The sequence below is a fragment of the Cyrtonyx montezumae genome, unplaced genomic scaffold, assembly GCF_038088225.1.
Source record: "Cyrtonyx montezumae isolate F1298 unplaced genomic scaffold, pur_monq_1.0 scaffold_8, whole genome shotgun sequence".
Lineage (NCBI taxonomy): Eukaryota > Metazoa > Chordata > Aves > Galliformes > Odontophoridae > Cyrtonyx > Cyrtonyx montezumae.
The window spans coordinates 89,225,714-89,348,303 of NW_027072089.1; the positions used below are offsets into that span (position 1 = coordinate 89,225,714).

Sequence of the window (122,590 nt, forward strand, 5' to 3'; positions counted from 1 at the left end):
AAAATACTTATATTCCTGCAGATCACTAGAGAGTTGAGAAACTAGTTAGAGAGCAACAAGGAAGGAAGAGAAAAGGGATGGTGAGATGAGAGAGAACACAGCAGTGAAACTGAGAAAGCTTCCTTCAGGTTAAAGATAAAAGAGTCAGCATCTGGATGAGTTGGTGCAAGTAGAAGAGTTCATTTCTCAACTCTGGTGTCTCCTTTTCCTTATGGACTGGAGTCTGGCAGCTTCTGTCTACCTGGAGCTGTTTGAATTCAATTCCAGCTCCACAAATGGCAGAAGTACTTTCTAAAGAGTTTCTGTCTCTTTCTTCCATCCAAAACAGGGTCACAAAGATGATCAAAAGGCTAGCGAACCTCTCCTGTGAGGAAAGACTGAACGGGTTAGGTCTTTTCATCCTGGAGAAGGCCTAAGAGAGACCTCATCACAATAGTTAAAAAGAGCTGCTACAAAAAAAGATGAGGGCTCTCTTTGCAATGAGCCACATAGGGGCAGTGAATACAGTTTGCACTGGGAGAGGTTTTGTGCTGATGTAGAAAAGAAATGTTTTACAGTGAGAACTATCAGTCACTAGAACAGCCTCTCCAGGGGCATGATGGAATCCTCATCACTAATGATTTTCAAGATGCAGTTGGGCATGATACTAGATGATCTTATCTACCGTCCCTTCTCCTACAAAAACAGGGACTTCATGATCTTCTGAGATACCTTTCAACCTGAACTGGTGTGTGATTCTGTTCCTTTTATAAAATGAATTATAAAGTTCCCTGCTCTTTCAGGCAAAATCTGGAGGTGTGAAGGGCTTGCCATTTAATGTCATGTTATCCTTCTCCCTAAGTATATTTGGGTCTTCCTGGGACTGATTCCCAGTCATGACTTGAGTCAGTGCAAATGTAGCATTTCTAGATAAGAAATTGAGAAAGCATTTTGGAAATATGCATTCAGACACACAATACAAAAACTGAAGTGAATACTTGCGGCAAAGCATGCATGATGTCTCCATCAGTGGTGCTCTCATAGAAAAGTGGATTGAAAGTCTCTGGGGTCTGTTTCTGTCAGGTAGATGTGATAATTTCTGTAGGAGGTTCACATTCAGCAAAACGGAACACTGAGGTGAGTGGGCTGCTTCAGCAGAATCCCAGTGGTGAATCTGTCCAGTGTCAGGTGTCTCCCAGGGGCTTCATAATATCTTCCTGCTCCCCATCACAATCTCTGTTTGTCATTTGTCTTACCACTGACTTACGTTAGTGGCAATTTTTAGTCCCCTGATGCCAGAGTTTCTATACTTTCATGAATCATGCACAAGTTTACTCTGAGCCACTTAAAAGACTCTGGAAAGTACAGCTTTACCCTTGTGAGGCCCCACCTGGAAAACTGCATTCAAGGCTGCTAGGCACCCTCAGCACTAGAGGGATGTGGAGCTCTTGAAGCAGATCCAGAGGGAGACCGTGAAGATGACTAGAGGGCTGGAGCCCCTCTATTTAAGAAGACAAAGAGAAGTGGGGTTGTTCAACTTAGAGAAGACTCTAGGGAGACCTTATAGCAGCCTTTCAATACTTAAAAGGGAGTTGATAAACAGGAGGGAGTCCGACTTTTTACATGGGTAGTTAGTGATACTACAAGGTTTTAAATTAAGAGAGGAAAGATTTAGATTAGATGTTAGTAGTAAATTATTTACTTAAAGAGTATAGAGGCACTGGAATGAGTTGTCCAGAGAAGCTGTGGATTCCCTATCCCTAGAGATGTTCAAGGCCAGGTTGGATGGGGCCCTGGGCAGCATAATCCAGTTGTTAGAAATCCTGCCCATGGAAGAAGGTTGGAATTGAACGATCTCTAAGATCCCTACCATCCCAAATCATTCTGATTCCATTCTATGATTGCCAACTACTGTGCAGTTGAAAGGTACAAATACCTTCATAGAAACAATAAATAAATTGTTTTGAAACATGGAAAGACTGTGAAAGTGCACAAAATGTTATTCTGTGCTGTTGAGAAAAAGCTAAGGATCTCATACTTTCAGGTAGCTAGACAGACCAAGTCTGATTTCTTAAAGATTTCATGGCATTAATACTTTCACTATACAGCTCTGGCAAGCACAGTAGCACTAGATAACTCATAATCTGCTTAATGGAGACAAATAGCTATGGATGCATGTCAGATTTGAATTGAGTCAAGTTAATTTAATTTGTTCATTTTACAAATTGAATTGTTTCAGCTAATTACATAGTGTGGAAAAAATGTGAGAGTGTTCAGACAAGAAAACTTCCTTTTTGCCTCTGCTAAGTTAATGAAGCTATTAAAGAAAATGTGCATTCAGGGTATGTAAACAGTGTCCATCTTTTATGTAACTTTGCTGTGACACTTCCTGTTTTGTTGACATTTATTTTTGTTATTGTTGAGTTGCCTGATGCAGCCTCTCACCATAGCGCCAGATTACTCTGGAGAAGTCTACCTTAGCTATTCTGCTCCAGTACTATGCAAGGAACCTATCTTTTATCCATTAAATGAGGACATCTCAGCTAGGTCTGTAAGATTGTATCCCTGCCTTCTGTAATTCTGATAAACCATAAACAAATTAAAAAATGTTCAAAAGTTTGATTTCTTGGACTGTTACCTGTTCTAAGTGGGTTTAGAAATGTGTCAGTAAACTTTAATATCCATACTAAATACAAAAATATAAAAAATTCAACTTTTTGGAGTTACATGGAAAATTCATGTGTCAAATTCATCCTGTCTCCCCTGTGGTATACACTTTAATAGTTTATAGTAATTCTACTCTGCTTTAATTTTCCTTTTTTTTTTTTTTTTTTTTTTTTTCCTTTCTTGAATGTTTTGAGAGTAAGCCTAGCAGTACATATGGTAATGTAAATTGTGATTTTTGAAATCTGGATTTGTTCAAGAACTTCTTTTAGCACTGATGCCTCTACTTCAGAAAGTTTGCTGAGGAATGCTTTAGCTGCTTCTGATGTTACCATTCCACTTTTATTCCTTATGAAACAACGTTTTCTGTGACATGAAAGTAGAAAAGCAACAGTCGGAGTTCAGACCCCTACTGTACTTGAAGCAGTACAAATGTACAGAACAATTTTTCTTGCTTAGAAAACTTGAAAGAAAAACTTGCAGAGAAAAGTGAGACAGATACTGTCCTTATTGTGTAATGATGCTTCAGCATAGAGTGGAGAGCTGAGGTTGACTTCTTCCCAATTTTGTGTTCAAGTCACAGTCTCCTATTGACCGTATTTACTGTATATGTCTTGGTGTGTTGTTTGATCTACTTGAACACATGTAGAACAGTTACTTTAACAATGGAATTTGAATGTAGACATAACACTGTTGCCCAAAGTAGACCAATGCAGCTTTTATGAGTGCTCCTTTGTCATGGAAAAGTATCAGACCATGCAAAAATGTTCAATAAAGACAAACTCAGAAGCTAATCCACTGAGTTAGAAGTCTATTTTTTGCTAAGTTGTGTCTGTTTTACTGTTTCTATATGCTAGTTGTTTCATTTTCTTTTATTTTTTTTACATTTCTCTATTGCATCCCATCTTGTTCTGTATTCTCTAACCCTCTGGGGTGGGTGCTGTTGTCTCTTTATGTTTCCACTGTGCCTGGGAGGAACTCCAGGTTCTACCAAAATGTATTAAGTACAAGAGTAGAAGTGGATCTCCTGAATGTTTAACATTGTGTTAACTCTAACAGCACCAAATGTAAGGTCAATTGCATGCATGAGTTTTACTACCAAAATAATTGTGTACATCGTAAATTATAAATAACATCACAGTGAGTTGTGGGAATTGCTTTGGTAGTAGGCAGCAGTGTCAGCTTCTGACATGTTTCTGACTGAAAATGGTTGAGCACTACAGGATGGATTCACTGAATCAACTCTCCTTGGACTTGAGAGAAAACATTTTGTGTTCATCCTAATCTATGTTTCATGTATATGACTTAAAATTATGACACAATAATCTATGCTCTGTCAAAGTGTGTTTCATTTTATGTGGAAAATTTTAAAACATTAATTACTAAAAAACCTTATCACAGAATTGATGGGTTACTTTTGCTTCTATAGTATGAATGCAAACCTTGAGAACCTTGTAACTTACAGTAAAGGTTAAAAATAGAGTATTCACAAAATCAAAAAATACCTGAGATAGGAAAAGACCACTGGAGTTTGTTTAGTTTGATCCCCACTGCTCAAAGACGGGTCAGCTGGAAATTGTATTCAGATGATTTTGAGTATCCCCAAGGAAGGAGACTACATGACAAGACTTGGCAACCCTCACAGCACCGGTTTCTTCTTAGGCTTAAGAAAAATACAGGAAATAACAACAATTTCCTATATTTCTATTTGTACCTCTTGTCCTTTCACTAGATGCGACTGAAAGAGTTTGGCTCCATTGTCTTTACTGCCTCCCATTTTGTACTTATACACAAGTAAGATCAACATGAACCTTCTCTTCTTCAAGCTGAAGAGTTGCAGGTCTCTTAGTCTTTTCTCATATGATGGATGCTCTTAGTCTTTAATCATTTCATGGCCCTTTGGTGGTCATGGTCCAGGACATCCAAGTCTCGCTCATACTGGGGAGGCCAGAATTGAATATCTCTCCAAATGTATCTCATCAGTATCTCATCTCTCTCTGCCTGCTGGCAACTGTATTACTAACACTGTTGAGGATGCTGAAAGGGTGTGTTGCTGAGTCTTGGCCAGTTTATATTCCATTAGGACTTCCATTTCCTTTTATGCTTTCTAGCTGTTTGGCACCCTACTTCTATAGGTTTATGGGGTTATTCTTTTCCAGGGGCATGACTTTACATTTCCTGTTTGTTGAACTTCGAGAGGTTACTGTCAGCCTATTTCTCCATCATGCCCAGGCCTCTCTGAGTGCGACCACCTGATGCCTCAGCAGCTACTTCTAATTTCATTCTGTTTGCAAAATAGATGAACATGTACTCTACCTCATCATCCAAGGTCATTAATAAAGATATCAAAAAGCACTGGACATTACTAGTGACTGCATTCAAGTTGCACTTTTTGCCATTGATCACTACCCTTTGAACTCAGCAGTTCAAAAAATTTTCTGTCCACTTCACCATCCACTTAATCTGGTTTGTGTTTTGTCAGTTTGTCTATGAGAATACTGTGGGCATCCCTGTCAAAAAGATTGCCAAAGTCAATATAAAGAGTATCTACTGCCCTTCCCTTGTCCACTAAGCCTGTCATTTGGTCACAAAAGGTTATTAGGGTGGTTAGGTAGATTTCCCTCTATATAAATCCTTGCTGTCTGTTCCTAATCTCCTTCTTCATGTCTTCAGTGGCTTCCAAGATTATTTGCTCCATCACATTTCTAGGGATCAAGGTGAGGCTGATTGGCCTGTAGTTTCTCTGATCCTCCAACCTGCCCCTCTTGAAGGTAAGCTCTGAAAAGAGTTTGGCCCCATCCATTTGACTCTGGCACTTCAGATATTTAAAGCAGTGATGAGATTTGCTGTCAGTCTTCTCCAGGATCACAGTAGGTCACACTTCAGCCCTCTTCTTCAAGGTCTTTCCAGGCTCCATCACCCTGTACCCACTGCTTCCTCCTTTGACTTTTTTCCTTTTTGTCACAAGTTTAAAGATCTCACCAGGCTGGCCATTCTTTTGGCAGAGATGCTGTTGCTCCACTTTTCATTCTTGAATATTCAAGTCAGTTTGCAACCAGTGAAGGCACATGCAAAGCTATATATGACTTAGATGCAAAAGTGCTGATATAATGGGATGCTGAAATGTTTGTGAGAAGGAAGTTGATGAGGACAGACAAAATGAAAAGGCATTAATTAGGGAAACAGCCCCCTCTCTGTTGAGAAAATAAAGGGAATAGGACACACTTGCATGCTTTGGGCATTTATTTAAGTACTTCAGTGAGAAATATCTGTATTTTAAAGTTCTCAGCAGTCTGCTGTTCATAGTGTTTGACTGAACTTGTACGTGTGTATGTGGAGGCACACATATGGAGGCCAAAGAAATTATTTCTCTGTGTATAAGGATTGTTTAACCCTGCTTTAGAAAGAATCCACAGTTTGTATAACACACCCTGTATGAGATCATGTAACTGAAACATTTAATAGCATTTCTTCCATAGCATTTAAAAATTATTAACAGCAAACATCAAGTCAAATTCTGTCATATGTCACTGCACAGGACAGCTTATTGCATTTTAATAGCGTTTTAATAGTTTGTCCTGCACCCATGTGTCTGATCAAACAATATAAATGCCAAATGGATTGTAATGTAGTATCATTTCTGGATCTGTTGGCTTTTAAAGTTAATCTTAAATGGGATGCTTTACTGAGAATTTGTTTTGTCAAATAGTGGTGTTGTGCTCTTTCTGTCTGTTGTAGTTTCCATGGAAATAGATGGAGGCATTACTTTTGGAGTGCTCTACATGTATTCACAAAATAAAAAGTTAACCATCTGTAAGTCAGAGATTTTGTAAAAAAAAAAAAAAAAAAAAAAAAAAAAAGCTTCCAGATTTTCACATTCAGTTAACTGCTTCTTGTAAGAAGGAAGAAACAGGAAAAAGATTACATTCAAAATATTTCTGTGAAATGTATCTGCTTCCTTTATGCAACAACCTGCTACATGGAGGAGAGGAGAAAAGCAAATTCTGGCCTTGATGTCAAAACAATGTAAGCTAGTTTTTCAATGTCGACTTGTGTAACAGGCAAGGCATGAAAACAAAAGCACAGTGCCTGGAGTAGTGGTGATAAATATTTTATCTTACTGACAAAAAGCAACAAGAGTCTAAATCCTTAAAGCAAATGCTGTGCTGACAGTGCACTCTCATTATGACAGTAACAGTGTTTGCAGTCCCAGCTGCACTCAAGCCAGTGCTATAAAAGCACCTATTTCTCAGAATGCATGTTGCTGCTGCTTGTCCTATACAGACCCCTAGTCAGAGGAATAGAACTTATGTCTGTTGTTCATTATTGGATATCTGAACAATTTTTGACTCAAAACTAGAGGTATGTTGGTATCTTTAGGTCTTCTGAAATTTTAACATTGACAAGGAGTATGTGTTGATGTTCAAGCACACTTTTTTGTGCATAACCCAGCCTTTCTTTAACTTTTTTTCAAATATACAACACAAATGTCTTTCTAAAATTTAATGTCTGTCTTCAGTGAACAGAGAAGGAGTACCACTGCTATTGCTATATTGCTGTATTGCTATGTAGAGGGTTACTTATGGCCTTGAGTGGCAAGCATTCACTAGTTGATGGAGATTGTTTTGATTAAGTCTAATGAACTGGGAGGTAATGAGTTGATTATGGATTAAGGGAGATGCTTCTCTGTCAGTGTATTCTAATGTGTGCTGTATTTCTTCCTAGCATCCACTTGTTCAGTGTTCTTTGCAGTCTGAAATGTGAGACTCAAAGGGAATTAGAAAATGTTGCTACTAAGTTATGGAATTACTACCTCATGGTTGTTGTTATCCTGTCATCAGGATGAGGCCATCCTTCACACTTTTTCTTCTTCATTTTTTTCAGCTTGCTTGTTTTCCACGTTGTCTGCTTAAGATTGTCCACCATCACTGCATGTATTCTCTGTCCAGTCTTTTACATAGAGTCGTAACGCTGACACCGATTTCTTCTTTACTACTTACTTTACATACAATTACACAGCAGCATTTCAAGACATCCTATTACTATTTTGGAGAAACAGTTGTAAAAAACTTGGGTGCAGAGCTCTTTTAAAGGTGAGGAAGCAACATAGCAGGTGAAAAATAATGTTCAGAAGATCTGTGGATTGTGATGGAAGTAATTACAATGTGGATTGTAAAGGAAGGGTAGGGAAAAAGCACAAACAAAATCATAGAGTTACACATAGTGCTTAATTTGATAAGGCAGAGTGCAACAGTAGATTAGACTACTTAGCCCCCTGAGCAAAGCTTCTTGCAAGGAGAATCTTTTGCCTTACATTAAAAAGTAGCTTCCAGTTTCCCTCTTGTCTTGTAGCGTGACTAGGGTAGTTTGGTAAAGTCCTGTTCTCAGCCTCTTTCTTTCTGTTGTCCTTTTGAGATTACAGAGTCACACGGAAACACAGAATTGTAGGGCTTGGCAGTGGCCACTGGGGATCATCAAATCCAGCCACCCTGCTAAAGTGGGTTCCCTTCAGTCAGTAGGACAGGAGAGCATCCAGATGGATCTTGAGTATCTCCAGAGAAGGAAACTCCACAGCCTCTCTAAGCATCTAGTTCCAGAGCTCCATCAACTCTCATAGTAAGTTCTTCTGAATGTTTGTATGGAACTTCCTGAGATGCAGTTTCTATCCACTGCCCCTTGATGCTTCTATTGCTGCATACCACTGAAAAGAACTTGTTCCCATTGACCTGACTACTGCACTTAGATACTTATAACTAGTGATGAGATCCCCACTCAGTCTTCTCTTTTCCAAGCTGAAGCATGCCAGATCTCTCATCCCTTTCTTGTACGGGAGATGTTTCAGACCCCTGATCATTTTAGTGGCCCTCCATTGAACTTCTAGAAGTTCCCTGTCTTTTTTAAGCTGAGGAGCACAGAACTAAATGCAGTACTTTAGATGTGGTTCACCAGGGCAGAGGAAATGGTAAGGATCGTCTCCCTTGACCTGCCAGCCACACTCTTCTTCATGCACCCAAAATATAATTGTTCTTCTTGGCCAGCCTCATATCGACAGTGACACCTAAGTCCTTTTCCTCAGAGCTCCATTCCAGTATGTTTTCTCCCATTGAGACCAATGGGAAAAATCTAAATTGTTTCTTGTTTGTTCAGAAATATCTGTCAGAAAAAGGGCAGAACAGTCAACATCTTACACCAACCTGTAGCCCAGTGTGATCATTTGGATTTTGCATTATCCAGAAGTAAGAGAAACAGTCTGGTTGCTTCCAGCTCTGCTTTGTTGTGAGGTTCAGTCTCCCATTTTGGAGCTGCTGCTGGACTGCAGGGCACCTTTTCCACCTCCATCAGTCAAAAACACACCAGAACCTCAGGCGATCCCTGTGATCCCAGAGCATTTCTTTTCCAGATTGCCACTTCATTCACAGCTGGGATGTGCACCTCTGTGCCAGAGATGTTATTAGACTTTATAGCAGTTACCACACTGAGAGCATAGATTTTCTTCTTCTTAGAGGTGGGATTCTTCCAGTAGATATTCTCAGTACACTTTATTGGGCTACCAGTGGATAGTGAATCTCAAGAGTAAATGCCCTGCATTTAAGCACCCAAGCTAGTTTAGGTGCTGGCTGCAGATTCTCAACTCCATCATATTAATTGCAACATAGATAGTTGATATCTATGATTGGTGAATTTTAAATTGAAATTGCCAGCATTACTGCAATTATATTTCTGATTGTATTGTAGACATACACTTTATCCTCGTGCTTCAGGTATTTTTGTAATAAAGTAGATGGGCCAAAATAATAAAAACAATTTGCAACTAAGTTTCTTTCTTAAGTTGATAAAATGACAGTTGCCATTTATCCAAAAGCCCCAGGTTCTCTTCTCTTAACGCTGGGATATTGCTTGAAGCTCTAGAAAAGACATTTCTGAAAATGATAACACACTATTTTTAATTTTCCAATCATTCACCAACTAAACTCTCCAGTAGTACAGACATGGCCTCCAACCTTACTGCAGTGTTAGTTTTTACTTTCCACTGGGTATAGAGCAAGTATAGTTCTAAAATAATAGGGTGAAAAGTAATGTCATGGAGAAAAGTTTATTGGGATATTTTTTTTCTCTAGCAAAGCCCTCATTTTGTTGCCATTTAAAAATTCTATTTCACAGACAGACTCTCCAATCAAGGTCCAGACGCCTTTCTTTGAGTAGCCTCCCAATGACCTCAACAAATATATCAAGAAATGGCATTACTCACTGGGAATGCAGATCCTGCGTTCAGCTCCTACTCCTTCAATAAGCTGGAAAACTTGTGTGAAGTGCAAACCAAGAAAGGATTTTTCTACAGGAAGGCCAAACTTTTGCACCCCGATGAAGACTTGTGCTACTTAGCACACCTAGATGACCGGACGAGGTTTGTGATCATCAATGTAGGTGGTATTAAATACAAAATTCCATGGACCACCTTGGAGAATTGCCCTTTGACCAGGCTTGGGAAGCTAAAGTCTTGCAACAATTATGATGAGATCATGAACATCTGTGATGACTATGATGTTAGCTGCAATGAATTTTTTTTTGACCGTAATCCTAGTGCCTTCAGGACGATCATGACCTTCTTGACAGCTGGGAAGCTGAGACTTCTCAGGGAGATGTGTGCTCTTTCTTTTCAGGAGGAGCTTGTGTACTGGGGGATAGAAGAGGACCACCTGGAGTGGTGCTGTAAAAAGAGGCTGCAACAGAAAGAGGAGGAGGCAGCTGAAGCCACGATGTATGAAGGGGAGATGATGTTTAGTGAAACTACTCAGTGTGCCTTCCAGGACAATAACTGGTTGAGTTTGTGCATGAGAAATCTCAGGGATATGGTGGAGAACCCCCACTCAGGGATCCCAGGGAAGATCTTTGCTTGTATTTCAATCTCTTTTGTTGCCATCACTGCAGTCAGCCTCTGTATCAGCACCATGCCAGATGTCAGAGAAGAGGAAGATCGGGTGAGTGCAGCTTTTTTCAGAGTAAAGCATGTTTTGCCTTGTCGTCTCCTCAGGGAAGGTGACAGGCAAAGCAACCAAACAGGTGTTGTATTTGATACTCGTTTTCACAGTTTGCCCAGAGAAGCTGTGGTTGCCCCATTTCTGGAGTTGTTCAAGGCTAGATTGGATGGAACCCTGAGCAACCTGATCTGGTCCCTGAATTAGTGGTTGGCAACTCTGCCCATGGCAGAAGGGGGTGGAAGTAGTGATTTTTAAGGTCCTTTACAGCCCAAGCCATTCTATGATTCATGCTGTGGAAGGCTGGCCAGAACACAGAAAGCATTTATACCACTTAATCTTCACCAGTTTCCACAAGCAGACAGCTTTATCTAACAGATTTATTTTCTGTTATTGTTAACAAGATGACAAACTAGCTGTTGGGGTTATAAAAATTAGCTTTGCTTGAGACTTAATGCTTTGAATAGTGTTAAGAACTAACAGACCCATTTTCCTTAAAAGTACTTTAACATACTGCTTTTAATGAATTCTCAGTACCTGACTGTAGAAAACACATTTAAAAATACTTTGATGCTATAGGCAAGGTAAAGGGCAGGGAAGCTGAAGCAGCAGTGTAACAGCAGAAACAGAGTAAATGTCCCAGTTTTCAGACATGCATAGTATTCTCAGATGTAATCTGTGGATACTTCATGCCCTTGAAAATCAAGTCTATGGATATTTTGTTTATTTCAACAGATTTCCTAAGAGTTTAGTGCTTTATTTGTGGTCCACATTCCTAGTATTATCTGCATGTAGGCCAATGAGAGCTCATCTGAAGACTGATGGAAAAGGGTGTTTACATTTTAATTAAGTATGTGATGAAATGAGTTTGGTGTGAAAGAGTTTGCGACCTCTTCAGTCATACTCAAGTCTGTCAAAGAAATATTTGGGCATCTTTTCCAGTTCCCTGGTCATTAAAGGTGATTGTGAAATTGACCTACCAAAACAGTACTTCATCCAGTCGAGTTCTGTCTATTAACTGAATGCTAAGTGCACCTCACAGTAGATTTTTCCTTGTGTGCTGTCATCCACGTGCTGAATGGCTTGTTGCTCACTGCAGTTAAGAGAGTGCTCATTAACTGACAGCAGACAGTGTTTTGTACTGTTGAAAGTAAAAAGGATACTGATGGAATGGATCCAGCAATTCCACAGAATCCTATGCTGCATTTGACTGAGTACTTCATGTGCAGTTAAACTTCACTCTTCATTTGTATGCTTAGGTTAAGAATCAACTGAGTTGCGTGATTTGAATCAAGCTTACTCAATAGCAGCAGTTCACTCCAAGAAAAAAAATGGCATCGCATTTGGCACATTGCTTAATGGTTGATTCATTGTAAGATCTTTGTTTTTAAGGCTTTTTGTCATCTCAGGTTTGAGGATAGCTAAACTAGGTATGTTAAAAGTTATAGTGTCCTAATAAATAAATAATATTTTAAAAGATTATTTCCAAAATGTATGTTTTTTACTCTAACCAGCAGTGCTACAGTACGCTGGAATTTTAAGCACAAGGGATATTTTATTTTTGGAAAATGCAGTGTATTTATTGTTTAGATATCCCTGTGTTTAAGCGATAACTGAACAATCACTGTCAAAATAATCAGTTAGAGGTTGGGTGCCTTACATTTTTACTAATTATCTAAACATAAATAGGGACTATCCACTAATAAAATTAGTAGAGCAGGTGGAGCAGAGTAATAAAAGGATAAAGCAAACATATGACTGGAATTCTTGGTAAGCTGGAGCCATCAGAGCACATTTTCATACATGCAAATACAAAATGAAAATAAAGGCAAATTTGCTCTTAGAGAAGTGGAGAGTCTAAAAAAGATTTAGAAGAAAAGCAACTGAATCTGAGTTCCTACTGCAGTAGGAGTAATGCAGCCCTCAAATAGGGAGCAGTTATTGTAAGCTGGAAGATTTTCTGTATGTGGCACTAGTGAGACTGACACCAGAATACTGCAGTCAGTTCTTGAGTTCATGTTTTTGATAGCTTTATCATAAAAAATGGGAGAAGGTGCAAAAAACCTATATATATTAGACACCTGGAAAAATTGCCATATGATAAGAAGTAACATTTCCATTTGTCTAGGTTATAAAAAAGATTGTAGGATGACTTCATGAAGCAAAACAGAGGTTTTTTGTGGGGGTAGTGAAAATATATCAACCTTTAAATTAAACTAAGCAGAAAAGGTGTATGGGAACTGCTGAATCATGACCTGAACCACTGATTGGTCACCTGAGGTGAGCACCAAGTCAGCCATGGGGGCACAGGTGAAGGTGATATACCTGTGTGATTGGAAGGGGTGGAGCCTGGCTCCACCTCTCCCAAACCCCATTTAAGGGCTGACCACCATCAGGAATGGGTCTCTTCTCAGAGATCCCTCCCATATGGAGTCCCCCTGTGAGCCTTGTCATCCTGAATGTGAGCCATCTTCTCTTTTGTATTATTTGTATCCTATCTATATAGAACTACTCAAAATATACCATCATCTATACTATTTCTTTGTGAAGTACCATCCTTGGGAGTTATTTACCCCACACAAGGGACGTGTGATTCTAAGCTGAATCCTGATAAATTCATATGGGAAACTAGTTGCCTATGTTCATTATTGCAGTGTTTAATTACTGGGTCAGGCTAGGAAGAGAATTAGTGGATCTTGTGGGGTTTTTTTGATGTTTTCAGTTCAAAGCTTGATGCCCTTCTGGTTGTTAGCCTTCAGCTAAACACATTCTACTTAAATCAGAATTAAACTGCTGATTTCAAGTTGTAAAGGTGAAATGCTTGTGATATGAAGGAGATTGGAGTAAATGATCTGTTTTTCTGTGCCCTTAGATTTTAAAAGTGTAGAACTCCTGTAAATAAGCTTAATTCTACCCTTTGCACGTAGGACAGTGGACAGAGTGGAAATTGTTTTTGTTGTTGTTTGTTTGGTTTTGTTTTTTGAGGCAAAGTTAGCACAACGAACAGGTGAAGGATCACTTTTAACATAGCTTGTTTTATCTAATGTTCCTTGTCTGTTACTGAGTCAGTGCAGGTCAGCATTCTATTTGAGCTGTAATTAGTTGTGCCAGAAGTCATACATGGTGACTGATTTTGGTACTACACAAATGCTTCTAAATTTCTATGTAGATGTTCTCTGTGTCAGTGAGGCTGGGCAAGAAGTCAGGCATCTCCCATGTGGAATGGCTTGTAGGATCAGAAACCTAGGTTGCAAACTCCTTGCACGTTATCCATCTGTGGGTGGTTCAGCAAGCCAAAGTAGCTCATCAAATAATAGTGTGGAGAGAAGAGAGTTCATACAAATTCAAAGTTGTGCTAATCATCCTAAGCAGTATCCTAAGTACCTTGTGTAAAATCTGTACCCAGGGATAGTATTTGGTCTGATTTTGCAATCTCCTAATAAGAACAACATGTATCTGCATCCCTTCTGGCTAAGGAACAAACAAACAGTAAACATTATTTCAAGGACACACAGTACTCAGTGCATACATTTTCCAAGCTATTTGGCTTGAGTTATTGTTATGGTTCTATGTCAGAGCGGTCCTGGTAAGTACTCTGATTAATAAGCAGTGGTCTTTTCCCTGAGCTGGCATTTTTTTGGAAAGCAAGAGATATATATGCCACCTTATGTCCTGTTACTGCTACAGGGAAAGAGAGAAACCAGTAATGAACAAAACATACTGAAGTACAATTTTTCACACCCTGATCTTTTAATATGATGTGAATGGACCAGCTGTTATCTCAGTGATGTATTGCAGAGGTGTAAATGGCCTCACATGGTTGTAAATGTAAGACCTTAAAAGACTCAAGTAATTAACAAGTGCATGAGGAAGTTATTTTATGTGTTTGCCTATCTCTTTTAAAATACAGAAGAAGAATCAAATGTTTTGTTAATTTTATTAGCTGCTCCAGATGTTCTGGATGACAATGACAATCCCTAGTGGTAAGAGTGTGGGAAGGATAGTGTTCCATGCACTATAGCCATCTTGTTCTGATTAATGATTGCCCTGATTTGTCTCAGATGTTACTCTTTGGAAGTACTATCAGATTCAAGGTGCTGCGCAATAATTGCTAAAGCTGGCAGAATCAAATCCTAAGCTACTTTTAACTTACCAAACTAGGGCGTATATTCTGTGATTTTCTTATTTTTTAGCTTTTATTTACTGATTAAATAAAAAAATGCCAATCTAGTCATGTGCATATTAAATCCTTCTAAAAACTTCAGGATATAGAAGTGGCTTAACCAGGTTGGGAATACATTACAGAAAAAATCTTTAAGAACACTGTAAGAGCCAAGCAACCAAATGAAAAGGAAAGGAATCTTCTGAAAGGAAGATGGTCATCATGCTAGACTCTTCATGTTTTCTTGATGGAAACAGAAATTTAATCCAGTTCTACTTGAAAAAGAAAGTTCCCGCCTCGCAAGAAAAACAAGTGATAAGCACAGAAATCAGCATCAACCATTTTGTCCTAATTCACAAAAGCATTTGTAGGCCTGAGTCCCACTGAGCTTCATAATTTGTAGTGGTATTGTGTAAAAGCAGAAGAAAGTCAGATGGTAATGGTACTTCCTCCTTCACTGTGCTTTCTAATGTATTGGGAAATGCTAGTCTAATTAGAGATGCTCTGATAGGAAGTTACAGTTCAATAACCTTAAGCTGAAGAACATTGCAACAAAGAAAGAGATTTCATAAATAATGAAGTTAGTAATTGCTCATAAAGAAGCCTGAAGCTACTTAACCTCCTAAGCTTAATTTACACACTGTGCTTCAGCATTCATGGGAAATAGATAAATTGTGAATATGCGTTTTAAGCAGACTTATGACTAAATATTTTGTTTCCCAAAGGTAGACAACTAATTTCAGACAAGGTTAAGAGAATATTGTGTGATGAGTTGCTGTGAGAAGTTGTTGATGTAAAGGCTGGACGAGCAGTCAGCGAGGTGGGTTGAAAACAGCTGAGCCCAGATGATGGTGATCAGTGTTGCAAAGTATGGTTGGAGGCTGGAAACAAGCGGTGTCTGTTTGGGTTCAATTCTTGGTACAGTTTTGTTGAACATCTGCATTTATGATATACATGATAGGTCAGATTGTACTTGCATCAAGTTTGCTAACAGAAAACCTTAAGTTCTGCTGACACAATAATGTGAGGGGTGACTGATATTCCAGAGAGTCATGCTGAGGGTTCCCTAGAGGAGACAGGCTGGAGAAATGAGATGGTAGGAACCTCTTGAAATTCAACAAGGGGAAGTGAAGAGTCCTGCAGCCAGGGAGGAACAACCTCAGTTGCTAGGACTTACTGAAGATTCTGCAGCTGGAAAGTTTTTTTGACAGAAAAGGATATAGGGGGCCTCAGGGACATCAAGGTGAACATGAGCCATCAGTGTGACTTTGCTGCTAGGGAAGCTAATGGTATTCTGGGCTTCATCACACAAAAAGTTGCCAGCAGGTTGAGGTAAGTGATCCCTCCCTTCTTCTCAAGTGTTGGTGATGCAAAACCCCAGAGTACCATGTCCAGCTCTAGGCTCCACAAGAGAGATATGAAGCTACTGAGAGTCCAATGAAGGGCTATAAAAATGATGAAGGGCGTGGAGCATCTGCCCTAGGAGGGAAGGATGAAAGAGCTGGGACTGTTCAACCTAGAAAAGAGAAGGCTCAGAGAAGCCTTATCAATGTCTATAAAATCCTGAAAGGAGTTTTAAGTAGAGTACAGAGCCAGGTTCTTTTCAGTGAGGCCCAGTGACAGGACAAGTGGAAAAGGGTATAAACTAGAACCAAAGAGGTTCTGTCTGAACAGCAGGAAGCACTTCTGCACTGTGCATGTGCTTGAGCACTGGTACAAGTGTCCCAGAAGAGTGATGAGTCTCTCCTTCTTGAGATAGTCAGGTGCTGCCTGGACATGGGCCTGGGCAGCCTGCGATGTGTGACCCTGCTTAAGCAGAGATTGTACCAGTTGGACCCAGGGGTCCCTCCCAGCCTCAACCAATCTGTGATTATTAATGTTGATTTGTTTAGGTTTGTAATCTAAATTGATTGTTAAGTGAGAGAGAAATGTAAATATTCAGAGCCTCAGAGTCAGAAATGCCAAATATTTTTGCCAAACATGAATGAAAGATAATATCTCATCTGAGTCTGAGGTACTGCTAGATGGGGAAAACTGTCATTTTTAGGTTAATTCATTTGCTGGTTCAGTTATTTCATTTTTCACTGGTTTATTCATTAATTCATAGTTAATTCATAGTTAATTCATTTTTCACTGATTTCAGTGAAAAAGATAACAGAGACGAGTTGTTATTGTTGTTGTTTTCTGTCCTAAGATGGCATTCTTTTTAAGACTCTGGAATGAAGTTTTCCATTTTCATGAAGTTCCAAATCTAGCACTTTGTTTTGTGACTATTCAGCTACTTTTCAGCTTGTGATACTGTGGTCTTCTTAATTTTAACGCAGCCACATTTGTGTTGCATAGATAAGTTGTTACCATGAATGAAAGTAATAAAAATTGTTTTTCTTTTCTTTGTGGAATAAAGTCTTAAAGGAAGACCCACACAATCAACATAAAACATGTATTTAAAAATTCACTTCTGGAATTCTGAATAACTATTTAGAGTACATAGGCACTGCGGGTCACATTTTATTAATGTAATCTTAAGGAATTGGACTAACTTATTTCCCTGGGGATCATCTGTAAATGCTTTATGCTATTTTCACGGCTCTCCTGTTTAAATGCAAAAGCAATGAGCTTTGGCAATATATTTATGGCATCTGTACTTGCCCCTACATTGCTATTTGCATATTGTATTTATTCTGCACAGTTCAGGCCACAACTAGCTGGAGTCCAGGAAGAGACAAAATAACTTGGTTACATATGTGACTTGCCTGTTCTACAATATCATAGACAATGAAGGTTCTGTGGACTCCTAGGATTCATGTTTGCTTTCATGTTCACATGTCCTTACTTAGTGTACATAGCAGTTATAGAATTGCAGAGCTGTATTTTAACTAGAATTAAAGTGTTAATTTATTTTTTCCTTTGCAAGCTTAAATTTTCTGCTCAGATGATGTTTAATTAAAAATGGTAACGTAAAGGCCAAAGTATGGATTTTGATAGCATCCTTTACCCTCAGCTTTAGTCATCATAAATAAGCAAAAGTTTGTTTTGATGTTTGCATGCTCCATTGTCAAGGATGGAAACTATCCTACACTGTAATATATAAATGTAAATAATATTATATTATAAATATAATGCAATTGTAATAATGCACATAAGATAGTGACTTAACAGGATTTGAGATGGCTGTATACGCTTTCTAGAGTGTGGGGTTGACACTCTTATAGGAGACCATCCCATTGAGTCACAAAGTTCAGGGTGGACCTCCTTGCTGTCTGAACTCTTTGAACCACAGAGGTAAGGAGCCTAGGTGCGACTGGATCCAGTCGTAGTCCCAGACTTGGTCAGTAGTTTATGTCAAAGGAATTACATGTGCAAATTTAATCTAAGATATGATTTAGCAAAGCTAACAAAGCCTAAGACAAACTATTAGTCACTTCCCAAAGATATGTATTGGCAAGGAATCTTGATGTCAGAGTGTAAGGAATTTCTGTGCAGATGTAACCAGCTCAAGAGGAGATCTTGTTGTGCAGCCCGCTGCCATGCAGAAGAGCTCAAGGGGCTCTTGGGCTTCTCACTGTTTATGGGTTAGATAATTGACTCATAGTCATAGTTTACTTTTTAGGCACATACTTGATTGGTCCTCAGTTGTCAAACTGTGTGTCTGCTATCAGTTCTTTTGTCCCTGTCCACCTCTTCACCTCCCCTCCTTAGGTTGGGACAGATTTGTGGCTATTATCAGTACTGTTCATTGCTTTCCTGTGCAAGGCTTTGTGTACAAGGCCAAGCCAAAGGAAGGAGCTGAGGGAAGTAGGGGCAAAGGGAAGTGTGCCATTACAATCTACCTCATGTACTTTCATCTATTATTTTGCATTGTTTGTGCTCAGATTATGAATGCATTTTCATACATTAGCCTGGGAACTAGGGTTCTAAGCAAGGAATTTTATTAAAGAAACCATCTTATTTGATATAAGATGCACTTAGTGTATGATAGCCTTACTATCTTGAACTGAAGAGTAGCTGCAAGGATCTGCAGTACAAGTCTGACTCATCGTGATGTGGTCTCCCAGCTACTATCTGATGGGTAGAGAAACTTGCTGTGCTTGTCGCTTTTCAGTCAGCTGAAATTTAACTGACAGCAATTGAAACTGACAAGGTTTGAAAGATAAAATGCATGTTGCTTTTTTGGGTAACACACATAGCTTTTAAAACCAAGTAGCCAAGGACCTCGGCACTGTGCAATCTAAACCTTAGATGTTGAGTTATGTGGGTTTTTTTAAGAGTTGTCAGCATCCTTTATCTGCCTCCCCTGGAATGTGCAGATACCAATAGCAAAGTGTTCTCTACAAATATCAAAAAGTAGTGGTCATGTCTTTTGAGTTTTTTACAGAGAACTGTGCTTTGTGATTCATCTGAATTATCCAGTCCTTAATGTAGAAGAAATGTAATAATCTTTCTTTTGTGAATCTACACATAAATCTTTACCAATTATCCAAATACAGCTATTTGTGTGAGAGTATCTCTTAAGTAGCAGCTTAGTTTTCTGAGATTAGGATTGTTGTACCTATACATAAGGGAAAAACGTGATGCTGTGAGTTCCTCAAACAGCAAGGTTGAAGAGAACTGCTCTGCTCTGCCCTCCTCCACCAAGGCCTCAGGCTGCCTGGAAGGCACCTGGTCAGGTAGCGCACAGCACACCGGCTTTGACAGCACTGGTCAGAAGTAACATTTCCCCTTTTGCAAGGTCACCTTAAGATGCTAATGAATAGAAAATGATTTAAGGAATGATTAGTTATTCATGATAATGCTTCCATGGATAGAGTGATGCCTAACAACTGGTATTTAGTCATGGCTACTTTTGGAGAACTCTCTCCATTTCTCTTTCTGCTTGGCTTGGTTGCTTCTCCTGGAAAAAATAGAGATTAAAGTAAGCATTTTGATTTTCTACAGTGCTCCTTCCCCCCCCCCAAGAAATGTCATGCCTTCCTGCTTTATTTAGCCTGTTTAACTTCAGCAGATATATCTATTTGTTTAGTCATGGCAGCCTCATCAAGATAAAATACAGGAAACAGTCACACAAAAAAGCTGAAATCTTTCTCTGTTTAGACTGCAGACAGAGCATGGTGCTGTGGAACAGCTTTCCACAGAGACCCACCGTGAGTCAGTCTGTGTCCCCTCTGCTCAAAATTCCCCATCACAGCAAAATTACAGCCTGAACTATTCATACCATGGCTCTTACTAATTTAGGGTCTCAGGGAAGGGCACGGAATAGCTTTTCCTGGTTAAAGAGAAATGTTTTTATGGGATAAGGAGCTGCCTTGGAAGATTTTCAGGACAGTATGTTACAGTATAAACTTAGGGAACCTCCTGAGAATCTCTACAGTGGTTTAGGCTTAGAAGTAAAAAAAATTGAGAGCATTTCTTTGCCCTGTTAGCTTGGGGACGCAGCAGGAGTTGAGTACAATAAAATTCCCACTGACTTGTTAATGACTTTATGATGTACTAATGAACTCTGTCTACAGAATATCTTCTCATGAATAAATAGCAGGCTCAGGTTGTCTTTTAAATATTGTATAAATATGCTATAATATGACATTAATGATAAATAATTAAACAACTAAGACTCATCTGTAAAAGCACTAGCAGCTCTGCCGTGGTATTAACTGGTTCGTGTATGATACAGTGTACTTCACTGAGCAAAATGTGCTCATTTTTAGTTTCTTTTAAATTTCTGTGGTTCCACTGCCATAGGTATCTGTACCTATCACATCTCCAGGTAAATCATCCAGGGAGTCTCTGGAGCAATTTCATGGTAATAGTTGCTTAGCCTCCAGTCATATTTGTAAAATTAATACAACAACTCAATATAGCCTATGTTGTAATATCCTCAGGGTACAGCAAATCATCTACTCTCCATTCATTGTTCCACTGCCTTTCACAAACCAGCTTGTGCTATATGGTAATATTGAACATTGTCCTAGTGTTTTGAAAGAGAATAATCTTTTATGTGTAATAAAAATAGCATCTAGATATTCACCTCAGAACTCCAGGGTATGTTGCTATTCATCCCAGAGGTTTGGAATGAAAGAAAGCAAACAGATTTGTTTGGCGAGATCTCATATAACAAAGCTGGGGCAATGAATTGATTGATGTGCACAGCACTAAAGCATTTGAAATAATACATTTTCATTGCTTAAAATATAGTGATTAAGATGAAATATAGAAGTTCTTGAAATTGAAGAATTTTATAGTGTCCATGGGGACATTAAAACTCACGACAAATAAAGATTGTAGTAGTATACAAATGGTAAAGAAAAGTTACAAATTTTGCAGTAGCTTTTATAACAAAGGCTGAAGAAAGGACTGTAAGAAAACTCTTAAGGTAGGTGGACTTCAAAAAAGTAAACATAATATTAGTTTCAAATAAACCATTAAATACTGAGTGCTATCGGCAACACCTTTGAGAACCACAGCATAATTAATTCTAGTCTGTTCAGAATAATACTCATTAGTCGAAGTTAATAATACAATTTTTATAAGGTTATGAAGTTTCCTGGAAAAATGACTTCTGATGCAGGTACTTTTACTTCAGTAAGATATTAGAATTAGTTCTACGTAATGTCCTCTCCCAACAAAAATGGCATTTCTCAAAAACTTACCTCTGATGTTAAATGTTTTACAAATTTCTATTAGATCTTAAAATCAAGGCAAGTAATGTGAGAAATAATCACCTAGTGACAGTGTATGTGGAAAGACATGCTGCTGTCTCTGGTTTTGGCATAGAGTTACTTTGGTATTTTGTTAGTGGGTATTGAGGAAATATAAAATGTTTGCAAATGAAACATACAGATAGCATAGAAACAACACATTAACCAGGTGCTAGAAGTACCTGACTGTAAACTCAGCACTGTTAACTGCATACGTGCCGTGGAATGAGTTTGGCCCTCTGATAGCTGAATCCTGACAAAGGAACCTTGTCCATCATTGGTTGTACTTGCTGCAGGGGCTGGGGCATACTGCAGTCAGGGCTTAGTTCCAGCACACTGTTCTCTTCAGACTTTGGCTTGTAGGTTCATTCATGAGCAGAATGCCTCAGCCAGAACGGACTGTTCACTTGGATGAATTCCAGCACTCTGACCACTCTGGCATTCCCATGGCAGGCACACCTACCTTTTCCTTCTCTCTCTGCTCCAGCTAAGCCTGGATACAAAGAAGAAATATAGAGAATAGTGTGAAGGTCCTCCAGTACATCCTGAGCTGTGATTGGAACTCAACACGCTGTGCAGGGATGATGACAGAACAGAAACTCCAACACGTTTCTGAAAAGTCTGCACACAGTTTCCATGGGCAGAAGCTATGGATGTTTTCTTCCCATCTGAGGCTGCCTGTGCACACAGTGCTGCCTAATCCTAACGTAAGTTATGCAGTTCTTATATTCTGCTTCAGTGTCACAGAAAGCTATTAACCATTGTCATGAGCAGGAGAAAGAAATAAGGAAGAATGCAGGCTTTCACAGTGGTCAGATCCATCTTGCAAAAAATCATCCACATCATAAATTCAGGAGCACAGATTACAGAGCTTTAGCATAAGGGTAATGCAGGAGCAGATTGCCAGCTGTGACTGAGCCACTCCCCAGCAGGAGAGCCAATCCAGCCAGAGGCAAGATGTGCAAATCCTTCACTTGCTTTCAACTAATAGGATAAAGGGGAAGAGGGGAAAAGAACAGGCTTGAAAGAAAGTGTAGGAGGAAAAGAACAAGCCTGACTCTTCCCTCCTTTCCCCTAGGTTGAAAAAACAGATACCACCAATCCTTGTAGCAGGTTACAAAAAACAGTAAAACTAATGTGGATCACTGAAATGGAACCAGCAATGAGTAGGGGGCAGGAAAAACCTATAAATGAATTGAAAGAAGGTGAAAGAAAGGGGATACCAGGGAAAATAAGAGAGAAGTTAAACTTTAGAGCGCTGTAAAAAATTATGGCCTTCCCTGTGGTGTTGTGTGCTATGGAACAATCCCTGGTTTAGTTCAGGCATCTGACCTGGCTCCACTCTGCCCTGCCCCTTCATGGTGGTAGCCCTGGGAATGTACCCATCACTCAGCAACAAACAAAACATTGGCTGCAACCACGACAATAAACAAGACTGAGATTTTTTTAGTGTGTGAGGCAGGCTTGAAAAAAGAGAAGAAAAGAGGATGATACTAGGCTTAGGAAGCTCATAGTTGTATACACTGCTTATCTGTTTGTGAGTACAGCTAGGTACAATAGCATTGTTTTTCCTAGCACTGACATTAGGTCAATGGGAAGAGTTCATAGATTCATAGATACATTAGGTTGGAAAGGACCTACAAGATCATCTAGTCCAACCATCCTCCTATCACTAAGCTACTCAATCAAATCCCTTAGCACCTCATCTAAACGCTTCTTGAACAGCGCTAGGGATGGTGCCTCAACCACCTCCCTAGGCAGGCCATTCCAGTGCCTGACCACTCTTTCAGAGAAAAAGTTTTTCCTCTAATCTAAATCTTCCCCGGCGCAACTTGTGGCCATTCCCTCTCGTCCTGTCATTATTTATGAGGGAGAAGAGGCCCACCCCCTCCTCACCACAACCCCCCTTCAGGAAGTGGTAGAGTGCAATAAGGTCTCCTCTGAGCCTCCTCTTCTCCAGACTAAACAATCCCAGCTCCCTCAGCCGCTCCTCATAAGACTTGTGCTCCAGACCCCTCACCAGTTTTGTTGCCCTTCTCTGAACACGCTCCAGGGCCTCAATGTCCTTCTTGTAGTGAGGGGCCCAAAACTGAACACAGTACTCGAGGTGTGGCCGTACCAGAGCTGAGTACAGGGGGATGATCACCTCCCTGCTCCTGCTGGCTACACTATTTCTAATACAAGCCAGGATGCTGTTGGCCTTCTTGGCCACCTGGGCACACTGCCGGCTCATGTTAAGCCGAGTATCAACCAACACCCCCAGGTCCTTTTCCTCTCTACATTCTTCAAGCCATTCTGCCCCAAGCCTATAGCATTGCATGGGGTTATTGTGGCCAAAGTGCAGGACCCGGCACTTGGTCTTATAGAACCTCAGCCCAGCAGCCTATCCAGATCCCTCTGAAGGGCCTTCCTACCCTCAGGCAGATCGACACATCCTCCCAACTTGGTGTCATCTGCAAACTTACTGAGGGTACACTCAATCCTCCCGTCTAGGTCATCAATAAAGATATTAAACAAGATGGGCCCCAAAACTGACCCTTGGGGGACACCACTCGTAACAGGACGCCAGCTGGACTTAACGCCATTAACCACTACCCTCTGGGCACGGCCCTCCAGCCAGTTCTCCACCCAGGGAAGAGTGAACCTGTCCACACCACGGGCTGCCAGTTTCCTCAGGAGAATACTGTGGGAGACCGTGTCAAAGGCCTTGCTGAAGTCCAGGTAGACTACATCAACAGCCTTTCCCTCATCTACCAGTCTGGGCACCCAGTCATAGAAGGAGATGCCCTTTGTGAACCCGTGCTGGCTGGGTCTGATCCCCTGGTTGCCATGCACATGTTGTGTGATCTCCCTCAAGATCATCTGCTCCATAACTTTCCCTGATACCGAGGTCAGGCTGATGGAGGAGCAGCTCTCTGACCGTCTAGGATCACAGGGGGTGCATTATGCGCTCCGTCCCAGACTACAAGGTCAGGGCGAAAAATACCCTGTGGATAACTGCTCTGTCTATAAAAGACAGATGTGAAGAAGGCATTGAGAACTTCAGCCTTTTCTTTATCCTCCATGGTTACATTCCCTGCTGCATCAAGTAGAGAAATTCTCCTTAGTTCTTCTCTTGCTGTTAATGTATTTGTAAAAGCATTTTCTGTTCTCCTTTACTGCAGTAGCCAGTCTAAGTTCAAGCTGGGCTTTAGCATTTCTAACTTTCTGCCTGCAAATCTTGGCCAGTTCTCTGTAGTCTCCCCAAGTAGCCTGTCCCATCTTCCAGAGGATGTATACTGTTTTTCTCCCAGAGTCTCAGCAAAAGTTTCTGGTTCATCCACACTGTTCTTCCCCTCCAGCTTGACTTGCGGGACTCAGGGACAGCCTGCTCCTGTGCCTTTAAGATTTCCATCTTGAGGAGCATCCAGGCTTCCTGGACCCCTTTACCCCTCAGGAGCGAGTCCCAAGGGACCCTTGCAACAAGTGTCCTGAGCAGGTCAAAGTCTGCCCTCTGGAAGTCCAAGGTAGCAGTTTTGCTAGTCACCCTCTTGACATCAGCAAGAATAGCAAACTCCACCATTTCATGGTCACTCTGGCCAAGACAATCTCCAACCTTCACATCTTCTGATAGTCCTTCTCTTTTAGTGAAGAGCAGGCCTAGCAGGGCACCTCCCCTGGTAGGTTCTTGCACCAGCTGTGCCAGGAAGCTATCTTCCACACACTCTAGAAATCTCATGGACTTCTTCCTCTGCATAGTATTATATTTCCAGCATGTATCAGGGAAGTTGAAGTCCCCCATGAGAACAAGTGCTGGCCATCGTGCAACATCTACGAGTTGCTTGTAGAACACCTCATCTATCTCTTCATCCTGACTAGGCGGTCATGATCCTACTGCTTTGTAAGGCAGCTCTGTCTCTCTTAGGCTCCTCCTTTCAGAGGCGGGTGTTTAGTCTGTATGTTGTTACTTACTGTTGAAACTGTTCAAACTACATATAAGTGCCCTTGGCAAGTACTCAGCCCCATGCTCGCTGGTTCTGGAGTGTTTTGATATATGATGCAATGGTAGATAACCACCATCTTGACATTGCAATCCTGCCACATTTATGAGAAGTAAATGTCCTCTAAATGCTAAGTGGCACTGCTGAAGTTTTTTGAAGCAAGGCTACAGAACTGAGTCTGCCTTGTTTTCAGAGTGCTAAAATAGAAATTACAAACTAGGATTCTCCAGAAATCAGGAGATGAGTTTATTTGCAAGGTATTCAATGATATCCTGGGATGCATTGAAAAAAATCACAACTGGGATGTCAAAGGTGACTGTCCCCACCATCTCTTCTGCTCTGGTGAGGCTACTCATGGGAATACTGTTTCCAGTTCAGGGCTCCTCACTTTAAGAAAAACAGGGAACTACTGAAGAGAGTCCAGCAGAGGGCCACAAAGATATTAGGGGCCTGGAACATCTCTCTCGTAATGAAAGTCTAAGAGTCCTGGAGCTGTTTAGCCTGGACAGGAAAAGACTGAGAGGGGATCTTAGCAACACTTAAAAATATCTGAAGTTCATATATATATAGATGTTGGCCTAGGCTTTTTCTGTGGTGCCCAGCAACAGGGCAAGGGGAAATGGACACAGATATACACAAGAAGTTCAGTACAAACACGAGAAGAAACTTCTTTACTGTAGGAGTGATGGAACACTGGAACAGACTGCCCAGAGAGATTGTGATGCCTCCTCTGGAGATATTCAAGACCCACTTGGGTACTTTTCAGTGCAACCTACTCTAAGGAATCTGCTTTGTCAGGGGAGTTAGACTCGATGATCCCCACAAGTCCCTTCCAACCCCTACAATTCTGTGAGTCAGTGATTCTATGACCACATACGTGTTCTTGAATATAAAGGTTGTAGGTAATTAGATATCATTAGTAGCTTACTTATGTCTTAAATGCAGCCACATATGAGTAAGTAAGATGGGAATATCAGACCTTGAGGCCCAGCTTCTGCAGCTTTAGCCCAAGAGCATCATTTCTTTTGCTAGTTTAAAGTTACAGGAATGTATGTATTTGGAGGTGAGTGCAGTCCCCTGTTGTCATGGGTTACTCCCTCACACATTTTCAGAAATTGAGAAGCTTCATCATAAAATGTCTCAATGTTTTCCTTATCTTGCAGGGATGACTATTTTGGAACCTTATTTGTCTTCTAGATTCTAGATTCTAGTCCAGATTCTAAAAACTATTCTGTAGGTATTTTGTCTCCTGCTTACACTGTTCTTTAGATTAATAATAATCATAGAACCCCAGAATAGTTGGAACGGATATCTGGTCCAAACTACTGCTCAAGCAGGGACACCCAGAGCAAATTGCTCAGAAGCATGTCTAAATGGCTTCTGAATGAGTTCTTTTTGCAGGCACCTCATGTGAACTGAACAGACCCTTTCTTCCCAGCTCCTACCTCACCTGCTGGTTGCCATTACCTCCATGTTAGCATTGCCCTGTCAACCAGTCATGAGTAACATTGGCTGTTGTAGCATAGCCAGCCACCATGGGAAGCTTGAGCTATCCTGTTTGACTTTGTGCTGAGGGGGACAAAGGAATGATAATTAAGGATTAAGCAATTAAGCAATGAAAGAATGAAAAGGATTAAGTGCCGTTCTGTCATCTGAGCTGAGGACTATAAACATGCAGGTAGTAGATGAAGATGATACTTTCAGCTAATCCACACACATCTGAAAGAGAACTTTTGACAGAAACCGTGCCTCTTCTCTATCTTCATTTGATGATGGCAGACAACTCAAATGGATTTGTCTGTTTTTAAGACATCATCCTTCCTGCGCATGAGTGTTTTTTGAACAAACAGATTCCTTCATTTATTTATTGGGACTCAGTGAGCTCCACATAAAGATACTGGTCGATTGCTTTGTGTACGTGCTTTTATTTTCTAAGCAAGAATTTAGTGTCAAGACTAGTGTCAAGGGTGAAGACTGACAACTGTGAGAAGCTGTGTATTCATTATAATGAAGCAGATTACAAACATTAGAAAACCAAAGGAATACAAATTGAGGAAATACCTCCCCATGAGGAAGTCATTAGGCAGTGAGAATGCATGTGAGCCTTAAGAAGTATCCTCAAACAAAATGTTGCCCAGAATGCATTGCTAATCCTTATGTTCTGTTGTAGCCTCTCCATCTTTCTTTCTGGTGTGATCAGGCCAGGAGGTAGCATCAGCTGGCTGACAGAGTACAAACTAATCACAAGTTGCTCCGAGCCATAGCCACCGAGTCTGAGGAGTTCTCAAGATCTTGAATGTCTCAACATCATCCCCAGTCTCTGTGTGTGTGTTGCACTGTTCTGTTACTGATAGACTACTGAAGAGCAGGGAAATTGATGGTGTTCTTGGGTATTTATGGTCTCTAATTCTTCACATGATGTGTATTCTTTGCATTTCTTAGTTTTTGATTTCTTTCCATAAAGCACAGCCAAATAATACATTTCCCTCCAAAATACTGTTGCTTTTTGAGAATTGGATTTTAAACATGGATGCAGGTAAGAGAAAAGCTGGTTGAGAAGAACATATTGATGGGAAGACATTTCATGTACCTAGTACAGTTTGCAGTACTAGTTACCGGCTTTCCATTCTTCCCAGCGATTCATCTTCCTCTGATATTCAGATATATGTGCCCAATCTGTGCTAAGAGGACTACAGGATTTGCAGGGAAAAAGGTTAAATGGGTCTCTTGGCTTAATGTTTATGACTCAGAAACCTCCAGCACTAATTAACTAACTTTGGTTGTGCAGTTTAGAGCTGTGATCATAGAATCAAAGGGTTTGGAAGGGGCCTTTAAAGATCAACAAGTCCAACCCCCTCACTAAAGCAGGTTCCCTACAATAGATCGTACAGGTAGGTGTCCAGACAGGTCTTGAATATCACCAGAGAAGGAGAATCCACAACCTCTCTGGACAGCCTGTTCTGGGTCTCTGTCGCACTGACAGTGAAGACGTTCTTGTGTTAGTGTGGAACTTCCTGTGTTCTGTTTTATGCCCATTAAATACTGATAAGATGAAGTATGAAGGCTGAGGCACCTCCATGGCCCAAAGCAGCAGGCTGTTAATGGACTGGGCACAGTAACTCTAGGAGCTGGTTCATTTCTTGGGCCTTTGCAGTCTCCTGGGTCATGAAGGCCACCTGTGTTTATCTATTCATTTTTAGCCTGTTTAGTCTGCGAGGATGGTCATAGGCCACTACCATATAGGGATAAACTCATTGTGCACATGGTGTTCTCTTCCCTCCCGTTCACCCTCAGACCCTTTTCTGAGCTTTCTTTTGACAAAGTCGTTTGGCTGCATGGTAGCATGTATGAGGAGCAGTTTGAGACAGTGATGCAAGGCAAGCAGAGGTAGGCATATTTCAGTAAGCCCTTAGGTTCAGACCGCAGCTGAGTAGCACAGCGTACCATTTTACAACCTGATTTGACTGGCTTTGGGTTTTGGCACACCTTGAAGTGATTACTTTCTGGTGGTTATTGTGTTTTTGGGCATCTCATTTATTCCTATTGGTGTTCCATGTTAATTTGCAGCTTCATCAGCAAAATTAAAGTTACAGGCTGAAAAGTTTTGAAAAGTAGTCATTTGAGGCTGTATTGTATTGGGGTCAAAAGAAATCCAGAGAGAGAAGTCTAAAGTAGGCATTGTACGAGAGCTATCTCACATCAGTAATACCACTAAAGGCTGTTAGTGATAACGTTCCCCCATAAAGACAGCCCTTCTCCATAAAGACAAGGCTTTCATTACCTTTTCTAGCGGCTGGATGAAGCAAAAAGCTTCTGTGCAGATAAAAGTGTCCACAGCAAGAAGCAGAGGGCTCTTCCATACCCTTTGGCGACTTCAGAAACAGAAACCATTGCTTTGAATTCACAGAGAACTTTGAGGACAGACTGTGCAGCAGCTGAATCATCTGAGCCTAGAAGTACAAAAGCTGCTCATAGCAGGTGAGCTGCAAGTTCAGACTGACCCCAGCTTTAATGTCCATTGTACCAAATGGCAACAGTGGAGTCCGCAGCTGGTCACCAGAAGAGAGAAGCATGCCAGTGCTGAAGGCAGGGGCTGCACCATTCCAGCACTCCAGCAGCAGGTCACATATTGAGAGTCAGGCACTCATCCTTACTGTGAAAACTGGATGGAGAGTTTAACCAGAAAGTCTCTTTCCATCAAGAATTTTTATTTCTCATCAGAAAATGCCAGTGTGAGCAAAATCTTTCGGTTTTCTTTGAGTGTGTGTTACTGGTAATGTTGATTTTGCTGTAACATTTTTCAGGAAAGGATTCTTCATTTCAAAGTAATTCTTGGGGCAAGAGAGGACCCTGACCCAGTGAGGTAGTGCTGGGCTGTGGCAGAGCCCATAGCAGGTTTCCATGCTGCCTGCTTCAGAGCAGAGTTGGCTTGCTTACCAGCCAGGCGACCATCCCAACTATGGACTGCTGCATAGCTGATAGTATGTTGGGGAGAGAGTAGGGAGGAAAGGGGCATCCTTCCTCTAAGTTTCTGCAGTCACTCAGTGAAACAAGCACTTCAGCCTCACCCCCATGTCTGGCACCATAAGTTGCTGGGCTGGGGACTGCCTCTCTCTCTGTGACACCACAGCCAGGCTAGAGGCTTGTTTTGTATGAGGGCCTCTCTCTGATGCTGCCCTCCCATGCTGAGACCTTGATTATATCAGAACTTCAAGTTCCACATTTCTATTAAATAACAATTTGATCTGGCGTGCACAGTGCAGCGTTTAAAAAACATGACCCAAAAGGGAAGTAGGAGAGAATTGAAATAACCTTTCAGAAATGTCATGATTTTAAAGCTTATGTAAGGGTATTCATATGCAATTCTTCTCATGGTTTTGAGATTTTTTCTTAATATATATATTTGACAGGGAGATAAATTCTTCTCTATAAGGGCAAAGAGAATGGGTCTTAAACTTCTTCCATGGAAGTACTGTGGAGCTTCTGATGCTACAAGAATGTATGCAAAACTGCACAAGAACTAAGATGGAAAGAGGTGATCTAACATTTGACATCTATCAGAGCGGGGAGATGGTGTCACAGCCTGGGAGATTCTAGAGAAAAGTCAGCATTTGTTCTCACTAGAGACCAGAGGACAGCAAGGATCAAGAAATGATGTAACAAAGCCCAGAATTTTTCTTAGGCATAGTCCAGGGATGTGCTAGTGAAAGGGAGCCCGCATCCAAACCAGAATGCTTCTGAAAGGTGGCCACAATGAGTACCATACAGAGCAAATGAGTACAGCTGGATTTGAACTCTGGTGACACCAGCTTTTCTTTTTGTAATTTTCTCAGTCGTTCCTTTGGCAAAGAAAATATATCCCCAGAAGAAAGACTGTGGTTGGCTTTTTGACAACAAATTTCTGTAAATCCTTGTGAAAGAGGCACTTTAATTTAACTGCACAGAATTACTCACTAAGACCTTTCTTTTTTTGTGTGTGTGTGTCCTGAACTGACGTTAACATATGGTTCCAAAATCCTGTGCAACTGTACACTACTACCACTGCTTTTTGTTGTCAGAAGCCTAGAATGATGTTTATTTTATTATATGATAGTACACATGTTTAAAAAATATAGTCTTTTAATACTAGGAAGGTGTATTATGAGTGTCTTCTGTGCTTGCCATTCATCGTTTCTTTGTTCAGACAGCTAAAAGACAAAAAGTAACTTACAAAAACTAAAAGAAAATAAGTATTTTTCCAAGGCCCATCTTTATAAAGCCATATGAAAATGTAACTGTAAAAATACATCTGTTGGCAAGACAAATCTGCTTAGTTAGTATGAGAGCAAGCTATTTCACTTAGAAAAAGCAAAGAGCAGCATGTCGATACGTGTTTATGGCAATGATATAACGATATGTTTTTGAGAACATACAGTTTTGACACAGATTTGTTTTGTACAGAACACTATCCAGTTCTCTTGAGACTTGTTTTTCCTGTATTCTGATCACTAATTAGTTATTGGTTTCTGTTTTTTTTCCATCTGTGTGTTTGTTTCTTTGCTTTTTGATTTTGTTTTCTTCAGTGGGAAAAGAACTCAAAAACCTCACCAGCGTTACAGCATGTGGACAGACTACTGAATACACTGTTAGAAGTTCTGGAAAGGAAATTTTTTTTTTTATTTTTTTTCAATGGTATAATCAAAGGAAAAAAAACTGCAGGCAAAAGCAGCTGCAGGCGAAAGTAGCAGAGTGCAAAGAGCGTGAAAGGCATTTTTTCTGTTACTGTTTGTGATTTCATGTGAGGACTGATTCAAGTAATACCTAGATGTGACTGAAGCACAGTTCAGGGAAGGAGAAGACATTTAATTAATTAAAAAAAGGCCTTTGGCAGGTTAACTGACACACGGGCCTGCTTTCTAAGACCTGTACACACCCTCTTATTCTCAGGACAGCTATCAGACAGAGTCTGCCCTACTCAGATTGCAATAGGTTAATAATGATATTGAGAAAGAGTAGCACTTTGCTGGAGATAATTAAACATTAGCTAAAAGAGGGGATTGTTTCAACCCATTAAAATGAACACTGTGGCAGAGCAGTATTGCTCCACTGCTGAAAGTAAACATCACAGCATCCACAGTGTTTTCTGCCAGCTGCAGAAAGTGGGGAGAGTGGAAAAAAGCCAGAGGCCACCATTAGTTCTGGATGGAGTACGTTGCAGCTCTTTATTGCAGTGACGGATGTTGGTTATTGCAGTGAAGATGCTGGTTTGGTTCTACTGTACTGGATGATCCAAACCTCAGACATAGCCAAGCCTTTCATGCTCTGCTGATGAAGATTGCCAGGCTGCTCCTGTGCTTATGTTCGTGCTGTAGTTCTGCAGGAGGAGTGGAGATATAAATAGCAAAGTCATAGGTTTGTGAACCTACACAGGATAAACAAGTCACTATGTAGGAGGGCAGATCGAGTCTCATGGAAGATGTCTACACCGGTATTCCCTTAATGAGAAACAATTTTCACTACAGTTTGCTCCCCCACCAAAACTCATACAGAATGACTTGGGGAAGATTACCTTTCCTTCTGCACCAAGTGAAGATCATGGGGGCCAATTAGATGCAAAAAAACTATTAAACAGTGTAGCATCTTCATAGGTCTATTCCTTGCCTAAATTATACATAGGCTTCACTGACCTTAATCATTTAATGACAAGAAAACTATATGCAGTGCGTATCAGAATTAGGACCACCTCCTTCCAGCTATGTCTCTTAAAGCAGATACATTTTAACCTCTATACGTGGTGGTCCAGGTAGTGATGTACCCTTCAGAGAAAGTAAATGTGCATTCTAGACTTTCCTTCTTGCTACTTCTGCTGCTTTGCTCTAGCTTTAGTCATTTTTCTGTGTGTTTTCTTCAGCAAGTCTAAGCTTGATCCTTTTCTGCAAGTGCAAGAACAGTACCAGGAGCTGCAATTTACTTACAAACGTTGCCCTTAGGTGTGAGGTCAAGCATATTCTGATAAGGGATTCCCAGGCAGTAGGGCTCTGGGACAACAATGTCTGGTTTCCTGGTAATGAGGTAGGAAGTTACCATAGCACGAGTGAAGTCCTTCCACTGACCTTGTGAGCTTTAACTCTGTGTCATGGAGCCAGATTTGTAATGTGCTATAAAAACATCTTAGTCCCTTATCTAATGGGAGAGCCTTGCAGCTTAGTTATGATATGATGGCAGAGAAGTCCTTACTTATACTACCATAGAGCAGTATGCTTTGTCCCATATGTTATATTAGTGAAAAAAAATACTTAGGACCAAATAATTGTCTGATTCTTGATTTGTTCAGTGAGGCAGAAATAAATTCTAATCTTTGCATCTAACAAAATTAGAGAGGAAATTAAAGACTCTGAGCTACTACTCTAGTAAAATAAGATTCTCCTCACTGCAATTTGCTTTAGATCTTGGGAGCAGTTTTTTTCAGTGGGATAAATAATTTTTCTCTCCGTATCAGCATGACCCCATGGGAAACAATTGGATGTATATCATGTCCATAGAAAGTGGAATTAAAAAAGCCCTACAATCATAGAATCATAGAATGGTTTGGGTTTGAAGGGACTTTTAAGATTATCCAGTTCCAATCTCCCTACTATAGGCAGGGACACCTCCCACTAGACCAGGCTGCTGAAAGCCCCATCCAGCCTAGCTTTGAATTGCTCCCAGTGAGGAGGCATCTGCAGCCTTGCTGAGCAACCTGTTCCAGCATCTGACCACCTTTAGAGTCAAGAGTTTCCTCCTGATATCTAGTCTAAACCCACCCTCTTCCAGTTTTTAAAGCCATTTCCTCTTGTCTGGTCACTTCACACCCTCATAAAAAGTGCCTCTGCAGCTTTCCTGTAGGCCCCTTTCAGGTACTGGAACACTGCTAGAAGGTCCTTCTGAAGCCTTCTTTTCTCCAGGATGAAAAGGCCCCAGCTCACTCGGCCTGGGGGAGCTGCTCCAGTCCTCTAGTTATCTTCATGGCCCTCCTCTGGACCCACTCTGACAACTCCACATCCTTGTGATGGGGGCCCCAGAACTGGACGCAGCACTCCAGGTGGGATGTCATGAGAGCAGAATACAGGGGCAGAATCACCTCCCTTGTCCTGCTGGTCACACTTCTGTTGATGCAACCCAGGATACAGTTTGCCTTCTGGGCTGCAAGCACACATTGCCAGCTCATGTTGAATCTTCCATCAACTGACATCCCCCAAATCCCTCTCCTCAGTGCTGTTCTCAAGCCATTCTCTGCTCAGCCTGTATCTGGGCATGGGATTGCCTCAAATCAGGTGCATGACCTTGCACTTGTCCTTGTTGAACTAAATGAGGTTGGCATGGCCCCACCTCTCAAGCCTGTCCAGGTCCCTCTGGATGCCATCCCTTCCCCTCTAGCGTGTAAATCTTTTATAGTGTTTACTACGAGGATCACAAATGCAGGCTCTGAAGATTCCTTTTCACATTTTTTTTCCCTATTGACATCTCTTTATTCATTGTCTTGTAGAAGAGCACCTCAGCATTTTGGGTTATGTCTTGGGGTAACAAGTCTGTTAAGTCGTTGTGATGACACTACTCTTTCTGCTGACAGTCCTGGAAACATGCATCCAGTCACTCCCCCACATTTGGGGGAATGCTGTAGCTAGTGAAGAAAGTCTCATCACTCCTTTGCTGTTATGTTTCACAGCAAGGATTAAACAGTGTATAAACACTTAAGGGGTGATGAAATTAGGATGTGTCACTGTGCAGTAAAAATTTCCTCAGCTCTGTGTAGCAGGAAGGCACCTGTGGTTAGTGAGTGGGCAGAACTGTTTGTAGATATGCTAGATTCTCAGATAGTCTGGTGGTGAACTGGAAACCAGTTTGATGCAGCCTCTCTGCTCTTTAATTCATTGCTGTAATTTAGTATAGGCAAGCAGAATGAGGTTCTACATTTGTATCTAATACCCACTGCATTCACTGGAAGTTTCGTACTCACTACCGTGAATCACTCACTACCTACAGGGTTGCAAGAGTTTTCATGAATGGTTCCATGTCAAAATAGTTCAACCATTAAAAACACACATCTCCTAGAAAAGTATACACTTCCCTTCCTCACAAAGCCACCAGCACATTAATACTTCTGAGTATTTACAGAGAAAACTGTACTAGTCCTAGAATTGTCCACATAAAAATGTATTTTGAGAAACTAATTATTATTCAGTGGGAGTAGCAGAGAATTACCACAGTATTTCTGTTGCTGAATTAACAATCAAAGAACAGGCATCATCACCATTATTGTTCATTAGTGTTCAGATGCTGTTCAAATGCTCTAAGGCTAGCTTAGTTTCAGTCTTTGTAACTAAAGAACTAGGCTTCTGTTTATTTTCCACAAATCAAGCTTGTGGCACTTTATTCCAACCTTTTTCTACCTCAAAAAGCTTGAAGACATCATCTTGGTCCAAAGAAGGCTGTAGAGAACAGATCTTGTAAGGAATGGTTGTGAGAATTAGGGTTATCTACCCTAAAGGAAAAAAGACTCATGGGAGCCTTTATTGCTCTGTGCAAGTACCTTAAAGGAGGTGATAGCAAGTCAGAGGTTGGTCTCTTCTCCCAAGCAACAAGTGACATCACAAGAAGGAGTGGCCTGAAGTTGCACCAGAAGATATTTAGTTTGGATATTAGGAAAAATTTCTTCACTTAAGAAGGTTGTGAAACTTTGAAAACAGGTTGCCCAAGGAGGTAGCTGAGTTGCCATCCCTGGAGGTATTGAAAAGATGTGTAGATATGGTGTAGTGGTAGGTTAACAGTTGGACTGGATGACCTGAGAAATCCTTTCCAACTTAAATGCTTCAATGATTCTATGGTCATTATTTGTTACAGGTTTGATAATTAACAATGGTCTGTCAAGCTCCTCTTCTTTTTCTTTGAGAAATACATACATTTGTCAGTACCTCGTACATGCATCTTACTTTAGGGCTAGTGAGTTAATGATCCTTTCAAAAACATTCTGTATTCTGTGAACACCACAACATAAATGCTGTAGGTGTTTATGAGCCATTTATATGCAATTTATTGATAAGGAAAGGTGGAATCTTCAATTTATAAATTTTTTTGAATCATGTACTAATCATTTCTAAAGGGTGTTAAAAAACTTGGAAATGAGTTGTGTGCCATCAGCCTTTCAGCAGGGGGCTGTCTGGCTGACAGCTGATATCATCACGCTGGATTCTTGGCAGCCTCCAGAACATCATTAACCTATCCTACAGCCAAAGTCATGGCTAGTTGCACTGTTCTTCAGTTATCAATTCCAACTGCTCTTAGTAGAGATGATTATAGCTTAGTAGCTAGCAGTTTGTATCACTGTAGCATGCTATTGGTACTTTTCTTTTAAGAAATACAGCTCTGTTTCTTTGATTTGCTCTCTAACAAAATTTTTTCCTCCTCCCTTTTTTTTTTGTTTTTCTGGCTCCTTTTCTCCCCAGGGTGAATGTTCACAGAAGTGCTATGACATCTTTGTGCTGGAGACAGTGTGTGTGGCTTGGTTTTCATTTGAGTTTCTTCTGCGGTCCATCCAGGCAGAGAATAAATGTGCTTTCCTGAAAACCCCGCTCAACATCATCGACATCCTGGCTATCTTGCCTTTCTATATCTCTCTCATTGTGGATATGGCCTCCACAAAAAACAGCAGCAAGCCTGGAGGGGGAGCAGGGAACAAGTACCTGGAACGAGTGGGCCTGGTGCTGCGCTTCCTGCGGGCCCTGCGTATCTTGTACGTGATGAGACTGGCGAGGCACTCGCTGGGGCTGCAGACTCTGGGGCTTACTGTGCGCCGCTGCACCAGGGAGTTTGGGCTCCTCCTGCTCTTCCTTTGTGTTGCCATGGCCCTCTTCTCACCCCTGGTGTATTTGGCTGAGAGTGAACTGGGAGCCAAGCAAGAATTCACAAGCATCCCTACCAGCTATTGGTGGGCTGTGATCTCCATGACCACCGTTGGCTATGGGGACATGGTGCCTCGTAGCATCCCGGGACAGGTGGTAGCCCTGAGCAGTATCTTGAGTGGTATTTTATTGATGGCCTTCCCAGTCACTTCCATCTTCCATACCTTTTCCCGTTCCTACAGTGAGCTAAAAGAGCAGCAGCAACGAGCAGCAAGCAGGCAAATGCACCAGCTGGAAGAAAGCACCAAACTCGCTCGTGGTGGCAGTTTCCAGTGGCTTGCTGCTGCATCCCCTCAGGATGCTGCCAGGAGGTGCTGGACCAGGAAGCCAAGAGAAGTTGTTGACCCTCCACAGCTAAAGAAGTGAGTTGGCAGCACAAGAAGCAGTGAACATGAGGGGAAGGATCAGTCTGCAAGCAGAACCCCCCAAACTGCCTACATTAAGGACAACACACAGGAGATTGTCCCTTACAAGCAACTTTCAGTCTCAAAGGCTCACTGAAACATGTCCCTAGAAACTCTACCAAGTACAGCTTTGCTCCACCGCTAACTGTAAGGCAGCTCTTTTCTCCTGAGCACCTGTTTTTTTTGTGAGCCCCTGGGAGCAGCCAGCCAGGAGGCCGTAAGGAAACTTCTGGGGCAGTGAGCGTGCCCCTCCTCCCTGCTCCACCACTGCTTGTGATACTCCTCCCATGCACCCCACAGCCTAAGAGTTTGTTTCAGCAGCTCTGCCAAGGAACCCAAGGAACGCAAACTTCAGACAGCCAAAGGGATGAGGAGATTAGAAGGGCAGAAGAATCCCTTCAGCTTTCCAAGGGGCTTGGCTCGATCTGTCTTAGAAATCAGCACCAGTCTAGGCTGCTAGCTGCCAACTCCAACTTGTGCTGTTGCTCAGTATGCATTATTTTATTAAATATGCATATTTACCACAGGAAGCTTTGTATCTTAGCCCCATGACAGAAATGTACATAGACAATCTTCCTGACTATGGTACTGAATATTAAATTGTTGGGTTCTTTTTCTTTGCTCACTGTTGGATATAACAAATAACTTTTAGAAATCACATTTTTTCACTTCCTTTTAATTCTTTCCATCTCAAAACATATTTAATAGATAAATAAATCTCAAATATGTGCAGCCCAAGAAGGGAGGGTGTGTGTGTGTGTGTGTGTGTGTGTGTGCAATATTACGTCAGCAGTTGCTCCCAAATCTGTACGATCTTCCCTGGTGGTGCTGTCAGTGGTTGCAGCCATGTTCAAACAGGGCTGCTCCAGGCTGCAAGTCAGTGTAACTTCTACAGTGAGTCCTGGCCCGAGCTGCAGCACAGCAGCTGAGACCTGCATAAGTTGTTCTTTTTCTCCTACTAAGAAAAAGACATTCCTCTCATCTAAAAATTAGAATCATTATTCTGGCTATTTCTCTTGATTTTCCAAAAAAAAAAAAATGCAGTCACTTGAAAGGGAAAATGAATCATACAATAGCATCTGGATGTTTGCTTACTGATGCCATTCCTGTGAGTTCTCCAGTACTCTAGTGTGCAGTTTCACGGTCAGAGGAGCTGTGCAGCTGGCCTGTGTAGGCACACCACATGCATCTCAAAGGATTCTTACTTTCAGGGGGTAGGAGATGGAGCACAGTTGCCTCCCATGCCTACACCTCTGTTGGCATTAGCAGAGCTGTAGAACCAACCATGGTGTCACCTTCCTGTTTGCATCCTGCCAGGAAGGGAGCAAGAACAGAAGTATTAAAGGAGGAATTTGTTGGGTTTTATCAGCTTACAGTATAACACCAACCCTACAAGAGCAAACTTCTGTTTTGTGCCGTTCCTCATAGGAATGGAGCAAGGGAAAATAAATGTTACACTTTATTTTAATAAAAATTGGAAGCTTTGTTGCCAAACAAGTGCCTCTGGTAGTTATGATTCAGGTGACACAGGGGAGGTGGTTTTTCTCCATGTTGGTGTAAAGGCATGCATCCCATTGTTCAGCCCCAGTCCCCTCCAACAAACCGAACACAGCTGCCTGCACAGGGCTCTGCCCGCCTACTGCAACCTGCCCACAGGGAACTCATCTTCATGTGCCAGCAGAAGGGCCAGAGGATGCTGCCGGGCTGACTCAGACTCCTGGCAAATCAGTATCAGCCATCACATTGCTGTGACTCACTGCAGATTTTAATTTTTTTTAATCCTGACACAGGAATTTCTTGCATTAAGGCTTATTAAAGTTTGGCATAAACGCACAGCATTGTGGCTGGCTAAGTGCACAGCAGCAAAGTGAAGAATGTGTGTGGGCATTGCATGGCATGGTGATGGGGAGAGCAGTGTATTTTGTGATGGCATTTGTACACTGTCGTCAGGTAGGGCCCAACGGATTCAACAGGAGAACACACAGCTTAAAGCATTTCATGGCATTTTATATCCCATGCACATCAAGTGCTCTTCAGAGCTACTTATTGGCATGAGTGCGGTGATCAAGCAGCCCTCTGTAGGGTGCAGAATGCACCTCCTTGGGGTGGTGAGGGCCATGAATCATCAGCAGCATTATCTTACTCTTCAAAGAGCCATCTTAGAGCAAATATCCTTGCAGAATGAAGAGTTTCACGCAGGCAGTGCTAACAGATAGCCATTAATTAATGCTTTTTGGGGGCCTACAGCATGAAAAAAACTGCACTGAGACACCTACTGCATCTCAGCAGCTTTGTGGAAGACGACAAGCCATATTATTGCTGTGCTCCATTAAGTTGATATGGACCTGCAGTAGTGAGTTCTTTGTAATTTTAAATGGCATATAATTAATTGCATCATGCACAGTTTTAATAAAGTGAGAAAACCCACTCATTATGTCTGTTAGTCAGGGTCTAGCTTTTAATAAAGTTTCATTTTATCTATTGAGATGACAGATGAGGAAACAAATATAAACCAAACCATGAAAAAAATTAATTTTGGAAGCTATATAAAGTTCTGATGCACAGCATTGTGAGGCATAAAAGAGAACAAGAGGACAGTGAGTTCCCCCAGCATGGCTGCTACAATGAGTGATGCTTGCTGTTTTCATCAGCAGCTGGAGAACTGTTGGCATTGTGTGCAGTTGTTGGTTTTTCTTTGACACAGCATGCAAATTATTTAAGGCCATTTATCTCTCATCAAAATAAATGCTGCACTGTTTGAATGCATGGCATGCTAGCACCACTAGGTAGCTGTGTGTTTCTTGTGAAGCACAGTATAGTACTGGATGGGTGCAGCACATTCTTTTTGCATCAAAGAAAAACAATGTTCTCTATTTAGTATGGGACAAAGACTCACTGCTTATGGGAACAAAAGCTGCCTCTGCTGGGCAGCTCTCAGTGATGGTACCTGTGGGTTGGGATACGGGGATCAGAAAGCCCCTGGGCCTGTAGGATGGGAGCACTATGACCTGAGCTCCCAGATCAGAGGCTGCAATGCTACATGTGTGCTGGCCAATAGGACTGGGTAAATTGCAGAGTCTGAAGATTGGAAACACAAAATGCAAAGTTGCAACAGATAAAAAATGTGAAGGCATGCTTACACTAAGATTTTTGTTTGTTTGTTTGTTTGTTTTACATCTGAAGTCTCCCACAACATTCTTGTTATGACACTTCAGAAGTGTGGGATAGATGAGTGGACAGTGAGGTGGATTAAGAACTGGCTGACTGGCAGAGCTCAGAGTTGTCATCAGTGGCACAGAGGAGGCCTGTAATTAGCAGTGTTCCACAGCCATGGATGCTGAGTCTGGTCTTGTTCAACATCTTCATCAGCTGTCTGAATGAAGGGATAGAGTCCGCCCTCAGCAAGTTTGCTGATGATAGAAGGCTGGGAGGAGTGGCTGACACACCAGAAGGCTGTGCTGCCATTCAGTGAAACCTGGACAGGCTGGAGAGTAGGACAGGGAGGAACCAGATGATGTTTAACAAGAGCAAATGTGGAGTCTTGCACCTAGGGAGGAATAACTATATTAGTACAGGTTAGAAGATGACTTGCTGGAGAGGAGCTTTTGCAGAGAAGGACCTGGTTGTTCTAGTGGATAACAGGTTGAACATGAGCTAGCAGTGTGTACCCCTGTGCCAAGAAGGCCAATGGCATTCTGGAGTGCATTAAAAAGAGCGTGACCAGTAGGTCGAGGGAGGTGGTCCTCTCCCTCTTCTCTGCCTTGATGAGGCCACATCTGGAATACTGTGTCCAGTTCTGGACTCCCCAGTTCAAAAAAGACAGGGATCTCCTAGAAGGATTCCAGCAGAGGACCACAAGGATGATTAGGGGCCTGAGGCATCTCTCTGCTGAGGAAAGACTGAGTAGCCTGGATCTGTTCAGCCTGGGGAAAGGAAGACTGAGGGGGAATCTGAAAAATGTTCATAAATATCTAAAGGGAGGCAGAAGGCTTTTCTCATTAGCATGTAGTGACAGGACAAGGAGCAGTGGTTTAAAACCTGAACATAGGAAGTTCTATACAAACATGCAGAAAAACTTCTTAACAGTAACGGTGATGGAACACTGGCACAGGCTGTTCAGAGAAGTTGTGGAGTCTCCTTCTATGGAGATATTCAGGACCCATCTGGACGCCTACCTGTGTGACCTATTTTAGGGAACCTGCTTTTGCAGGGGGTTTGGACTTGATGATATCTAGTTCTCTTCAATCCCTGCAAGTCTGTGATTCTGTGAATTCTGGCAGCTGACCATGATAATCATTTGAAATACTTATGTTTGTGGACTAAATATGCAGTTACAAACTTGTAAAGGGACAGTGTCAGAGTGGCACAATTTCTGCAGCTCATATGGCACATGAACAGCCATCTCCCACTTCATAGCAACCTTAATTGAGAAATAATGACACATATCAACAGAGTCAGAACAGGCAAAGCTTATCGCAGCCTCACAGCAGACTTACAGAGGCAAAATACCTATCACTCTCACAGCACCTGATTCCTAACTACAGCCTTAAGGGAGCACAAAGCATTGGCACAGAAGAGGGAAGATGAAGAGACTAATGGGTAAACAAATTCAGTTGGTTCAATGGTTCCTTCAGCCCTTTATTTCTGCGTACTCAGTCTCCCACCTCCCTCCTTTCCTCTCCCCAGCCTGCCCTTTATTTTTACAAAATCAGTCTCCCTTCTCTACTCTCCCTAGCCCTCTTTCCCATGCTCCCAAGTCCTGTTCTCCAGCCTCTTCAGCCACCACAGGCAGCAGCAGCAAACCTTTGCCCCACTCAGTCCCTTGAACCATGCACTGGCCACAAGGGACACAAGATTACACTCATTTTCCTCATCTCCTGTGTAGAGGCTGAAAATCACATCCCTCAGCTGTATTCCACCTTCCACCTCCTTATGCAGTTTGACCAGTATTTTTTTAAGCTACATAAATTATTATTATCTCTTAGCAATTTGTTTTTACAGACAAAGAAGAGAGTAAGCAAACCCACAAGGCTAAGTTCACTCCAAAACATATGAAGAGCTTGGGGCAGAAATCCAGAATCTGCATCTTGTATCATGACCTAGGACAAATTATGCCTTGCGCTGACTCACTCATCAGGAGAAAAAAAAAACATGCTAATTATTCCTATGGATAGTGCTTTATACAAGATAAATTACAGTAACCGTTAAGAAGCATGCATTTTATATCTAAAGAAAACAAAACAATGCTGCAATGTATGTGTAATAGGTAACTTTTATTTAAAAAAAGCATTGCAACTGACAGAGAAAAACTATGAAATTCAAAGAGATGCATTTTAAGTAATTAATTTCTTAATCTCTGAGGTGATCATTGATACCGATACTTCCTGGCAAATAAAGAACAAAGTTCTGTAACATTTTCTCTGTAAAGTATCTTGCAAAGTGATATTCAGGAGATCCTGGCCAAGAGTCCTCAATGCCACATACGGAAGATTACATGTCTTTTCACTGGCTTCTCTTTCAGTATTTGCAGCTCTCCTGTGATTAAGTCTGGGTATTGATGACAGACTCAAGAGTCTGCCCACGGAACAGTCCCATAAGAAAAGAATTCATTATTTTATCAGTACTACCTATAGATGAAATTCAAAGAGGTGGCCAAAAGTGTGCAGTCCGAAGTGAAGCTATAATATACAGAAGAGTAACACCGATGTACTTCTGATATCCCCACTTCACAGATTAGAAAAAGACTATCATATACAAAAATCATTACAAGTTATTTAAAATAAAAAAAAAATCCCAGACCATTAAAATGCACAGGAAAGTGTTCATTTGCATACAGTAGAAATACAATCCTCATTAAAGCAGCATACCAAAGACACCTGTTGTTAATTACATTTTTGATTAAAAAAGACAAAAGCCAAGCTGTTCTTTAAACACAATCAGAACACTGGAGAAAAGGGAGGAACAAAACATTCATAGTCTGCCATGCCAGGGTACATTGTCATTTTAAGGTCACTTCAGGCCTAAAAGAGTAAGGTGTCAAACGGAGTGTGGAGGCAGCACCCAGGCAAAACAGCAGTCTCCTTACAGCAACAGGCAGAAGCACAGGGGCTTGACCACCGTTCCCTGCAGGTCACACACCGTCCACAGCTTCCAGACACGTGCAGTGCTCAGAAAGGGCATGGTGACCTACGCTGGCAAACAGCCAGCATAGACAGCATCTACATCTATAAGTAAACTCTCTGCCCCAGCCCCTCTTTCTAACTGTTGGTTCTCCTAATAGTTTGGAAGATCTGAAAAAATGGAAAAAGGAAAATGTGGACCCCTTCCATGTTGGGTCAATGTCAGAAACACCTGAACATAAAAACTGGTTCTTGTTTGGCGTTAAGCAGCACAAATATGAATCTAAGCCTCCACAAATCAAGTACACTAGTCCTATTCCATAGGAGTCCATAAGAATAGGACTTTCTCAGGCTTTTTCACTGCCTGCTCTGAGGCAATGAAAGTGGAGACACTTGGTGGCTCTCATTTGCCAGCTACCAGTAACTCCTGGCAATACTGGCAGTGCATATCTAGCCACTGGATTTGTGACTGTGCTGCACCCTCAGCACGGTGTGGCCCGTCTGCAAACCCACTGCATCAACACAAAACTCAGTTATGGCCCCTCCTGCAGTCTCTCCTTTTTGCTTCTCCTGATGACTGACCAGTCAACTGGCTGTGCCTGCTTTACATGTGGAGCAGCATCACCCATATGTAGACCTCATTCCTCACCCTGATGTATCTGTCTGCCACACTGAGCAGCCATCAGTGTCTACCACTCACCCTTCTGGCATGCTGATGCTGTATGTGACAGCTTTGTTTTCAGTTGCTCACCTCTTTGCAGGGCCTCTCTCCCTTCCCCCATTCGCTAGACATCCTTCTTCAAGAAAAGAAAAAGAGAAAATTCCTGCATTTGCTCTTGAACGCTTCTTCCTACATCGTGAAGATACTGAATGCTAACATATGCCACAATTTTCCTACTAATATACAGACTTTATATTGTATAAATAGGTAAAGGTTTCAGACAAAATATCCTGTAATTTCTGTGGTGTAACTTTTTAAATAGCATTATAAACAAAACATCTAGCCCTTGTGATTAATATACAAACATATGTGAACTGATAAGGCTCATAGGTACATATGCAAAAATAAAGTGCACCCCTCCCACCAGGAAACAGTTCTGTAAAGCAAAGTCTGAGAACGGAGAGAGCAAGTTATTTCAAATAAATCCTCCAAAGCTGGAAGTGCAGCCAGATTTTCAGTCCTTGTTCTCGTTTCTGCTTATAACTCAGCAATGCAGGAGTACTTAGAAGTGGAAGAGGAGGAGCGTGGCTGACCCTCAAGTGCCATGGGCCTGCAGCCCACCCTGGTGCATGTCTCACAGAGCCTTGGTGCTGGCAGGGTGAGTGGTGTGAGATGTGGGCTTCTGAGGGTAGGAGCTGTACAAGTAAACCTGCAGCAGGATAGCCATGTCCACAAAAACCTGCAGGAGTCCACAGATAGAGAACTGTAACGGGGCCTGATTCAAGATGAAGTAAACAGTCTTGAAAGTGTCCCCACTGGTCCACATCAGTACCATCTTGACACTAAAAGACAAAACAGAAGGGGAAAAACATTTATTGAAAGGAAGCTAATATACCTTAATGTGTGACTAGAGCTGTATCAGAGGATGCTAGTATCCACCTAGCTGGCTGCACGCCAGCTCTTGTTCTTCCATAGCATGAGAAACTCTGGGGAACAGAAGCAAGTTCTTCAGACTTCACTTACAGACCAGTTTTCAACAAGACACGACCAATTCCTGAAAGTTGTTTCTGATCTTTGTGCTCTTTAACTGAAGAGCTTTATAAGCAGTCAGGTAAGTAGCAGTGGGTGAAAATTCTGTAGTTCACAGCGTGAGCTTATGCATGACTGGTCATAATTATGAATAATTACATTTTGCCACACTGACTTCATCAAATGCAGTCATGCACATGCAGCAGGGCAGGACTTAATTTCCCAAAGACTCAGGCAGGGATCTAGCAAAATGTGTATTTTGGACACAAATGCACAATCCTGTTGCACGCCAGATGCTGCAGCTCACTCTCCTTCTATGTGAGAAAGCTGTCCAAGAGCATCAGTTTATACTGACCCAATACTCTGCAGAAACATAAGCCATTTTAACTCACATCATATTGCTGGCAGCATAAAACAAGAAGGCTATGATGCTATGAACACTTCAAAGAGACGCTACATGTGGAAGTGTAAGTAAGGGCATGGGACTGAGTGAGAAGCCAACCCAAAGCTATTAAAAAAATACAAACAGACAGAGAAGGAGAACAACTGCTGAACCCACAACAGCTGCTCTGTGCAACAAGCCTCCTCCACCTCCCTCACGCACATTCTGAGTCTCAGTAGATAACATTATGTCACACTTACAGGAGGTTCACACATGCAGGGTGTGGTAGGGATAGATTATGACTTTAATTAGGGAGAGTGATAACTCTGAGGGTAATAAGACTGATACTTTGCTTACAGACAGCCAAAATTCCTCCTTCTCTGATTTTCTGCTTATCAGTGCTTCTGGGCAACTAATCACAATCTAATTGTTAACCTGCCCCAGTATGGTTGGAGACAGGCATTAAAAGAGCAGCACATGCTAACCTTGGCAGGTCAGATAAATTAAATGCTGTAAACAAAAAGGCACAAAATATATGAGCAAGGATTTACCATCCACAGGATGTTTGTCACGTATCTCATATATATAAAGCTAATAGGGTTTTAAAAATGACCCCACAGGGCACTGAAGCTGTGGACAAAATATATATTGTCTGATGGTTCACAGTATGTAACAGTTTCAAATTCCAAATAGGGAATAATGACTAGGGGAAACCTTGTGGATGCCTGCAGTTCAACAGCACCTTAGGAACCAAGTCCTAGATGCACACCTTTAGCTGTGTCACACATGCTGAGTTTGATTTAGGTTTAGGTAGCAAGGTTGTGATAGCTGGGGACAGCATGGGTGGCACCTGTGAGCAGAGACTGGAAGCTGTTCTGTATCAGATCACAGCCAGCCCCAGCCCATGGAATGGCCCACAATGGAGCAGGCTGCCCCCCTTCAGCCCACGGGCACCACATAGAGAAGATCTCCACATGAACAGGTGGATGTGGCCTGAAGAAAGCTGCAGCCCATGGAGAGCCCCAGCAGGAGCAGGTCCCATGCCAGAATTGCAGCCCGTGGAGAAGGGCCTGCACTGGAGCAAGAGGGCTGGGGAGCTGCCATCCATGGGGCTCTGTGTTGGAGCAGTGCAGGCCTGAGATGGACCCTGTGGTATAGAGCCATGTCAGAGAAGTTCTTGGGAGAGCAGCAGCCTGTGGGAAGCCCACGCAGGCTCTCTCTGGGAAGGACAGCATCCTGTGAGAGGGACCCCAAGTGGAGCAGAAGAGAAGTGGCAGAGATAAGCATTATGGACTGACAGAAGCCCCCATGCCTCTGTGCTGCTTGGGGGGAAGGAGGTAGGAGGGAGTGGATGGCAGGATGCGTGTGTAGTTTCTCACTGCTGTAGGCTGTTATTAATAGGCAATAAATTGCATTAATCTGCTTTAATCTGAGTCTGTTTTGCCCATACTGATGCTTGCAGGCCAGTGATCTCCCTGTCCTTACCTACAGCTTCTTTTTCATTGTATTTTCTCCCCCTGTTTTTGAGGAGGGTGAGAGAGGGGCCTGGTGGTGCTGTGATACCCCTCTCTGTTACACCACCACAGCTTACTAAAGCAAACTCAGGGTTTTGCTAGGAAGCCACTTTTGAACTCCACAGTTCACACTCCCCAACTGGGAAATTTGGTGCATGCCTCTGCATGTTCCAGTGTCCTCCTCTTCAGCAGGTCCATCAGAAAGCAGCAACATACCTAGGGTGTTCACTAGGACACGGCACAATGTTCTGTACACAGGAAAATATCAACTTGTCCTTGGCAAAAATGAATTTAAAAATGTAACAGGTTAAAAATCTCACACCACCAAACAAAACATATATACACCTTTCCCATATTGATCAGCTTGAACACTTATCTGCAGCTTCTCAACATCACTCAATTGCTTGGGAAATGGAAGTAATTATTGCATTTATGAGACTAAAGAAAGCAACTAACACCCTGGGCAGATAAACTGTCACCTGCTGTGAAGAAGGAGAGTGAGCCTGTGCAGAAACAGAGTTTTATTACCCAAAGAAATGTTTGGTTTTTTTCATTTGGTTGCGTGGAAGAAAAGAAGAGCATACCTTGGCCCTTCATCTCCTGGTCTTTTATAACCTCCATTTGCTGAATAAAGCTCCAATCCCTTTCTGTAAGATGTGTGGGACTCGTTTTTAACAAGCTACCAGTATGTCATTTGAGGCAGCTGACAAGTCCCTCAAATGTCTTTCCCTGCAGAACTCCATAGGCAACATGACAGAAAACACAGGATCACAACAACAGTGTAAGCCTCTCCCAGAACCACACTACACAGCAGTGGCCTTACTGCAAGCTGCCAACAGTGGTGAGCAATGGCTTGGCTCTGCTTCTCTGCAGCATCCCATGCTGGGTGCCACCAGCTGCCAGACCACACCTCATCGGCATTCATCTTACCCTCAGCACCACGGTGTAAGGAACTGTTGCATTGCTATCACAGATGAACATTGCTTCAAGAGGCAGGCAGTCCACACCATCACCACTGCCTGACACTGTGCAGCTCAGCACAGAAGAGGCTGCATGCAGCAAAGGCTTTTCTATCTAACAGGGCTCCAGCTTTATGCTTGATCTTCCTGACATCTCCAAAGCTGTGCAAGTGAGCTCAGCTTCAGTGCTCTGTGCAGCACGTCCTACATGATAAAGCAGGAATTACAAGTAAATAAACTGGTATCCCTCCTGGAATAGCTCAAAGCCACGCTGGAGACATGGCTGGCAGGAAAGTTCTTCCTTCTTGATATGAAGGACAGAGTCATTAGGAGAGCACAATAGTCATTCTACTCTTAGCACGAAGGAGTGAGAGGGTGTAGGGTGAAGAATGCCACAAAGCAAGCTGGGGAGGCAGAAAGATACACTCAGCAGTGTTTGGTTCTGTGACCAGTGATGCCAATGGGAGAGGCAAGAGGAAAAACTGAGCAGAAATAGAGAAATGGTACTGCCAGAGGCTGAAACGAAGGAAAAATAAGATTTCCCAGAAATGTAAATCATGACTGCAGTATCCAATTACAAAAAATCTCCTAAAAAACAAGCACCTTCCTCACAGCTGATCTCATTACAAGGAGTTGCTAATGTGGCTACAGTCAGTGTCTATGTAAATTGCAACTGACCACAAAGAGGAAAAGCTCATATTTTTTCATCTGCTTTTAAAATATGAAAGAGCGCTTATTCTGCTGTTGAAATTAACCTCCCAAAATAAAATTGTCATTTCTAACCAAAAACTGACCAGTGGTGGGTTGCTAAATACAGTAATATAAAAATGTCCATAGTGATGCTGTTCTATGCCACTGACAGAACATTTCATAAAGACTCTGTACCAATCATCATTTACTAAATAAACTGCAAGCTGAAAAACAGCATTCAAGAAACAACTTGTCTAAATCCGGTTTTCTGTATTTTGTGCATCAATTCTAAGGAGATAGCAACTAGAGATTAACAATCTCTATCAGCACATTGTACCTACAGTCGCACAACAAACCATGATTTTTAAAAAGTAGTCATCAAATTATTAATGTGTAGAGTTTGCAAAGTATACTAACAAGAGAAAAATGTTTCTTCTCTAACTGTACTAAAGGCTGCGTGATTTACCGAGCAATGAGATTAACAAGATTTTTAGGCTCAAATATACAATATATAAACTACAGAGGAGTAATTCCGCTGGATCAAAGCTTTTCAGCTTCTTCATTCCTTGTGCTCAAGATCTGTCCGTCGCAGTCACAAATCTTTGATTTTCTGATGGAGCATTACTGAACACACTCTGCTCAACATCAACCATTTGATCATTACATCTTTTTTTCTACCTTCAACTGAAAGAGAGCAAAACTACAAAAAAAAATCTTGAAGAAAAAAAAAAGATATAAAGAATATTTCTTCCTTCCCTGCTGAACCACTCTGACTTAAGATTAGTTGCAGCCACCCATCAAAATAACAGTAGCACATATCAGAGCTGCAGAGCAGCAGTTTGCAGACCATGGGCTGACACTTGGCACCAGCCTACATGAGGAGATGGCAGCACTCGCTTCCTGTTTGCTCTGTAGATTTTCTCACACGAATGTTATGACTCTGCATGTTTGTAGCTTAACACACAAACCCAAAAATACCCTGCAAGCTGGAAGACACAAAGAGAATCAGACATTAGACAGTGACTTCTACAGAGAAATTCTGTAGTGGTCTGACCAGACATATCAGCACAAATAGCAACGGGAGTTACGTGTTGCCCTCATGTAATTACATACTGCTATAACTACAGACTTAGTACTAATTGTACACAGTCAATGAACACAGATCTGAACAGTTATTTCCATTAATAGAAAAATAAATGAGAAACTTCAAGTGTTCACTTTTTTCCTTCTGTCCTGGGCAAGAAGAACTTAAAAAAAAAAAAAAGAATTAGCTTGGATTCCTTCTGTTCAGTGGAAGGTGACCACATCTTCCTCAAGTCAGGGCCAAGACAAAGGCAAATGCAGATTCACAGTATGATTTTTTTTAGACTGACAGTTCCAGGCATTTATTCACTTACTGGCACATGGCTTCCATGTTAAAAAAATGACAGCAGCTCTTGAAATATAAAAGCAGAATAATCATTTAAAATCTGAGAAGCTAGTATCTCCTTCTGGAATAAGATCCACATGAAAACAGCTTTTTAACAAATGTTCTGAACACTGTGTTTGGTACTGGGAAAGGGGGAAGAAGAGACAGAAGTATCTCTCTTGAAACCCAACTTACCTCCCCAACATATTTGCATGGGAATATATGCAAGAGAAAGCAGATTCATTAAAATATCCTGACTCTGAAAAACTTTCAGCTCCCATTTTTGATGCTCCAAAGCAAATTACTTAGAGAAGACAGCAAGTATCCCTAACTCTGCACTTCAATCAGAGGGTGGCATGCCTTCACCAGTGCAGTACAGACCAAAAAAACATTAAACTCTGATGCCATGGTATTTTTAACACTGTACAAGCAAATGAAAAAAAAAACATAAACCAAACCAGTAAATAATGCATTTATTCCTAGCAAAACAACACAAGGCTTAACTCAAAAGGAGCTCTCCTAATGTTAACCAAATTGTTAGGCAAGCCAGAAACTATTTTTAAAAGAGGAGAGGAAGAGAGAAAAATCAGATAGCCAAAGGCCAGCATGTGAAGTTTGAAAATCTGAGAACTAAACAGGCATAAGACAGGTCCTTCCGTGTGACCAAGTATAGATCTTGTTTTTAAATACTACACAGCCAGCTAGGAATTCAAGCATGAAACTATCCAGCAATCCTACATGCTCTCCCTCAGAGAAAGCCCCTTACCTCACTTCCCAACAATTCTCCCAGGGCTGAAACAGCACTGACAATCTCCACCCCACATTGCTAGCAGAATACAGATAGAGAGATTCAGCATTTATTCTGGATTGCTGGAGTTGAGTTATAGCCACATCCATAAGTAATGGACATCACAGAGCACTACATACGAGAGCAACCTGAAAGTTCCTGTAACTTGCAGGGACTGTATACTTCACTGAGGAGAAATAAAATGCATGATTTCGCTCTGGAACACTAAAAGACAGACACACTCATAAAGATGCAGACTGAAGTAATTTGGGTGATTTGGTAAGAGTCTTTTTTAATATATGCATTTTTGCAGAAATACAAACAAGTATTAGGAAAAAACAAGGTAAAGAGATATTTATTAATTATTTTTCCCTCGTGAACAACTGTCTCCTAAACTCCCAAGGAGGATGCGGCATGTCTTATAAAACAATGCAGGAGCATCTCAGGTATTTTTGACACTGCTCAGTACATAAACACAGAAGTCAGTGTTTGTTAGAATATACCTGCCAAAGGAGGGAAACTACAGATCATGGTGATGGGGCTGGTAGACAGTCCAGGATCACTGCTCTAGCTATTTCAAAAAGCTACATGAAAAATTTAGTCTGTAGGAGTCCACAGACTGGTAATCCTTCACATCTAAAAAGTACTTGCTAGTGCTCTACAAGTTAGGCCTTATGGTGCTGCATGAAGAGGGGTAGCAGTTCTTAACGACCTTAAACACCCTTAAGGCTACACAGAAGGTGTTAAATCTCTTCTGTGGATGAAAGGAAAGTCTGGATGGCAGATCAAACCAATGTCCTTTCTTCCAGGAGACGGATAAATGGACACAGTCCAGACTCCAAAGTCTATTCATACATCCAGTACAAATATATATCAAAGAGGCTCAGGGTTCTGCTACTGATGGATTTGGAAGTTTCAAGAATTGTCACAAGAGGGAACTGCTTTCCTCAGGTGAAAACAGAGGCTTGGGAAACAAATCACACTTTGTGCTGCTGACAGTATAGTCCACAGCACCATCTGCTGCCAAAACAGAATAATGCCTTCATGTTAGTGTCAGTTTGATGGAAATGGTGTAAAGCACACCTTTAGCATTTCATTATTTTCTTCTCGGGCATTTTTCTCCTTCACTCTCCTCTCCCTTTCCTCAAAACACTTTAATCCCTGGAGCTGCAAGTACAGCTGCTGGCTAATGCTGCTGTAGACACTGTCCTACTGCCCATCTCCAACAGTTTTGCACAGCTAGATGAGTCTGCCTGTGCCCCCAAATCTCCTTTCCCAGCACCTGGCTAATGCAGCCTGCTTGTACAAGGAGACCCCACTGCTGTTCTCACAGAGCCAGTGCTCAAAACAGGGAAATAATGGCTGTGTGTAACACCATTTAGACTACTTCTTTTTGTAATTTTAAATATGTTGGGACACAATCCACTTAAAGAGGAATAAAAAGATGGGATAAAAGTAGGGTCATAAGAATTGAAGCCACGCAGACTCTGCCTTTTTTTTTTTTTTAAAGCAAATGGATGAACTCTTCAGGGGCCCTTCCACCATCTAGTTTATTTTCACCACTTAATGTACAAAGCAGCTACTATTTTAAGAGTAGACAGTATGCTATAGGGGGCATCTGGGGGCTACATTTCCAAAGACTCTAGAATAGCTCTCTCTTCAGCACCTTCCTTGGTGGAAGTCTTGAATGGGACACAGTACTTCAGCAACTCCCGTCAGCATTGCATTGTACAGTATCTACTTCAAAATTCTCAAAAGGCATCTCTTTTTCCTATTTCTTTGATTTTGGTCTAGGATAGTTCTGACAAGGAGAAAAAAGAGCTGGGGGGAAGACAGTCTACACTGCCATTGCTTGCATCCTCTATTTTCCTTCCTATTAGCACTTTCTAAAGTCATTTTCCAGTTATTTTCTCTTTCTCCTTTCCAGAACTTCCCCAAAGCATGTACATATAACAAAGCAGCTGTAACAGATGCTGATTGCATGTATCATTTTTCAATGAAACTAAATTTATTCATTATGAAACTAACAAAAAAGTTTGTGCCTTGCAGAAACACCCACAACTCTTGCTTGTTCTCCGTAGTTTAGTGTTTTCTTTTAAAAATAGAACTCTAAAGAAAAAAACTCACTATTCAGAAAATCCTTCCACCTAAAAAAATACCCAAAACACAAAAAAGCAGTGTCATTTTTACAGCACTTGCCCAATATGCTTAAATCCAAAATCTCATTACAGCACCTGACCAGACACTGGGTTAGCCAGTGCTGAATGAAGCTTTCTACATCTGTTCATCACAGCACCTTGCTAATCTAATCAAGCAAAAAGTCTAGCAGCTCACATCAACCTTTGCAGAATTTGAATACAGCAAGGATTTGTTTCTGGGACAAACAATGTCCTCAGAAGTCAAAAGCTTACTTTACAAAATGATATAAAGAACTGCACATGTCATAAAGGAAAGAGCTACAGAGCAGTACTGAATAAAAGCATCCTACAACAAAATTTTGTCCCTACAAGAAACAGTCTTCTAGTATTTTTTCTATTATCTATGGCAGAGAAGAGGAAATAATATTACAAGGCATACATTTGATTTCTTTCTCCCTTTACACTGCATCTATTTTACTGGATGCATTTCAGATAAATACTTCCCTGGAACTAGCTTACTGCCACAGCATGTCTCATAAAACAATTTCAAATGGAAAACCATTAAGGTTTGCAACTCTTGGCTCCATCTGCTTGTGAGACAATAAAGGCCAATTGTTTCTCCTTCAGTGATGTGTTTAAAAAAATAAAATAAAAGCCAAGATAATCACAGTGACCAACACAGTACAATAATCTGATTCAGTCTTCTCAAGACAAACTTATATGTACAGAAAGACACTAATTGATTGTTCTGGCTGCCTCAGTGCATTAAAGTGTTGAGCCTTCTACCCAGCATCAGCAAATCTTGACGAAGGATACACTGAAAGGAAGCTCCTTTCAAGAAGACTGAAACAGGACAACAAGAAGAGGGAGACAACAGCCCTCCTCTGGTTCTGCTTATCCAATCCCCTAGCTCCATGAATAGCCCTGAGCTATGGGCATAAATGCTGTCTCCTGCAAGAGGAGCAGCAGGCAACAGACAAATGCACACACCCAGAAGCTCATCAACCACTGAAAGAAGATCTTCCTTATTAGAACCACAAACCTCCAAGCTAACTATGGTTGGACAGACGAGGTGAAAGTGGTTTTAGTTTGCTTTTAGGTTTTTTTTTTTAAATGATTAATAACTCAAACATGAGATATCCTCAATTTCCATTTTAAACAGATAGGAGTTACAGGGATGGGGAGCCTATAGGGCTATCTGACACCTTTTTTTCCAGAAACATAATTTCTGCAAAGGCTGGCAGGATACCTTGTTCAGATGTGGCCACATACTGTAACTTCACTTTCCATTCCTATTTTGACTGTTTACTTCTGCTAAAATAGAAGCAGATTTAATACATATCCCATTCAGTCCTGCTTTAGAGGCAGTTGATTGTTTCTGTTTTCCTTAGTCAGGCCATGAGGACCTTCAAAGTACCCCTTCTCTGACTCTAGTAACAGTGACACTTTTATCAGAGACATGGGCTTCAGTTACACATTACAGGTGACTGAATTACTGTGGTATAAGAAGGTACCACAGCCCAAAAGGCCACTAAAATAGACTTAATAGGCTGAATCAGCTTCATTCTTATTGCTCTCTCCATTAAACTTACAGTCACAAAGATACTTGAAAACTGCCACTGAGGCCAGCTAAGAGGCTATCTAGCTGCTATTCATTATGGCCCAGTTGAAAGGCAAAGTTGTCATGGTTTTACGTTTTTTGTTATTAGAATTCCACATCGTAACATCATGCAGTGCACTGAGAATTAAAGAGTTAATTGCTCCAGTTCCATGGACTGTTGATAGTTTCAAGTATACCTGTCTCAGAAGTGAAGAAGGACTATGTACCTCAAAGGACTTTTATGTTACTTTGCGTTTTTCTGTTTTCCATTCAGAAGGAGAAAGTTGAAACTGTTGTCAAGTCACGAGATCCTTCTCTTTCCCTTTCTGCTCATCCTGGCAGCGTGTGAGCTCCGTAGCCATCTCAACTTCAGCATAAGAATAAGGCCTTTGGTTTTTGGATGCTCTCTCATTTTATTTGATTTATTAGCTTCGATTCCAATTATATTGTATTATATTGTGTTATCAGAATGTAAAATATCTTATTTAGTAAATTAGTTTTTCTCCTTGTTGCTGCTGTTTTGTGTTTAGGCCCATCTCCCTGCCCTTTCCCTTTTCCCCTTTCCCAGGGCATGTGTCCATGGGTTCCCCGCTCCATTCATCACACATCCAGGTTGAACTGGCCCATAAACCACTGACACAAAGGATCACCAGCTCAGTTGTTTCTGACAGAGTAATCAATTTCTGCATGGAGTAGTAAATATATCCCGGTGGGCATCAACCAGCCCTTGGTATATCCCTGATATTTACTCCTGGTAAATACCTACTGAAGTTCATAAACTCAGTTCTATGAGTTTCTATGATATTTGGAAGGAAATCCTGACAGTATGCCAAAGAAGTTCCCAATAAGAAAATGGCTTGAGTATCAACACAGATGTCTAAACATTCTCTTAAAAACATTTCAAGTTGGAAAAGAATTTATCTAGCTAACATAAATGTCTCCAAGCCAAACAAGCAAAAGGAATAGTGTCAAGAGACATTACTGCTTCGGTTTGAAGGAAGTAGGGGTGATTATTTGCTTTCAAAGTAAAAATTATGCCAGAAAATTTAAAGTCAATGAAAGAGGAACTGTTTCAAAGCAGTGAAAGAGAAGAATCACAAATGAATAAAGCAATTCCTTCACTGAATTTGCTGCTGTACTGTTCTACAGACTGGTGCACTGATGCAGTGTGGTGAAGGTTTTCTCCCTGCAAAAGCCGTACAAGTTGCATTTGCAATTTGGAAATCTTAGTGTTACACTGATATATATAGTAAATTGTATGAAATGATAATCTGGCTCAACATTTCAACAGGGGGCCTACAATTGTTTTGTTCCACATTTTTTTTACTTGAATAATCTTCCCGTGTTTGAAGTGCCAGATACAAGTTTTTACATAAAAACAGCGATGTTATTTGCTACTAAAACTAATAAAGTATTACAGAAAAGACTTGAGTAAGTTCGTAAGAAAAAGCAATGAGCATGAGTTACAGCAACAGTTAGCAGCTGCAGACTTTGTTGTTAGTACTTCTCATAGAGAGGACCTCTTCAGACCATTTATAATGGCAACAGCAGTAGCTCTACATATCATTTTAATAAAACATATTCCATCATGGAACTGTCCAGCTAGGCCTGAACAATAGGTCAGATCTTGGAGATATAAATGAGCTCTCAGGGCCTACAGCAGTGCTTCACCAGTTTAAAATGACAGAGTATCTACTCCAATAACTGCTGTATTTTCAATTAAAATTTAGAAATTTGACATTGCTCTGCACAGAAAACCATCTTCACACTACAAAAATATTTACCTAAGCATACACATGCATACTTATTGGTTTTATTTAAGACAAACACCATACCTCATTCCTTCTGTGGACCTATTCTGGTAGTTACGGTAGAGTTGAGGAACACCTAACATAGCCTCTGTGAAAACTGCAAGAAAGCCCAAGGTTTCCACAAAGAGAGATGAATCAAGCCAGAGATAAGTGATGTAACTGGTGACTCCAGTGAAGGTCAGGACACACTGTACGTAGTCCGTAAACTTGCTCCAATGCCAAAAATAGTTCAAGTCAAAATCTGCAACAGAATAAAAATAGAAGATTAAAATTTCCCAACCTGATTCAAAGGATATTACAGTAGAATTGAGAACTGTTACATATGAGAGAGTCAAGACTTTGGGAGCAGACAGAAATAGAAAATATGACAAAAAGGATTTAAAGGGAAAAAAAAAAGCAACTCAACACCAACAAAAAAAAGCAATCACAAGTCTTGATCTGGGAAACATTTTTTTTTTTTGCAGGAAGTACTCAATATGGAAACAATAATACAAAGAATTACGAACTATCAATATATTTACGAAAATTAGCTTTAAAGTTAAAGTGCTTGTCTTCAGATAGGAACTCTAGAGATGATAACAGAGCTGACATTAGAAAGGCTCACAAATAACTTCACAGTGCCAAGAGCAGGTCCCAGCCATATCAGCACAATCACGCTCTTACTTAGGACTACTGTCTTTACTTTCAAACTGCCTCAATCTAGGCTGAAAGAAGGTCATCTCAAGTCCACATCTCTGCTTCCTGGTGTATTACTGCTGCCTGCAGTAAGGGCAGGCTACTGTGCACAGGCATCACAGCTATACTGAGGAAGGTGCAGGGCTGTGAAGAGAATCCAACGTGGAACAAGACTTCCCACAGACAGCACCACTTTTCACTCCAATGACAAAATGTACTTTCACTTTTGTGTTTTATTTTGGCAGCAAAAATAAGTGCAGGGTTTATAACCTTTTTCCTACCTATCAGAATAAAGCACTATATCACTAAACACAAAACCCTCTCTCAAGAGAGCAAAGACAAAGAACAAACTAAATATGACACTTGCTTACATTAACATACCACTGTCATAGCTATCTTATCGTTGAAAAATAAAATACACTGATTTACGTCACTTCCTCTTAAGCAGAAGTACAGAACACTACAAAATAAGTCCTGCTGTTAATTCCTGACAATGCCCTCATTAATAGGCTTTAACTTTTGGCTAGCCCTGAAAAAGTCAGGCAATTGGACTTTATGATCTTTCAAGGTCCATTCCAAGTGAACCGTTCTAGTCTACCCTTATTTTAACATAAAGTAGGGAGAGGGAGAACAAAAATTCACTCACATTTTGCCATTATGTTCTCAGCTTCTTGAGCAATACTAAGTAAATGACTTAATACAACAGATTTGACACTATTTCAACTGTTAAAATAGCAAGAGATGCTCTCTAGTAAAGAAGTGTTTGGGCTTACTATTGGAACAGAATAATTAACAGCAAAAATAAAGTCGGTGGAAAGAAAATTTGTCCATTTAAAAAAGCAACCTATATTCTGGAAGAGGAGAGATACTATCATTTTTTTGAGTAAGATGTAATATTTACTTTTACCAGATTATTTCTTTAAACTGTAATTCTGAGATGTTCTCAAAGAACCTTATGCTCTTTTACAAACACTTCAAGCACTGGCTTTCAGCCCTTAAAAAAAAATTTGTTCTTTATAATTCAGAACTCTTGCATTCAAGCACACTAGGAGGAAAACCTGCACTGGTATACATCATTCAAAACACTGATTCAGACCAAAGCCTGAAAATCAGCAGCTAGTTAATGTTGCTCCTCCAGATAGTACCATCTGTAGAAGAGATCATCTTGACCCTCAAGCTGCCTGTGCAGTCATCATACCTCATATCGTAACCCTTCAGCTCAGCTTGGAACTTGCTTGTGTGGCATCTTCTACATGCAGGACCCTCAGTCCATCAGTTTATAAACCCTCAACGCAGCTCTCATAGTTGCCCTGTATACATTCGGTTTCTCCCTTTGTTCTCCACATGCTCAAGGATACTTTTAAATATATTTATCACAGTACAGCAATTCTTTATTTCCCCTAATTCATTTTATTAACAGAAATAAAAGAATCATATCTATTTGCAGGTGCCAAAGTTATAAGCTTGTGTCAATGTTAACACCACTTAAGTACTTGCATAAGGCCATGGATTTTGTAGTTCACAGAAGTCGTGTGAACACTGACACGCTTATTCAGTATTGCCATACTGAAGTCTGTTTCCATTCATGCTACGTACTCACATCTCTAAGCCTAGTAATTGGGCAGACATGAAATCTAGTAATTATGTCATTTATACATCATCCTTGGCCTGAAAATCTATATATTGAAATATATTTTATTATTCTATATTATTAATACATACTATATAATATATAATACTGAAAAAGTATTAGTTCTGTTATAATAACATACATAGATGAGAGAACTGGTGTGTGACACGGGGCCTCCAGCTGAAGCAATAGTTAATTACTGAGAGGAAAGAGACAGAGCTGCTCTTCTGTTTAGTCTCTTGCTCAAAACCAGAATGATGCCATACAGTGTCTGTTTCCCTATACCAGATTATGAGTAGATTCTAGTTTCCACTATAATTTGCTTGAAAATGTTTTCCTTGAAAATAAGGAAAAGATTTAAGAACAATCAGAACTTCTGCAATAAGACAAAAGAAAAACATCTGAATTGTATTAAAAATAGTCCAACCATGTATTTGCTGGTTGTTCTAGTTAACAGATTTAACTTCCAAATGCTGAAGTCTATTTTAGGACACCACACATCACTGAAGTCTGCATTACCAACTACTTCCAGGAAAAAAAAAAAAAAAAAGAATGTCTTAAAGAAAAAAATAAATAGCATATCTGTCCTTTAATATAGGTCCCAGTTTCGATCTCCCCTGCAAATATCACCCTTTTTGTCTAAAAAGGTAAAACAGGAAATTCTACCACACCACAATATATTTCTACCAAATACCTCAAAACCTGACCAAGTTAAAACCAGATGCATATTTTCCTGTTCTCTGAAATGGCCATGTACTGCTCACAACATTCATTCCACTGTTCACAAGCTTCCCATCCTGTCCAGAAAAAAAATTATTACATGAACTTGTAACCATACTTAGTTGATTTAGTTGAAATGGTAACTCCCAGTCACTAATGTTCTGGATTGATCTGAACTGACATTACTGCAGTGAAAGGTATGATCTTATTACCCATGCTTGAGTTCTTTAATCCACTCAGGAAGCTGCATTTTAAACATCTTGATCCATTTATAGATGATAAACTTATCCCAGAAAATCCTATTGATGCCAGGGGAAGGAGCAGCTCAGATGATCTTTTGTGCAGTAACTGGAGAACAGGCTACATAGCTTGAGGGTAAAGAAAGATGAAATTAAAAGAACACCTCTGAGAGGCACATTGCAAGTTAGATATGAAAAATATAAAGCAGACAGAAACAATATTGCCAAAAGCTGTGGTTAGCATTAGTCAGGCCAAACTGCAAATATAAAATTTAAGATTCTGGTGTGGAAGTAACACTTAAGTGACACAGAAAGTCCACAGTGTTGACTCACTCGAAGAAGATGCAGAGGTCCAAACAGTTAAGTCATGTTTAGCTAAGAAGCATTTTACAATGTCAGCTACCACTTTAGTTCCTTTGGGAGAGTGAAGCAAAGACTGACATCCTAAAAATGGTACCTCACCTCTATCATAGTAGCAATTTTTGTCCTAATATCTAATCTAAATCTACCTCGTTTCAGTTTAAAATCATTACCCCTTGCCCCACCTCTATATGTCCTAGAAAGGCATTTATCCCAGGTCCTTAAATAACCTATCCTTGCAAGGTAGATAAGCTCCAGTCAAATATCCAATCCCTGCCTTAACAACACTGGAATACAAAACCTCAAGGCCTAGATGCTGTGAAAGGGACCAATAATGTTAACTCAGCCAGCCTGAACCAGTTAGAATTTGCAATCATGGCTAGGGAATACTTCAGGTTACTATCCATGGTCTGTTTACTATAAAATACACAAAGTTCAAGGATGCTGGAGCTAAGACTTACAATTCTCTGTTCTGTCTGTGTCTTAACCACTGGGTTACGGTAAGGCAGGCTCCCTCTCACAAGCTCTTCAGCTCAAGAAGTTTGTGGTTTCTGCTGCAGCAGGCAAATATGATGTCACTTCTCATCTCAGCCTGGCAACAAGGTCAACTCTTGTAACAGCTGGAAGACACAGACTTGCAACTCAGCCTTTCAAAGGCTGAGAAGAGAAATGAACTCAGACCACATGCATATTGATTGACTGCCCTAAGCTACACTCTGGCACTGCATTCAAGATTTGTATCATAGAATAAATTTTGAACATTCCTGAAGAGGACTTGGGAGGCACCTACAGAAGGAATTGGGACCTAGGCACTGAATTCTGTACACCTGCAGTCCTTCAGTTGTACCAGATCCCTCTGTGCCTCCAGCATCACTGCCTCCCATTAATCCTGATTTCAGGGTTGCAGCAGGATGCAGACAAGCACATGGGTTAGCACAGGCACAACCTGTGTGCCATACACTGTCTGACACAGTTCAAAATGCAGCATGCCCCCAGCACCACACCATCACACTACCCTAGGCACAACACCATCACTTACCAATAACCAAACATCACTATGCTCTTGACCCTATCTGGGCTGAAACCAGGGCACAGGGAGGATGCAGTGCTTACTCAAGTTGTGGCAAATAATTTTACACATTTTGATGCACTGGTTAAATGCAGTCCTGTGAACAGAAAAACATGTAGCTGCGCCTTCTCCTTTGATAAATGAATTTGAAAATAAAGTGTCAAGATGGACAAAAAAATCATCGATTTTTCTGGTAGATTTGAGACTCAATTTTTACATGACATAAACACATGTCTTGTGAAATTTCACACAAAATTACAGTATAAAGTTGAAATAAAATACTTGATCAGGTCTCTTATCATACTTTTACAAGACCTATCTTACCAGAGAGAAATTGCCCTTGCTTTACCATCACATCTTGGCAGAACACACATTTGTGAACAACTGTTTTCAAGGATAAAGCACAGGAAGAGTAAAATTTCATCAAAGATGTGATGAACAGCTTGAAAGCTAAGAATGGCAACTACTGCCATCAAACCAGCCTCACGTGTTAGTTGCACAAAAACAAGTTTGCATATCCCACTAGTTTTATGTTTTTGTTGCTAATTTTTAATGCTTTTTTCTTAACACATATAAAAATAAGTTTTGTTGTTTATATGCATTAACCATATTTTATATTTTACAAGGGCTGCTCTGAAAGTAACGCCTTCTATTTTATTATATTGGCCTACAATGTCAGAGACAGATGACAGTGGTATTGCAGTAGAGTTTGAACCTTCCTGTCAAAATGGCAACTAACTTGGAGGTACGTATAGAGCAGAGGTGTGGAAATGAATTCTTCTGTGCTGAAAAAATTGCAACCACTGACATCCACTGATGCTTGCTGAACACTAAGGGAGAGCCAACAGCAGATGTGAGCACAATAAAGCAGCGGGTGGTATGTTTCATCAGTGGCGACAGCACATTACCTCTTTTGGCACAGACTGTTAGAAGCGTTGCATGCAAGCACTTGTTCATGGCCGGTGAAAATGCACAGCTAATGTTGCTGACTGTGTTGAAAAAGTGTTCTGCAGCTGAGAATTTGTTCTATTAAGTACTGTTACTGTGACATTCGAATCTGATGCAGTTTCCATGAAAACAATTATAGGAGGCACTACTTTCAGAGCAACCTTTGTAAATCCAGCCCTAAACCAATTCCAGCCCTTCATTCAATACAGCCCAGAAAAGCCAAACAGGTTGGACACCCATGGGTTAGCACCTCTCACCTTGCCTATTCCCAACAGCTCCCAACCTGCTGGTGAGTTTCTCCCATCTCCCTTCTGAAATTCATGCGTACCTCACTAGGCACCCAGGAAATAACTGGAATTATAAGAGTTGGAAGGTTTTGAATGGCTCCTGCTGGGCAGTACATAACTTCTAATCAGCTGTGCATCCAGCTAGGCACTTTCTTCTTTCAGAAAGACAAAAGGATTTAGCAGCAGAATGTGAAAACTGATTAATTTAGATTTTTTTTTTCATTTTTTGAAGAAATGATAGAAATCTTTAACTTGCTGTGTGAAGCCAGTGTGTCTTTCACATTCACTGGAACTGAAGAGGAACTTGCTATCTTTCACTTACCGAAGAGAGTAAATGAGAATTTAGCACCAAGAACTTCTGTCTCTAATCCAAACCTCCTCATTTTCAAAAAAAAAAAAAAAAATTAAGCAATCTTCCATCTTGATGAAGATACTACTGTCAGTGCTTTCTCTCTTCATTCCTTCAGGCCTCTAATTTGGGAATTTCTGCATACCTATATATTTTTAAGTGTCTGCACAGCCCTGCCACCACAGTGTTCAACCCTCTCTTCACATGTCAATCTTACAACATTCCTGTCCTACAGCCCCTTTTAACTTGGACACTGGTACCCAAACACTGTCTCTTTTTCCTCTTCAGAAATGAAATAACCCAGAGAGTCTTAAACCTTCTGAAAATAACACCCCAGCCTCTATAAAACAAATTATCGTCATTTAATTACATCTATTTTTTATTTCCTTTGAAAGCAACTACTCAGCTTATTTCTCTTCACTTCATTTTATGTGGAGTCATCAATATAATCTTTTATAATCTCTTATGCTAGATATCCATTTTGCTTTATCAAGCTCATCTCCTCAAAAAAAAAAAAACAAAACAAAACAAAAAAACCCACCTACACAACAGTGAGATAATATCTGCCTTATTCTCTTCCAGCACTGGCCCCCACCTCTGAGGTTCTCACTCACTTTCCCTATTGTTCCTCAGCACAACATACCTCTAAGTATAAAACTGCATTTCCACCATGATTAGCCTTCTCAGACACATTAGCACTGTAGTTATCTACTGTATTACTGCTATTTGTGCAGTCTGCTCAGTACAGAAGGCAACTCTCTTCTATCTACTCCAGTACACCAACCATCCTTCACTACCTTCATATCCTTTGCTATCTCCATGAAATCATCACAAAAGCTGGACAAAGCAGCTATTAGCTGACTTACAAGATGACTGACAGCAGAAGACAGCTTAATAATTAGATGAATCATATAGTTTGGAAAGCCATTGAAATGTGGTAGTGGTAAACTGATTAGTGCTGTGGAAAACAAGCTATGTATTTGAAAGTTGGAGTGAAAGGGGCATGAACAGCCTTATAAACCATGAGACAGTGAAAGCATAAACTTCAGGAGGAGTCTCGAGGAACATCAAGGCAAGGAAGACGGGAAGCCCAGGGAGCACCTCAGCAGAAGTGGCTCTGGACAGCAAACGTTCCTGATTCTGCTCACATCCTGGTCAAGAGCATCAAAAAACCCACAGCAAGTCAAACTAAAAAAATACACCGCCCCCCCCCCCGCCCCCCCCCCCCCCCGATCATTCACCTGTAGGCACAGCTCTGAAATCAGGCCTTTGCTCTCAAATATGCTAACAATGAAGGCAGCACTGCCACGCTCAAACTCTTCTTTTGGCCAGATACTATGCTAACTATATAAACTAGCTTCTTTTTCAGACTGTAAGCTGAGCAGGGACGATGTAGATGTTACAGCAAGAACACACAGCAGCAAGTTACTGATTTTACAGTCATTTCAACAGTATTTCACAATATCCTCAGCATGGTTTATTGAAGCTATGACTCACAATCCTATTAAGCTGTACACAATGGCCTCCAGACAAAAGACTTCTTTCTAAACTGGAATCACCTGAGTACTACAGAGCAGATTTTCTCAGCTCCACATTCTTGTAGCTGGATTTATAAACTCTCTGTGAAAAGTTTTATTTATTTTGAACAGAACTGTAGCTTATTCTTTGAAATCTAAGTCCGTTTCCAATGTTATAGTACTCTTTTTTCAAAGTGTATTCATCATAATTATACTCTATGCAAAGACTACAATTAGGTAAATACAAATAATTCTAAATACTACAAAACCAAGGTATGCATTAGCCCAAATGCAGGCTGCCTCAGATATCACAATACCAGAGATTATAGCACCAGGTTGCACAGATAATATAACAAATTACCCCCCAGCAACTCCGGAAGTAACAGATATACTGTGTTTTTGAACTGCATGTTCCCATAGAAAAAGCGAAAAGAGCCACTAATTGCATGAAGATAAATTCTCTCTCTTATTTTTAACTCTCTTTGGGTTTGACCTATCAGAGGTCCTATTTTCTCTACCATGAAGACACTACAAAAAGAAAACTTTCTTTTCCAGATGCTTCAGTCAGGAATGCATATACGTATCTTAAGTATATATACAACACAAAGCTAAACAGTATTCCTAAAGATATCAACTCCTACGCTCTTCAGGGCTTTTTTCTTTTTTTTTTTTGAAGTTTAGTCCTTGTTTCCTAGGTAACTCATCATGAGGCAAGACAAGCCCTCAAACTGGCCCTACTAATTTAGTATCCAAACAGTAATGCACTGTGCAGCTGCTTCCTTTGCTGAAATGTCATGTGGCCTGCTAAACGTTTTTCAGCAGTTACTCAAGTTAACCTCAGAAAAGCCTATTTTCAGTATCAATATTTTCGGTTTAAAATTATGATAAGCATGCATGAAGTATAGGGAGCTTTCTGCTCTTTTTTCATTTGACTCTCTCCTGTCCAGACAATGTCAGTCATTTTCTTTAAACTCAAAACTGCTTTACAAAATGCTAATACCTTATAACGATTGCACAATATTCTCCATAGGATTTCTTTTCAAGTATCAACTGTAATTAAGAATAAAACTGTAGGCTGGTAAACAAGAATTCCATTCTGAAAAAAGAATTCTTCTGGATTTCTGCTCTACACAGGAACAAAAGTAAGACGCTGGAAAGTCTGGGTGAGATGGAAGAGAGGCAAACATACAGATGGGATTTGGAAAATTTTTCAAGTGTTTATCCTCTCTGACTCAAAATAAGCACCTTCAGCAATGGCTCTTCTGCATCCTACTGGACCATCTGGACCAGTCACAAGACACGTTGAGGCCAGGAAACGCTGTCTCTTTTAAGCATAAATCCTGCCCTTTACAGATGAACAACAGTGATCAAACATTCATTGAATGAATCTATATCTGTGTTTGTTAACATATGACCATCTGTCAGCAACAATGTTCATCTCCAACAATCAATTCATCAATTTTTCGCCAGCACTAGCAGAAAAATCTCAAATAATATTTATTATTTGCTACATTTGCTATACATAGCTTAAGCATACTGACATTTGCAAAGCTGACTGTGGAACCAGTCCACTTTGGGGGAAAACAAAAATAGTTTTCCAGATATATGAAGCAGAGAATAATTTTATCCTCCATATGGCTTTCTGAGGAAAGGTAAAATACAAGGACTGTCCTGGTAGTGGAAGATTTTCCAGAACTCACATAACCTGCAGTGCTCTCTCACACCTTTAAGCCAAAATATATTCTATTTACAACATGTACGCATGCACCTATATTACCACATACACTGACCAAACAGGAATAACCTCCACACAAATGACTTCACCGCATTAGCAGGAAGAATTTATAGGGAAGGAGACTTGTACAGAGCTTCACTTGAGTACTTACAGCCTGCCTTAATGATTACAGCACTTGTTACTAGAGGAGCCAAGTGAAACAGAGCTACCCTGAAACAGAACTTCCCATATAACTTCTCAGTTAGACCATAGATTAATCCCTGCCTCGACATGAGTACTGGTTGTTACACAAGATGCATTTCTGAATACCAGTTTTCAAACAACCTATGTCTGTCTGCAGTTTATGATCCATTACTCAAGGCACTTTCAGGATCTGCAAAGAAAGCTAATAGTAGTAGATTTAATTGTCTGTTACTTTGACAACAGTAGAGGTAATGCACTCACAAGCTGCTTATGTTTCAAGGAGAAGTACAAGCCACTCTCATTCCCCCTCAAGCTATGACAGGACTGTTTAAATCCCTGCCAATTGAAGCCACAGAATGTGAGTTTTTGTCTTTTTCAAAATTCTACATCTAATAGAAAAAAAAAAAGCCTGCAACTTCAGCCAGATTCATTCCCATATTTAGTCCAAAACATACTCCCAGAAACTGTTTTGTCAGTAATAACTGAGGTAGCAAGATAAGTGGGGGAAGGGGGCGGGGGGGGGGGGGGGGGAGCTGGGTGTGCACAAGGAAGGAAGGACCATCAGGAAAAACTAAAGCTGACCTTGCTGCCAGCAGGTTGGCACCCAACTGCTGCTGGAGGCAAAAGATTTTAACTGTTATATCCCTTTATAAATATAACCAGGTTTTTTTTTGTTTGTTTGTTAAAAAAAACCCACAAACCCAAAGCAAAACAAGAAGTAAACCAATTGGATGACTGCCACCACAGGGTACAGCCCTTGGCTCTCCTTGCCAGACAATGCAGGGTTCTGCCCTCCTTTGCCACGTCCTTGACATGTATGCTAACCAGAAGTGCAGATAATACGAAGAAAAACAACAGATGAACCATAAATGATCAAGTACTGAACAGTAGGCATATCCATGAGTAACTCATTACATTTCTGCATGCAGCAGATGTCAAAGAACTGTTCAATCTACTGCACACAGAAATGTAATGAAGAACTTGTGCATAAGACTATCTTTAGTCATTCTGACATGAGGTTTGCTCTATTCCCTGAATGTACAGTTACATGTTCTACTTACATTCTACTCCCACCAAGGAATGAAGAGAGGCCTAAGGGAGTAAATAGTGGCTCTGAAGACACAGTAAAGAATTTAAAGCAAAAGAAAATTCCTGAAAATAACTCCTTTGATTTTTATAAGCTACAGAGTGCAAAGACTGGAGGAAGGCAGTGATGTAAAGCTTCAACATATGCAAGGAGTCATTTCAAGTTTTAGTGTTTAGCATTAATGAGCTAAAAAAACAGGGGTGAGAGAGTAAAGAATCATTCACAGAATGGATTGGAAAGGACATTAAAGATCATCTAACCTCAGCCTCTCAAGACTTTCAACACCAGCTACGTCTATGGGATTACACAAGTTGAACAATGACTGTATAATTTAAGTAAAAATAAATCAGTCAAAACTGAACTCTGTGTTTGGGATTTTTTCCCCTGCCCATAGGAGGTAATATAGGATCCTGATGCAATGGACATAATACATATCGACCATAGAGCAGAGCAAAGAGAAAGCAGGGCACGTAATAAATGCATATTGAAAGGAAGCATTCAGAATATCAGGAAGACTGGTCACGTACTCATTACTAGCAATCAAAGGAACTGGCTGCATATGTCCTGACTATAAATTCACTATAAATTCATGATTTGCAGAAAAAAATTATACCTTATCTCTTGCTGATTCAAGAGGATACAAGGCATTACCTTTTCATGAACGTCCTTTTTTCCCCAACCTCACTCAGTATTATCATCTTCTCACGCAGTGTACATAATTATTTTAGTAACAAGATAAAAAGAAATTTAAGCATTAAAAACATCTCAGAAGAACAGAACTAATTAAAAATTTAAAATATGATTATGCACGCTTACTGAGGCCTATGTTTACCAATCTATTATTTAAATAGCTGCACATCTACTACGTAGGTTTTGAGTGTCAAATACTAAACCTAAATAATTTCTGGCTACTTCACTGGAAGCAGAGCTTAGAAGGCTTTATTTGCTTCTACAAAAACAATTTTTATACTTCTTCAGTTTAGCTCAGTAAAAATCTTTCATTTATTCAAACAGCAGGAAACAATAAGAGATGAATTATCATCTACTTTCCTCTGTCTTTGAATAACGACTGAGAGCACAGACGGATGGGATGGTCAGAAAAGTAAAGCTTACTAAAGTTTATCTAAAAATAGATCCACTTTTTTTTTTAAGTTTCTACAAAAAAATGCAGTATGCTGCAGTTTGTTTATATTTTTGTTATTCCACATTTTAACTTGAAATGATTTTGAAACAAAGGGAATTTGATAAAGCTGCAAATAAAAATAATCTCATACATGACCATCTAATGTATTTCTAACGCAATAAAAGAAAACACCTGCTTGAATGGATAAAGGCTCCAAAGTGCATTCAGCAATATATAACTTCCAAAGAAATCTTTCTCCCCTCATCCTGTCTCCACTGTCACAAAGTCCTGCTTAATTCTATAGGAGTTCAAGCTATGGCCTGGAACAAGCAGCTGTTTAAGCCAGCACTGCTGGTCACATCACAGGCTAGGATGGGAAACCTTGCATCTATTTAATCATGAAAGAAATGGGCTAGCTCTTCATTCCAGACACAATAAAGTGCTCTTCATTTCTATATGCCAACTTCAACAATAATTTGGACTTTTTTCTTTTAAACACATCTCTTGAAAATATTTATTGCTACAAGTTTAAATTATTTGTTTTAGCATTTACCACAATCATCTCTTCTAATATATTTTATTTATGATGTATTGAAGTATCATGCCAAGAGGGAAGTGAGATAACATATTGGCTTTCCTTAAAAGTTGACTATCATCTCCTAGTGAAGATGAGACAAAGCGTGGGCATAGAAAGAAGACGTTTAAAACACTAAATTCAGAAGAAACAGATTTCTTATAGTGTTGAAAATGCAACTAGTTTAGTTATTTGTGCTAAGCCTGTGCTGCTGCAGCAAACCCAAGGAGCCCTTGCAAGGAATGTCTAGCTGTATGCTATTCTCCAAAACAATGCCTCTCTCTCCAATATTCAGCAGTAGTGCCTAGGAATAATTCATAAGCAATTTTTTTCCTCATCAGCATTGGTAAATTGCTCTTCAGACAACCTGTGAATTTACCAACATTAAAAGCGACAATTTGGTATTGCACCAAATAGGCATTTGTTCTGGCTTCTGTTCTTCAACATACCTGTGCCTGCAGGTTCATAAAAAAAAAAAAGGCTCAAAAAATCTACATTAATAAGGACTACTCTGAATTTACAGTCTCAGAAAACTAGCAAGCAAACCTTTGTAACAGAGAAGGGTAAGTTTTATATGATGCATTGCAGATCCTCAACACCATGGAGTGCAGTTCTCATCCTAGCAAGCCTGAGCAATCTAAATTAAGTCCAGTTGATGAGTCTGAGCTAGCAATTCAGGCCTTTTGCAATCAGCGGAGATAAACAGGCTTGTCTTCAGCCTCTGCATTTGACACAGGAGTCAGGGGTAGAAACACAGGAGAGCCAGGAGCTTTTTTTTAAATGTGAAAAACTGAAACATGTTTCTCCATGTTGAGTCTGAAGCACTAAGGGCAGAAGCAATCCCAGACTAAATGAAGGTGAAAGCAAAACAGAGCTGACTGCACACATTTTTCTGATGCCAACAACAGACCAAGAACACACAAGAAAAAAGAAGCAACTCAACCTCCTGCCCTGATTCATCCTTGTTTACCAGTCACATGGCATATATACCACCTATGTGCTGCTGCTTAGTTTTCCCATTTCAGACCTCAGGCAGAAAATACAATCTCCATCATCTACTCCCAAAAGCTAACAGCCCAAGGTAACTGGCTAACTTGGAGTGCACTGCACTATGTATTTTTTTTTCTTAATTTTGTTTTTCACTTGTGAACATCAGTCTAAGGCTTGACAGTTCTTTTCCAGTAGGCCTATCTTAGGTGAGAATCACTGTTTATGAACTGGGAACATACTGTGGGGGAAGGTGGGAATCTTTCAGGAGAATAAAGCTATTCCTAATTGTTTATATTCAAGGATCACCAGTATAGTGCATTACGGGCTGAAAGCATGACATATGAAATGCCCTTTCTTTTGCAGTAAAATCTATTACACAGAAGTCAAGAGATATGAAAGCAATTTTTCATTATCTGCATAGTCACAGATCACACAGTATTGACCATAGGGAAAAGCACATTTCTGGAGTATAGTACCTCTGATCTGCATTGTTGTGACCATGAAATGTATAAACACTAAATTTAAAATAGTAGGTGAAACTACTCTTATGCTAACACAGTATGAACTCAAGGTAATGATTTTTTGTGATAAGCATGACAGAGCTCTTGAAACAGGCTGTCCAAAGAAGTTGTGGAGTCTCCTCTGGAGATCTTCAAGACCCATCTGGACATCTACCTGTGTGACCTATTGTAGGGAACCTGCTTTAGGATGGAGGTTGGAGTCTAGCATCACTAGAAGTCTCTCTCACTCTTGCAATTCTGTTACTCTGGTCTAAATTCAGAAGATACTGCTTTGTTATCCCTTGATACAGTAATGAAAAAAAAGCAAAGCACTGGTGCTTCAGTAATATGTGTCTTTCAATATCCAGCATGAGGAAATAGTACATTAACGTCTTCATTTATAATTAAAGTCATCTCTGAAATGTTGTCTTATTAAATACATTCCTTATTTCTAGCTTAGTAGAAACTACTAACTTCACATTCATAACATGAATGTAAGGCTGTTGATGTGGTCTACCTGAACTTCAGTAAAGCCTTTTACACTGCCCCCCACAACATTCTCGTGGAAAAGCTGGCTGCCTACAATTTGGATGGGCATATGCTCCACTGGGTGAAACACTGGCTGGACAGCTAGGCCCAAAGAATTGTGGTCAGTAGAGTTAAATCCAGTTGGCAGCCAGTCACAAGCAGCATCCTCCAGGGCTCAGTACTGGGGCTGCTTCTATTTAACATCTTTATTAACAATCTTGATGAGGGGATTGAGTGCACCCTCAGTAAGTTTGCAGATGACATCAAGTTGGGAGGGAGTATTGACCTGCCTGAGGGGATTAGAGCACTATAGAGGGACCTGGATATACCGAGGCAATGGGCCAGGGTTAACTGCATGAGTTTTAATAAGGCCATGTGTCAGGTCCTACATTTTGATCACAACAACCCCAGGCAACCCTACAGGCTGGGTAGGAGTGGCTGGAAAGCTGCCTGATGGAAAGGGACCTCAGTGTACTGATGCACAGTTGGCTGAACACAAGCCAGCAGTGTGCCTAGGTGTCCAAGGCGGCCAATAGCATCCTGGCTTGCATCATCACTCACAGTGTGGTGAGCAGGACTAGGGAAGTAATCCTGCCCCTGCTACTTGGCACTGGTGAGGCCTCGCTTTGAGTACTACATTCAGTTTTGGGCAGCTCAGTACAAAAGGACACTGAGGTGCTAGAGCAGGTCCAAAGAAGGGCAACAAGGCCTGTGAGGGGCTTGAAGAATATGCCCTATGAAGAGAGACTGAAGGACTTGGGGCTGTTTAGTCTGGGGAAGAGGAAGCTCTCTTCCAGTATTTGAAAGGTGCTTACAGCGAGAGCAGGGTTGGTGTCTTCTCACTGGTGACAGAATGAGGGGAAATGGCCTTAAGTTGCACCAGTGTAAGTTTATGTTAGATATCAAGAAACACTTCTTTACAGAAAGTGTTATTAAGCACTGGAATAGGCCCCCCAGAGAGGTGGGTTGAGTCACCATCCCTGGATGTGGTGACCGTTTTGATGCGGTGCTCAGGGACACGATTTAGCAGAGGGTTGTTAAGAGTTAGGGTAGTATGGTTGGGTTGTGGTTGGACTTTAAGGTCTTTTCCAACCTGAGTGATTCTATGATTCCCAGTGCACTTTAAATGACAGAACAATAAGACATAGAGGACATAAAATGTAGTGGAAAGAAAGGTTAGGCCGAGTGTAACAATTAGGAGATACCTGGACTGTCATCCCCACATACAGTTCCATTTACTAGGAGTATTATTATTGTTATTTCTTTTCCAACTCAATGCACTGTATGATTCAATGAGAAAAAAGACAGACCTTGGTGCCAGGAAGGTTATGGAATCCATATCTTTGGACATACTCAAAATTCACCTGGACGAGCCTGAGCAAGCTCATCTAATTGGACCTGTACCAGATAACCACAGATGTCCCTTCCAAGCCAAATTATCCAGTGATCCTGTTTAAAGAACAAATCTCACATTTCTGATCTAAAACTGATCAAGTGTGTAGAAGCCGTGGCATGCTCAAGATGTAGGCAATCTGAAAAATTTCTCACATCTCACTATCACTCTGAAGCAGGAGCTTTGCAGCATGCATTCTCTGATCTGAAATGTTCACAAAGAATATACTTGTCCCCTGATCATGCAGATATTTCATCACCAACATTGTGTTTAACTAATTAGTCTGCATCCCACCATAAGAAAAAAGATTTCTCAAAATTTGTTTACTCACTGTTTTTACAGCTAGCAGAACAGACCTGAAAGAAGAGTGAGTCTCTCACAGGTTCATTTTGGGCTTTGCTCAAGATTTAGAAACCCAAGTGCACCCCCATGTGGCTAAAAGTTGCTTTTCTTACTCCAGCTACAATACAACACAAGCAAAATTTAGACTTTATTCACAGGTTTAATTCTTCACCAAAACACAGACTAAACATAGTACTCATGCCAGAAGCAGTGTTTTCATAGTCACAGTTTTCTCAACAGAACCTGTTCAAGTTGTCTTCCTTCTGCAAAACTACAAACAACTGAGCTGCATGAAACTTCACAGGTAGTGCTAAAGGGACAAACAAAAGGCACTGGAAGCCAGATCTGTTAAGACATCAGAAACACAGTGCTGAGCCTACCTGCCTGTCATACCCTCTTGACCAGGCATACCCAACCTGCAGATGGTGGGTTACATGAGGCCTTGCTCAGACTGATGTGTGGCCAGCTTCCTGCCCCACACCATCACAATAGTCACTTTATCTAATTGAGGGGCCTGGCCCAGCCCTGGGCACACACCCATCTTGCAACCAAACATCAGTGTGCAACTGGCACTACCTGGGCTGAAACTGGGACACAGAGAGGGGGCAGTACAGTACTAATTCAAGGATATCACTCCCTCAGTTAAATGCTCTGCCAACAAAGGCATGACTTATGCTATGACGTAAAGCATTCATTAAACCACCAGGATATACTTCTGCATGCACATTATATACAAACACATCAAAACTTCTCAACTGTTTGCACCAGTGAGAATTATCCCATTAAAAGGGAGAGCAGATTTTCCAACTCATTATTAAACCTCAAAGCAGCAAATCACTGACTGTTCTGAGTTAGAATAGACCCACAAAGATTATCAAGCGCAGCTCCTGGCTACACAATGGACCACCTACAAATCCAACCATATATCTGAGAGCACTGACCAATTATTGAACTCTTACAAGTTTGGTTCTACAATCACTGCCACGGTTGAGTCTGTTTCAGTACCCAAACACCCTCTCAGTGAAAAGCCTTTTCCTAACATCCAATCTGACCCTCCTCTGACACAGCTCCACACCATTCCCTCAGATTCTATTACTGGTCACCAGAGAGAGGAGATCAGCACCTGCTCTTCTGCTCCCCTAGTGAGGAAGCTGTATAGCCACCATGATGCCTCCAGGCAGAACAAACCAAGGGACTTCAGCTGCTCTTCATATGCTTCTGTCCTCTAGACCCTTCACCATCTTCATAGCTCTCCTTTAGATTCTCCTTAACAGTTTTATGTCTGTCTCATATTGTAGCCCCAAAACTTAATTTAGTGCTCAAGGTGAGGTTGCATGAGGCTGCATCAGTACAGAACAATCCCTTCCCTTGATTGAGTAGCATGAAACTAACAATGCTTCAGAGGTTTAAGTAGGAAAAAAAAACCACCATAACTCTAACTACTAACAAACTTTTAAAGCATTTGGACCATCAAGTTTTTTTTTTAAACAACTTTACTCATTTCTATGTGGGTGGTTTTTTAAGAGGTCACATTAAGTTACTTATTTCTGTTTAATTTTAACCAATTTAAATAGATTGTTCAAAATGCTTTATCATATCTGTAATCAACCGTTTCTAACTCTGCCACTGTAAATAGAGAACTGCTGAATACTAGTAAAAAAATAACAGGAAGATAGGCACAAAAAGGATAGGACTGTTTAAAGTTTACATTCCATTGGTTAGTGTTGCAAGCCAGTGAAAATGGGTACAAGCTAGGACAAACAGCAAAACAGTAGTCTGATACCAAGTCCAGGAATCAAAAAAACAAAATAAGTGCCTTGCAAAATACTGCTATCAAACCAATACATGGTACATTTCGGCACTAAATTTCAAAGGAGAAATCAAAAAGATGAATAAAATCTAAATTATAAGAGAGTCTATTTAATCTTTAGATTGTTGAACTTTTGCTTTCAAGAAAGTACTCAGATTAATGTTATTCTTAATTTCTCAAAGCTAGATACAGATTCCTTAACTGATTGTTGGTAAGTACAGAAGTAGACACTAAATAAATCATCACAACCATGTAGGCTGAACATCAGATGTTGTAGGAAATTTCTCATCTAGCATTCTGAACAATGCTGGAAGATACCTGGAAGATACTCCTGTAATTTTCCTAGTTTCCTTTAAAGTTAAGGTTGGAAGAGGAGAAATACAACTCTGAAGACATGGATCCCTGTATCATACAGTACTTTGCTTTCATAACTTGGAGAAAGATATAAATATAGAAACACAATGGAATGAATTCAACTGGTCATCAAAAACTGATTTATGAAACAGAGCTGAAAACATCTTTTCCTCTATGAAAGAGAGAGGCAAAGAAGGGAAAATTAAAACAAAACCACACACCAAGCTTTAGTATGTCACAAAAACAAACATTTGCTATAGAAATGATCATACAATCATTTCTAATAATGGTCAGAAAAAAACCATAGCAAAGCACAAAATATGCAGTTCGAATGACAACTTCATGCAGAGTGGGTTTGTACAGTACATACCCAGGTAAGATCTCTTGGGAGGTGCTTTAATGTCTTCATCTTTACTATCTGTAGCTACAGAAAAAGAAAAGTTGAGAAGAAAAAAAAGAAAGGAAAATAGAATTGTATGATTATATGAAGCAACGGATATTTTACTTCAAATGTAATCAGTATATTTTACTTATACGAAAACCAAAACAAAACCAGACAAATTTTAGTCTCCATGCTTTCTATAAGGCTCTCTCACTCAGTGATATTAAGATAGGGCTGAGGAGAAGGCCCAAAAGAGTCTCAATGCACAACTCAACAGCAACTCACCTAAGGAAAGAAACAGACAATTCTCACTTAATGAAAAATAGGTCATCAGAGAAAACAAGTTGTTCCCCCAGTAACATGAAGTGCATAAATGTACATGTTTAATTAGTTAAGACAGTTGCATTACTTTCTGTGGATAATTCTGCTCTAATTTCAGAAAGTCTCAAGCTAATAACATGAACAAGGATGGAATAGACCCCAACTGCAATTATTCTCCTTTTTATCACTCTCCTTAACTCTGCAAGTGAAAAATGATGTATTCAGCAAGAGCGCTTTTCAGTGGTAGTATCAGTGCTCTTCAGGAGATCCAAGTGCTAAAATAAGATACAGTTTACAAAGCAGGGACAACAAGCAGCTAGAACGAAGACAGAACTGAATAAATGACCAGAAAAAAAAAATCTTAACGTTCCAGAAGATCACAAGTTCTACTTGAGAAGCCTTGGCTCTACTGTGAAAAGAAGAAATGCTGAAAAGTCTGTTTTTAAACAAAAGCTGTTTGCTGGTTTTCAGCATATAGTGCTGAATACCTGTCACAACACTTTAGACATAACTGGAATTGAATGTTCATTAGAGAAAGAGTGAAGGCTTCCTTAGCCGGGGAAGAAAAAGATTCTTGGTTGGGTGCCACTTCAAGTATATGAAGTCTCAGTCCCATCCTGCCAATGCTTTTGAGAGTGACTGAATGCTTTTAGCAGTTTGTACATGTGAGTACTCCCGTGTCCTGAAAAGGTCTTGGTTCTGGAGTCAAAACATGCAGATTTTTTCACTACGTAGGTGACTATACCACGGTAGCACCATCATGCCCCAGAAATAATACATAATTTTGAAGAAAAAATATTTTAACAAAAGAAACCACTACTGAATCTTTCTGTACTGGGCGAACAACACACCATATAACAACACACCATCAATATGGACACACTGACACTAACAAAACAGCAATGAATAAGGAGTACTGTCGTTATCACAACAATAGTGCCTGGAAATCTGCATGTAAAAGATTCCAATTGGATTTAAAATGGTGTTAAATAAAAGATATAAGAGAATGAGGAATTATTCGTGCCTACTAATTCCATCTGAGGACTTCTTCACATTAACAGTAGCTTTCAAGAGTATTCTTATACAGGAGAGAATGCTGTCCTACCACTGGGGTGGTTTTAAGATTTTGTGTGGATTGTGTGCTTTTTTTTTTTCCAAATCAGATCAGTTAAGAACAGACTACACAGTCAAGTTTAAAAATAGAACAGTTGTACAAATAAAGAGGTACTGACTGAAGAGAGCACGAGTCATGTAGTTGAATGATATGTTTACGCATCTGAAAAAAAACCCAAAGCAGCAGCAGAACAAGATAGGCTCTGACACAACTTGTTCGTTTCATGAGACTAGAAGTGAGAAAGGTGAATCTTGTCAATGAGAAGTAGGTAGGTCACTCTGAAACTAACACTTCATTTATTTTTTATGTAAGCTACAACAGATACAAAGAACACAATAGCACTTGAATCAAGGAATTGAAAGGAATCTAAAGGCATCATAGCTTAAGCAAACAGGTAACTTCAGGAGGAAACACGGACCATAGAAATGCAAGTAATGCTGAAGAGTTGCTGTTTGCAACTCAGTACAGGGGTGATCACATGAAGATAAGGACAACACAATGGTGGGTAGGGTGGTTGTTTACAACACAATGAAGGGTCCAGAGAAGATAAGTGGAATTGCTGTTTGCAACTCAGTTGGGGAGTATGTGAAGATAAGGAGGCAGATCTGATGACGACAATGTAATCCCCTTAATATCTGGGAATTTACTTTTAGCTTTAATCCTAAGACCACCGGAGATGTCACTCACTTTGGAATTTCTGTCCATATCTTTGTAATGTGATAAATATTAATGTGTTATGCCTTCAAATGTGTAGTCATTTCTCTCTTCGGTGTGCATGTTTGGTGGAGAGATCCTCTGTGCACCCAGCGCTGTAATAAAACCTGCTTGACATATTTCATTCGTGTGTCAAGTTACTTTGTTAGATTTCTCAGCAACACAAGATTATAGTTCAAATTCTTAGCTACAGAACAATGTTTTTCAGAACAGTCACTATTAGCTATGTGCTTTTGCCAGCAACAGACAAGAGCCTGCTTTCAGCTGCTCAAAAAACTGCAACAGCAAAGGTGACCTATTACTGTTGTTACCACTGCTGAAACACACCATCCACTACTCCACTGTCTGGTCTCCAGAAACGTACAGAAAGCACAGATGAATGTCAATGGATGCAATCTTTTCAGCAATGAAGAATTCAATTAATTTCTCTATTTCATACACACTTCCATGTCAAACATCACTTTGTCAGACTGCCCTGCTTCTCCCATTAGTCACACAGCAAAACAGCGTAATGGAATATTGGCAGGAAGGCACATCTGCCATACCACCAAAATCCATTTTTGATATTGTGGTCCAAAACAACAAAATAAGAGGCATTACTTCCAGAGCAGCCCTCTTAACTGAGAGAAGTTAAGCTGATCAGAGTTTTCCCAATGAGCTCTTCATAAAGAAGCCAAAAGAAATAAGCAGTAGTAGAAAGAGTCTAGAGGAGACTACTTTTCACGCTATGTCAGATAGTCTGTAAATGAACAGATTTATGTCTATGTTCCGACCTATGCCTGAAACATATTGTAAAACAGTGATTCCACAAATCAGGTTAGAAAATACAGAACAAGCTTGTCAAGATTAAAGGAGGCTGCTCCTGAACACTCCAGAAAGAACGTGCTTAAAATGTCTTGAAATAGCCATTATAAAGTGACCTTACTGTGAGAAAAATGGAAAAATATGGAAGAGTCCCACATAAACCAAGATCAGTGATAAACACTAATGTGACTAGGGAAGAAATACGCATTTACTAGTAATACACAAAAGGAGAAAAAACAACTTCACTTTCTAGATGTTTTAGATTATCTAATAGAAACACTGAGGTGGAAGTTGGAAATAAAAGAAGGAAAAGATTTAAATTCCAGATCAGTCACATTGAAGAATGATATAATAGAGAAACTGTATGCCCTCCACTCAGGATTCTATAAAGTTCATGGCAAACACTGACTTCAAGCTCCTCACTATCCAGTAAATTATGAGGAAAGAAAGTAAGAACACATTTATCAGCTTGCCTGCCTCACCATAAAACTAGCAAGATAAGATAAGAAGTAAGATTAGAACCACAGATCTCACTCCTATCTATACCAGGTTTGAAATACAAACACAACTTTCTGCCTTCCTTGAAAGAAATTTCATACCGTTAAAAACAGTTAAATGCTTGTTCTGAGACATCACATCATAGTCACCAGAGAGTCAAAGTCCTCAGCATGCCTGTTTTGTCTAGCCTGATGATCCTTGGGATAATTTTTCCATCAAAATCAACTACACTTCAGAAAACGGTTTTAGTTGGTCTCATAGAAAGATGCATATTCCAAAGAATAACAACTAAGGTCCACAAGTAGGCAAAAAACAGTCTCTCCAGGAAATTAAATGTAAAAAGCTGTGTTTCAAGAAGGACCAAATAACACAACAGAACCTTGGAGGAGTCTCTATTACCTGGCAAGGGAAAGACTAATTACCCTTTGGAAGATTGTATGTCTTTCAGGGAGAGTTGTTTGAAGAGAGCTGTATACAAAACTGAATAGCCTCCCTTTTTGTCCAAAGGTTACTGATGGAGAGACTGCAAGAGAGCGTGTAAAAGGGCAAAGAGAGAAACCTTCCTGCAAGTTCAAGAAATGCTAGTATTGAGAGGCAGAAAGCATACATCTCTCTCACCTAAATGCTCTCTGGATTTTAAATTTTAATTCCTGCTAAATCTGGGCTGAAAGGAGCAAGTCATTCATCCTGCTAAACTAACACTAGCAGACACAATTGGTGTTCAAGAACTGCATTACAGTTCCACATGAATTCACTTACCTTAACAATTTCACACTAAATTCCGTAGTAAGCAGGGATGGAAGCAGTTTCCTCAGTTACTAGATAAATTACTCCACTCCACAGCCAGTATATACTGAATTCTAATGAAGGCTGTAGATATCTGGAGCTGAATCATACCCTCAATTATTAAGGAGTAAGGAAGGAGAAAAGAGAGAATAAGTCATATACTCAATTGAAAAATAACTAGCAAAAAACTGATTATATTAATTCTGATCTCATTTGCAATAAGCTGTGATACAAAACTCTAAGTCAAACAAAACACTATCTTTTTCTGTAAGAAACAAACTACTAATGTTTCTCATCTGGGGGAAAAAAAGGCCTTCTAACATTTGATTACATAAAGAATACAACGAGATAAAAAAGTGACAACTCCCCATAAATTCCACACTAAAAAAAAGCAAGGAAATGGTGTACAAAAAGACAATCTTCCACCTATGATATGATAGCACTTCCTGTTTTGATCATAGAATGGCTTGGGTTGGAAGGGATCTCTAAGATCTCCGAGTTCCAAGCCCCCTGCTACAGACAGGCCCACCAACCTCCAGATCTGGTATTCGACCAGACTGCTCAGAGTCCCATACAACCTGATCTTGAACACCCACAACCTCTCTGGGCAGAGCTTCCCTTTAACAGCCAATCTAAATCTTTCCTCCTTGAGCATAAAACCACACTCTGCCTTGTACTCCCTTCTCTTCCTATCACTGTCTACTCTAGAAAAAAGTTGATTCCCCTCCTTTTTATAATCCCCTTTTAAATGCCCAAAGGCTGCAATCAGGTCTCCTCGCAGCTTTCTCTTCTCCAAGCTGAAGAAGCTCAGCTCCCTCCGCCTGTCCTCATAGGAGAGGTGCTCCAGACCTCTGATCATCTCCATGGCCCTCCTCTAGACCCTCTCCAACATCTTTCCTGTACTGGGGGCCTGTAGCTTGAATACCCCAAAACAATAGTACCTACACAAAATAATGAAGGTGGTATATTTTTGAATGGCTTATCCAGATGGTATAAAGACAACCAAGCAAATAAGGAAAGGCTCACCAAGAACACCACAGGGGAGGGACCTCCAACAAGAAATCCTTTCCTAGTGGTGGTCAGCCCTTAAAGGGGTCTGGGAGAGGTGGATTTGAATTGCCTTCACCTGTGTTCCTGCAGCTGACTCAGTGCTTGCCTCAGGTGATCAATCAGTGGTTCAGGCCATGATTCAACAGTTCCCATACAAGGCCCAAGACCCAGATGCAGTATTCCAGATGGAGGACAGAATAGAGAGGTGATAGTGACCTCTCTGTCCCTGCTGACCATCCCCTCTTCTGATGGAGCCCAGGATACCACTGGCCTTGTAAGCTGCTCGCTTATGTTCAGTTTTCCATCCACCAGGACCCCAGGTCCTTCTCTGGGAGGCTACTCTCAATAAATTGTTCTCCCAGTCTGTATACATATCTGGGATTACTCCGACCCAAGTGCAAAAACTTGAGCTTTGCTATGTTGAACCTCATTAGGTTCACATGGGGTCCACCTTTCAAGTTTGCCAAGATTCCTCAGGATAGCATCCTTTCCTTCTAATGTGTCAATCACACCATTCAGCTTGGTGTCATTGGGAAACTTAAGATCAGTGCACTCAAACCCATCATCAGTGTCACTGATGAAGATGTTGAAGAGCACCAGTACCAAGACAGACCCCTGGGGGACACCAGTCAACACTGGCCTCCACCTGGACATAACATTCACCGTAACCTTCTGTCTATGGCCTTCCAACCAATTCCTTATCCACCAAATAGTCTACCCCTCATATCCGTATCTCTCCAATTCAGAGATAAGGCCCTGCACAAGTCCAGCTAGACAACAACAACTGACTTCCCTCTGTCCACTGACATCGCTAATTTTTCATAGAAGGCCACCAGACTGGTCAGACACAAGCTTCCCTTGGTAAAACCATGCTGACTGTCTTGGATCACCTGCCCATCCTTCATGTGTCTTCACACATCTTCTGGTACATGATCTTCCACGATCTTCCCAGGAACAGAGGTGAGCTCAGATCACCAGCCTGTAGTTCCCCCAGTCCTCCTTCCTCCCTTTCTTGTAAATGGGAGTAACATTTCCTTTTTTCCAGTCCCCAGAGACTTCACCCAACAGCCCCAGCTTTTCAAATATGATGGAGAGCAGCTCAGCAACCACATAAGCCATCTCCTTTAGGACACTGGGATGCATGTCACCAGGCCCCATAGACTTGTATACATTCAACCTCATGAGGAGGTCTTGGACTTGCTCTGCCCTTACAGCAAGGGGGGAGGAGGGATTTACTCCTCCACTTCCCACCTAGAGGCTCATGGATGTGAGAAATACAAGAATACAGGAGTCTGACCAATGAAGATCAAGGTAAACACTTCATTCAGAACCTCAGTCTTCTCCATATCTGTTGTAGTCAGTTCTCCTTTCTCATTTAACAAAGGAGGTACACTCTTTTGTCTGCCCCTCCTGGACAATGTTCCTCTAAGAATCCCTTCTTGTTTCTAACATCTCTTGCTAACTTCAGTTCCATCTGAGCCTTGGCTTTCCTAACCCCCCTTCATTAAGACTGGGCAGCATCCCTGTATTCTCCCCAGGTGACATGCCCTTGTTTCCACAGCCAGTACGATGCTTTCTTTTCCCTTAGTCTGAGCAGCATGTACTTGCCAAGCCTTGACAGTTGACAGCCAGTAATTTAATAAACAGAAAATAGATTATGTGCAAAAGCAAGTGTTAGTAACTTCCAAATAAGAGCTCAGGTAACAGTATACAATCAGGATTTAACCTATGAACTTGACAGAATGTACAATTAAAAAAATAATTTATTACACAGAACGGGATCTTAAAGAAAAAAAAGGGAAGATATCCAGGCTAGCAGAACAATATGAAATTCAGCTCTACATATTAGGGAATTATTTGAAATGTTAAGCAGAACACCCATTTCCAGAGTAAACCAAGATCCATTTAAAATAAAATTGCAGCTTTAAATAGTCATCTGGAAGGAAATGATTTCAAACAATAAGTTAGTGAAACACTAATTAATCAAGAAACTGCTGAGTTAGCAGTTCAGGAAGAACTTTCGTTCAAAACACATTGTAATATGTTTTCAATATGACTCACTTCATGACAGCTAGTATCTGTCACTAACCTGAAAAAGAGCGCCGCTTTATGTTTAGGTCGTTGGACACACGTACTTCAGTGCACAGTTTCAGCATCAGTAACATAGTAATGATCATGATAATGCTTTGCCACAGAAGAGGGGATTCAAAACGCCTTCCAAACCTAAAAAACAAGAAGATATAAAACATCTCAAAGATAACTGATTTTAGATTCAGTTACTTTCATTCTTTCACCCTTAAGCACCTGAAAAAAAGGAAAGCTTTAGCTACTCCTGTAACAGCTACAAAAGGCTGAGGAAGTCACTAGTTAAATCTAGATGCACACACACTGAAGTTGCAATTCCCCTGTTGAAGTAAGACAGTTATTAGATAAAACACCTCCGAGGACTGATGCTAGAAACTCTGAAACTAGGATCTTAACTGTTTTTGAAACTAATAGCAAATATTATTTTGAAATTACAAGCAGACTCAATGAGTGGTTGAAGCGATACAAGGAGACTAGAGAATTATGCTATGCTTTACACCGGTTACTTGATCTCTCCATATATAGTCCATTGATCTCACAAAGACACTTGTACAAAACTTACCTAGAATTTTTTTTGTTAAAGTGAAGCAATGAAAATAATTTTCTAGGATTACTATAACATCTTCTGAAAGAAAAAGACAAAGATAAGGCTTATATGCTGTCTGCTTCTAGATACCTGAGTCAAAAGATCAGGTCAGCAGAACACACCAAACAGATCATCAGTTTATTTCTAACATGCACCAAAGCTCAAGGAAAAAATAAGTCCCAAAAGAAGCTAAAACTGAACATGCATGCTTACCTCCTCTTCTTCCCCCCAAACAAAAAATTACTTTTACCTTTAGTCACAGACAACTTACGGCAGTGAACACTGAGCACTCCTGCAAATAATGCAGGAAAAGAAACTTGTACTGTGGCCAGTCTTTACAGAAGGGCTTTCTCTTATGTGACTGCATAAGGTTCTATCATATGAAAATGAGGTGTTCCAGTAGGGAATGCCGACCTTCCAAGCTCTTCTTTCCAGGTTACTTGATGAAATTTTAGCCATCTCCACCAGTACTCACTAGAATGGATTAGGAGTAAAAGGTGGAAGCTTTTCTTGAAGAGCCTTTGAAGGACATTAGATTTACAATGGGAAGCCTGCTGTCACACCACAGTGGGCTGCTTCTCTTTGCTCAGTTCTTCCTGGTTTTATGCCTTGAAGATGAAGATGCTGAGGATAACGTGGCAAAAACACACAGTTGCACTCCCCAGCTCCTTCAGCCGGTGTCACACAGTGCAGAGGCCTTCCTGATTTTCCTCACAGCACCACTGCTAAGGCCATTCTCTGAGCACACCGTGCTATGAGAGACCTCAACAGCACTGCCACCTGAAGCTATGTCCAGGGCCTACCTCCAGACAGTTCCTGTTTTACAGAGCTCTGGCAAAATATAACTATTTATGCTTAGGCTACTTCAGTGGCAGAGTTCTGTTAGAAAGAGCTAACTAAGTTTGTCATCGTATTCTCTTACACAGTTTCCACTACCACAATTTCTCAAGGGATATTTTTTCTTGTTATGAGTCAGCTAATAATGGACACAAGAGAGATCAGTAAGCCTCAACCATCTTCCACAGAAATCCATCTGCAGGGCACCAATAAGCCCACACCAAGAAAAACTGCCAACATTGTTTCTTGCCAAATGCTACCCAGCCAAGGGAAACCGTGATGCCTTGTGCAGCCACACTGCTCATTGCCAAACACCACCATTAGCTATGGGAAGAGTAACAGGTACATATCACAGAATCATAGAATGGCCTGGGTTGGAAGGGGCCTTAAAGATAACTAGTTCCAATCCCCAAATTTTGGCAAGGTTTCCACCCACTAGATCAGGCCGCCCAGGCCCCTACTCAGCCTGCCCTTGATAACCTCAAGGGCTGGGGCATATACAACTTCTCTGAACAATCAGCACTCTACTACTTTCAGAGTAAAACACTTCCTCCTACTGCCAAACTTAATTTCCCCTCTTTTAGCTTAAAACCATCTCCCTTACTCCTAACAACATCTCCCTATGTAAAAAGCTGCTCTGACTGCAAGCTCTCTTTAAGTTCAGGAAGACTGCACTAGGGTTTTTTGTTTGTTTGTTCTGTTTTGTTTTTTCCCCATCTGTTTTTTTAAATCTTCTCCAGGATGAATAAGCCCAGCTCCCTCAATCTGTCATCACAGGAGAAGCACTCCAGTCAGCAACTCCACATCTTTCTTGTGCTGGGATTCCCAGATCTCAATACAGTACTGCAGGTGAGGCCTCACAATAGCAGAGCAGAGAGGAACAGTTTCTTTCCTCACCCTCTTGGCAACCATTCCTTTTACGCAGCCCAGAACACAGTTCTGGGCTGCAAATGCACATTGCTGGCTCATGTCCAGCTTTTTTATCCATCAGGACCCTCAAATTCTTTACCACAGGGCCCATGAGTTCTTCTTCTAGACCGTACTTGTATCTGGGATTGTCCTGATCCAAGTGCAACAACTTGCACTTGGCTTTGTTAAAACTCATTAGGCCCACTTTTCAAGGATGTCCAGGTTCCCTTTGGATAGCATCCCCTTCACTGTAATGTGAACACACTGAGCATGCACACTCAATCCCACTATTCAGGTTGTTGATAAAAAAAAAGTTAGTGAGCCTCAGTCTCTAAACAGACCCCTAGGAAACATCATTCATGAGAAATCTCTACATTAAGCCTTTGACCACAACTCTCCAGCTGACATCATCTGGCTAGCTCTTTATCCGCTTAATAGTCCAGCCTTCAAATCCATCTCTTTCAAATTTAGAGATAAGGGTGTGGTATGGACCATGTCAGAGGCCCTGAAGAAATCCAGGCAGATGATCTTTCTTTGTCCACTGATGCCACCACACCATCATAGATGGCCACCAGATTGGTTAGGCATGATCTTCTTTTACTGAAGCCATGCTGGCCATCTCAGGTCACCAGCTCATCTTGCCTGTACCTTAACATAACCTCCACGAGGATCTATTCCATGAATGACCTTCTCAGACACAGATGTGAGGCTCACCATTTGTAGTTCCCCAAGTCTTCCTTTCTACCCCTCTTCAAAACAGAATTGATGTTTGTTGTTTTTTCCCCCTCCCTCCCTTCTTCCCTCCTGTAGGGCAGATAATTCGAAAGGATGGAATTCAGAGGAGATATCACAGAGGATGGTATATTTCTGTAAGGCTTTATATAGATGGCACACAGACTACCAGTAAGTAAAGGGTGGCTCACCTTTTACAATGGTTGAGGCTCACTGATGACACCACACAGGAGGAAAATCCAACAAGAGATTCTTCCCCAGTCGTGGTCAGCCATTAAATGGGGTCTGGGAGAGGTGAAGCCAGACTCCACCCCTTCCAATCACACAGGTACATTACCTTCACCTGTGCCCTTGGGGCTGACTCAGTGCTTGCCTCAGGTGATCAATCAGTGGTTCAGGCAGTGATTAAACAGTTCCCACATACCTCCTTCCCCACAAGAGACTTCGCTGGACAGTCATGCCTCTGCAAATAATGATCAAGTGTTCTTGATCATCAGACAGTTCCTTCAGAACTCCACAACGTATGTAATCTGTCCCCACATACCTGTACATGCTCAGTCTAATCAGGTGGTCTCAAACTTCTTTGCTTACAGCGGAAGGGATTTTGCTCCCACAGTCTTAGCCATGATGTTCAGAGACATGAGAGGTGTGGGAAGCCTGAGGCAAATAACTTGTTCAGTACCTCAACCTTCTCCATGTTCACTGTTACCACTTCCCCCCCTCGTTTATCAGAGGAGATATGCTCTCCTTGGCCTTTCTCTTCTGAGCAACATACCTGTAGAATCCCTTCCTGTTATTTTTCACATCACCCACCAATTTCTATTCCATTTGCACCTTAGCTTTCCTGATTCCATTTTTGCATGTCTGGATGGCATTCTTATATTCTTCCTAGGTCCTATTTCTTCCCACCCTTCTTTCTCCAACCAACAAATTTTGGGTAGGCCACAACTGATAGCACCTTAACAAATCTGGAGAACACTCTGAGGAAGAAAATAAATAACATCACTGATGCACATTACCATGGGCACAGAGCACTCTGGCTTCCACTGGAATGGGAAAAAATTGTGGCGAGAAGAACCAAAGTTTGGCACAGCCTGAGCTCCATGCCCATGACCCCTAAGTTTCTGTTGCTAACTGACACCAAATTCCTTTGAACCACTGGAATTTACTAATTTGTTTCCCATTTGGGGAATGAGAAAAAACACGTAAGGCTTACTTGGGATTATAGGGTAATTAAAACTGTTTTCATCAGAATTAGAAAAACCTCTCTAATTACAAATGCATTAGATGTAAAAATAGAGAACAGTATTTAAAAGGGGCTGACCTAGAAGCACATTTAGTTTAATGCGCTATGAAACTATTGTGATGATAAATCCAGCACAGGTCTTTGCAATGTTAGCTCCTTCATGCTGATGAAATTATTAGCTATTCAGTAATGTGAGTCTCACAAAAGTACAGTTTGCAGTATAAGCACTCATCCGCTACAAATAAACACAAGCAAGGTCACCAGTTTCTCATCATAACAATCTGCTCTCACCACAGCCTTATTGGAAAAGATACTTCATAGATTCATTGATACATTAGGTTGGAAAGGACCTACAAGATCATCTAGTCCAACCATCCTCCTATCACCATCCCTACCCACTGAACTACTAAATCAAATCCCTTAGCACCTCATCTAAACACTTCTTGAACAGCGCTAGGGATGGTGCCTCAACCACCTCCCTAGGCAGGACATTCCAATACCTGACCACTCTTTCAGAGAAAAAATTTTTCCTCAAATCTTATCTAAATCTTCCCCGGCACAACTTATAGCCATTCCCTCTCGTCCTGTCATTATTTATCAGGGAGAAGAGGCCCACCCCCTCCTCACCACAACCCCCCTTCAGGAAGTGGTAGAGTGCAATAAGGTCTCCTCTGAGCCTCCTCTTCTCCAGACTAAACAATCCCAGCTCCCTCAGCCGCTCCTCATAAGACTTGTGCTCCAGACCCCTCGCCAGTTTTGCTGCCCTTCTCTGAACACATTCCAGGGCCTCAATGTCCTTCTTGTAGTGAGGGGCCCAAAACTGAACACAGTACTCGAGGTGCGGCCGCACCAGAGCTGAGTACAGGGGGATGATCACCTCCCTGCTCCTGCTGGCTACACTATTTCTAATACAGGCCAGGATGCTGTTGGCCTTCTTGGCCACCTGGGCACACTGCCGGCTCGTGTTAAGCTGAGCATCAACCAACACCCCCAGGTCCTTTTCCTCTCTACATTCTTCAAGCCATTCTGCCCCAAGCCTATAGCATTGCATGGGGTTATTGTGGCCAAAGTGCAGGACCCGATACTTGGTCTTAACGAATCTCATCCCATTGAGCTTAGCCCAGCTATTCAGCCTATTCAGATCCCTCTGAAGGGCCTCCCTACCCTCATGCAGTTTGACACAACCTCCCAACTTGGTGTCATCTGCAAACTTACTGAGGGTACACTCAATCCTCCCGTCTAGGTCATCAATAAAGGTATTAAACAAGATGGGCCTCAATACTGACCCTTGGGGGACACCACTCGTAACAGGACACCAGCTGGACTTAACTCCATTAACCACTACCCTCTGGGCACGGCCCTCCAGCCAGTTCTCCACCCAGAGAAGAGTGAACCTGTCCACACCACGGGCTGCCAGTTTCCTCAGGAGAATACTGTGGGAGACCGTGTCAAAGGCCTTGCTGAAGTCCAGGTAGACTACATCAACAGCCTTTCCCTCATCTACCAGTCTGGTCACCCAGTCATAGAAGGAGATGAGGTTGGACAAGCATGACCTGCCCTTTGTGAACCCGTGCTGGCTGGGTCTGATCCCCTCGTTGCCATGCACGTGTTGTGTGATCTCCCTCAAGATCATCTGCTCCATAACTTTCCCTGATACCGAGGTCAGGCTGACAGGCCTGTAGTTTCCCAGGTCTTCCTTACAGCCTTTCTTGTAGATGGGAGTCACATCGGCAAGCCTCCAATCTTGTGGGACCTCTCCAGATAACCCGGAATGCTGATAGATGGCAGAAAGTGGCTTGGCAATCACCTCTGCCAGCTCCCTCACCACCCTTGAGTGGATCCTATCTGGTCCCATGGACTTGTGGCAGTTCAGATGGAGGAGTAGATCTCTGACCATCTCTGCTTATATTTTGTAGTAGTCTGATACTGTAAGTCAAAGTTTTTTTAATACCATGGACAGTTGCTCACTTTGTCACTTTTCAGCAGGGCTTGCATCTTTTGGTATTCCTAGATCAAGCTAGCTTGAGAAATCTTGCTTGGGCAGGTCCTAATATCAATATGAACTAGAGCAAACAGCTTGGAGTGGTTTCATAGAATGGCTTAGGTCAGAAGGGGCCCTGAAGATCATCTAGTTCCAAGCCCCTTGATACAAGCAGGGTTGCTAGCTACTAGACCAGGCTCCCCAGGATCCCATTCAGCTTGACCTGGAATGCCTCCAGAGATGGGGCATCTACAACCTCTCTGGGCAACCTGTTCCAGCACCACTTTCTGAGTAAAGTATTTCTTCCAAACATCTGACCTAAATCTACCCTTTTTTAGTTTAAAACCATTTCCTCTTGTTCTGTCACTATCAGACCATATAAAAAAAAATGGTCCCCCTCCTGCTTGTAAGCTCCCTTTAAGTACTGTGAGGCTGCAGTGAGATCTCCCTGCAGTCTTCTTTGAGATAAACAAGCCCAGCTCCCTTAGCCTTTCACCATAGGAAAGGTGCTCCAGCCCTACAAGGCACTCCTCTAGACCTATTCCAAGAGCTGTTCATCCCTCCTGTATTGGAGGCACCAGGCTTGGACACAGTACTCCAGATGGGGCTTTACGAAGTTGGAGTGGAGGGGAATAATTGCTTCCCTCACATTGCTGGTCACCCTTCTTTTGATGCAACACAGGGTACTTCTGGCCTTCGGAGGCTGCAGGAGCACACTGCTGGCTCATGACCAGCTTATCATCAATCAGGATCTTCAAGTTTTTCTCCACGGCAATGCTCTTAATGATTTCTTCTCCCAGTCTGTACTTGTGTCTGGGATTGTCTTGATCCAAGTGCAACACCTTGCGCTTGGCCTTATTAGGTAACTGTGTGTCCAGGTCCCTCTGGGTGGTACCACTCCCTTCCGTTTTGTTGACTTCACCACTCAGCATCATCTTCAAACTTGTTGAATGTGTACTCAATCCCACTAACCAGGTCATTGATAAAGATGTCATTGAGCACCAGTCTCTAGAGAGAACCCAGGGGGACACTACTTTTGATGGGTCTCCACCTGGACATAGAGCCATTGACGGAAACCCTCTGACTACAATAATCCAAACAATTTTTTATTCACCAGATAGTCCCGCCTTCAAATCCATGTCTCTCAAATTTAGAGATGAGGATGTGGGGGGGGGAGGGGGGGAACCACGTCAAAGGCCTTATACAAGTCCAGATGAATGATATCAGTAGTCCTTCCTTTGTCCACTGATGCCATCACTCCATCACAGAAGGCCACCAGGTTGGTGAAGCACAGTATGCCCTTGGTGAAGCTATGCTGTTTGCCCTGATCACCTCTGTACCTTGTAAGTGCCTTAACATCCTTTTCAGGAGGATCCACCCCAAGATCTTCGCAGGCACAGGGATGATGCTCACTAGCCTGTAGTTCCCTGGGTCTTCTTTTTTTCCCTTTCTTGAATATGGAAGTGATGTTTTCCTTTTTCCAGTTACAGGAACCTTTGCCTGGCAGCTGTGATATTTCAAATACGATGGAGTGTGGCTTCATGACTCTTGTCAGTAGGCCCAGACACATCTTGGGCTAGAGCTCTTTTCTCCCTTGCAACCTAGGTGGACTCCATCAGCAGCCATCAGGCCAGATGCTGAGTAAACAACCCCATGGTTGAGAAAGCCAGAATTCCTGCGGTTGCACAAGCCTCTCAGCCATATATTTATCAGATTGGCTTTCCCAGTCCTCTTGGTATCCTTCCCTGCCACTGAAGGGATAGAGGAAAAAACAGTCTGTGCTCCTACTCTGTCAACTAACCACCCCAATCCTCTGAAGTCCTTCCCTCAGCAACTTCATCCCTGTTGGCTTGAATTGTCAGTAATGGTTAATAATCAGAAGGTTAAACCGACTAGAGAGTTTGGTAGTAATGTTCCTGATGGGGTCCCCAGAGAGACAGCATGGATACAGTACTCTGGTTGTGGCCATACAAGGGCTGAATAATGTAAGATCATTTCTCATGATGTGCAGGCCATGCTTTTTATTTTTTTTAATGTTGGCCAGGATACTGTTGGCCCTCTTGGTCACAGACACACTACTGGCTTATTGTCCACCAGGAGACTCAGGTCCTTCTCTGCAATGCTCCTTTCCAGCAGGTCAAGCTCTAATCTGTACTGATGCATGCAGTTACTCTTCAAGTGTTTATTACATGCATCCTTGTTGAACCTCATAAGGTTCTTCTCTGCCCAACTCTTACCCTGTCCAGGTCTTGCTGAATGGAAGCACATTCTGACTTCCAAATTCAGCCACTCCTCTTAACTTTCTGTCCTCAGGAAACTTGCTGAGGGTACACTTCATTCCTTCATTCAAGTCACTAAAGAGGAAGTTAAACAAGACCAGGTACAGTACCAATCTCTGGGGAAAACTGCTAGCTACAGGCCTGAAAATAGTCTCTGCACAGCTGATCATGACCTCTGATCTTTGAGCTCTGCTGGTCAGCCAGTTCTCAGTTCACCTCACTGTCCACTCATCTATATCACACATCTGTAGTTTCCCTATGAAGGTTATATGGGAGACAGTGCCAGAAGCCTTGCTGAATACAAGGTACACAACATGCACTGCTCCCATCTGCCCAACTGGTCATTATGTCATAAGTGGCTATCAGATTGATCAAGCATGATTACCTCTTGGTAAATCCATGTTAACTACTCCTGATAATCTTCTTTCCTGTTTGCTCAGAGATGGTATCCAGGATAAGCTGTTGCATCTCCTTCCAAAGAACAGAGGCTGACTGGCCTGTAGTTTTCCAGGTCATCTTTCACGTGCTTCTGAAGACTAGAATGACACTGACTTCCCTCTAGTCCTCAGGCACTTCTCCCATTTTCCATGACCTGTCCAAGATGATAGAGAGCAGTGGAGCCATTACTCTTGCCAGCTTCCTCAGCGCTTGTGGGCATACCCAATCAGGGCCCAGAGGTTTCTATGTGGCAAGTTTGTCTAAATGATCCCTGACTGGGTTCTCCTTGGTCAAAGGGAAGTCTTCCTCCAGACTCTGTCTCTTATTTCTAGGGTCAGGGGTTCCTGAGGAGTGGTTTTGGCTGTAAAGACTGAAGCAAAGAAGGCATTCAGTACCTGCCTTCCTAGTGTCTTCTGCTACAAGTGTACCGACCTCATTCAGCAGCAGGCTCATGTTTTTCCTTGATCTAATTTTTTCTACTTAATCTAGTTAAAGAATCCCTTCTTGTTGTCTTTGACCTCCCTTGCTATAGTTAATTCCAGACAGGCCTTAGCCTTCCTCATTGCATCCATGCATACCCCAACAATGTTTCTATATTCCCTCCAAGTGGCCAGACCTATTTTTACATAGTCTGTAAACTTTTTTCTTCCACTGTTCATCCCTGGCAGTCTCTTGTCATTTTTGCCTGATTTCTTATTCACAGGTGTGCAGCAACCCTGAGGAAAAAAGTGTTATGGCTTTATTTTTACATCTTCAAGGACCCAACAGTAACTTCTTGTAACAGTTCTTACAGTTCACCCTTCTTATGTGTTGTCTGTTTGCTTGAGCTTTTTTGATTGTTAAGAGCTAAAAGGTTGAAGTATTCAGGCTCCCCCTGTACTCAGCTCTGGTGCAGCCGCACCTCTGAGTACTGTGTTCAGTTTTGGGCCCCTCACTACAAGAAGGACATTGAGGCCCTGGAGCGTGTTCAGAGAAGGGCAACAAAACTGGTGAGGGGTCTGGAGCACAAGTCTTATGAGGAGCGGCTGAGGGAGCTGGGATTGTTCAGTCTGGAGAAGAGGAGGCTCAGAGGAGACCTTATTGCACTCTACCACTTCCTGAAGGGGGGTTTTGGTGAGGAGGGGTGGGCCTCTTCTCCCTGATAAATAATGACAGGACGAGAGGGAATGGCCACAAGTTGTGCCGGGGAAGATTTAGATTAGACCTGAGGAAACATTTTTTCTCTGAAAGAGTGGTCAGGCACTGGAATGTCCTGCCTAGGGAGGTGGTTGAGGCACCATCCCTAGCGCTGTTCAAGAAGTGTTTAGATGAGGTGCTAAGGGATTTGATTTAGTAGTTCAGTGGGTAGGGATGGTGATAGGAGGATGGTTGGACTAGATGATCTTGTAGGTCTTTTCCAACCTAATGAACCTATGAACCTGTAACTTTTCACAGTAAAAAAACAACAAAAACACTAAAGAACTCTTTTTCTTCCCTGTACTAGTTAAATATGCAAAATAAAGAGAGGGCAGGATCTCACACGATATCAATATTTTAACAGCCTTTAGGACAATTAACGTAAGGTCAGGAGATAAAGATAAAAGAAAAAAAAAAAAACAATGGGATCTGCTGGAAAGGGTCCAGCAGAGGGCCACAAAGATAATGAAGGGCCTGGAGCACCTCTCTTACAAGGAAAGGTTAAACTTCCTGGGCCTGTTCAGCTTTGAGAAAGAAGACTCAAAGGGAATCTGACCAGTGTCTATTAATACCTATGGTGCAGGGGGCAAACGGAAGAGGCTGAACTCTTCTCAGCAGTGTGTGGTGATAGGACAAGGGGAAATGGCCACGAACTGAGGCATAGAAAGTTCCGCACAATGTCTGTGGGAACTTCTTCACAGAGAGGGTGACGGAGCACTGGCACAGGCTGCACAGAGAGGTGGTGGAGTCTCCTTCTCTGGAGACGTTCCAGACCCACCTGGACGCCTACCTGTGCAACCTGGGCTAGGGAGCTGCTTTGGCAGGGGGGCTGGACTCGATGATCTCTAGAGGTCCCTTCCAACCCCTACAATTCTGTGATTCTGAAAAATACTGAAGCCACACCAGAGACTAACTAGTCATTGGGAAAAAATGTAACTCCATCAATACACCTCAATTCTGCAGCAACAATCCTGTTAATCAAGTTCTGTTCTGGGCACATGCAAAACAACAAATGTCAGTTGGGCAAAAGAAGCCCAAACTAGAACAAACTTGTTGTGTCTTCCTAAGATGTCTCTTGCCAAACACAGTTCCACCTCAGCTCACAAAGACAATTCAATTTACTGTGACAGCAGAAATCACCAAGCAATAAGAGTTACTTCAGGCTTTACCACTCAGTCAACTTTTTCAGCTCTTTGGGAAGCTAAATATTCTAAACATGATGGAAAGTAAGCAGGACACTGCATACCAACACATGGGCCACAGAAAACAACCCACAGTTGACAGCTGTCTTAAAAGACAGCCCTTGCAATTACATAATTTAATCAGCAACAAGTTCAAGAAACTAGCTTACAGTAAGATTTCTTGATAAGAATTTCTGATGACATGTAAACTTCCAGGACTTTATGGAACGCTGAAAACAAGCTTCTCACTTGGTCATACGAAATCATATTTTACCTTCATGTTTCATACTAAAGAGTGGTGCATTTTATATCTTGCACCAATTTATTAAAAAGAAAAAAAAGAATATGGCTCTCAATATCTGAGCAAGATTCCACTAGTAGGCATGGGCACATATTACACCACAAGTAATGCAATCTCTCAAAGCTGCAGTCACTCTTAAAATTAGGTTTATAGCATCATCTCCCTCCCCATATGGAAAATCTAACAATATTCCTTTTTGTAACAGAAATCTTAGGAGTGCCTCCTGTCTACACTGAGTCTTAGAAACAGAAGTGGACCAATATCTGAAGACACTCAACATCATGCCTTGATCTGCGAGGGATGCTGTAGGTGTCATGGCAAAACAAATAAGCATGTCAAAACTTAACCAGACAACAGCAAGTCCAACATCTTCCTAGAAATCACCTCCAGTTGCATACTTGACTCAGTAAATCTGTTACTAACAGGGAACTTATTCCACGGACTCCAGCAAAGACAGTTCCCAATTCTAACATACTTGACTTAGCTATCAGAACCAGTTTGTTGGGGATTTTTTGTTTGTTCCCCTCCCCCCTCCAAGATGAACTAGTGGAACAACTGGTAACAAGCAATTACAAAATCCATAGTTTTCACCTGTTTCCTGACTGTTAGAAGTTGCTTCCAGAGTTTGCCTTAAGGCAAAGAATAGCTCCAAAACTGGAAAGCTTTGTGTTACTTGCTGTCACTTACATTTCCCTGATGTTACTGCGTGAGGTTTAGGCCACTGACCCCCAGAATCATATCTCAAAACTTTTTGGAAGAATATAATTTAACTGAAAAATATACAACTATATTGTACTTACCATATGAAGTATGTTATGGATTGCACAACTGAATAAAGTCCAAAGCCCTATGGTAATAGCGGGAAGTATAATTATTTTTGGCTGAACTTACTCAAGATACAACTAGGAATGCCTTCTGTTGACTTCTAAGAAAGGGGAACTACACATTTCTTCAGCTATTTAGTAATAGTCAAAGAAAGCCTAACATATCTCATTACAAGCTCTGTTTTAGAAAAAGAAGAGGGGAATACGGGTGCAGAAAGAACTCAATTTCTTCTGCATTCTTCTACTGATTATGCAACTCTTCACTTGCTTACTCCTGCTCTTGGTCACAATAATTCAAAGCGAGTCAGCTGGCAGACTGTAGGCCAGAGGAACAAAGAGGGAAGGTTTACCCTGGTTACCTCTGAATTTGGTGCTACAGTATGCTTCAAACCCAGCAGCACAGAAGAGTTTCACCAGATTGTTAACTACCTCCAACTTCCACAACAGTAAGGCTCCAACTACCCCTTGGATATTTTAACAACTGATCTTGAAGAAATCAGAGCTAACTCTAGCAAGTAAGATATTTGCTAAACAAAAAAATGGTAATTTAGTGTTTTTATCAAAAATGCAGAAAAAAATTGATGAGACTTTTTGGAGCTTGCCATACATTTTCTTATGTACCATCACTACAAAGGTGCTGAGCTCTCTCTTTTTGTTATCTGTAGCTAAAGCACATAACTCTGACTCTCAAATTCAATTAGAAAAAAAAACAAGGAAAAATCTGGAAGAAACAACAGATATTACCACTAACTTGCAGAAACGTTCTTGACATTAAATAAACACATAAGCTGCCATTAAAGGAAATAACCATGGCCTGCAAAGCAAACCTATTAGAATGTGAGTTTTTAAGGCCTGCCACTTAAGTACTTAAGGGTGGAAACAGTTGCAATGGCACAAACCATATCCATAATAACCAAAAGCAGGGAAGAGAAGCTAAAATCAACTGAAAAATAACAGCCAAAAATCAATAAAGATTTCAAAAGAGACCCAGATGAAGGTCTGGATTGGTCTGATAAAGAAAAGGATTTGTCACATCAAGTGACTGGTCAGATGGGAAAGTTCATATGCAAAACAAAACAAGTTTTAGGAATAGCTGTGTTCTAGAACAAGAACAGGTCTATTTAGTTTTAAATGTACTGAATAATTGGATCAAAAGTTCCCGTTTCCCTCCAATGACTATTAGGTATGCAATTAAAATAATTCTACTTCTTACATCAAATTATCTAGAGTGCTACATATCAAATAAAGTACATATCTTCAGCTAGAGTTAACAACACAAAAAACGCACTGCCAAACTGATTTTTCAGTGCATTTTAAACACGTTCGTGTAAATTAAAGGCTTTTGCTCTGCTACCTTATTCCATTCATCTTACTGTTACCTGTGGACCAGCAGGGACACCTAGTCTTTACAGAGAAGCTAAATATTCTCTCAGCGCAGACTGAATTATCATCATACAACTTTTTTCTGTCCACCAAAACTCAGAAGGGCACAGAGTGATTTTTGCCAGCTCATGCTTGTTATGGAAGTGGCTGTCCCACAAGCCAGCAGCACTTCTTACACTGCTATCGCACCCAGGCCAGACATGCCTGTTCATGTGCTGCATGAAACCATTCAGTGCCACCAACAAGCTCTGATATGACCAGAGCTTACACAGACCCAGTATGTGTCAAGGATATTATTAGGTAGCTTTAATACACACAGGATTTAAACAATTTTATTTATTTTTAATTAGTCAATACAACTGCATTCTCCTTCTTTTGAAATGCTGACAAAGCTTTTAAGGTATATATACATATAATAACATACTTTTATAATAACAAAAAAAACATTTTCCCATCATCTACAGTACTTATTCTTCTACATAACTCTTAGTTAAATATACTCATAATCAACTGAAAAGAAGTTTTTCATTTCTCACATACTCACAAGTCTCATTTAACAGATGTACTCTCCTGAGTTACCTAGAAACTGCCAGCAACTTCATTCAGGTGCAAATCTGTATATTTCAGCTACCTTCACTGAACCAAAAACTAATTTCCCCCACTCCTGCCAGCTCCTCTAGCTTCTTTTCACCCGTCGCTGCTTTCTCCAGCTCCTGTTATATCATGGCAAATGCTTTCTTCCCAAGATGACAACAGTTTTAATGTTAATAAGTGGCTCTGACGTAGTCAAGTTCCCTCAGTTCAGAGGAAGAGGTTCCTAGTACTCTCTGCTCCAGCACAGCACTTAACATGCTGTATTTCGCTGAAGACTCCATGAAGATGCATACATTTAAGAAGCCTGAGAAGCTTCAAAAAGAGATGAAGCTAACAGCAGGAAGCAGCCTGTTACCTGTCAGTTCATTACGTTCTACAAAGCAGCACGTTACAGTCAGTGTGTTCTTAGAGTAACTGTTCTTCAGCTGCCATTTCCTACACTTTTTCATCTTTGGTTTCTGAAATACATTCTCACTGCTGTATCGTTCTGCTTATTGGAACGAATTGGGAAAATAATGAGAAATATGATAAGTAAATAAAATTTGAAGTAAAAAAATTTTCTTCCGTTCAGCAGCACAGGTCCTGAACACAGAAACAAATATGCCCTCAGAGGTTGAAGAGTACACTTAACACAAATACATCGTACTGTGAAAATATTCCCCACCATTCATCTGCTTATCAAAAACAACTATCTTCATCTGCAGCTGTGCATGGTGCTCAGCAAGGGTGGTGAGGCATCTGGAGCACAGGCCTTATGGGGAGAGGCTGAAGGAGCAGGGATGCTCAGGGGAGACCTTACTGCTCTCTTTATAACTTCCTGAAGGGGGGCTGTGGTGAGCTGGGGGTCAGCCTCTTCTCTCGTGTCTAGTTAGTGATAGGACTAGAAGGAATGGCTTCAAATTCTCCCTTCTCTCCAAGGGAGATTCAAGCTGGACATTAGGAAATACTACTTCTCTGAAAAGGTGGTCAGACACTGGAATGGGCTGCCCAGAGAGGTGGTGTAGTCACTGATCCTGGAGGTGTTCAAGGAACGTTTGGATGTTGTGTTGGAACAGCTGGACTGGATTATCTTTTAGGTCTTTTCCAACTTTGGTGATTGTATGATTCTAAGCCAGTGAGCATCTGAGGAAAACGCTCAAACGTCTGGCAAGCATCCCAGATGCTTTAACACTACCTGGATGCTAAAGTACGTGGGCAGAACTGGGGCCTTCAAAGAACAGAGCTTTAAGGGAAAGAGAAACGCAAACCACAGCAAGGAAAAAGAAGCTCTGGCTTAAAATAAGCCTCTTACATACCAGCATTCGAGAAAGCCACATTTGGACCATGAGAGCACAGATCACCAATGCCGGTAAGGGCAACAGGCAGCGCCCTGAGCCCAGGTCCTTTAATCTAAGCAGTAACCCACGCAGGACCGGGCATGCCGTGCTCTTCGGGAGAGGGGGAGAAGCACACCGACCACATTACCTCCCCCATCGTCCTAACCAAGAGCTCTGAAGCCCGCCCCGCAGCGCACAGCCGCACTCACCAGAAGAGTATCCGCAGGATATTCGCGACCAACAGCACCAAGCACACGTAGGTGGAGAAGCCTTCTGCGTTCTGCGTCCGCCTTATGTCGCGGTACTGGGGCACGTAGGGCACCACGCCGCCAAACACCATGGCCCCCGCCGCTCCCCACGACACCAGCTGCTGCATCGGGCCCAGCAGCCACTCCAGGCCGGCCGTCTCCATGCCGAGCGGCAGCAGGAAGGACGGACCGCCGCCCGCCTCCTCCGCTGGGCTTCAGAGGGGCTCCGCGGCCGCGCCCCGCCTCGGCTGTCCGGGACCTGCGGGCAGGCGGCGCGTCACGGGCCGCTCGCGGCGCCGGCGGAGCCCCACCAGCGGGGCGGCACGGCACGGGGACGGGGCGGGGACGCGGCGCGCAAAGGGAAGAGAAGGGGCGGGGAGGTGGGAAAGCTGAGGGAAAGGATAGGCGGCAGCAAGGTCGGACGAGGGAGCAGGGAAAGAGCAGCGGCCGAGCAGAGCCTCGAGCGAGATCCCTCGTCCTCCCCTCCCGCCCGCGCGCCAGCCACCGCTGCCATCCCGCTCCGCCTCAGGAACGCAGGGCCGGCCGCCGTGACGCCGCGGAAAGCGGCCACATTTCCGCCAATGAACCATCACGGTGTCCCGCCCCGCCTCAGCCGCCGCCCCCGCCGGCGAAGTGCGCTGAGCCGGATCTCGCTCTCACCTCCGCTTTTCTTCAGAGGAATTAAAGCACAACGCTGTTGTGGCCTTAACAATTGCTGCTTCTCTGCACCATAAGAATATATGCAGTGTTTCCGGCGCGACACGTGGGACACCAACCGGCCGGGTTCAACAGCGAAGCTACCTGTCTCCGTTTTGGGCTGCTTTTTTGGTTGTGGGCTCTTGGGTTGCTGTGGGATTTGTGCAGGGGGTTGTTTCACAGGTGATCGCTGCAGCAGTGGATGTAGCACACTGCTGCACATCTTCTGACTCACCTGTCATTCTGTCCATTCATTCAAAAACATGAGTACTGAAATCATCTTCTGCATTAGGCAAATATTGCTATGTCATGTGAAACTCAGGAATAAACTCGTTATTTTCAATGTGGTGTTAGCAAGTAGGCCTTCTTCATTTATGACCTCAGATGCGTGAGGGGATATCTCCACCCTAACCGTGCATACCTTAAACAAAAGATCTTCAGTTATGTACATTACTTGTGTTATATATGCAAAAGGTTTCTGGGTCAGTACATATATATTCAGTATTCCCCAAAAATCATTAATCACATAGGGTCTCACCTACTTGCACATGCTCAGTGATTTTGAGTGGAGTTCTCAAGACCATCAGAGATGAAGTAAGTAATCTTCCTCTTTGTGACCACAAATTTCCCTCCTTTTTTTTTTCCAGGTTGACAGTTTCAGAGTGATATAATGGAGAGGGCACCTGCACTGATCTAGGTAACAATGATATACTGGGCTTCTTGAGTAGATAAAGGATGTTCTGCTTAGCAATGGACCAAGTTTGTTTTGCTTATCATTAGCTAGTTTTGTACATGGATGTTTTTGTTCCTACCTGGATGTATTACCACTAAGTTCTCTCCGAACTTGATTTTCTAAAGCAACCATGTGACAGCTGTGACAGAAGCTCCCTCGCTCCACCAAGTGTTCTGGAGCTTAAGGCACCCAAATTTATTTTCTCTCTGTTCTAGAAGGACAGAGTGCTCCTGCTGGCATCTAAGCTCTGCATCATGCTTCTGGCTTGCTGCTGCTGAGGTCAGCTCAACGTCTGCAGTACATGTAAGAACATATTCTACACGTAGGAACAGAATTAATTTATGTTGTTCTTAGTAAGAGTAGAAAGCAGGAGGGGAAGGAACAGAAAACTCCTTTGTCATGTGAGTAATAGGTAAGACCTGCACAAAATTTTAGAGTTAGGAGGGACCTATAAGGATCATTGAGTCCAGCTCCTGACTCCACAATGGACCACCCAAAAATCAGACCATTTGTTTGAGAGCATTCTCCAGACACTTCTTGGACTGTCCAGGGGAGCCAGTTCCAGTGCCCAACCACCCTCTCAGGGAAGAACATTTTCTTGATATCATAGAATTGTAGAATCATGGAATGGTTTGGGTTGGAAGGGGCCTTTAAGATCATCTAGTTCCAACCCTTCTGCTATAGGTAGGGATACCTTCCACTAGACTAGGCTGCTCAAAGGCCCATCCAGCCTCTAAATCTACCCTATTCCAGTTTAAAGCTATTTTCCTTTGTCCTGTTGTGATGTGCCTTTATAAAAAGTCCCTCCTCAGCATTCCTGTTGGCCTCCTTCAGGTACTGGAAGGCTGCTATAAGGTCCCCCAGCGACCTCTCTTCCCCAGGCTGAACCACCCGAACCCTCTCAGCCTGTCCTGGTAGGAGAGGTACTCAAACCCTCTGATCATCTTCATGGCCCTGCCCAACAGCTGCATGAGCTTCCCAAATCTAGCCTGAACCTCCTTTGCTGCAGTTTCATGTCATTCCCTCAGGTTCTATCACTGGTCACTAGAGAGAGAAGATCAGCATCTGTTCCTCTGATCCCCTTGTGAGGAAGATGTTGGCCACAATGAGGTCTTTCCTTACTCTCCTCTTCTTTAGGCTGAAGAAACCAAAGGGTTTTAGCTTCTCCTCAAAAACTCTTGTACTACAGACTCTTCACCATCTTTGCAGCCCTCCTTCAGACACTAATAATTTTATGTCCTTTTTGTACTGTGACATCCAAAACTTCACTCAGTACTCAAAATGCAGACCCACCAGTGTAGTGTAAAGTAGGACAATCACTTCCCTTAACCAGCTTGCAATGCTGTGCTTGATGCACCTTAGGAACTGGTTGGCCTTCCTGGCTATGTGGACATATTCAACTTGCTGTTGACCAAGACCCCCAAAGCCATTTCTGCAGGGCTGTTCTGCAGCATTACATCCCTCACTCTATGAATAGCCAGGGATCTGGCACTTACTCTTATTAAACTTCATGTGGTTGGTCATTGCCTAACTCTGATTTGTCTAGATATCTCTGCAAGGCCTCTCTACCACCAATGAAATCAACAGCTCCCCCTGATTTAGTATCATCAACAGACTTGCTGAAAACACCTTCTAGTCCTACATCCTAGTTATTTATGAAAGAAATTAAAGAGAAGTGGCCTTAAAATAGAGTTCTGGGAAATCTCACTAGTGACTGGCTACCAGCCTGATGTAGCCCTATTTACTATAGCCATCAATCACACTGTATTTTTGTCTAGCTGTATGCTGGACATTTTGTTCAGAAAGACTGTAAGAAACAGTATTGAAAGCTATACTGAAATGCAAAATGATAACATCAGCTGGCTTTCCTTCATCAACTAGATGGATGATTTTGTCATGAAAGGAAATTAAGTTAGTTAGACAGAACCTTCCCATCATGAACCTGTGTTGACTGTGACCAGTGACTGCATTGTCCTTCAGGTGTTTGTCAATAATTCCCAGCATAATTTCCCCCTAATTTTACCTGGCATTGACAGACCTGTAATTGCCAGGGTCGTCATTCTTGCCCTTCTTAAAAACTGGAACATCTGCTAGCTTCCAGTCAACTGGGACCTCTCTGACCTCTCCAGACTCCTAAAAGATCCTTGAAAAATAATTGAGAGGTCTCTCAAAGACATTGGCCAGCTCTCTAAGTACCTGGGGATGAATCCCATTGGGCTCCATGGACTTATATAAACCCATGTGGAACAGCAAATCCTGCACAAGTTTGGGGCTGACTGGGAGTTCATCATTACCACAGTCAGAGTCCTCCATCTCGAGGCACCTGGTATGTCAGATCTCATCATTAGTGTTGAAGACAGAGGCAAAGAAGACATTAAATGTCTCTGCTTTGTCTATGTCCTTGTTTGTAAGATGACCCCTCTTATCAAGTAATGAACCAATGTTCTCTCTGTTCTTTCATTTGTTGGTAATGTACTTAAAAATTGACTTTTCATTGTCCAACACAGTATTGTCCAGCTTCAACTCTAACTCACCTTTGTCTGTGCTAATTTTCTCCCTACAAAGATGAAAAGCATCCCTGTAGTCTTTTCATGTCACCTGACCTTACTTCCAGAAGCCATACACTTTTTTCACCTAAGCTCTAGATGATCTCTGGCCAAGCCAGCCTTCTGCCCTGCCTGTACTGAGGCCAGACCTATTTAATATCTTTATTGATGATCTGGATGAGAGGGTTGAGTGCATCCTCAGTAAATTTGCAGATGACACCAAGCTGGAAGAAAGTACTGACCTGCTTGACAGTAGGAAGGCCCTACAAAGGGATCTGGGCAGGCTGGATTGCTGCCAAGGCCAGTTGTACAAGCTTTAACAAAACCAAGTGCAGGATCCTGCATTTTGGTGACAACAGTCCTGTGCAATGCTACAGGCTTTGCGCAGAGTGACTGGGAGGTGATCATCCCTATGTACTTGGCACTGGTGAGGCCACACCTCAAGTACTATATTCAGATTTGGCCCCCTCACTATAAGGAAGACAAGGGGGCCAAGAGGCTTGGGGGAGCATGTCTGGAGAAGGGCAACAAAGCTGGTGAGGGGACTGAAGGACAAGTCTTATGAGGAGTGGCTGAGCAAACTGGTATTCCTTAGTCTGAAAAGGAGGCTTGGGAGAGACCTTATAGCTCTTTACAGCTACCTGATTGGAGGTTGTGGCAAGGTGGAGTTGGCCTCTTCCCCTGCATAATTAGCAATAGGACTAGAGGGAATGGCCTCAAGTTGCGCCAGGTGAGGTTCAGGTTGTATGTTACGAAAAAATGTCTTCTCTGAAAGAGTGGTGAGGTATTGGAGCAGGTTCCCCAGGGAGGTGGTGAAGTCACCATCCCTGGAGATTTTCAAGAAACATGTAGATGTAGTACAGAGGAGCATAGCTGTGATGGGTTGACAGTTGGATGAGATGATCTTACTGGTCTTTTCCAACCTTCATAATTCTATGATTTTAAATTCACTATGGTGACTATGGCCAAGGTGGTCACCGATTGCCAGTTCATCCACGAGACCTTCTCTGTTCACAAGCAGCAGATTTAGGAGGGCACCTTTCTTGTCTGGTCCCTCAGTACCTGTACCAGGAAGTGATAACCAGCAAGTTGTTTGAAGACTCTCCTGGACCTGTTCGTATCAGCTGTGTGGTGTTCCCTGTTAATGTCTGGCAAGCTGAAGTGCAACATAAGGACAAAGGCAGTTGATCTAAATGTCTCTTTTAGTTCCTTAAAGAATAACTCATCAGTGTAATCATCTTGACATCCTGGCATTTCTACTCCATAAAAACAGTTTTGTACTATTAGCCTAACACAGTTGAACGACAAAGCCATTAAAATTAGTTACAGAGAGCACATAATAGAAGAACCAAACCAGAACGGGGCATGGGGAGGGAGGATGGTGAATTTTTCCTTTATTTGTCAATCTCCATCACAATTTAATTTAATTTTTGTTGTTCTGACACCACCAACCTGCCTCACAAATAAGGAGAACTAATTGGACTCTTACCTAGCCACTGCTTAAATGCTGTGCTACAGAGATTTAGTGCAGTTCTCACTAGCTGGTTAGTTGCATCCTGCATGTTGCTCCTTATTTCCTGTTGTTTGTTCATGTTTGCAAGATCTTCATCACAAGTGGGACACTATGGCTTTATTCAAGATATCTGGATCCAAGGAGCCAGAACTATTTCAACTGCCTTAAGCAGAAAATACGACTGCATACGAGGGAAGCTTCTGTAGCTGTTCTGGGAGGAGGGAAAAACTAGCAAGACTGTTGTTACCAGGAGTAAAGAATGCAGAAATATTACAGTTCTACTATGTGCTCATAAGGGAAAGGAGAGCAATTAGCAACTAATAAACAGGTAAAAATCAGCAATTATTTGTTACTATTTATGCATGAGAATGAAAAACTACATGGGTGCAGCTAGTGCCTATATACAAATGCAAAGCATATGAATACAGAGTCATAGAATGGTTGGCAGGGACCTTGTGAGTGGTTTATGGGCTGGTTCAGCCTGGCTGCGTGATGAATAGGGTGAGGGGACCCACGGACCCACGCCCCGGGAAAGGGAAAAGGGAAAAAAGGAAAGGGGTAGGGAGATGGGCCTAAAAACAAAACTGTGGCAACAATCTGAAGAGGAAAACTAATTTACTAAATAAGATATTGGAATGCAAAATAACGCAATACATATAAAATAGCAATATAATTGGAACTGAAGTTAATAAACCAAATAAAATCAGAGAGTGTCTGAAAACCGAAGGCCTTACTCTAACACTGAAGGTGAGATGGCTAGTGAGCTCACACGCTGCCAGGATGAGCAGAAAGGGAAAGAGAAGGATCCTCTGACTTGCCAACAGTTTTTATCTTTCCCTCTGAGCAGAAAATGGAAAAACACAAAGCAACACAAAGTCCTCTGGGATATGTAGTTCTTCTCTTCTGAGACAGGTATACCTAGAACTATCAGGGATGCACAGAACTGGAGTATTAACTCTTTAATAACTCCCAGTGCCTAACATAATGTTATGATGTGCAATACTGATAACAAAAAATCATAAAACCGTGACAGACCTTTAGATCATCTAGTTCCAACCCCTCTGCTATCAACAGGGACACCTCCCACTAGATCAGCTTGCTCAAAGCCCCATCCAGCCTGGCCTTGAATGCTTGTTTCCAGGGAAGGGGCATTCACAGCCTCACTGAGCAACCTGTTCCAGTGTCCAGTTACTGTTTAAATTATTTTTACTTGGAAAAGTTCTAGAGCAGTGACACTGCTCAGACTTGATTTTTCATTCTACAGAATGAAAGACAAGGAGGAGAATCTGTGACAGTGGGAAGGTGACACAGAGAAAGTAGCATGATTTTGAGAAGCAGGCAGCAATGGGGAGGTCTGCTTTGACCAGCACCTGAACATGGGCTTCCACCCCTTCCTAAACCAGGTATGAGAAAGTAAAGAGGGAAAAGTTATGATTATTAAGAAAGATACAAAATGGTAGACTGACAAGAGATAACCTTTCCAGCATTTGAGGCTATTAGCTCAGGATGAAAGTGATGAAAGCAATGAATGAAAGCAATGTTACATGTAGATTAATGCTATGTAATAGACTAAGGAAAGCTATTGCCCAACAGTAATATTCTTCTATCAGTGCAGGCACTGTTACATGGAGTGTTCTTATACAGAGACCTTTGCAACAGACGTTCTAGGAGTTTTTGATGCTTCAAAACTAAAAGCTGTGGATGACCTACATGTTAGCAGGACTGGTAAAGAGGCAGCACACAATTATTGTTGATACTTCTGGTCCTCTACTTAAAAATTCAGGCATAGTAAATTTACTCAAGAGCAGGTATTTGTACCAGTCTTTATTATGAAACTTATTACAAGAGAAAAAGGAAACAAAACAAACAAAATAGTTTGGGTCTTGTTGGTTGGCAGACATTTTTTCTTCATTTATCACTTCAGTCCTGCGCCATGTTAAGACCCTTGGAGATCAAACCTCAACAACAAACCATAGGTAGATTATGTTAAATGATGCTTCAACCAGAAATAGTCACTTAGAGAGCATATAAACATTTATGAGACTGTGCTTTCAAGTTTTGCCATATTATTCAAGGCTCTCTGCAAAGAACCTGTTATGGTTTTATGATTTTTGTTGTATTATTGATATTCCACATCATAACATCATGTGGTGTATTGGAAGTTAAGGAGTTAATGCTCCAGCTCCGTGGATCGTTGATAGTTCTGGGTGTACCTTTCTCAGAACAGAAGGACTACATTCCCCAGAGGACTGTGTGATGGCTTTGTATTTTTTACTTATTTCCACCCAGAGGGAAAGATAAAAACTGTCTGCGGTCATGGGACTCTCTCTTCCCTTCGGGACCAAGCTCAGCAGTGGGTGTTTGTTGCAGCCGTCCGCCTTCAGCGTTAGCGTAAGGCCTTTGGTTTATCGGACACTCTCTCTCTTGCTCATTTTATTTGATTCATTTGCCTCAGTTCCAATTATATTATATTATATTGTGTTATTTTTTTTTCCTTTCTGATATCTTATTTAGTAAATTAGCTTTCCTCCTCAGATCGTTGCCGCTGTTTCGTTCTTAGAGAATCTCCCTTCTCCTTTTTCCCTTTCCCCCTTCCCCGGGGTGTGGGCCCGTGGGTCCCCTGCCTCAATTGTTACGGTACCGGGTTAAAATGTCCCGCAAACCGGTGACAGAACCACTAGCAGAACTGCCAGCTCTATCTCCAGTACTTCACTAATAACTCAACAGAAAACGCAGCTACGCCTGATCTTTCCTCTAAGCGTTCACCTGACCATCCTCCCAGAGCCACTCAGTGCAACCCCGAGTCCAACACAAGAGAAGACTGCCCGACAGCCGGCGGGGAACGACAGTCATCCCACTCTCATGTCGCAGTAGTGACGCCAGCAACCTGGCAGGAAAAAAGTGGCCAAGCTGCCTCCATTTTTCCCCACAGCCGGCACGCCCGTACGAATTCCTCCCACGCTGACGTCCCTCGGCACGGCAACCTCCCGACGGGACCCGCGCGGCCGCCAAGTCGCAGCGTGCCCGCGGGGATCCGCCCGGTCCCGCGGCGGCCGCCACCCGCGCAGCCGAGCCGAGCCGCTTCCGCATCGACGCCCGCTCAGGTTGGCGTCCCGCCGGGAAGGGCGGTCTTCCTCGCCGCCTTCCGAACGACCGGCAGGGGGCCCGGCGTCCCCACCTGCCCGCAGCGGCGATGGCTGCCGGTGAGCCGCCCGGCGCGGAGCGGCTCTCGCAGCTGGTGAGCTCGGGGATCGTTCTGCTGGGGGCGGGGCTCGGGTGCTGCGCGGCTCGCCGCTGTTGGAGCTTTCCCCTCAGGCCGGACGCAGAGGCGAGAGTCTCGGTTTCCGTTGGGATGTTGTCCGTCGTTCTCTGTTTTTCTTTTCTTAGGCAGAAAATCTGCTTTATCAGCTGCAGGAGAATTTTCAAGCTTTGACAGAAAGGATAACTCTGAGAAATATCCTTTTTTAAAAAAAAATACAAATCTAGGTTATTGCTTCTGTGACAGAAGTTTTGTACCTCTAGGAGTTGCAGTTCCTTCACGTTTCATTTTGCTTTCCCTGCTGTGGACTGCCAGTAGATACAGAGGTGGTGGTTGTTTTTTTTCCTTTGCTTACTGAAATTGAAGTGTTTCTTTTTTCTTTTCTTTCCCTCATCTTCAAATTAAGATGTAACGATGGATGTTCTTAAATACCAGGATATAAAGTCAGGTCTGGCTCCAAAGATGGTTTGTTTTTTTCCTTTACTTAAAAGGAAAGCCTAAAAAAAGTTTTAGCAAAGACAATCCCGTTGGTTTCTGTACAGCACTTCTAGATTTCAAGTAAAGTAAGCAACAAATGGTGTTTAACTGTTGTGAAGGGACATTTTAAAATGCCACTCAGATTGGTATATCCGTGCATGTTGGTGGGTTAGAAACAACTCTTTTAGGCTCCTGAGCATGGGAAGGTGAGCCCACAAAAGAAAGTAAGGCTTTCAGGGTCTGCTCTTGTTAGATGTGGTAACAGGAGCTACCTCTGCTTTCTGAAATTGGAGAATTACCACATACTAAATTTTTTTCTGACACACATACACATTCCCATTTTCATGAATTTGCTTCTTTGGAGATAATTAATGATAAGGAATTGATGTTTGTCAGCAGTTATATTTTGATTACATTTCAATTATGTATGTTGACCGTGTGGTATTACCTAAAATAGTTCCTTGAATAGTGACAATATTTTACACAGAAAATAGTCCAGTACAGTCATGGGCAGATAGGAAAGCATTTTGAAAATATTTATAACTTGAATGCTTCTGTGTTGCAAAAGAAATTAGGATTGCCTTGTTATAATACAATCTTGTGCTACAACTGCAAGATTGATATTGCATCAGCATTGAACATGATTAAGTAAAAGGCTGAGGCACCTGGAAGAAAGCTTTGTATTTTTCTCACAGAAGAAAAGAACTGTATACAACGATAACAATTCTTATTTTATAAAAGTTCTCTTTAACTTTTTACTGGAAGAAATGGGTGAGCGCATCAGTGACCTTGAGAAGCATGTTGCTGACCTAATGACAGAGGCTGGAATAGAGAACACCGATGATGAATTGAGAGTAAAAAAACCTTCTGTTTTCTTGTATTTTTTTGTGTTGCCACTTAGCAGCACCCACAGCACCTAGCATGAGAATAGTTTATGTTTTTATCATACATTGCTTCACTTTGATTTTAATATACACTGAGAATTTATTTTAAATGTCTAAAATTACCTTGTATTTATTTTTGCCAAGAGCAAAAAAAATGCTACCACTTCTTCAGAGGAGGCAAAACTATAGTATCAGTTCCAGTTGTCTCACAAATCTAAAGAGCAGTGCAAACTAAATCTGTAAACTCAGGCTGCACATTTAAAAGAAGGTGTGTGTGGCTTAAAGTGCTCTTGTCCATTAGTCATCTCCCTTGACTATACTAACAGAAGTGGTTGAGGATTGTCTCTGCAATAAGTTTATGCACTTCATTTTTAAAACCTGCTACGGCTTTCTCTGTGTTTCATTAACACCTTTGCCCAGACCAGTGCAGTGATTCATCCTCGCAGTGCTAAGATGCGGGGTGGAAGTAGCAGGTATTGTTAGGTGATATAAACAGTGATTTAAAAATCATGGGATGCTAAGGCACACTATGTGATTTTACATCACTGTATTGCTGCAAATGATCCCACAGATGGTTGCCTTAGTGTTCTCAGTATTTATTACACAGCATACAGTAGGTGCTTGTGTTTCCTTCTTCCTGTTCTTGCAAGCTTTCTTTGTTTAACCAACTGAGACTGCTTGCTCAGCAAAAGACAGGAATGTTCGTAAGTATGCTGAAATAATTCAGGTGTCTATTCATTCTGTCCATTTCCTGAAGATAAGCATTGTAATTACTTTTAAGTACAGAAAGACAATCTCTTGAAAGTGTATTTAACTGTATCTTCATATTTTATGTGGAATCACATCCATGCATAATTAAACTGCTAACTTAATTATTCACTATTTCTTTACAGCACTGAAATAAGGATGTGAGCAAGAAAAATAAAGGGAGAGCAGCTCTGCACTGAATCTGGAGTGTGTCATTGCTTACAATCAATGTCACTAGTCACAGAAAGTGTCAGTGAAGACAAATACACTTGTATCACATGGTGGTAGAATCTCCACTTTTCCTTTAAAACATTGTCCCAGGAAAGGAGTAGAAAGCTAGGTTTATTCATCTAAATGGGACACTGTAGGGCAGATAATTTGAAAGGATGGAATTCAGAGGATATCACAGAGGATGGTATATTTCTGTAAGGTTTTATATAGATGGTACACAGACTACTGGTAAGTAAAGGGTGGCTCACCTTTTACATTGGTTGAGGCTCACCGATGACTCCACACGGGAGGGATCTCCAACAAGAGATCCTTCCCTGGTGGTGGTCAGCCCTTAAACGGGGTCTGGGAGAGGTGGAGCCAGGCTCCACCCCTTCCAGTCATAGAGGTCCATTACCTTCACCTGTGCCCTTGGGGCTGACTCAGTGCTCACCTCAGGTGATTAATCAGTGGTTCAGGCTGTGATTCAACAGTTCACATACAGACACTATTTCCTATATTTGGGAATAAATCATTAGTTTCAAGGGAGGCAGAAAAAAAAATTATATTTATATATATATATACACACATATATGGATAGAAAATTATGCTATATAGTAGTGACCTTACCTAGTCACAAACTTTTTCCGTGTAAGAAGTGTATTTATTTAATATTGTTAATATTAAAATTTCCATTATGCCTTTTTATGTGTTCTCAGAATACCTATGGCAATACTTTTGCAGTGCTGTAAGCCATTTTGATGTTACTTAAATTTTCTACATTAGAACATTCATTTGTCCCTGATGAAAAGAAACATACCTAATTGATCTGATGTTACTATAAAAATGCCTTTGCAAAGCTTTTATTAATAGGTCATACATAGGTCATAATAGGTCATACATAGAACATAACCTTATCCTAAAATAAATGGTATTCCACAGAATACATTAATTTCTACGGTAGTAGAATCCCAGACTAGCTTGGGTTTGAAGGGACCTCTAAATATCATTTAGTTCCAACCCCTTGCCCTGGGGAGGTACACCTCCCACTATACTAAGTTGCACAAAGCCCCATCCAACCCCTAACATTTAGTACTTCCAGCAGTGAGGTATCCACAGCTTCTCTGGGCAGCCTGTGCAGTGCCTCACTGCCCTCTGAGTAAAGATCTCCTTCTTAATATGTTCTAAATCTACCCTCTTTTAGCTTAAAGTATTGCCCATTGTCCTATGGCCAGAATCCCTGATAAGGAGTCCTCCCCCAGCTCTCTTGTAGGTGCCTTTCAGGTAGGTCACTGTACGGCCTCCACAGAGCCTTCTCCAGGCTGAACAAGCCCTGCTCTTTCAACCTAACTCCATAGATGTTTCAACAGTCTGTCCTTCAGAACACATTCCAACACCTCTGCATTTCTTGTGCTATGGGTCCCAGACCTGGTTGCAATGCTTCACTTGGGACCTCTTGAGAGCAGAGCAGAGAGGGACAAACACCTCTTGTGTCCTGCTGACCACCCCTTTGCTGATGCAGTCCAGGATTCCATTGGCCTTCTGGGCTGCAAGCACATACTGAGTTTTTCATCCAACACCCATAAACCATCCATAGGACTGTTCTCAGTTCAAAAATCACCAAGCCAGTATTCATTTTTGGAATTGCTCTGACTCAGGTGGAGTAAAATGATTCACATTTGAGAGGTCTGCTTGATAAATTTATCCTAGCTAAAAGAACATTCCTTTGAACTAAAAGCCAGCAATCAGTGATTGTTTTTATACACCAAAAAATGGTGCTTTTGGCAGGGAATATTTTGGTGGAAACTCGGGATATCTTTCAACAAATGCAGAAACTGAAGAGCTACCAGCTAAATAAAACACCTCAGCTAATGAAGGATATGTTTTTAAAATGGGCATTTGTTAATGCTTAGTGTTTATCACAAATTACTTCATCCATATCAAAACATACTTCTAATCAGTTATTTAAGTGGTGTAGATTTGCAAGCACTGCCAAACTGGGAGAAGTTGGCTGCTTTTTAGATAAATGGATTGACGAGAACCCCATGAAGTTCGAAGACAAGTGCCAGATCTTACCTCTAGGACAATTAGCTTGTGCCACAATTCAGCTGTGAGGAGCTGGCTGATTGGCAAAGGGGGGACACAATGTAGAGGCACAGGAGATTCCAACTGGGACATTTTCAACAGTGAGGGTTCAAGCATCAGAACAGCCTCTCCAGAAAGGCTGAGGAATCTCAGTCTATCTAGTAATTCAGCACTGCTCACAGGCTTAGGCAAGCCAAACAAGTAAGACCTACTTTCACTGGAAGACTAGACTAGACTTTAAGTGGTGCCTTCCACCATAAACCAAAAATTGGGAACACGGAGTGTGGGAATACAAAAAGTATATTTAGAGCTGCAGCTGTGGAACAGGATAAACAGCATGAGAAAGGAAGGCTGAGAACCAAGGACTCTTCCAGAAGAAGAGGAAAACAAGTTCAAGTAAGCTGAGTAATGGCAGGCCCTAATTCGAGGAAGAGTGCATGGTTTGGGAAGACTCACAGCCCTGATTGGATAATCGCCTGTATGCATGGTTAAGGACTGTTTTGGGAAGTTACATTGTTGATATGTAAAGGCAGGTGGGAAAGTTACGAAAACTTGTGAAAGTACGTAAGGGATGTTAAAACCTGTAATAAATGATTTGGATTGTTCACATCTGAGTCCGTGCCCGAGACACTGCAATGGAGTGTACTTTATTTACTCACAATCATCCTTTGCACCTTCTAAATTCTCTAAAAATTAATAATAAAATGCATTCTACTTCTGCTTTAATTGATTTGACATATGGAGGTAAGGCCTGTGCAGCAACTGCAGATAAATACAAACTGTCTTACCCTGTTCTGCATGGTACTGAAAAACATTGTGTTATGTGATATATCCAATAGTTTCTAAAATTAATTCAGAAGCAACCTCTTTCAGGAGTTGACATCCACCACATGTTGAAATGGTTTATATCATTGTCATCAACATGTGCACACTTAACACGCAGCAACTCACTAAATAAATCGCAGATCCAGATTACGCTGTAGATCAGCAGCAGGAAGATATTAAGTAGAAACACTTTGTTCTTACGCCTTCAAACAACTGGCAATACAGAATAGGCAAATAAACAGTTAATGAGTTGTAAGTGCTCAACTGGTAACAAACAGTACATTTTTTAATTAGTATCACAGAAGTAACTCCATAAAAATAGCTAGACTTCCTACTCAGTGTCAAAGAAAGGAGTTGAATTATAAGGTCTGCTCTGAAAGTAATGCCTCCTATTTTATTACATTGGCCCATGATGACAGAGATGGATGTTGGTGGTATGGCAATAGAGGCTGAACCTTCCTGCCAGTATTCCATTACACTTAGTTGCTGTATGACAGATGGCAGCAGAGAGGCAGTCCAACAAAATGGCAACTGACTTGAGAGTGCAGATGAAGCAAAGGTGTGTCACTAAATTACTCCGTGTGGAAAAAAATGGCACCAACTGACATCCATGAATGCTTGTTGAATGTTTCTGGAGACCAAACAGTGGATGTGAGCACACTGAGGCAGGGGGTGGTGCATTTCAGCAGAGGCAACACTGACATGAATGAATAGCCATGTTCTGGATGGCCATGCACAGCTGTTACACCACAAAACAGAGAGCATGACAATCAGCTCATCCACACATATTGTGATTATAACCAGGGAACTGTGTCCACAGCTGAATATCAGCTTCTGTGCACTGGAAGCAATTATAACTATGTTGGAGTATTGCCAAGTTTGTGGGTCCCACAAATGCTCAATGATGGAAAAATAAGCACTATCCGAGTTTGTCAGGACCTATTGAACCAACAGGAGGCTGAAAGTGACACTTTCCTTGATTGCATCATTGTCTGTTATGAGACGTAGCATCACCACTATAAACGGAGTCAGAACAGCAGTCCATGGAATGGCCACATGCAAGTTCCCCTTGAAGAAAAAGTTTAAGACACAGTCGTCAGCAAGTGGTGTGCAGTATTCTAAGATAAGAACGTGGTGATCTTTCTGGATTTTCTGGAACACAGGTAAACCATCAACTCTGACCACTACGTTGTGATGCTAAGCTGAAGGCCTGAATCTCTAGTCAGGCCATAGAAGTCTTCCTTTTGCAACACAGCAACTCCTGGCCCCACACCAGTTTGAAGACCATGGAACACATTGCCTATACTGACTGGACTGTCCTACCACACTACTTTTTTTTTTTCTTCAATTCTCTTTGCTATCCCACTGGAAATGACTGTGGGGTGGTTTAACCCAGCAGGTAGCTAAGCACAACACAGAAGTAAACAAAAAGCTGAAATGATTTTCTACAAACAGGCTTTTTGTGTACAAAAACACATCATACAAAAAGGACAACAGAGTAAAGTCTTAAAGAACAACAACAAAAAACCCCAGTGTGCTACTGCAGTCAGACACTTCTAGGCTTTGCATCCTTTCCTTTTCCAAATCGAATTCAAAGATTTTAAATAATTAACAATATGTTCAATGTTGAAAGACTGTTTTATTTCTTTTTTAATATACATATGTATCTACACACATACAGAAAAATAATTTTAAATGAATGAACAGTTAAAAAAAAGAAAAGCACAGCCACAACAAATGTCAGTATCTGTATTTAGTAGAATAATCTTTTGGTGATACCACTAAACCTCGACCTTTGCGGGCTCCTCTATAAACAGTTTCTATAATGTCAATCATCTCTTGCTTATCTTCCATTGCCCAGTTGATCTTGTTATTATTACCTGTACCTAAATCAATCATGATGTGTTTGTTCCTGTAAGGGAAGAAAAAAAAAAACAGGCAGGTTAATAGCAGCATAATACAAAAATAAAAAATAAAAAATCAAGGAACCCCCCCCCCACCGAAAACAAATAAACCAACCAACTTTCATCTACCACCCTCCCTTCAAGAATGCTCTGTAGGTTTCAAAATAAGTTTTTTCACATAAAGAGGTTTGCAAATAAGCCTCAAAGAAGAGTAAAAGCTCTTTATTGCTTTCTGGTTGACTTTTTATTTCCTATTCCTAAAGCTCAATCAAGACTGAAAACATGCTTCCACATCAAGACTTACTCAGTACAATTAATTTTCATCATAATTTTCATAACTTGCATTTATTTCCCAGGACAGACTAACATAAGAATTCCATAACTATGAGTAGCACATTTTATCTCAAAAGAGATGTCACAACTCCAAAAAACTTTTAATGCTTTTGAAACATCTTTAGAGCAAGTCTGACTACTGTACTAGTGCAGCATTTTAAACATCGATTTTCAACTTAAAACAAGAGATAACAAAAGCATATCCCACTATCACTAACTTGTGCTTTATTATCAAAATAGTGTTACTATGCTAGAACGCCTTGCAAAGCATGGCATTTTCTTAATCAGAATGGATTTGGCTGGAAGATCATCCATTCCAATCCCCTTGCTGTGGGCAGGGCTGCTTACCACCAGATCAGGTTGCCCAAAACTACATCCAGCCTGGCCTTGAACACCTCCAAGGATGATGCATCCACAACATCTCTGATAAACCAGTAACTACCTAAGTAAAGAATTTCCTTCTAACATATCATCTAAATCTATTTTAGTTTAAAATTATTATCCTTTACCAGGGAGTGTAATGACAGGACAAGAGTTTACATTCTTCTAGATGGATACACAACCACCAGTATACTGATATGGATTTGTAAGTGATCTGTAGTTCTGCTGAAACACTGTACTAAAACACATTCAGTTGAATTATATTCTAAAACCACCATGTACCTGAAGAAAAACATGACTGTACAGGGATCATACAACTCATACATCTTGTTGAAGTCTGGTACTTCAGTGATATCCACAAGATAAATAACAGCAAAGTTTTTTACCTAAGGAGAAGGAAAAAGAGAATACAAAAGCAATATATCAGACACGCACAAGCTGTGGGCCACATGCAGCCACTCATAATGCAGCCTAGGACAGCTCATAGTGAAGGCCATGTCCTGCTCTGCACTGTCATGGCAGATGCTCTTGCCAGCTAGGAGGCCTAGGCATGCAGAAATCACTCAAGAGCAACCAAACAGTGGTGTAGCATTTTCCTTTCACAGTTAATGTTTTAATTCCTGAAAGAAAATAACTCACATTTTTGTTTTCTTCCTAGAGCCATTCACAGCCATTTCAGTTTTATGTGGAAGATATTTAAGAAACTTAAGAGAATGTTCAAAACAGCTCTAAGAAACAGCTGGTGCTACTCCCAGGTTTGCTTTAGGGGGCAAAAGGTGGGTTTTAAAAGTAATCTGAAGATTCCATTTTAGAAACAAGAACTAGACTTCAGGAATGTATTGGCTTATCTTCAGAAACTTAGGTACCTCATTCACGTCTTAGCCAAGTTATTTAAGAAAACTCATCACTCCAAAGGATCATTTCACTCAAATTGCCTTTGCACATTCACAAGTTACCACCATAATCCAAGAATCTTAGACATCAACTGAATCTTCCTTCTCTCGTACATGGGAATAAAAGAAAACAAGCTACTCATCTAGAGAAGTAGAACTGATGACGTGGTGGCTTGCCCAAAGAAGACCTCAAAGCTAGAATGAGGACTCTTCAGTTTGAATCCAAAACCACAGAAATTCTATTACTTTCCCCTTGCTTTCTTCATGCAAATTTTCTTCTTCATGCTTTCAAGTCTAACAAGATTAGAAGCAAAGACCACAGTGGTTACCACTTCCAAACAGTACCTACTGTTTTCTTGAGAACTGAAAATATAAGACACTGTCAACAGAAAAGCAAAAATTCTGACATCTTCTAACCCTTTTTAATTCAAAACGTTGTCTGACTAGGCCACTGTAACTGCCATCCACTGGAGATACGAAGTCTAGCAGCAATACTGACACAAAACATTATCAAAACTTATCTTCACAGATCAGACTTCAGTTTGGGCATTTTTCTTCACCCTTAAGGTAGCTGCAAGCAGGAGTCTCGGTTACTAGACATGCTCACAAAAAACATAAGAACGTTACGCCCTCACCAGAGTGGCAGGTCAGCATTTTAATATGTTATGGAACTGTATTTGTGGACTTCCTATTAAAACTTTACAGGAAATGGCTCAAGACCATAAAACAGGTACATGCTGGACCCTTAACATCAGATAGACCTTAATGTACAGATTTTGTAGATCCTTTGTCACACTTTGCTGCTAAATAGGAAACACAGAAGACAACACTACTGATAAACAGGAAACACAGAGGAAAAATCATATGCCAGATAATTCTTATTTCTCCCTCTCAACAGTCTTCATTAACAATATAACTCCAACAAATTTATTGCATTCCTATGGCATCAGATTACCACAGTAGTATGACTAACAACTAGGAGGAATGGCAACAATCACACGAAGTTTCTTTGCAGTTCTGGTGGAGGTAAAAGCTATTTTTTTCCTTATGACTTCAACTCCCTTGAAAAAAGTAAGTCTTGCAACACTAGTTGACGGCCCAAAGCATTCACAGCAACTATCAAATGAAATCTGACAACAGAAAGAAGATTACATCTCCTTACCTTTCTAGCAAGTTTCTACACAAAATGGGGTTGTTTGTCTGCTTTTATGTTTAGATTTCCTACGTATAAGGAAATTGCAGGAAAAAAAGAAAAAGAGAAGTGAAAATCGCTTCTGCAGCAAGTCAAGTTGAAGAAGCATAGCAGGCTTGCATTGCTGAAATGCAGTGAAGTGGGAACTTGCATCTGTGGTCGATACCTGACACTGTTTTATTCCACATTTTCTTAAGTTTAGGTGTTAAATTTATGTGGGAAAAGAGAAAAACATCATGCTGCTAAATGCATTGCTTACAACTAACAATTCTGTTACTACTAACAATTTGTCCAGGCATTTACCAAGACAAAGATTAACAGAAGGAAAAAGCCTGCCCAAAACCTGAGATGCCTCTGCAAAACTGCTTCTCAGTTCTACAGACTAAGGAAAAAGAAACTGTCCTCAAAATTGAACTAAGACAGACCAGTTGCACAACTACTGCAACTAAAAACCGATGTATGATAGTGGTGGGTAATGGATGTCCTGGAGCTGGATCACAGGCCAGGAAGACATTACCTAAACCACAGGTGTCAACGGTTTATAGGCAGGTTCGGCCCGGTTCCGTGACGATTGGTGCAGGGGACCCACGGACCCACGCCCCAGGAAAGGGGAAGGGGGAAAGGGAAAAGGGAGATGGGCCTAGAAAGAAAACAGCGGCAACGATCTGAGGAGGAAAGCTGATTTACTAAATAAGATATCAGAAAACAAAATAACATAATACAATATAATTGGAATTGAAGCTAATAAATCAAATAAAATGAGCAAGAGAGAGTGTCCGATAAACCGAAGGCCTTACGCTAACACTGAAGGCGGACGGCAGCGAGCACCCACTGCTGAGTCCATCCCAAAGGAAAGAGAGTGTCCCGTGACCGCAGACAGTTTTTATCTTTCCCTCTGAGCGTAAACACGTAAGAACGCAAAGCATCGCAAAGTCCTCTGGGGAATGGAGTTCTTCTCTTCTGAGACAGGTATACCTGGAACTATCGATGATCCACGGAGCTGGAGCATTAACTCTTTAACTCCAAATGCACCACATGATGTTATGATGTGGAATACCAATGCCAAAAATCATAAAAACCATGACAACAGGACAACTCCACATGATAAATCAGGTTCAATCGAAGTCCAGCTCATAAGTCTGTACAATAACACACACAGCATGGGGAACAAGCATGAACAGTTACAGGCATGCACACGCCTACAGAATGCAACACTATAATGTGATGGAAAGTACAGCAATGTTAGCAGGGTGGCAGAGTCTTCAGCTGCAGCAAATGAACACAAGCCCAAATGCAGCAGCTGTGCATGCAGAAGTGCAGGGAGAAAAACTGCTTACCTTTAGAAGGCATCAGGTAAACAAAGTTATCCAGCAAGATACCCTCACCTCCCCTGCCAACCCTTGAATGAGATCTGGGAAGGGGTAGTTCCTGGCTCTACCCCTTCCAGTCACTCACATGCATTACACGCACATGAGCTCCCCTGGATTGGCCCTGCCTTACACCAGGAAGAAACCTCAGACTTCACTGTCAGAGTCTCTAGCTGCATTGCCCAAGCTGCAGAAAGCAAAAGTAAGAACTGGGAGAAGAAAGATCTGCCTGCTGTAAGTGAAGATCAGGTTTAAGACCATCTAAAGAACATGACAGGTCACTGTGAGACTATGGGACCTTATGAGACCCATCCATGGGTTCTGAGGGAACTGGTGGATGAAGTTTCCAAGCCTCTATCTATCATATTTGAAAGGTCATGGCAGTCTGGTGAAGTTCCCACTGACTGGAAAAAGGGGAACACAACCCACAATTTCAAGAAGGGAAAAAAAGAAGTTCAAGGCCAGTCAGTCTTACCTCCATGTGTGACAAGACCATGGAGCAGATCGTCCTGAAGATCTTACTAAGACACATGAAAAATAAAGATGAGGTGATTGGTGGTAACAAACGTGGCTTCATCAAGGACAAATCATGCTTGACAATCTTGGTGGCCTTTTATGGTGGAGTTACAGCGTCAGTGGATAAATGAAGAGCAACTGACACAAAGCATTTGACTCTGTCCCACATGACATTGTGGTCACCAAATTGGAGAAAAATGGATTTGAAGTACAGACAACTCACTGGATAAGGAATTGGCTGGATGCCTGGCTTGCACACAGGGAGCTGTGGTCAGTGGCTGAAAGTCCAAATGGAGACCAGTGATGAGTGGTGTTCTCCAGGGATCAGTGCGAAGATCATTGCTATTGAACATTTTTGTAGGCAACGTAGACAGTGGGATCAAGTGCACCCTCAGTAAGCTTGCAGACAACACCAAGCTGGGTGGCACAGCTGACATGCTAGAGTGAAGGGATGCTATGCTGGGTTGGGGCAGTCCCAAGCACAGATACAGGCTGGGTGGAGAATGACTTAAGTGCAGCTCTGAGAAGGATCTGGGGGTGTTGGTTGATGGAAGATTCAGCATGAGCTGGTAACATGTGCTTGCAGCCCAGAAGGCCAACTGTATCCTGGGTTGCATCAAGAGAAGCGTCACCAGCAGGACAAGGGAGGTGATTCTGCTCCTCTACTCTGCTCTAATAAAACCCCAGTTCTGGGGCCCCCATCACAAGGATGTGGAGTTGTCAGAGCAGGTCCAGAGGAGGGCCCTGAAGATGACCAGAGGACTGGAGCAGCTCCCCCATGAGGACAGGCCAAGTGAGTTGGGGGCTTTTCATCCTGGAGAAAAGAAGGCTTCAGGAGGACCTTCTAGCAGTGTTCCAGTACCTGAAGGGGGCCTACAGGAAAGCTGCAGAGGCACTTTTTATGAGGGCGCAAAGTGACCAGACAAGAGGAAATGGCTTTAAAAACTGGAAGAGGGTGGGTTTAGACTAGATATCAGAAGGAAACTCTTGACTCTAAAGGTGGTCAGATGCTGGAACAGGTTGCTCAGCAAGGCTGCGGATGCCTCCTCCCTGGGAGCATTCAAAGCTAGGCTGGATGGGGCTTTCAGCAGCCTGGTCTAGTGGGAGGTGTCCCTGCCTATAGTAGGGGGGTTGGAACTAGATGATCTTGAAGGTCCCTTCCAACCCAAACCATTCTGTGATTCTTTGACAAGTGAACGATTTAGCTTTCCTTCTACTGTTGAGACCCAAACACGGCTTCTAAACTAGAAGATGAGGAAGGACCTCCCACTTTAAATCTGCCAATTCCACAAAGGGAGAATTTTAAACAAGTTCTGATGTTCTTTCTTCCCCCACTCAACCCAACCTGAAAAAAGATCTGTTAAATTGCCAAGCATCCTGCCAAAAGTAAGCACAAAAAGTGTTCTGAGCATAAGATGCTTCTGCTACATTAAACATAAAAGGACCACATTGAGGCATAACACAATCTTGCTGCATTCTGTTATATCCTAGTATTTAACTGTAGCTGTGTGTATTGCACAGAGCCAGAACTTGAGCTCCAGTAATCCCTGTGGGTCCTTCCCCAACTTGGGATATTCTATGAGTCTATGTATTCCTACTGTGAAGTGAGAGTGCCACGTTACTCAGTCAGGGCAGCCCTACTACCAAGCACCTGCCTCTGAATGCTGACATTCATGAAACAATGGATTGTGAACAGCTAGCAGATCGAAGTTCAGAGCCTGCAGAACCTTTCACCACGTTAAATACAACAAAGTGCAGTACAGGCAATAGCTTTAGGAGATGCTTATGAAAACACAACAAACAGCTTTACCAGGAGCTCCTAATAGAGAAACACCTCTGCAGAAAACAGTTTAGAACACCCTTCACGCTCTGTATAGAACGCTCGAGTCACCACACACAGAAAGCGCCCCTCTGACGGCACGGCTCCGTCTTACCTTCTCAGCAATGCTGTACAAAACTTCGTCCATTTTCATGCACGTTGGATCCCAGTCGTGCCCGAATCGTATGACCACCACTCGATCCTCCTCCGAAAGGATGGCCTGATCCACCTGCCAGCCGTTGTGTAGATGAGGCAGCATGTACGACATTGCGGCGGGCAGACGGGCGGCGGCGGCGGCCTGCGGGGCGATAAGAAACAGCCGGCAGCTCAGCGCCCTGCCAGCACGCACGCTGCAGCTCCTGCCCCTCCCGCACCGGTACCCCGCAGCCCCGTGCTCGGACACGTCACCCCCCGCCCCTCCGCACCCTAAGGCCCCCGCGCCGTGCTTCTCGTGTTGCTCTCGGCGGGACCCAGCCGCGCCAGCGCCGCCCGAGTTGCGGCGGAAGCGACAAAACCACGTGGACAACCAGGCACTTCCGTCCCGGGGCGGCACGACTTCCTGAGAGGAGGCGGGGCGGGGCGGGGCGAGGCGGGGGGGGGAGGAGATACGGCGGGGGCCGTGGGGGTTTGTTGCCTTACGGTTTGGGCCCGGCAGGCGCTTCCGGTGCCGTGGTGAAGCGGCGGTCGCTCGGGTAGCTCTGAACCTGCTTCTCACCCGCTAAGTAGCCGACCCCAGTGCTGTGGCCTAGAATGGTGGGTGTTGGCTTGCAGTGGGTGTTTTGTGCTGTCCGTCGGGCGGCTCGACATGTTGTCCTTCTCAGAGTCAGCGTGGAGCTGCGCCGGGATGTCTGCAGCCAGCCTAGGGGTGGGGCTGGGTTGCAGGGACATGGCCTCCGGAAACTGAAAGGACAGTGCCTGAACCCCCCTAGGGTAAATATTTCTGGTGAAATTGACAGTCGTTAAACAAGGATGCTTCCATTGCCAGTGCTGGGTTTCAGAATTCAGAATGTTGAGATATGGCATTCCAGGCTGTCGTGGTTCTGGCCCTGGTTCCATGACTAAATAGGACAGGGGCACACACAGACCCCTGCCATGATATAGGGGGAAGGGGGAATAGGGAAAAGGTGGGGGGATTGGCCAAAAAACAAAACAGCAACAATGAACTAAGGGAGATAACACAATATAATACTATATAATTAGAATTGAAGCTAATAAATTAAATGAGAGAGTGTCCAGAACCAAAGGCTGAAGGTGAGATGGCTAGGGAGCACGCACTGCAGGGACAAGAGGTAAAAGAAGGGCGGCCTTGTGACTCCCAAGCTGTTCTATCTTTCCCTTCGGATGTAAAACGGAAGTGGAACAGTGAAGTCTTCTGGGAGATGTAGTTGTTCCCTTCTGTGAAGGGTACCTGGAAAATATCACAATCCATGGAACTGGAGCATTAACTCTCAGTGCAGTACATGATGTACCTGGTGTAGAATGCCAGTAACAAAAATCATAAACGCAGGCCAATCTTTTTGCTTCCTGAAAGTCACACATGTATGCTGTATGTTCTTTTAAAATGTTAGCTTGCAGCAGACAGCATAAAAAGCATGAACAGAATCCACTGAAACCTGAACTAGTGCTTTGGGGAATAATGCCAG

General features: G+C 41.7%; 4 protein-coding genes across 6 annotated transcripts; 2 read left to right on the forward strand and 2 right to left on the reverse strand.

Annotated features, from left to right (window-relative positions):
• The first annotated feature begins 9,811 nt into the window (after positions 1–9,811).
• Positions 9,812–37,466, forward strand: KCNG2 (potassium voltage-gated channel modifier subfamily G member 2). Its single transcript, XM_065751860.1, is given in 3 exon segments — positions 9,812–10,622; positions 36,415–37,180; positions 37,183–37,466. Coding segments are annotated over 3 exon segments (1,542 nt in total). The 5' UTR covers positions 9,812–9,878; the 3' UTR covers positions 37,215–37,466.
• Positions 37,467–43,849: 6,383 nt separating this feature from the next.
• SLC66A2 (solute carrier family 66 member 2) lies at positions 43,850–98,798 on the reverse strand. 2 transcript variants are annotated; one of them, XM_065753061.1, is made up of 5 exons: positions 98,532–98,798; positions 82,544–82,677; positions 75,156–75,209; positions 56,397–56,613; positions 43,850–44,896 (listed from the first exon to the last, which is right to left on the reverse strand). In XM_065753061.1, exons 1-5 carry the CDS (start codon positions 98,732–98,734, stop codon positions 44,689–44,691), a joined length of 816 nt encoding a protein of 271 aa, XP_065609133.1. In that variant the 5' UTR covers positions 98,735–98,798; the 3' UTR covers positions 43,850–44,688. The 2 variants fall into 2 exon arrangements, with proteins under 2 accessions (XP_065609133.1, XP_065609134.1); XM_065753062.1 differs by lacking the exon at positions 75,156–75,209.
• An 8,352-nt stretch (positions 98,799–107,150) lies between these two features.
• HSBP1L1 (heat shock factor binding protein 1 like 1) lies at positions 107,151–109,783 on the forward strand. The gene is made up of 4 exons (XM_065752295.1): positions 107,151–107,296; positions 107,446–107,512; positions 108,554–108,648; positions 109,572–109,783. The coding sequence occupies exons 1-4, from the start codon at positions 107,252–107,254 to the stop codon at positions 109,575–109,577; spliced, it is 213 nt and encodes a 70-aa protein (XP_065608367.1). The 5' UTR covers positions 107,151–107,251; the 3' UTR covers positions 109,578–109,783.
• Positions 109,784–114,180: 4,397 nt separating this feature from the next.
• Positions 114,181–121,225, reverse strand: TXNL4A (thioredoxin like 4A). 2 transcript variants are annotated; one of them, XM_065752464.1, is made up of 3 exons: positions 121,063–121,225; positions 115,443–115,546; positions 114,181–114,454 (listed from the first exon to the last, which is right to left on the reverse strand). In XM_065752464.1, the coding sequence occupies exons 1-3, from the start codon at positions 121,213–121,215 to the stop codon at positions 114,283–114,285; spliced, it is 429 nt and encodes a 142-aa protein (XP_065608536.1). In that variant the 5' UTR covers positions 121,216–121,225; the 3' UTR covers positions 114,181–114,282. The 2 variants fall into 2 exon arrangements, with proteins under 2 accessions (XP_065608536.1, XP_065608537.1); XM_065752465.1 differs by lacking the exon at positions 121,063–121,225 and adding an exon at positions 119,088–119,179.
• Between the last annotated feature and the right edge of the window lie 1,365 nt (positions 121,226–122,590).

Excerpts from the sequence above, each read along its gene's own strand:
- TXNL4A (XM_065752464.1), bottom strand. The coding sequence starts at position 121,215 with ATGTCGTACATGCTGCCTCATCTACACAACGGCTGGCAGGTGGATCAG. Across the intron at positions 115,547-121,062 it reads TGTACAGCATTGCTGAGAAG|GTAAAAAACTTTGCTGTTAT; the intron begins GTAAGACGGAGC and ends CCTTCTCCTTAG. Across the intron at positions 114,455-115,442 it reads ACAGTCATGTTTTTCTTCAG|GAACAAACACATCATGATTG; the intron begins GTACATGGTGGT and ends CTTCCCTTACAG.
- HSBP1L1 (XM_065752295.1), top strand. The coding sequence starts at position 107,252 with ATGGCTGCCGGTGAGCCGCCCGGCGCGGAGCGGCTCTCGCAGCTG. Across the intron at positions 107,297-107,445 it reads CGGAGCGGCTCTCGCAGCTG|GCAGAAAATCTGCTTTATCA; the intron begins GTGAGCTCGGGG and ends TTCTTTTCTTAG. Across the intron at positions 107,513-108,553 it reads AGAAAGGATAACTCTGAGAA|TGGAAGAAATGGGTGAGCGC; the intron begins ATATCCTTTTTT and ends TTAACTTTTTAC.
- SLC66A2 (XM_065753061.1), bottom strand. The coding sequence starts at position 98,734 with ATGGAGACGGCCGGCCTGGAGTGGCTGCTGGGCCCGATGCAGCAGCTG. Across the intron at positions 75,210-82,543 it reads AAAGCGGCGCTCTTTTTCAG|CTACAGATAGTAAAGATGAA; the intron begins GTTAGTGACAGA and ends CTTTTTCTGTAG. Across the intron at positions 56,614-75,155 it reads TCCCAAGAGATCTTACCTGG|ATTTTGACTTGAACTATTTT; the intron begins GTATGTACTGTA and ends ATTCTGTTGCAG.